This window comes from Oncorhynchus clarkii, chromosome 26 (genome assembly GCF_045791955.1).
Source record: "Oncorhynchus clarkii lewisi isolate Uvic-CL-2024 chromosome 26, UVic_Ocla_1.0, whole genome shotgun sequence".
Lineage (NCBI taxonomy): Eukaryota > Metazoa > Chordata > Actinopteri > Salmoniformes > Salmonidae > Oncorhynchus > Oncorhynchus clarkii.
Genome location: NC_092172.1, coordinates 20,264,221 through 20,379,220, shown reverse-complemented (window position 1 = coordinate 20,379,220; position 115,000 = coordinate 20,264,221). Strand labels below are relative to the sequence as shown.

The 115,000-nt window shown below is 42.9% G+C and overlaps 6 protein-coding genes and 1 pseudogene across 8 annotated transcripts; 4 read left to right on the top strand and 3 right to left on the bottom strand.

Annotated features, from left to right (window-relative positions):
• Positions 1 to 5,980: 5,980 nt before the first annotated feature.
• Positions 5,981 to 9,044, bottom strand: LOC139384978 (DNA replication complex GINS protein PSF2-like). Its single transcript, XM_071129936.1, has 5 exons — positions 8,728 to 9,044; positions 8,284 to 8,398; positions 8,024 to 8,123; positions 7,761 to 7,887; positions 5,981 to 7,463 (listed from the first exon to the last, which is right to left on the bottom strand). Exons 1-5 carry the CDS (start codon positions 8,815 to 8,817, stop codon positions 7,332 to 7,334), a joined length of 564 nt encoding a protein of 187 aa, XP_070986037.1. The 5' UTR covers positions 8,818 to 9,044; the 3' UTR covers positions 5,981 to 7,331.
• Positions 9,045 to 13,296: 4,252 nt separating this feature from the next.
• LOC139385120 (ER membrane protein complex subunit 8-like) lies at positions 13,297 to 16,201 on the bottom strand. Its single transcript, XM_071130190.1, has 5 exons — positions 15,649 to 16,201; positions 15,302 to 15,378; positions 15,136 to 15,205; positions 14,938 to 15,032; positions 13,297 to 14,248 (listed from the first exon to the last, which is right to left on the bottom strand). Exons 1-5 carry the CDS (start codon positions 15,859 to 15,861, stop codon positions 14,089 to 14,091), a joined length of 615 nt encoding a protein of 204 aa, XP_070986291.1. The 5' UTR covers positions 15,862 to 16,201; the 3' UTR covers positions 13,297 to 14,088.
• Positions 16,202 to 17,914: 1,713 nt separating this feature from the next.
• Positions 17,915 to 31,532, top strand: LOC139384679 (cytochrome c oxidase subunit 4 isoform 1, mitochondrial-like). The gene is made up of 5 exons (XM_071129501.1): positions 17,915 to 18,125; positions 23,485 to 23,561; positions 23,911 to 24,075; positions 29,898 to 30,029; positions 31,221 to 31,532. Exons 2-5 carry the CDS (start codon positions 23,486 to 23,488, stop codon positions 31,355 to 31,357), a joined length of 510 nt encoding a protein of 169 aa, XP_070985602.1. The 5' UTR covers positions 17,915 to 18,125; position 23,485; the 3' UTR covers positions 31,358 to 31,532.
• Positions 19,455 to 19,908, bottom strand: LOC139384834 (histone H3.3A-like; annotated as a pseudogene).
• Positions 31,533 to 31,994: 462 nt separating the features above from the next.
• LOC139384387 (interferon regulatory factor 8-like) lies at positions 31,995 to 88,815 on the top strand. 3 transcript variants are annotated; one of them, XR_011628852.1, is made up of 15 exons: positions 31,995 to 32,283; positions 37,102 to 37,135; positions 37,885 to 37,967; positions 38,671 to 38,720; positions 55,079 to 55,153; positions 55,249 to 55,420; positions 80,268 to 80,441; positions 82,300 to 82,483; positions 82,769 to 82,863; positions 83,275 to 83,383; positions 84,106 to 84,153; positions 84,266 to 84,670; positions 84,847 to 84,962; positions 85,533 to 87,624; positions 87,804 to 88,815. XR_011628852.1 is itself a non-coding variant. In XM_071129135.1 (14 exons), the coding sequence occupies exons 1-14, from the start codon at positions 32,263 to 32,265 to the stop codon at positions 85,728 to 85,730; spliced, it is 1,770 nt and encodes a 589-aa protein (XP_070985236.1). In that variant the 5' UTR covers positions 32,019 to 32,262; the 3' UTR covers positions 85,731 to 85,878. The 3 variants fall into 3 exon arrangements, 2 of the variants coding, with proteins under 2 accessions (XP_070985236.1, XP_070985235.1); XM_071129135.1 differs by lacking the exon at positions 87,804 to 88,815 and having other exon boundaries at positions 32,019 to 32,283; positions 82,772 to 82,872; positions 85,533 to 85,878; XM_071129134.1 differs by lacking the exon at positions 87,804 to 88,815 and having other exon boundaries at positions 32,019 to 32,283; positions 82,769 to 82,872; positions 85,533 to 85,878.
• On the top strand, positions 59,223 to 61,742 carry LOC139385262 (uncharacterized). The gene is made up of 2 exons (XM_071130428.1): positions 59,223 to 59,887; positions 61,633 to 61,742. Exons 1-2 carry the CDS (start codon positions 59,223 to 59,225, stop codon positions 61,703 to 61,705), a joined length of 738 nt encoding a protein of 245 aa, XP_070986529.1. The 3' UTR covers positions 61,706 to 61,742.
• A 16,693-nt stretch (positions 88,816 to 105,508) lies between the features above and the next one.
• Positions 105,509 to 106,437, top strand: LOC139384569 (uncharacterized). The gene is made up of 2 exons (XM_071129404.1): positions 105,509 to 106,159; positions 106,291 to 106,437. The coding sequence occupies exons 1-2, from the start codon at positions 105,509 to 105,511 to the stop codon at positions 106,435 to 106,437; spliced, it is 798 nt and encodes a 265-aa protein (XP_070985505.1).
• The last annotated feature ends 8,563 nt before the right edge of the window (positions 106,438 to 115,000 follow it).

The following is a 115,000-nucleotide window of genomic DNA, read 5'->3' as shown; positions in this document are numbered from 1 at the left end:
TCAGAGTTTCAGAACATTCAGGGCTCAGCCCTGAAAACCTGGGGCTGACTCGCCGCGAGGGGGAATGGTGAAATAATATGACCTATAATAATGCATTGCATGTACCACGCCACCTTTTTTATGCATGAGGGGAGGTTATCACATCTAGCCATAATGGTCCTGGAAGCGTAGCCATTGCTATGCTTCTGGGACCATTCTGGCCACGCACTTAAATATGAACCTCTACATAGGCTATAACGTGACAAGATATACATTCATTCATATTTAATATGATTAATTCAACCTGAACAACAGTAGTCATTGCGTGGGTTAACCAGAGATGGAAGAAGAAGGACTTCTCTGTGGGTGGATGACATTTCTCAAGTCGACTGATGTCTGATTCTCCACTCTATCGTGTCTTAGGAACTGTGCAACATGCGGCAGGGTTGACCACTCCTATAATCGTTTCTTAGGAACTGTGCAACATGCGGCAGGGTTGACCACTCCTATAATCGTTTCTTAGGAACTGTGCAACATGCGGCAGGGTTGACCACTCCTATAATCGTTTCTTAGGAACTGTGCAACATGCGGCAGGGTTGACCACTCCTATAATCGTTTCTTAGGAACTGTGCAACATGCGGCAGGGTTGACCACTCCTATAATCGTTTCTTAGGAACTGTGCAACATGCGGCAGGGTTGACCACTCCTATAATCGTTTCTTAGGAACTGTGCAACATGCGGCAGGGTTGACCACTCCCACATGGAAAACACTTCCTGAGGTGTAACATCTATTCTGTCAGTAAATAGAAAGGCTATACAACATTGTTACTAATAAAACCTGTATGATTCTATTCCATGGTCTTATCAGGGAGGAAGACTCATACTAGTTAGCTGTAGTTGGACAGGTGTGTTGTTCTTACTAGAGCTATCTAGGGCTGTAATTCTCCTGCAGCAAACCATATTCTTGTGAGGACATTATTACATGAAATCATGTCAGTTTACACTGACAACACTGCAACACTAGACATTTTATGAAGAATGCATACGCTGAGGCAAAGTTCTGTGCATAGTTATTTGGACATAGACTGAAGCTAAAACTTTTCATTTGGCTCTATACTCCAGCATTTTGGATTTGAGATCAAATGTTTTCTATGAGGTGACAGTACAGAATGTCACCTTTTATTTGAGGGTATTTTCATACATATCTGTTTTATCGTGTATAAATGAAAGCACTTTATGTATGTATCTAGTCCCTCCATTTGAATGCGTCATAAGTATTCTGAGAAATTCACTTATATTGTATTCAATTTAGTCAAGTTATGTATTTGGTCCTATATTCCTAGCACGCAATGACTATATCAAGCTTGTGACTCTACAAACTTGTTTCAGTTTTTCCCTGAAATTCAAAAGTACTCATTACATTTTGAACGGCTAGCATGACAGAAAAATGGTCCAGTTCACGCACTTATCAAGAGAGTATCTCTGGTCATCCCTATTGCCTCTGATCTGGCAGACTCACTAAACACAAATGCGTCGTTTGTAAATGATGTCTGTGTTGGAGTGTGCCCCTGGTTATCCATAAATAAATAAAAACAAATTGTGCCATCTAGTTTGTTTAATATAGGGAATTTTAAATGATTTATACTACTTTCAATACTTAAGTATATTTTAGCAAATACACTTACTTTTGATACTTAAGTATATTTAAAACCAAATACTTTTACTCAAGTAGCGTTTTATTGAGTGACTTTCACTTTTGAGTAATTTTCTATTAATTTTCTTTACTTTTACTTACTGACTGCGACATCATGGCAAAGGAGCGGTCCTTAGTCAAACATGTGCCCAGCTGGACTGCTTCATGGCACAGACATGGTAAAGGAGCGGTCCTTAGTCAAACATGTACCCAGCTGGACTGCTTCATGGCACAGACATGGTAAAGGAGCGGTCCTTAGTCAAACATGTGCCCAGCTGGACTGCTTCATGGCACAGACATGGTAAAGGAGTGGTCCTTAGTCAAACATGTACCCAGCTGGACTGCTTCATGGCACAGACATGGTAAAGGAGCGGTCCTTAGTCAAACATGTACCCAGCTGGACTGCTTCATGGCACAGACATGGTAAAGGAGCGGTCCTTAGTCAAACATCTGGACTGCTTCATGGCACAGACATGGTAAAGGAGTGGTCCTTAGTCAAACATGTACCCAGCTGGACTGCTTCATGGCACAGACATTAGCATTAGAAGCCTCCTCCCTAAGTTTGTTCTATTCACTGCTTTAGCACACTCTGCCAACCCGGATGTTCTAGCTGTGTCTGAATCCTGGCTTAGGAAGACCACCAAAAATTCAGACATTTTAATTCCAAACTACAACATTTTCAGACAAGATAGAAAGATAGCCTGCAGAGTTCTGTCCTACTATCCAGGTCTGTACCCAAACAATTTGAACTTCTACTTTTAAAAATCCACCTCTCTAAAAACAAGTCTCTCACCGTTGCCGCCTGCTATAGACCACCCTCTGCCCCCAGCTGTGCTCTGGACACCATATGTGAACTGATTGCCCCCCATCTATCTTCAGAGCTCGTGCTGCTAGGCGACCTAAACTGGAACATGCTTAACACCCCAGCCATCCTACAATCTAAACTTGATGCCCTCAATCTCACACAAATTATCAATGAACCTACCAGGTACCTCCCCAAAGCCTTAAACACGGGCACCCTAATAGATATCATCCTAACCAACTTCCCCTCTAAATACACCTCTGCTGTCTTCAACCAAGATCTCAGCAATCACTGCCTCATTGCCTGCATCCGTAATGGGTCAGCGGTCAAACGACCTCCTCTCATCACTGTAAAACGCTCCCTGAAACACTTCAGCGAGCAGACCTTTCTAATCGACCTGGCCGGGGTATCCTGGAAGGATATTGACCTCATCCCGTCAGTAGAGGATGCCTGGATATTTTTTTAAAATGCCTTCCTAACCATCTTAAATAAACATGCCCCATTCAAGAAATTTAGAACCAGGAACAGATATAGCCCTTGGTTCTCCCCAGACCTGACTGCCCTTAACCAACACAAAAACATCCTATGGCGTTCTGCATTAGCATCGAACAGCCCCCGTGATATGCAGCTGTTCAGGGAAGCTAGAAACCATTATACACAGGCAGTTAGAAAAGCCAAGGCTAGCTTTTTCAAGCAGAAATTTGCTTCTTGCAACACTAACTCAAAAAAGTTCTGGGACACTGTAAAGTCCATGGAGAATAAGAACACCTCCTCCCAGCTGCCCACTGCACTGAAGATAGGAAACACTGTCACCACTGATAAATCCACCATAATTGAGAATTTCAATAAGTATTTTTCTACGGCTGGCCATGCTTTCCACCTGGCTACTCCTACCTCTGTCAACAGCACTGCACCCCCAACAGCAACTCGCCCAAGCCTTCCCCATTTCTCCTTCTCCCAAATCCATTCAGCTGATGTTCTGAAAGAGCTGCAAAATCTGGACCCCTACAAATCAGCCGGGCTAGACAATCTGGACCCTTTCTTTCTAAAATTATCTGCCGAAATTGTTGCCACCCCTATTACTAGCCTGTTCAACCTCTCTTTCGTGTCGTCTGAGATTCCCAAAGATTGGAAAGCAGCTGCGGTCATCCCCCTCTTCAAAGGGGGGGACACTCTTGACCCAAACTGCTACAGACCTATATCTATCCTACCATGCCTTTCTAAGGTCTTCGAAAGCCAAGTCAACAAACAGATTACCGACCATTTCGAATCTCACCATGCCTTCTCTGCTATGCAATCTGGTTTCAGAGCTGGTCATGGGTGCACCTCAGCCACGCTCAAGGTCCTAAACGATATCTTAACCGCCATCGATAAGAAACATTACTGTGCAGCCGTATTCATTGATCTGGCCAAGGCTTTCGACTCTGTCAATCACCACATCCTCATCGGCAGACTCAACAGCCTTGGTTTCTCAAATGATTGCCTCGCCTGGTTCACCAACTACTTCTCTGATAGAGTTCAGTGTGTCAAATCGGAGGGTCTGTTGTCCGGACCTCTGGCAGTCTCTATGGGGGTGCCACAGGGTTCAATTCTTGGACCGACTCTCTTCTCTGTATACATCAATGAGGTCGCTCTTGCTGCTGGTGAGTCTCTGATCCACCTCTACGCAGACGACACCATTCTGTATACTTCCGGCCCTTCTTTGGACACTGTGTTAACAACCCTCCAGGCAAGCTTCAATGCCATACAACTCTCCTTCCGTGGCCTCCAATTGCTCTTAAATACAAGTAAAACTAAATGCATGCTCTTCAACCCATCGCTACCGGCACCTACCCGCCTGTCCAACATCACTACTCTGGACGGCTCTGACTTAGAATACGTGGACAACTACAAATACTTAGGTGTCTGGTTAGACTGTAAACTCTCCTTCCAGACCCATATCAAACATCTCCAATCCAAAGTTAAATCTAGAATTGGCTTCCTATTTCACAACAAAGCATCCTTCACTCATGCTGCCAAACATACCCTTGTAAAACTGACCATCCTACCAATCCTCGACTTTGGCGATGTCATTTACAAAATAGCCTCCAATACCCTACTCAACAAATTGGATGCAGTCTATCACAGTGCAATCCGTTTTGTCACCAAAGCCCCATATACTACCCACCATTGCGACCTGTACGCTCTCGTTGGCTGGCCCTCGCTTCATACTCGTCGCCAAACCCACTGGCTCCATGTCATCTACAAGACCCTGCTAGGTAAAGTCCCCCCTTATCTCAGCTCGCTGGTCACCATAGCATCTCCCACCTGTAGCACACGCTCCAGCAGGTATATCTCTCTAGTCACCCCCAAAACCAATTCTTTCTTTGGCCGCCTCTCTTTCCAGTTCTCTGCTGCCAATGACTGGAACGAACTACAAAAATCTCTGAAACTGGAAACACTTATCTCCCTCACTAGCTTTAAGCACCAACTGTCAGAGCAGCTCACAGATTACTGCACCTGTACATAGCCCACCTATAATTTAGCCCAAACAACTACCTCTTTCCCAACTGTATTTAATTTATTTATTTATTTTGCTCCTTTGCACCCCATTATTTTTATTTCTACTTTGCACATTCTTCCATTGCAAAACTACCACTCCAGTGTTTTACTTGCTATATTGTATTTACTTTGCCACCATGGCCTTTTTTGCCTTTACCTCCCTTCTCACCTCATTTGCTCACGTTGTATATAGACTTGTTTATACTGTATTATTGACTGTATGTTTGTTTTACTCCATGTGTAACTCTGTGTTGTTGTATGTGTCGAACTGCTTTGCTTTATCTTGGCCAGGTCGCAATTGTAAATGAGAACTTGTTCTCAACTTGCCTACCTGGTTAAATAAAGGTAAAATAAATAAATAAAAAGACATGGTAAAGGAGCGGTCCTTAGTCAAACATGTACCCAGCTGGACTGCTTCATGGCACAGACATGGTAAAGGAGCGGTCCTTAGTCAAACATCTGGACTGCTTCATGGCACAGACATGGTAAAGGAGTGGTCCTTAGTCAAACATGTACCCAGCTGGACTGCTTCATGGCACAGACATGGTAAAGGAGCGGTCCTTAGTCAAACATGTACCCAGCTGGACTGCTTCATGGCACAGACATGGTAAAGGAGCGGTCCTTAGTCAAACATGTACCCAGCTGGACTGCTTCATGGCAAAGCAATCACTGAATTTATCTCGAGTAGGCAGATATAAATATACTGAACAAAAATGTTACGCAACATGCAACAACTTCAAAGTTTTTACAGAGTTACAGTTCATATAAGGAGATAAGTCATATAAGTCATATTGAAACATATAAATTAGGCCCTAATCTATGGATTTCACATGATTGGGTAGGGGTGCAGCCATGGGTGGGCCTTGGAGGGCATAGGCCCACCCACTTGGCAGCCAGGCCCAGCCAACCAGAATTTTTTTCAGCACAAAGGGGCTTTATTACAGACAGAAATACTTAATTCCCCATTTTTATTTCTATCTGTTTTATTATACTGTAGATCTTATGGGTTGAAAAGTGTTTTTTTTCCCCTCAGACATAAACAATTCCAGGTGAAAGCCTAAGGTCATAGCTAGATGAATAACATTTTGCTAGATTCATGTCTACAGCCATAGCGAAACAGTGCAAATTGGCTGTCAGCTCAACTTTAATAAACTTAACTGTAAAAGCTGATATGCTTCAGTTTTCTGCCAGATGACTGGTTTCACATTTTGTTTCCAGCAATTATAAGGTCAAATAGATCTAAAACAATTGTAATTTCTAACTACAGTCCCATTATCCAAACGGCTTACTCATTTAGATCTTATCAATCTGTAAATTGCAGTGCATGGAGGATGGTATTATTTCTATTGGAAACCGACAGGTTGCTAGGTCTTGTTAGTTTTATCATGGTAGGATGGTATTAAGTTAAAAACAGTGTAGAATACAAAGTCTCTGTAGACACACCTCCATTTCTTTAATCGCCACCCCAAACCAATAGCGGTATGATTAGCATGCTATTCTCAAGCTTAAATTCAAGGTCAGAATACACATAAAGAGTGTGTACATGCCAACTGTCTTATGTATCCAGAGGGGCATACATGTAGAAATCAGGGTTATGAGGTGTCCCCTGGCCTAACATAAGGGGATGTACTTTATCACAACACACACTTAACAAAAATATATAGATATTTTAATTACACATACTGAAACATTACATGTTATAACATGCTGATTTCCCAATGTAGGCCTGCAGCCCTCCATCCATAACATCATGTAGTTCTTCTTCCTCAAACTAGACTTACCGGTCTATTCAGAATCATACAAGGCTAGAAACCTGTTACACAAGGTATCTATCGCTAAACCATCACTGCTACCTCTATTAAGCATGACATTTATAGTAATATACATTTGTTTTACTTTCTGCGTGAGTCAATTAGATTTTTTTCTAAATTTCCATTTTGTTTTCCAGGTTTTCACGCAAAAAAACAACACTTTTTTTAATAGAAAAGTCCACAAGAATGATTAAACCACATCAGAAATGTACTCTTCAGAAAGTAGCAGGAAATACAAATCACTGATGCATTCTGTTCATGCTTTATGATAAACTTGGGCTAATTAATGTTCAATAAGATTCCCTACTAAGTTCAATGCATTTTAGAATTTTGTTGAATTCTGATTTAATGTCTGGATTCCATGATTCCGTCCACGTTCTCCGTATTACAGGTTTGATTTTACTTTGCAGCTGGTGCAAATGCTTATTAAAGCTGGGCCTAAGTCTGCTCCATCTTGCTTAGGAGAAGGAGAGGCTGCGGCGCAGGTCTCGTCCGTAAATACAGATCATTGGTGGTCCTGGGCTTTGCCCCCACTGGAGCCAGGCTGCAAGTTGGAGCGCAGCTTATACATGCAGTTGAGAGTGTCCAGCAGGAACGACCGCGTCGTGTTAATCTCCATCAGAGTTAGGTTGTCCAGCTGGAGAGGGAAAGATGGAGAGGGAGATGAAAAGAGAGGAGAATGTAAATAAGGGAAGAAATAATGTTTCTACACAAAGTTCATAGACAGATGCATTCATCTAACTATACTTTACTTCTATCATCTTATTAATGCCACGTCTATCTTGTTGCCTTGTTGACAATATGACCCGGTGGCGCTGACTACTGTTCCATTTGAGCAGGGAGGTCTGCCCTTGTCGGTTTTTCCGGTCACATGACCGGCTATAACCCGGTGCCCCCCGGTTATAATCGAACTTCCTCAGTGATTGATTGATACCTTGGCGTGTGCTTCCTGCTGGCTGATGAAGCTGTCAGCAGAGAGGCGGAGCTTGGCGATACGCGTGTCCCAGATGTCCTTCACCAGTGTACGGATCTCATCCGCTTTGGGTATGTTATCAGATGCACTGCAGAGAAACGGGGATATATGATAACAGCTTGAAAACACCTTCCAATTCCAGTCAAATTATAAAATCAATAGCTATATCCAAACTAAGACAATGTATCCAAGCTTAAAGTTAGGAAGCGTAGGATGATACTAACTGGTTGAGTAGCAGCTTGGTCAGCTCCATGTAGTATGGACTGGGGACAGGGGTAAATGTGTCTTCCTTCCTCTCTAGCTCTCTTATCTCCTCCAGTTTCTCTGTACACAGATGAAAAAGGAAAGAAGTTCAGCTCTGACAATGGTTTACGTAGAGGCACCATCTTTGTAGAGAATATATTAACATACATCATTTATACATATTGATATTTAACCAGGACTATGATAAACCCTCTGAGAGACACCTGTCTCCTTAACTTACCTACATCCATCCACTCTGGTGGCACTATCCTGCATTTCTGCCTCTGTTTCAGATTGAGGGCCAGCCACACAGGCACGTCGACAGGTAGCCCTGGGTTAAAAGGACCAAGATCACCCTGGAGACAGAAATCCACTTCTGAGTCATACAGAATGTAAACAAACTTACAGTGTCAGTAACGCGTTAGCTAGTTAGCCATGTGCCATCCCCATGGATCTGGCATAAAAACATGGGAGTCTGGAGTCTAGTTAGTCTAGTTAGATGGAGTCTAGTTAGATGACTAGTAAATTACTGTGGGCTGTATTAATTTGGCTAGCTAGTAGTTACGAATTAGCTAGTTATTAAACAACATCCGTGATCAGGCCAGAAAAATAGCTAGCTAGGCTAACGTCGTAACTAAACAAGAAACTGGTTAGCTATGCTAAAGACGTTAATTAACCAACTCACCCCGATCAAGTAGATTTTGTCAAGACTGAAATTGGGGATTATCTTCACTACCTCCTTCTCGGCAAGGAATTCGACCTCAGAAGGGTCCATTATAACCGTACTTTTATCGTTTTACGTGTAACGTTATCTCCGCAGCAACAGTGCCTATCGACGCTTTCGCAAGTTCCCGCGAAATATTCAGAGTAGTGTCACAGCAAACACGGAAGTCCCGCCTCCTCTCCAAATCAGTCAATTGCATACAATCGTCACTGGGTGGCAGTATTTACCCACACTAGAGGCACAGACGCACAACATGGCCAGAGACCGTAGAGAAAGACCTGCAGAGAGAAACAACACTTCATGTAGCCACCTGAAATAATTAGATGGTTTAATATGGGGTCGATTCCGACCCGAGTTAAGCGTGCGTAAATGGAACGTAGGCTAATTCCCTTTTTATGCACTTTTCTATCTATGTGTATGCTGACCTTGATTCTATTCAACCCGCTATTCGTTCCGGCTGGAAAGCTAAGAAATTAAGGTGTGGCGGAGATATGTCGAAAAAGAAAAACGTACTGAACAGTGTTCAATAGGAATGGGGTAATTAACAATGGGATTTAAAGGTGTTTTCTAAAGTTGATTATTATAATTATATTATTATTCATATTAATATTACTAGTATTATTAATAGTACCATTAAAAATAATGTTTTGTTATTTATAACTGTTATTTCCATGATAACTATTTAGTCATCATTATTTTTAATGCTGTTAACAATAATGTCAATGTTATAATCAGGCTGACTAGCTCTCGTTCAGGCAAATGAGAAATAAGTCCACTCAGGCTATCCGGAAGGCCAAAGTTAGTTACTTTAAGGAGCAGTTCTCTCTCTGTGGGTCTAACCCCAAGAAGTTCTGGAAAATGGTTAAAGACCTTGATAATAAACCTTCCTCCTCACAGCTGCCCATGTCCCTTAATGTTGATGATGTGGTTGTTACTGACAAGAAGTACATGGCTGAGCTCTTTAATCAACACTTCATTAAGTCAGGATTCCTGTTTGACTCAGCCATGCCTCCTTGCCCATCCAACATTTCCTCATCTCCCACCCCTTCTAATACGACTATCCCCAATTCTTCTCCCTCTTTTTCCCCTGCTCGCCTCATAGTTTCTCCCTGCAGGCAGTCACTGAGTCCGAGGTGCTAAACGAGCTCCTGAAACTTGACCCCCAAAAAACACCTGGGTCAGATGGTTTAGACTCTTTCTTTTTTAAGGTTGCTGCCCCTATCATCTCCAAGCCTATCTCCAACCTTTTCAACCTGTCTCTCCTTTCTGGGGAGGTTCCCATTGCTTGGAATGCAGCCACAGTTCGTCCTTTATTTAAAGGGGGAGATCAAGCAGATCCTAATTGTTTAAGGCCTATTTCTATTTTGCCCTGTTTATCAAAAGTGTTGGAAAAACTTCTCAATAATCAAATGACTGGCTTTCTTGATGTTTATAGTATTCTCTATGGTATGCAAACTGGTTCCTGCTCAGGTTATGGATGTGTCACTGCAACCTTATAGGTCCTCAATGATGTCACCATTGCACTTGATTCTAAGCAATGTTGTGCTGCTATTTTTATTGACTTCGCCAAAGCTTTTGATATGGTAGACAATTCCATTTTTGCGTCCCGGCTAAGGAGTATTGATGTCTCTGAGGGGTCTTTGGCCTGGTTTGCTAATTACCTCATTCAAAGAGCGCAGTGTAAAAAGTCAGAAAATCTGCTGTCTCAGCCACTGCCTGTCACCAAGGGAGCTCCCCAAGGCTCGATCCTAGACCCCACACTCTTCTCAATTTACATCAACAACATAACTCAGACAGTAAGAAGCTCTCTCAACCATTTATATGCAGATAATACAGTCAGCTGGCCCCCTCGGATTGTGTGTTAAATGCTCTACAACAAATCTTTCTTACTGTCCAACAAGCTTTCTCTGCCCTTAATCTTGTTCTGAACACCTCCAAAACAAATGTAATGTGGTTTGGTAAGAAGAATGCCCCTCTTCCCACATGTGTTATTACTTCCTCTGAGGGTTTAGAGCTTGAAGTAGTCACCTCATACAAGTACTTGGGAGTATGGCTAGACAGTACACTGTCCTTCTCTCGGCACATATCAAAGCTGCAGGCTAAAGTTAAATCTAGACTTGGTTTCCTATATTGTAATAGCACCTCTTTCACTCCAGCTGCCAAACTAACCCTGATTCAGATGACCATCCTACCCATGCTAGATTACGGAGACAAAATGTATAGATCGGCAGGTAAGGGTGCTCTCGAGTGGCTAGATGTTCTTTACCATTCGGCCATCAGATTTTCCGCCAATGCTCCTTATAAGACACATCACTGCACTCTATACTCTTCTGTAAACTGGTCATCTCTGTATACCCGTCTCAAGACCCATTGGTTGATGCTTATTTATCAAACCCTCTTAGGTCTCACTCCCCCCTATCTGAGATTCCTAATACAGCCCTCATCCTCCACATACAGTACAACACCCGTTCTGCCAGTCACATTCTGTTGAAGGTCCCCAAAGCACACACATCCCTGCGTTGCACAATTTAAGTGGATGAAATGTGGAGACCCAAGCTACAGGCTTCTGTAGGGCTGAACCTGCCGAGTTGATGTATACGCTTTAGAATGTTTCAATTATATACCCAGAGTTTTCTCAATTTTATTTCACAATTTGTATCATGTTAAATATTAGCCACTATCAGGACCCACCATCAGTAATACCCAAATACATTTACAACTGTCACTTTAGTGTTCGTTTTCTTCCATTTAATGTTGTTATATTTTGCATCATTCCATTCACCTTTCTTTCCTGTCAAGCCTGTGTAGTTATTCCTGAGGGTCGCTAGCATAGTAACAGAAAGGTTGCAAGATCGAATCCCCGAGCTGACAAGGTACACATCTGTTGTTCTGCCCCTGAACAAGGCAGTTAACCCACTGTTCCTAGGCCGTCATTGAAAATACGAATTTGTTCTTAACTGACTTGCCTAGTTAAATAAAGGTCAAATAAATAAAAATGAGTGGATCATTTTAGGGTAACGTTGTGCAATAGTGTGGGACATGTAGCCTATTGGAATAATTATGGAACTCGGACCACACATACCCATTGTCATATAGTTCCATGATTAGTGAGGATTAGGGTAGATTAATAGGACTGTTGTTCAGCACTTACTGCCTGCTTTTTCCCACATTCCAATATTTAGTGGTTTAAACTCTATTTTGACAACTTTCAGGATGAAACAAAACCACTATTTTCAATTCATCAATATACATTGTGCATAAAGGCTCTCCAAACCTGTTTTATTAATGAGTCATACATACTTTCCTAACCCTAAAATCTACCAGTTGGTGCTGAAATGGAGACGAAAATATCCATATATTTACATCTTTCTTTCATTGATCCCTGCATTCTGAGCCCCTTCTCTCTATGTTTCCTAGTATGTCTACAACATTCTAAGTAAAGGTACACCATATTTAAAGGGATGGCTTAAGATAAATGTACTATAAATCCTATTGAATGAAAACTCCACAAGAATATCTGTTGGCCAAATGTATTCAGCACATGAAAGGGAATCCCCTCAAATGTTCTACTGCTTAATCTCCTGTTCCACTTATAGAATGTTAGTTCAAAAGTATTGTGGAGCTCCTGCACCTAAATATAAACAGTAATGGCACCCAAAACGAGTACGGACATCTATTTCAGTCCAAGCACTGGGTAAGTCTGATTACTAACTACTGAGAAGTGCTTAGGAAAGGCGTGTGTACATTTCCTGTCGGAATGGCGCCCTAGGGTAGTAGTTCCATCATGTTCTCAGGTTATGGAAAGTTCTTCGGGGTATGTGCTCTTTCAGGAATCAGTTTTTCACCATACCATTTGTCATGGCCCCTTACTTCAACCAGAGATCGTTTAGAATAAACTTTTCTATACCGTTTCAGCTTCTATATCTTATCTTGATGCACCCTCATAGATTGGAAAGTATTTCCTGAGTGGTGCAGCGGTCTAAGGCACTGCATTGTAGTGCTTGAGGCATCACAACAGACCCAGGTTTGATCTCGGGCTGTGTCACAACCGGCCGTGACCGGGAGTCCCATAGGGTGGCGCACAATTTGCCCAGCGTCGTCCGGGTTAGGGGAGGGTTTGGCTGGGGGAGGGGTTTTACTTGGCTCATTACGCTCTAGCAACTCCTTGTGGTGGGCCGGGCTCCTGCAGGCTGACTTCAGTCGTCAGTTGAACGGTGTTTCCTCCCACACATTGGTGCAGCTTGCTTCCAGGTTAAGCGGGCGGGTGTTAAGCGAGGTTTGGCGGGTCATGTTTCGGAAGACGCCTGACTTGACCGTTGCCTCTCCCGAGCCCTTTGGGAGTTGCAGCAGAGACAAGGTCTAAAACGGGAGGGGGGGGAATAAATGGAAAGTATTTTCCATTAATATCCACTGTATGCTGTCTCAACCCAAAGTGATGGAACACTGCATCCTAAATGTAACACTCAGCTCATTCAGCGCTGGAGTAAGGGAGTGATTTTAGAAAAAGGCATTAAAAACATGCACAATATCTGAAAAGTTACATTTTATTTGTACATTCTGTTGAAACAATTTTTTTTACAAAAAGGTTTAATATATCAAAACCTCAAATTATTTTATTTAGACTTAATCCAACCTGAAATATATAATTAATGAATCAATAATAATAACATGGATATGCTTTTATCCCGAGTGACTTACAGTTTATTACCTATCCAATAACATAATTTATTTCAGCAATTAAAGTAAAGAATCAGATCATCTTTTAACAAATAAATACTAAGCTATCTCTTATAAGAAAAACAGGAGGAAAACAGTTCTCTGAGAATATAAACATTAAGACTTAATAGGTAGTGAAATAAAACAACATATCTCGTTGATTACAATTCTGTAATATTTCAATAAGTCACATCTCAGAACAATAATTTATATCTATCATCTCTGTAACACTATTTCTGAAGAACCTAAAGTATTCAATAAGTCTAAATAAATTATATTCATGTTTCCCTACCATTCAGAATTACACATACATCTTCATTAATTATTAGCATACAAAAACCATGAGAAAGAAAATTAACACGTTGCATTGAATGACACCAAGGTCTTGATCCTCCCTACTACGGGATCAAAGATCCCAATGGTACCTGTGTCCTGCTTGCCCATGAAAATAGACTGGCCAGTGCTCCGAAAGCTCTCTTCCCTGTGAGAGCAATTCACTAGGAACAAAGACTTAGCATTCCTGCGCTACAGTAGTATTAGCACGTCCAACGCCGTTTTGGCCGCAATGCCTTTGTCTAGTGCAGTGCAGTCACTCGACTTGGAGGCTTAGCACAGGTGCAGCACAGACTTGTTGATCTCAGGGTTGGTCCAGTCATTCCTGAGGTCGTCTAGGTGATTGTCGAAGTCGATCAGGCTCTCGTAGGACCTGCCTTCCAGCAGAGCCGACGTGATCTTCTGAGCCTCACACCAGTCCTCAAAGCAGTCTCTGGAACACACACAAACCAACACTCCAGAACCTCAGCTCCACCTTCAAGAATCACAAATCAAATCGCATTTGTCACAAGTGCCCAATATAACTGGTGTAGACTTCACCGTGAAATGCTCGCTTACGAGCACTTCCCAACAATGCAAAGTTTAAAAATAAAATAGTAACACGAGGAATAATTAAAAATACACAAGAATGGAGCAATATACAGGGAGTACCAGTACCAGATCAATGTGCAGTGGTACGAGGTATTTGAGGTAGATATGTACATGAAGGCAGGGTAAAGTGACTAGGCATCAGGATAGATAATAATAGTAAAATAAATATCTACCACACTAGGTTCTATTTCACTAACAGATATTGACATAGTGTATACCATGTAGTTCCAAATCTTTATCTTTGGACAGGAATAAGACACCCATCAAGAAATGATGCTTCCACAAGTCTAAAACTGCTGTAGTGTTGCAATGCGGTATGCAAGGCTGACCATATAATTACATATTAGAACTCATTTTTGATCCAATCAGTAATTTTACAGAATCTCTGAGAGGTCGACAGCCTGTGTTTATGGTATAGCTGTTAAGACTGTCAAATGTCTGCATGTCCAAATCTTTTTGGATAAATGGCTGTTCAGTAGCTTTGATATATCTTGCCCACATTACATATTAGGAAAGCTCAGGAACACTTACGCATTACAGTCCCTGCATTTCCACTTGTTTTCATGGTGGTCATAGATGGCTAATATGGGCTCATAGCAGCCCATGGTGAATCTGGTGCTGTCCACCTGAGGAACACAACATTATTAGAGATACAGTGGTCAGTGTAGATCTTATGTGTGAATTCAGTAATGTGGCAGTTCTGATATTGGACAGCTAATAGAGGATTACCATAATCATTGCTGCTTCGCTGAAGTTCTCTGCAATCCTGGCCCCAACTTTTTCAGCAAACTGGTTAGGTCTGTGGGAGTCAAAAGAAGACAAGAGTACATTGTGTACCATATCAACACAACTCTCCACAGAGCACAAAAGGGATCCTGTATCAAAATCTTGTTACCTGAAGTCCTTTGTGCGCTCGTTGGCTTGGTAATACCCAGCTATGACATATTTATTCTCTTTACACCACGTGTCAATCTGGATGTGGGGAAAGAAAAAAATGTTTGACTAAACTCAACACCACTGTGAAGGAAGTTTCTGATAAACTCCACCAATGGACAAGTTCATCAGACACTTCCTTCACTATGATGTTGCGTTTAGCTTGACGTGTCAGCAGGATTGACAGCTGTTAAATGCACTTCTACTTCAACAGGCCCAGCAACTTGCTGTGGTGAACATGCAATGGAGTAACGTGAACATTTTTTAAACATGATGTGAATAGAAGATAAAGACGATCAATTCACTCACCAATGTAAGTGCCACTTCCAGCATAGGTGCCAATGCAAGTGTGCCGTGGAATAGTGGTATACAATCCACACAGAGGATTGGAGTGGAGTGGCTGTCTTTTTTCTTCTCCTTCTGTTTCTCAGCAACCAGTAATCCGTTCACGGCGCAATGAGGATATTTAGCAGCATGCAAAAGCATCTTGCAATAAGCCTGAGTTGTCAATTTAATACTCATTATTATTTCGAGATAAACACTAAACTAGCTAATTGTATAAGGATGGTCTGGAGACTGCTAGCTTGACAGCTAGCCAACGGATATCATACCCGATACAACAGAGAGACAGTGACAGCTCTGCCAGGTTGACTACGGTAATCGAGTCTCTTATAACTAGCTACCTACATAAAGGTCACTTTTCGTGAATGTTACAGTGCATTAATGTTGTATGTTGGTCACGACGGTAACGTTATATCCTACTACAAATGAACGCTGCTTGGCTTCTCTGGTGGTTTGCACCGGTACTATACTACACACACACACACACCGCTGTGAAACAGGCAAGAATAACTAAGTACTTCTGGGTCACGTATATTTGGAATCCTTCAGAATAAAAATCCAGCCCTGTATACTTTGTAAATTAATAACTAGGGCGAAAATTATGGAAAATGTGCACAATTATCGATATATTGTATACTACTTATCATACAAATAATAATTAAAAGTAATTATATAAGACATTGTCATTTATTTGTTGATATGTTTATTTTTTAAAGCCTAAATGGTCATCAATGTTTTTTGTGCGTGTACTCATTTATTGCACCTTACAAAAGTATTTGTACATTGTGTCACAGTAAAAGGGGGTTCCACTCTACTCAGGAGCACTTCTTGTTTCCAAATACACCGAGTTTACACCCAGAGGAGTGTTGCTGTTCCTTTTGGCGGCACTTAAAGAGTGGCCCGTCATCTTAAATCCAATCGTTTTTTCATATTGGACATACATATTGTACCTATCTGTACATTGTGTCACAGTAAAAGGGGGGTCATTCTACTCAGGAGCACATTTAGTTTCCAAATACACAGAGTTTACACCCAGAGGAGCATCACTGCTGATTTGGTGGCCTTTAAAGTGTGGCCCATCAACTTAAATCCAATGTCTAATATGAAAAAACTGTTTGATTTAAGTTGATGGGTCACCAAATGAGCAGCGACACTCCTCTGGGTGTAAACTCTGTGGATTTGGAAACTTTGAGTGCTCCTAAGTAGAATGGATTGTGTACTACTATGCAAAAAGAAAAACGTACTGAACAGGGTTCAATATGAATGGGTTAATTAAGAATGGTATTTACAAGTGTTTTCAAAAGTTGATTATTATAATTATTATAATATTATTAATATTGTTATTACTATTAGTATTAATAGTAGCATTATAAATAATGTTTTGTTATTTATTACTGTTCTTACCATAACTATTTAGTCATCATTAGTTTTATCTCAATCTCTTCATTCAAAGACTCAATTATGGACTCTTACTGACAGTTGTGGCTGCTTTAAGTGCTTCAACCTTCTTGCCCTTTGTGCTGTTGTCTGTGCCCAATAATGGTCATACCCTGTTTTGTGCTGCTACCATGTTGTGCTGCTGCCATGTTTTTGTTGTGTTGTGTTGCTACCATGCTGTGTTGTTATGTGTTGCTGCCATGCTATGTTGTTGTCTTAGGTCTTTCTTTATATAGTGTTGTGTTGTCTGTCTTCTCGTGATGTGTGTTTTTGTCCTATATTTTTTATTTAATTTATTTTTAATCCCAGCACACGTGACTGGCAGGAGGCCTTTTGGTAGGCCTTCATTGTAAATAATAATTTGTTCTAAACTGACTTGCCTACTTAAATGAAGGTTAAATAAAATTATTTGTAATGCTGTTAACAATAATGTCAATGCTATAATATTATTTGTGCTATAATGGCGATTAACTGTATTATTTTTTCACAAAATTATAAGTGTGCTAACATTTCCTCATAAAACGTTACGAATTTCAACCGTTTGTATTATTTTTCGCCATCTTCATTGAGAAACTTTTACTTTAAAGTAAAATCTCCGAGGTCAAGGCCTTATTCTTGCTAGGTCTTGCTTATTCTTGCTGGCGGAACGAAGGTAGCACACACCCGGGTTGAATCCCACACCATATGGCAGGCCACAAACACCATTTTGGTTCATCTCAGGGCACACCGCGTGACAGGAAGAATGCCAATGCTGCGCAACATGGTAGCAAATGAACACTAGTTTCGCTACATTGTCGTAAAAGTTCAAGTTCAAATTCAATTGCACAGCTAAATGAATCACCACGCACATGATTTTACAAACACATTTTAATATGTATATAATAGTGTGAGTACTTATGACCGATTGACCTTCCATAGTTTCCCATAATCCCGCGCTAGCTACGTATTTCCGGTTAATCACACTTTAAACCTTTATGGTTTTTGGAGCGTCGGCGAAACGAGAACAAGTAAGAGATGTCGGGTGAATTTTCTAAATTATTAGACGTCTGATATACAGCTATCATAGAACATATTATATCGTTTTTAATGAAGATAAACATGCTGTGTAATCAAAAATGGATTTGTCAATGTTTCCGAGAGCGGAGTGAAGAGATGTGACATTGAAGAGAGAGGCAAGACAAGACAAGACAAGGGGCAAATAGGCAATGGTTGGCTAGGCTAGCTAGCTTCCTAGCTAACGTTAGTTACGGTGTCATTTTCCTGTATGTAGTCTGTTTTGTGGGTATTCCTCCTCATAGTAATGTGTATTGTTACTGTGGATTTTAGACCGGAACAGGAATATTACACAATGTTGGATGTCTGCCATGTATTTGACCTTGTGCCAGTTAGCGATGATTAGCATTGTTAGCTTGAGTGTGAGCCTTCTAGCTAGCATCGTTTGAACCAATGATTTGTATAAACCCCTGATGCCTGAAGGGGCGCAGTATTGAGGTCACTGCGCAGTCATCATGGTACTCCTCAATTGTAAAACAGATTTTGGAAGCAATAGAAGTGCCAATGTGGCCGACCGGTGGCTTCAAAGCATCTCAATGACCATTACATAGGTTGCAGTCCAAAAACTAAAAAGACACACTATCCCCTCAGTACTCAAAGTAAGTGGACACTTCTGACATATCATGACGCCTGACAAGTACACTTTCAGGGCAAGGAAGGGGGACACTTTTTTTTGGGGGGGGGGGGGGGGGGGGGGGGGGGGGTAGAACATCAGTTTATCACCTTTGTTATAATTCTGGATATTACAAATGTTTACTTTAAAAAAAATGAACAGGAAATCAAAATCAGTAAGAAAAGGGTATCACAACCTGAGAAAGGAACTAAAATTGTACCTGGATAAAACATGAGAGAAATACACAAACATTACGCTATATATAGGTCTTTGCAATGTTTTGAATCAATGTCATTTATCAATTTCAGAACAGAATTAACTATTTGTAAATGCATCCTGTAAACAGTAGAAACACTAGTTGTAAAAAAAACTAATGAAAGGGTACATGTAAAAAAAAAAAATGCATGTCTATCAATTAGAAAAGCCTGTTATAATAATGTAATAGCATCGTCAATAGGAGAAAATGCTTGCCCAAGATGCTTCATGCATGCACCCTTTGCCGTGCCGATTTGCACACACATTAAAGGTGTGACTCCAATCAGCTTCAAAACAGATACATGATACAAAGTACCCTAAAAGTCTTCTGCTAAGAGAACTAAGGGGGACAAGACTGCACACTACTTTTAACACATCATTGCTCAAATCAAGCTACTTAAGAGGAAAAGTGGGAAGGGAGGGAAAGACAGCCTGAGGACACGTAAATTAGGGAGGCATCTAAGCACGCTCCCCACGGATATGATGGGCCAGCTGGATGTCTTTGGTCATGATGGTGACACGCTTGGCATGGATGGCACACAAGTTGGTGTCCTCAAACAAACCAACAAGGTATGCCTCGCTGGGCTCCTGCAGGGCTCCAATGGCTGCACTCTGGAAACGCAGGTCAGTCTTGAAGTCCTGAGCAATTTTTCTCACCAAGTGCTGGAAGGGCAGTTTGCGGATCAGCAGCTCAGTGGACTTCTGGTACCGATGGATCTCACGCAGGGCCACCGTACCAGGCCTGTAGCGATGGGGCTTCTTGACCCCACCAATAGAAGGGGCGCTCTTTGGGCAGCTTTGGTGGCCAGCTGCTTACGTGGGGCTTTGCCTCCAGTAGATTTATGGGCTGTCTGCTTGGTACGGGCCATGGCTCCTACAAATCACCTGGAATGGGCAATTAATTAGGGCCGATTTCAAGTTTTCATAGCAATCGGAAATCAGTATTTTTGGGCACCGATTTAATTATTTTTTACACCTTCATTAAATCTTTATTTAACTAGGTAAGTCAGTTAAGAACACATTCTTATTTTCAATGACGGCCTAGGAACGGCAGAACGAGAGATTTTCACCTTGTCAGCTCGGGGGATTCAATCTTGCAACCTTACAGTTAACTAGTCCAATGCTCTAACCACCTGCCTCTCATTGCACTCCACGAGGAGACTGCCTGTTACGCGAATGTAGTAAGCCAAGATAAGTTGCTAGCTAGGATTAAACTTATTTTATAAAACACAATCAATCAATCATAATCACTAGTTAACTACACATGGTTGATGATATTACTAGTTTATCCAGCGTGTCCTGCGTTGCATATAATCGATGCGGTGCGTATCGTTGCTCCAATGTGTACCTAAGCATGAACATCAATGCCTTTCTTAAAATCAATACACAGAAGTATATATTTTTAAACCTGAATATTTAGCTAAAAGAAATCCAGGTTAGCAGGCAATATTAAAACCAGGTGAAATTGTCACTTCTCTTGCGTTCATTGCACGCAGAGTCATCGTATATGCAACAGTTATAGTTTCCTAATTTGCCAGAATTTTATGTAATTCTGACATAACATTGAAGGTTGTGCAATGTAACAGGAATATTTAGACTAATGGATGCCACCCCTTAGATAAAATAAGGAACGGTTCCGTATTTCACTGAAAGAATAAACGTCTTGTTTTCGAGATGATAGTTTCCGGATTCTACCATATTAATGACCTAAGGCTCGTATTTCTGTGTGTTATTATGTTATAACTAAGTCTATGATTTGATAGAGCAGTCTGACTGAGCGGTGGTAGGAAGCAGCAGGCTCGTTAACATTCATTCAAACAGCACTTTTGTGTGTTTTGCCAGCAGCTCTTCGTTGTGCGTCAAGCATTGCACTGTTTATGACTTCAAGCCTATCAACTCCCGAGATTAGGCTGGTGTAACCGATGTGAAATGGCTAGCTAGTTAGCGGGGTGCGCTCTAATAGCGTTTCAAACGTCACTAGACGTCTGAGACTTGGAGTGGTTCCCCTTGCTCTGCATGGGTAACGCTGCTTCAAGGGTGGCTGTTTTCGTTGTGTTCCTGGTTCGAGCCCAGGGAGGAGCGAGGACAGGGACGGAAGCTATACTGTTACACTGGCAATACTAAAGTGCCTATAAGAACATCCAATAGTCAAAGGTTAATGAAATACAAATGGTATAGAGAGAAATAGTCCTATAATTCCTATAATAACTACAACCTAAAACTTCTTACCTGGGAATATTGAAGACTCATGTTAAAAGGAACCACCAGCTTTCATATGTTCTCATGTTCTGAGCAAGGAACTTAAACGTTAGCTTTCTTACATGGCGCATATGGCACTTTTACTTTATTCTCCAACACTTTGTTTTTGCATTATTTAAACCAAATTGAACATGTTTCATAATTTATTTGAGGATAAATTGATTTTATTAATGTATTATATTAAGTTAAAATAAGTGTTCATTCAGTATTGTTGTAATTGTCATTATTACAAATAAATAAAAATAATCGGCCGACTAATCGGTATGGGCTCTTTTTTTTGGTCCTCCAATAATCGGTATCGGCGTTGAAAAATCATAATCGGTCAACCTCTACAACAGACAATGTTAAAAATATGAAACTCGTCTTGTGTCCTTATTTATTGCGTTGTTCACACCTGGAAGGAACGATTTTTAAACGGACTGCCCTTGCCCGGAAATTCGTCACTTGTTCATCCTGCGATGATTGTTTTCAGCCACTGTAGCTTGTGGGTGCTTTATATGCGCTACAGTCAATTATGATTGCATGTCTACCTATATTAACTATATAATTATGAATTTACGCCTACTTTATGATGGCTATTAAATTAATTATCTAACTAACGTTAGCCTGCCTAGCTGGAACTTCTGAAGAAGGAACATGTTTTATTTCTACAATTTCCAAAAGCTAACCAAACAAAAACATAATTACTTTTATGAGACGTGTGTGTGTGCTGTTATGTGCATTAGTAGCACAATTTCTAACCTTTTTACATTAGTTTTTACTTATACTTGTATGTTGACTTCTCCATTGATGTTGTTTTTAAGTTTTGGCTGACTTAGCGAATGTACAATTGTCGCAAATTGAATTATGTGGAGTTTCAGGCCCAGAGTGAACATAATTGTGCACTCGTAAACTCGACTAAAAACGAGTGCTGAGGGGCTTATGTTGCAAACTTCCCTTGCTTGGCTAATCATTTGGAGCGCCCACCAAGATGGTGACGGGATTCCCCTAAAGGGCATAAGGCAAGGGTACGTGGACGAGGATGTCTTTTTATGAGTTTAAACCGCAACCACCATCTTGAAGGGCGGTCCAAATGATTAGCCAAGCAAGGGAAGTTTGCAACTTAAGCCCTGCAGCCCTCGTTTTTAGTAGAGTTTGTGAGTGTACAATTAGGTTCACACCGGGCCTGAAACTCCCCATATTTCAATTTGCGACGATTGGTTTGAACCAATACCTGGGCTTGAGGAGATGATGAATATGATGACATTTCCTCTGAAGTCCAGATCCTTCAATTCAAAGTCCCATTAACCAGTTCTGCAAATGTTATGTCAAAACATTCAGTACTCAACAATATATGGTGTTTCATAGAGCAACTATCATCATTACTGCTGTTACTCATGGTTTGTACTTCCAAAAAAGGTTAAAGTAAAAACACATTCTTGTTGACCCTTTTTGGAAGTGCATGCCATGAGTAACATCAGTAATAACGATAGTAGTTCTGCGAAACTCCATATTTTGATGAGTCCAGATCGCATTTTTACATAATTAAAGTTTGCAGAGCTGGCTAATGGGACTTTGAACTGAAGGATCCTGGGCGTCGGAGGAAATCTCATATTCATCCCCTCCACAAGTCCAGGTACTAGTTCAGCTAACGTTAGCCTAGGTTGAATATAACAACTCATTATTTTCAACATAGATGTTAGCTAGCTATCTATTAGCCTGTCTAATGTTACCATTGAAATTTTTGGTTAATGTAAGCTTGAAATGTCCAGTGCTGATGGATGGCTAGTTATGTTTAGTTTGCTAGGCAACTTCCTAGCATAGACATTTTAGCTGGGTAACTTCATCTAGGTTATCGTAGCTAGCTAGTTTTTCCTATTTTTTTTTGCCAGTTCTGTTTCTTAGATTTGTATTTGTTACAAAAACTGGTTGCTAGCTATGTGTGCTTGGGCAGTGACCATAACTAGTTGCTAAATGTCAGATTAGGGAGGCGTGCAGTTTCATAAATTATCTTGTTGCTATTTTTGACAAATTGATTAAGAATAAAACTATTTTACAAAGACCTGATGGCTAGCCGCTAGGCTATAGTTCCATGTCATCAGAATAACCTCTTTGAGATTCGTTGGTCAGTAATGTTTTGTTACATTAGTAGCTAGCGATATTCATTTTTCATCAAGGGTTTTCTCATACATGTTATTTTCTTTCAGAATGCTGGCCACCAGAGCCCTTAGCCTTGTTGGCAAACGTGCCATTTCCACATCAATCTGTGTACGTGGGGAACATGGTGAGTGACTGTTGGCAGCACACACCACAAACTTGACCTTCATGGTATGGACCTTTTTAAACCACCGTCTTGTAAATTGTACCTACCACTAAAAAGTTGGCACACAAACAAATGTTAACAATGGATAAAATATACCAGCATGGTTTGGAGATGTACAGTAATCAGACAATACCAGTTTATTGTAGAATTAGATTTTTTTTATTTTAGGTAAACTGAAAAAGAAGTTATACGGCTCCCAAAACCACACAGAATGTATTTGCATATACACATATTTGCTGTGCAGGTTTGAATACATGTATTTACTGGTTGTGTGTCAGTCCTATGTAGTAACATGGTGAGTTTCCTGCAGGTGTTGCCAAGGTAGACGACTACGCTCTCCCAGCCTACTTTGACAGGCGGGAGAACCCCCTCCCAGACGTCCAGTTTGTGACAGAGCTGAGTGCAGTGCAGAAGTCCTTAAAGGAGAAGGAGAAGGGCTCCTGGGCCACACTCTCCAATGAGGAGAAGATTGCATGTAAGTGGTTTTCACCTTGTTGTTGAATACTTGACATTTGTTTTTTTTAGTTTTTTGCTTATTCAAAACAAGAAAGAAGTATTGTTTTGCCTATCTGTTCTGTTAGTGGGGATATAATGATTCACCGATACGCGTCGGTCCCCGGTTCAAATGTTTAAGATGTGAGTGCATCTGTCCGTGGGAGCCCAAACCGATCCATATGTAGCATGAATATGAACCAATGAAAATGTTACAAATCGGTTCACTCATGTTTATTACGTCTTTTTTTTTGTTGCCTTATTCTGAAAATACATTATCTGTTTGAATTGATGTGTCCTCTCCTTCAGCCTATGACACTTTTATGCATGTAACTGCATGTGATATTGATCTACAAGTCCGATAACCGCGCCGTGCGGGAGACGCAGCTGCTCGCGCCAACGAGAGCTAGGGCAACCTACCCCATCCCTGTTCTAATATTCGTAGGCAACATCTGCACAGCACCTTCAGCATTTACATGTTTTTAAAATGGCTTTTGCAATATTAAATTGGTTTCCCTCAATTAATAAAATCTATGTAATTTGCTGGGTCATTTAGCTAGGCTTCCATCCAATTGGAATATTCTCAAATCTGCATAAAAACCATATGCAGATTTTCATCACACAATTTTCCATCAAGTTGACCTGTTGAGGATAAAAGGCTGGCGTTGTGCACATAAAAATTGCGTTTGCGGTTAAATTCCCATGTACTGAATAGAAAATACAAGATAAATGGGTTTCTACCGCATTTTCAACTCTACTGATGGTTTTCTCACAAACAATGTTGTTATATAGTGAGTGTACCCACTCTGGTATTGGCACGTGCGCTGTAGCCATCAGGTCGCAGACACAGTGTGGGTATAGCCTACATTAGATTATTATGGACAAAAGAGAGATTATTTTTGTCACGGCAGCCAAGCGTCAACGATCATGTCACCAGAATAAGACACTATTTATTGGGAGGAAGCATCAAGCTCATCACCTGCACTTTCACCACCCTGTGAAGTTCACTTATTTCATCTGTATCCTAATAAACTGCATGCTTTCCTGACAAGTCCTAATGTGGGAGGATCACACGTCATTGCGTGACTCCAGGTTTACTTCGATATACTGGTTATTATGTAGCAGTATTTATTAGAGAGGTAAATATAAAGATTATGTTCGGGCGCCAGGCAGGTATTAACCATGCCGAAAGGACAAGAGTAGAATAGAGAGAGTACCACTACCAGATCCACACACATCAGCAGAAGAGACTGCCTAGAGTGTAGCCTGTTTCCCAGATAGCCAGTGGAGAGAAGACACACCATATAAACCCACGTCACAGCACAGGGGTAACCCCACCAATAATACCTCATCAGCACAGGGGTAACCCCACCAATAATACCTCATCAGCACAGGGGTAACCCCACCAATAATACCTCATACAATAATAATAATGGCAGAACAATTGAACAGCAACTTCATAGAAACAATTTACAAGATAGAACCCAGTCATCAACAGAGGATTTGCAATAATCTGTATTACCTTCCAGTGGAGGAATACAGAGTGTATGAAGGTGGGGGGTGTTCATAGACAAAACAAAGGCCTTAAAAATGTCCACAATCTTCTCGGCCACATGTCATTAGTACACCCCGCCTCAATACAGTTCAAATAACAATCCTCAACTTACAAGCAACCTCCCTTTTAACTAAAATGTCCACCCAAATACTCCTGGCAGGGCAATAATAGTCCAGCTCTAATGAACATCAATGGGAAGTGCATTTGAAAAATAGAACGTCTGTTGCAGGGTAAAGCACTGGAACAAGAGAGGAGAGAAAGAGAACGAGAGAGATCTTGGCTGTGGTCTTCAGGCTTGCCGGTGTACTGTCTGACCGTCTGATTTGTTGGTTTGAATGTCAAAGCTTCGCAACAATGTTGCTACTAAACCATGCGATCCATAACCGGCGCGGTCCCAAACGATAACAACCACGACCTAGAGCTGTCACACCGACGATTGAGTTAAATACTTTATAAACTACACACTCTGCAAATAAACAAGGACGTCTGCAGCACAGCACACACAATCAAACTGTCGCGCCAACCAAGAGCTCCTTCCCAGAGTGCTGAAAGAGCTGTCTTTATTTCCTCCTTCCTTACTGCTGATGCGCTCTTAAAGTGTCAGCGCACGGTGAAGGCTCCGTACAGGATTTCGCCACAATTATATCAATATTTGCTCATTAAAGCGTTTCCACTGACTTTTCAAGCATAATTAATTTAAAGACACTAAAGCACATATGTCAGAGTCAAGGCCCGCGGGCCACATCCGGCCCGCAAGAAGGTTTTTTACGGCCCCTGGGATGATCTTGATTTATTATTAGAACCGGCCCGCAGCAAGCCGGCAGCCCGCAGATCTTTTACACGCACCAATACTACATTTCCCACAATGCAAAGGTGACGCACCGAGCAGTAGGCTGCTTCATTTCAATATTTATTGGCACAGCAGTCGTCAGCATCACAGTAAAATTAACTTTCAGATACCCATCAAAAATGGCAAAACGGAAGGTGGATACTGAGAACCGGGGGTTTCAAACAAGGTGGGAGTCGGAGTATATGTTCACGAAGGTAGCTGGAAAACCTGTGTGTCTTCTGTGTGGAGAAAGTGTGGCGGTACTGAAAGAGTATAATCTGAGACGACATTATGAAACGAAACACGCGGACACACACGCGGACGCAACTGTCAAGGCCAGTTTTATTTTGGCAGAAGAGATCGCTAAATCAGCCCGGCCATTTACGGAGGGGGATTTCATCAAAAACTGCATGATTAAAGTTTGTGACGAAGTTTGCCCAGAAAAAAGGCAACTCTTTTTAAATGTGAGTCTGAGCAGAAACACCATTGCCGAGAGAGTAGACCAGTTGTCCATCAATCTAAAAGAGCAGCTTGTGAAAAAGGGAAAATATTTTATTGCATATTCCTTGGCTGTGGATGAGAGCACCGACATTTCTGACATTGCCCAGTTGTCAATTTTCATCCGCGGAGTGGACTCCAACCTAAGCGTGACAGAGGAGTTTTTGGCTTTACGTCCTATGCATGGCACAACTACGGGGCATGATTTGTATGAAGAGGTGTCAAGATGTGTAAATGAGATGGAGCTGCCTTGGGAAAAACTCGTGGGTTTGACAACCGACGGAGCACCTGCGATGTGTGGACACAGGAGCGGACTGGTGGCGAAGATACGGGAAAAGATGCAAGAGGAAAACGCGACAGGTGAGCTGACAGCTTATCATTGTATCATACACCAGGAAGCGTTGTGCGGTAAAGCCTTGAAAATGGAGCATGTAATGAGCATCATCACGCGCACAGTTAACTTTATCAGAGCCAAAGGTTTGAATCACCGCCAGTTCAAGGCATTTCTGACGGAGTTAGAAACGGAGCATGGTGATTTGCCTTATCACACAGAGGTGCGATGGCTAAGCCAGGGAAAGGTGCTTCAAAGATGTTTCGAGCTTCGTGAGGAGATTTGTCTGTTCTTGGACAGCAAAGGGAAAGACACAACACAACTCCGAGACGAAATGTTTCTGTGTGAAATGGCTTTTCTGTGTGACATTACGAGTCATCTGAATGCAATAAACTTGCAGCTGCAGGGTCGGGATCGTGTCATCTCTGATATGTACAGTACAGTGAAGGCATTTAAAACCAAACTGACTCTGTGGGAGACGCAGATGCGGAAAGAAAATTTGAGCCACTTTCCCAGCTGCCAGACCATGAAAGAGAAGCTCTCTACCAGTGCGTTCCCGAGCACACAGTTGGCTGATAAAATAGGTATGCTTGCCGCTGACTTTCGACGCCGATTTGCTGACTTTGAAGCACAAAAAAGCAGGTTGGAACTGCTCGGTAACCCATTTGCTGTTGACGTGGAAAGCTCACCACCAAACCTCCAAATGGAGTTGATTGACCTCCAATGCAATGATGCACTGAGGGCAAAATATGCGGCAGTGGGTGCTGCGGAGTTCGCCCGTTTCCTCCCCGGCACAATGCCCCAGCTGCGCATCCAGGCTGCTCAAACGTTGTCTATGTTTGGCAGCACATACCTGTGTGAACAACTGTTTTCTTTGATGAACCTGAACAAAACATCACACAGAAGTCGACTTACTGCTGAACACCTCCACTCAATTCTGAGGATTTCTTCAGCTCAGAGCCTTACCCCGAACATTGATGAACTTGTGGAAAAGATGGGACACCACCAAGTATCACCCTCAACCTCAAACAAGTGAACATTACTGTGCAATCACATATTTAGAGTTTTTACTCAGTTCAAGTTTAAAAGTTAAAATTTAATATTTGTTTTCACTGCATGTTACTTCTCCTTAAACAAAGTGTTGTTTTTGATTAATAGATTTTTGCACTTTATTTTTTTGTATTTCAATCCAATTATATTTTAAAAATATTTCAGTTGAGTGGATGATAGAAAATTGCTATTATTGTTTTTTCTTTGAAGTAAATTTAGCCCACTTTTGCTAAAATAGAAAATATAGTCTACTGATGGTGCCTTGAATACCGGTTTCTTTCATTTAATGTTCATGTTATGGGGATATTTATATAAAGGAAATTTGTCTTTTGTGTCTGTTGAAAATTAAAGATTACTGACAGAGCCATAAGAAAATATTGCTTTATTTATCTGATCATATTGTAATATATTTGTTAGGTTTTCAGTAGGTTCAATTAGGTTCACTAGACTATATGCGTCATTTAAAAAATTTTCAATGAACATTCGAACAGTCCGGCCCTCGTCTTGTAGCTGATTTTTTTATTTGGCCCTCCGTCCATTTGACTTTGACACCCCTGCACTAAAGGATCACACCTTGTCTATTTTGTTTTGTCGACATTTGGAAAGTTTACTGACAAATTTTCCATCAGGCATGGCGTAACTTTTTTGGTGTCTAACATGTACTTTACTTGCATTAAAAGGTTGGATGGAAACCTGGTTTGTGTTACCAAATGCGCTGTTGGAAATAGTTTGACATGTGGACCTCTGTGGGCTACCGGAGTGGACATAACTCACATCTTGCTGATTGCACATCTAACTGCTGATTAGAGTTTTTCGATTGCCAAGTACCATACAAAATATTTTTGTTCTGCTTTAAACAGTTAATGGATTTGGTCATTTTTACATGAACATGGTAAAGGTGTATTTCATATCAAGGACGGCAATCATTTTCGCCAGCCGCACTGGTCAGAACGGGAGAAGAGAGCCGCTCTGGTTCCAAACTGTCAATAACATTCACTTTTGAGACAGGTGAAATCAAAAGCTGGGTTATATTAATTGGCCATGTATGTAAAAGCTAATTTCTTAAGATAAATATATACATTTTACTAGCTCAAAATGTATCTGGTATATGACAGGTTATAGCAGTGTGGGGACAAGACATAAATTGCCCCCCCTACTCTGATGCTCAGTCTGCCCTATGGATCAACTCACACATTACACACACGGCAGAAATACTTTTCTATCGTACAGCAACGACAAGCCATGGTTCATTCACTCAGCTCAGAGAAGTCAGCTCAGACAGATCCAACTCAGCTCCTGAGCTCCATCACTATCAGAAATTAATTTAGAATGGAAATGAATGTGTTCATGCCCTTGTTAATCGCATCGACTCATTCCACTAATTAAATCAAATCGTTTCAAACTACAAATATCGTTCCTGTATCGGAACCCATGTATCTAGATGCATATTGAATTGTGCTTGTAAGGAGAGATGCACATCCCTACCCGTTAGGCTGTGTTAAATGTTATCTAACAAGTCTTGCATTTTCTTTTTACCAACAGTGTACCGTATTAGCTTCAAGCAGAGCTTTGCAGAGATGAACGAGGGCACAAAGGAGTGGAAATCGGTTATCGCAGGAATGTTCTTCTTTATTGGCATGACAGGACTGGTTGTCCTATGGCAGAGGAAGTTTGGTATGTCTTCTAATAAGAAAATGAATGGGAACATTTATTGTGGATGGAGTCTGTGATAATTCAGTTGTAATATACTGAACAAAAAATATCAACGCAACAATTTCAAATTTTACTGAGTTACAGTTCAAATAAGGAAATAAATATATAAATTAGGTCCAAATCTATGGATTTCACATGACTGGGTAGGGGTGCAGCCATGGGTGGGCCTTGGGGGGCATAGGCCCACTCACTGGGGAGCCAGGCCCAGCCAATGAGGTTTTTCGACAGAAAGGGGCTTTATTCCAGACAGAAATACTCCTCAGCACACCCCCCACCCTCAGATGATCCTGCAGGTGAAGAAGCTGGATGTGGAGGTCCAGGGCTGCCGTGGTAACACATGCTCTGCGGTTGTGAGGCCGGTTGGGCGTACTGACAAATTCTCTAAAACAACATTGGAGGCAGCTTATGGTAGGGATGGTTATTCAATTCTCTAGCAACAGCTCTGGTGGACCTTCCTGCAGTCAGCATGCCAATTGCAGGCTCCCTCAACTTGAGACATCTGTTACATTATGTTGTGTGACAAAACTGCACATTTTAGAGTGGCCTTTTATTGTCCCCAGCACAAGGTGCACCTGTTTTAATGATCATGCTGTTTAATCAGCTTCTTGATATGCCACACCTGTCTGGTGGAGTATGATCCTAGCAAATGATAAATGCTCACTCACAGGGCTGTAAACAAATTTGTGCTAAAAATTTGAGCGAAATAAGCTTTTTGTGAGACATTTCTTGGCTATTTTATTTCAGCTCATAAAACATGGATCCAACACTTTACATGTTGCGTTTATATTTTTGTTCAGTGTGTGTTGATGTTCATCATTTTTCCACCCACCTGTTAAAAGCCACAAGTCAGCATTATTTTGCAATGAGATGGATATACAATATTATTTTTCAGACATATTATTTTACATAATTCAAATACTGTGTTTGGCCATCAGTGCCAATTCAAATAAATGGGTTGCCTGTCTTCTCTGCCATTGTATTGCCTCAACCATAATTGTTATAACTGACAAGCAACCAGGTTGGTATTGTGAAACAGAATGTTCTGAATGATGATTACCTTGGTAGATAAATGTTCAATACAGACTATTAAAGAATAAATGTTCATGGGTGAACTTTGAGGCAGAGCCTAACAAGCTGTCTGTCTCGCTGCAGTGTACGGACCTGTCCCCCCCACCTTTGAGTCAGAATGGAAGGAGAAGGAGGTGCAGAGGATGCTGGACATGAGGATCAACCCGGTGGAGGGCTTCTCAGCCAAATGGGACTATGACAACAAGGAATGGAAGAAGTAAACCAACCATCCAGAGGACCACATTACATACCATGACACCAACAAACATACAAACATACCAATTACCTGTCTGTATGTATCTATTGTCCACATTACCTCAGTACGTTTTGGAAGGTATCTTCCTCTTAAGGTCATCATGTATTATAGAGCAAAATAAAGTTCCTATGTTTATCCAATAGTGTGTCTCCACTTTGCTGTTATACTACCATGACACTGGAGGAGTAGGCCCTACATGTCAGGTATATTTTATATTTTACTAGTACATCAGGAACATCATAAACGGCATAGGTGTGATATTTCCACATCCATGGTTTTCCATATTTTAACTGGCAAGATTTGCCTCTTAATTGTGTGAAAATCGTACCGGGGTCAATAAGTGGTAAAGCACCATGTTTTTGGTTGCCATTTTTAAGGAATGCACACTAGTCCTGGATTAGGCTATGGCAAGCGTTTGTGGGTTTACAGGAAATAAAAAAACAGGCTATCAGATCATTCCAATAGTTAAAATGCATATATTTAGGGCGTAGTACTGAATTAATTGATAATCATTTCCAGCTCTGAGATCACGAAACCCGCGCGGACTGGGCTGCATTACGATCCCATGTACCAATGAAATCCTTTATCGGGGAAACCCGGAAGAGGATTATGGAGCGAAGGTTACACAGAGCAGCGTTATGGCGAGCGTCTTCTGAAGCAATGTAGACAAAGCGGTCAAAAGTACACCCATGTTGATCTACAGAGGCGCAAAGTGGTCTCACTCGTGACGGACCGACCATTTCGCACGCACCCCTTCATGTTAGTGAAAGTCCGTCCATGTTCTTTTCCAATATTTTGCGTTGTTGCATTGAGACGTAAATACTCAGCTGTATTTTAAATACTTCATAATCTTTATCGCCTGCGAGAGACATGGGGAATGGAATGAACAAGGTAAGGGGCCTTTGTGTTTTTGTTATTAATGTAGCTGTTCTGTTCAATGGCTTTTGATTGTAGCAAGGCACTTCCTCCGAGGAGCGTAAACGTTGAACATAGATATGCGCGGAATAGATTGTCATGTGATTTACATCATCCATCTACATGCAACGCTGAAGTCCCCTGAATAAAACTAAAGGGAAGGCTATTCATCACACACTGTCACTTGATGTAATAACGTGATACCCTAAATCAAAACCTGTATGAGTTATCAAATAGCCCGTCTATTTTGACTTTTAAAGCCCGTATTGTCATCTGTCAATCGTTGGGTGTTTAAATGTTTTGTATATACAGTACCAGTCAATGGTTTGGCCACACGTATTCATTCAAAGTTTTGTCTTTTTATTTTTTACTATTTTCTACATTGTAGAATAATAGCGAAGACATCATGCTTTGCTGCTTTGCATAACCAGCATGGCTATCCCAGTACTCTGCAGCGATATGCCATCCCATCTGGTTTGCGCTCAGTGGGACTATTTATTTGTTTTTCAACAGGACAATGACCCAACACACCTCCAGGCTGTGTAAGGGCTATTTGGCCAAGAAGGAGAGTGATGGAGTGCTGCATCGGATGACTGTTTCTGTATGATATGTTGGATAAAGGAATAAAGACAGACACCAATGTCAAGTTCAATAGCCTTGTTTGTGCATTGTACACGTGGTGTCCCGGGAACAGTCCAGCTAGTCAAATACCTATCAACTATACTCCGTTACATCATCCTTTTCAATAAAGTGCAAACATAAAGGCATAACATTTAAATTCTTAACAGTCAACTCATAACAATTGAAAAAGCATGACATTTTATTTTTACTTCAGTTGTCATCTTCCTTTTACATTTAAATGTATTTTTTTAATTAACGGAGGACAAGTTAAGTCTCTTGCTTACAGAGTAAGCTTGCACAGCCGACCCACCCGTGAGTAAGTCTGGGCTCTGACAGGGGTAAGATTAGGGCCACGAGCTGGAGAGCTTAGTGAGGTAGAAGCATCACCTTCAGTTGGCTCATGTGTCAATTCTGCACCCCTCACCCTTAGGCCTGGACTGTGATCCAGCTCATCTAGGTGAGTGTATGGCGTGTTCTGGTTTGTCTGCTCTGCTACGCGCAGATCCACCCGATTGCGACGATAGAGGGAGCCACCAACATCCACCAGGTAAGAACGTGGTGCAACTCTCTGCAGGCATGTGCCCAGCCTCCAAAGTCCTGTGTGGTCTCCCGGCAGTGGTTTCATCCTTATCGTTTCACCCACCTCCAGCTCTGGTAGGTCTCGAGCAGTCCGGTCATAGAAGCACTTGGCGAGCTGCTTTCTGTGACGCAGTTTGTCCGTGATGCCAACCATGACGCAGGGCTCAAGTAGCTTGTTAGCTACAGGGATGGTACACTTCAGACGTCTGGACAGAAGGCGTTGTGCTGGGCTGCTGTCCATGTTTTCGGTGGGTGTGTTCCTCCACTGTAAGATCGCTTTCCATGGGTCATTGCTGTCGAGCAAGGCCGTGCTTAACAGGTTTTTTTTCTCCAATCTTGACAGCTGACTCTGCCTTGCCATTTGCTTTTGGGTGTCTTGGAGAGGTGGTCACGTGGTCAAACTCCCATTCTGAAGCGAAATGCTTGAACTGTGCAGTGATTTGTGGGCCATTGTCTGTGATGACCTTGTCAGGCTGACCTTGCCTTGCAAACTGCACCTTGCAGCGCTTTATGACTGTCTCTGCAGACAAGTCAGGGAGCAGTTCAATTTCCCAAAAGTCAGAGTAGTGATCGACGATGAGAAGATAGTCCTTTTGTCTGTGGCTGAATAAGTCCATGCTGACGATTTGCAAGGCCCTTGTGGGCAGTTCGTGTGACATCATGGTTTCCTTTTGCTGTTCATGAGCGTACTCGTTGCATGTGGTACAGTTGCTGACAAAGTCTTTAATTTCTGCTTGCATGTTTGGCCAGTATAATGTAGCATGCATCACCTCCAACGTGACTGGAGTGTATGCGGGTAAGCATCTCTGGATGTAGTGATTTGGGAATAATGACCTTCTGACCTCTGAACAAGACACCATTTTGCACGCTGATCTCATCTCGAAATGTCCAGCATTCTCTCACTGTGAAAGGTGTCTCCTCTTTCAGGTATGGACAACCTGCGAGAGCCATGGACTTCAGTGACTGTAGGTGTTCGTCCTTGTCAGTGTGTTGCCTGATCTGAGCTAGGCGGTGATCTGTGACGTTTAAGTAGTCTGCCTGATTAATCTGTTGAACATCTTGTTGTTCCTGCTGTAGCGAACAGATGGCCTGCCGCTGATAGACAGTGCCCCTGCTAGTACATTGTGCTGTTGCCCTGCTCAGTGTGTCGCTGATGTACATCTCTGGTCCTGGCTTGTAAATGACCTTCAGGCTGTAGTTTTGCAGAGTCAGGAGCATGCTTTGAAGCCTCTTGGGCGCATTGAGGAGAGGTTTACTGAATATGGCAATGAGTGGTTTGTGGTCAGTTTCAGCGGTGACCAGCTCTCGACCATATAAGTAGTGATGGAATCGCTGGCAGGAAAGACAATGCTGAGGCACTCTTTCTCAATTTGTGCATAGTTTTGTTCGGTGGGGGTGAGTGCTCTTGAGGCAAACGCAATGGGCTGGCCTTCCTGCATAAGGCAACATCCAAGTCCCCTTTGGCTGGAGTCGCTCTAGATTGTGACAGGCTTCGTGACGTCCTAGTAGCGCAACACTGGCATGGATGAAGCCAGAGAAGCCACTGCCATGGTGTGTCTTTTTATCCAGCAACCTGCGCAGAGGCTCACAGACTGCTGATAGGTGTGGCATGAACTTTGCAAGATAGTTTGCAAAACCGATGAGACGCTGTACTCCTTTTGCATCAGACGGGTTTGGCATGTCGAGGATCACTAGGACCTTGTGTGGGTCCGGCGTCAGGCCTTTTGCCGAGAGAATGTGGCCATGGAAGTGGACGTCTTTCACCTTGAACTGCAGCTTCTTCAGGCCAAGGCGAAGCTTAACTGATCGGCAGCACTCCATCAGTGCCAGGAGCTTCACATCGTGGTGGTGTTCTGCTTCTTCGTCTGTGTCACCACAGCCTACGATCAGGACATCATTGGCGACGGGTTCAATGCCCTTGAGCCCAGCCAGTAACTCGTGCTGCTTGCGTTGGTATACCTCAGGCGCCACTGAGACACCAAACGGGAGTTTGAGCCAACGTTTCCGACCCCAGGGGGTCCAGAAGGTAGTCATGAAGCTGCTTTCTTCGTTCAGCTTGCATTGAAGGAATGTATCTCGGGCAACCTCCAAGGTGAAAATCCTGGCCTTGGGAAGCTTATAGAGGACATCTAGTGTCGGCATGATGTAGTGGGATCGTTTCAGTGCTTGTTTCAGATGCTTTGGGTCGATGCAGACCCTCAACTTCTCTGCTTTTTTCCCTATGACCATATTGCTGATCCAGTCAGTTGGTTTAGTCACAGATGTCATGTGGCCATCGGCCTCATACTTGTCCATCTGGGCCTTCACAGCCACTTTCATTGCGCAGGGCACATTGCGAGGAGCACACTGGACTGGAGTGATGCTCTCATCCACTTCAAAGTGTACCTCCCCAGGCACAGATTCAACGGGCATGTTGAATACATCGTCATATCTGCTGAGTAGTTGTTCTTTGGACAGGGGTCCATGCTGGACATGGTCCACAATGTGCAGGTCATTTGGTACAGAGAACTGCATCAGTCCCAGGCGTTCGCATGTAGAGCCTGAGAGGAGAGGATGTTGACTGGTTTTCACAATCTCAAACTCCAGCTTGTGTTTGCGTCCCTGTATAACACATTCGGTCTCAAAGGTGCCCATAGAGTACAGCTTTAGTCTAGTATCGCTGGGCAATAGATGTGTCAGGTGCCAGATTGATTTAGTCTTTGTAGCTCATTACGTTGCATGTAGCACCGGAATCCAGTTGACATTGTTGTTGTTTGTTGTGTAATCGTAGTGCCACAAACCATTTCTTCCCTCTTGAGTGTACAGCTCCAATGGATTCATGCATGTAACAATGACCTGGCCTCCACAATCACCCAACCTCAACCCAATTTAGATGGTTTGGGATGAGTTGGACCGCAGAGTGAAGGAAAAGCAGCCAACAAGTGCTTAGCATTGCTTGTTTTGTTTAACACTTTTTTGGGGGTTAATACATTATTCCATTTGTGTTATTACATAGTTTTTATGTCTTCACTATCATTCTACAATGTAGAAAATAGTAAAAAATAAAGAAAAACCCTGGAATGAGTGGGTGTGTCCACTTTGGACTGGTACTGTCTATATTACACATCTTAGTGTCCTGTTAACAGTGATGGGAGTGTCCAGAAGCACTTCTGGGCACCACTGTAATTCCACCCTGACTGAAGCTCTAGGCTTATCTGAATTTCAGAGGACACTAACATCATAGGCAGGCATATACTTTTTATTTTGACGTCTTAAATAATGCAGGAGTCTTGTAATGTCTAGATGAGATCATGATCGGATCGCTACAGCTTTATTGCACAGCTTTGCGTCAACATGGCCTTAACCATCAGAGTTGGTTCAGTGCTCCTCACTCCCAGTCATGCCAGGCAATACTATTTATTACATACCCTATAAGGCTTGATTTAGCCATGAGAATGGTTCCTGTTTGTTTTCTCAATTGGGAAAATACTGTTTGACCAAACTGGACACCTGAATACGTCCTACGACCATAGATAAGGAGCATCACTAAGGTTAAGGCCATGCTCATTGTGAATATCTAACTAGTGAAATATCTCTTTGTTTTCCGATTTGCAGGTTGTTGATGGGCTCTACCTGGGAAATATCAGAGGTGAGAACAAGATTCTGTTGAAATCCATTCAGTTGTTTTATATGTTGCACAGTCAGGCATCCCACCCAAGATGCAACACTCACTAATCCACTAGGTGTGGCAGCAGCAGCAGAATCCAGGGCAGCTTTCAAAGAGCATTTTCTTCTGTTATTGATGCACATGAGCTTTACGTTCTCTGTCCTTATGTTGTTGATACGTTACCTGTAAGGTACGGTCAAATCTTACAAGGGAAGAGATAACAAGAATATCTAGTGAGTGGACTATAGTTATGTACAGATCAAAATAGAGTAGCAGAAGGTTATACGTGTACTGTAGCTCAATGAACTAAGGCATGGCCTGAATTAAGGCTGCTGCATGCATCATACTGAATCCCACAGTAGAATATGGCACATTTACTCACTCTGGTAGTGTTGGTGATTTATCTGCTCCTCAGCCAAGGGGGTTTCTGCCCTACCAGCTTAATGTGACATCTACCCTGCCATAATTTTAGCCATACTAATGATGGCTTCACAAGATGGTCCAAGTAGCGCTCACACACTGAAAATAGCTTTAAGTGTCAAGGCCAAATGAATGCTACCCAAATTACAGTCACACAGTCACAGATGCTGCTTGTGGGCAGCCACTCCTGGGTCTTAAACACTTCAACAGATCTCTCCTTATGGCATTGCTTTGTCTACTGAGGGTCTCATAGAAATTCACTGAGAAGAATCACTGATCAACATTTTCTCCCTCCCTTCATCTTTTCCCAGACTCTGAGAACAGAGAAAGTTTGTCCCAGAACAACATCACCCACATCCTGTCTGTGTATAACAATGCTAAACCCGTGCTGGAGGTGAGTGGGGCAGGCAGCCATAGAGGACACAAGGCCAGTTTCACAGACGGACTGAATAAATTGTTGTCTTGAGTCAGGCTGGAGTAGGCTTCATTATGGTTTAGTTGGTCAAGAACTGAAATGGGATTTCATGACCATTGACCATAACCTTGAATAACATGTCTTACATGAGTCAAACCTAAATATTTAAATGATTTTTAACTTCCTCATACTCAGTCAGTGAATATGGGATTTTGTCTCAAATTCTAGAGAGACATCTAATAACGTTTTGGGTCAGTATTCAGTTCCTTGGATTTGATTCATGGGAATTGTGTAGTGTAGTGAAATCTGTACATTTTGTAAAAGTGGAAAACAGATTTTGTAGTACACATTTGAAGCCTGCTGGGGGTAGTGGTGTCTCACAGTTTAATACATACCAGTGACATTGGACTGTAGAACTTTAGACAAAGCATTAACTGTTCATTAAAGCACTTCACTCTACTTGAAGCATCAAATTGTTGTTTTATTTGACCTATGGGGTTAATTTATAATACTCAGTTGAGTATGTGTGTGCATTTACAACGTGCAGTTGACCACACACCTTACCGGCTAATTGGCGGAAAGTGAATGATAAACAGCTGATAAACTGTACTGTGAATCCATGTAGATGATATGTGTTGTGTGCAGAACAAAACTGACCCTTGTGTTTGTACTCCTCTCACAGGACATGACCTACCTGTGTATACACGCAGCTGACGCGTCTAGCCAGAACCTGTGAGTTACCACGCGCACACACACACACTATTCATTGTCAAACAAATCGACCAACACAAGCCACTCCACTGTGTGTCATCATCAGAGGTCCCTCTTTTCTTCCTGTGAACAAGACATGACTCGTGTCCACTTTTTCATATTGTTGAACGTAACTCTTCAGTTTGACTCCAGGGTGTCACGCAGGCAGGAAAAGTAGATTAGTCACTTTGTCGTTGAAACAACTGAAATAAGCCTGGAAGTCTTTTTAAAGGTTCATACAGTATGTATCAGGTAGAGTTAAACAAGGTACCTATAGTATCAAGTCAGGGACCAATAATAATAAGACTTGATAATCTAAAGGACTCTGAGACATCTCAGTTTGACTTGTCTGGCTTTGCTATCAGAGCAGGAAAGAGTGTGGAGATGGTGCAGTATTTTAAATGGCTGTAGTTGTATATAGACCCCATCACCACTGTGTGAAATGAGCTAGATGGACTGCTGCTGCTTCACGTGTGTTATCAAGTCACCCTCTGCCATTATAGAGGCAGACCAAACCATTTACTTCTCTGTCTCTAAGCTGCTCTCATGTTTGGTGGGTCGCCATTGGCATACTACCATTTATTAGAAATACTGAAAATGTTATAAAACAAGTTGCAGAAATGTAACAGTTGAAAATAAAAACTAATCGGGTTGGAACCGAAGAGAGAAAAAAATGCCTGGAACGTAAAATAACGTTATTAAAGGGTGTCCTTGCTTTTAAAATAACAGTTCTGTTCCAGAACAGTATGGATCACTTTCATTCCCGGTTCCATTTCTGTTCCTTGAAAAATGTCATTATTTTCTGTTTTTGAGTTCTGTTTGTTCCCTGAACCGGTTCCAACCCATGAAAATAGTAATACAAATGCTGTAACACACGATAATCATTTCAGTAGTAAGGGACTCCGACTCTAGTGTTGTGGTCATTGGAGGCAGGTCTTTCATGTCACTTGATTACACATTGTGGTTATTTGAAAAGAAAAGTAGGGTCAGAGTCCCCCTAGCATCACATGGTAACCCTGTGATGTCTCTCCAAGTGACTTGACAGCTGAGGGTAGAGTCCCTGTAGCACTGAGAGCGTTCTCCTCAGCTCTGCTCTGCTCTGTGTGGGTGTCCTTCCTTCCACCCATGCCATTATCACTTTCACATTCAGTCTTTAGTAGAGTTGAATATTTTCCTGGTATTTAAAACATGTTCCATCCCGAGAATAAATCACTTTTCTCTCGGGCACCCGATATTTCCCGCCAAATCCATAAGTGTCATTCCAAAGCATGTGAAACAGTGTACCAAACATTAGGAACACCTTCCTAATATTGAGTTGCTCCCCCTTTCCCTCAGAACAGCCTCGATTCATTGGAGCATGGACTCTACAAGGTGTCAAGCATTCCACAGGAATGCTGGCACATGTGGACTCCAATGCTTTCCATAGTTGACTGGATGTCCTTTGGGTAGTGGACCAATCTTGATACACACAGAGTATTGTTGAGCGTGTTGCAGTTCTTGACACACTCAAACTGGTGCACCTGACACCTACTACCATACCCCGTTCAAAGGCACTTAAATCTTTTGTCTTGCCCATTCACCCAATGAATGGCGCACATACACAATCCATGTCTCAATTGTCTCAAGGCTTAATGACCAAAGGCTCGTATTTTTGTGTTTTATTATATTAGAATTTAGTATTTGATTTGATAGAGCAGTGACTGAGCAGTGGTAGGCAGCAGCAGGCTCATAAGCATTCATTCAAACAGCAGCTCTTAGCAATGCTGGGATGCACAGCGCTGTTTATGAGTTCAAGCCTATCAACTCCTGAGATTAGGCTGGCAATCCAATAGTCAAAGGTATATGAAATACAAATGGAATAGAGAGAAATAACTTTAGTTGTGGTAGAAATGTTGGGTTATATGTTTAGATTTGTAATACATATAAAACATTCTAATGATGCTACTCTAATGATGATTTGAAGAAAGGCATGAGCTCTGCTTTGTTTTTTGCGCAGGTTTATTCACAATCCTCTGTCTGGCCTTAATGCCCCCAAAAGTTCCATGCCTTTTGTGGCCGTTGTGCCCTTGGGCTGAATATAATTATTATAATTCCCTTCTCCTTGCTGCTTGCCGAAGCACCTCTCACTCACATGGCTCTGTGACGGTCTTTCTCACAGGTCACAAGTGAAGATGGACACATCTGGGATGCATCTGCACACGTCCGTATCCAATTCCCAGGTGCATTTTGAAGATATTGGAATAACTGTCCACATTTGCTTTTCGTCAGCCAACAAGATGAGTAGGCCTAACGAACAGCAAAAGCACGAGCCTATGTCAATCTACTATCCCCCATAGTACAAAAGTTGACCTATTCTGTGTGAGAAAAATAAATATTCCAAACATAGTCTGGGACAGTTGTGGGATGTGATAGATCCCAAATGAATACAACCACTAGCACCAAAAAACCTGTTTTAAGCAATGTGCCTGACGCAACTGGTCAGAATTTTTTGCGTAAAATGTTGATAAACTATTAGCCAAGTTTTTCACATTACAAGCACAGCAATGTGCACATGGTAGTAGGCTATAAGCGTGAATGTTCCATTATCAAAAGTGACTGCAGATGCGATTGTGCAGTGGCGGATTTAGGTGTAGGCGACAGGCAACCGCCCAGGACAGCATCTTGCCGGGGGCGGCAAGGGGCGCCCGCACAAAAAAAAACGGAATGGTGACATTTGCGCGATCGGTTTTCTATCGCTCCTTTGCACGTCACGTCAATGATATCATGTCACCGTTTGGGACTGTGGGTCAATTAACCTTGTCGGACTGGGCACCCTGATTCTCGTTTGTGAGCTAGGCAGGCTACTGCCATGAAAGGTCTCCCACTCAGAAGTACGAGATGGGGAGGTTGTTGGGGGTAGGTTGTCCTCAGGTCTCCCCACTTGAAGCCCGAGATAGAGGTGCGCTATTTGATAGATCCCCCCCCTATCAAATAGCGCACCTCTAACTTTGTACAGTACAAATGCAATCAGTAAAGTCAATCACACTACGAAATGCTACCAAATAACCACAATTCCTTCATAATACTGTTGGACCGTCACAGAGCCATAGTTTCACAGACAATTTGTTGCATTTTTTTTCTTGTTTGTGGTGAAATAGTTAAGAATACTATAAAACCAGTTTGCACACCACCAAGGTGAATTGGTTTAGTCTTGACTCTTGGTTGACAGTGTTGGGGGATGGGTTATGTATTGATGCTCAAGTGCCAAATCAACACAATTCTAGTTTTAAATGTTTTAAATGTTATGATTATTTATTTAGCTCGCTGCTACCGAGTCGCTATAGTGGCTAACGCTATCCCCCGGCTAGCAAACATAATTACTCCAGCTACACTACCTCTTTTGCCAATTGGCCTGGACCCTTTGTCGACACGGAGCCCCGCCGATCCATCACGACTGGTCCACCGACGTAATTCCGTCCGATGTGCCCTCAACCCGGCCTTTGCCGAATGTCGGTGTAGACGCTTCTGCTAGCCCCGGCCTGCTAACTTTATGAACGCCGTGTCTCCCGCTTGCAGTAACGATTACCTAACGGCGTCCCTGTTTCATCTATTGCTGTTCACTGGACCCTGTGATCACTTGGCTACATAGCTGATGCCTGCTGGACTGTTCATTAATCACGGTACTCCATTTAGTTTATTTTGTTTGTTTGTCGGCCCCAGCCTCAAACTCAGGCTCTGTGTGTAGTTAACTGACACTCTCTGCCCATTCATCGCCTTTTACCTGTTGTGGTTGTCTTAGCTGATTAGCTGTTGTCTTATTGTCTTAGCTAGCTCTCCCAATCAACACCTGTGATTGCTTTATGCCTCACTTTATGTCTTTCTCTAATGTCCATATGTCTTGCAAACTGTTGTTTAGGGTAGTTATCATTGTTTTATTTGACTACGGAGCCCCTAGTCCCACTCAACATGCCTCAGATAGCTCTTTTGCCCCACCTCCCACACATGCAATGACCTCACCTAGCATAACTAGTGCCTCCAGAGATGCAACCTCTATCGTCACTCAATCCCTAGGTTTACCTCCACTGTACCCGCACCCTACCCCTGTCTGTACATTATGCCCTGAATCTATCCTGCCACGCCCAGGAATCTTCTCCTTTTATTCTCTGTCCCCAACGCACTAGACGACCAGTTTTGATAGCCTTCAGCCGTACCCTCATCCTATTCCTCCTCTGTTCCTCGGGTGATGTAGAGGTTAACGCAGGCCCTGTGTCCCCCCCAGGCGCTTTCATTTGTTGACTTCTGTAACCGTAAACGCCTTGGTTTCATGCATGTTAACATCCAGAAGCCTCCTTGTTTGTTTTTCTCACTGCTTTTGCACACTCCGCCAACCCTGATGTCCTTGCCATGTCTGAATCCTGGCTTAGGAAGGCCACCAAAAATTCTAAGATTTCCATCCCCAATTACAACATTTTCCGTCAAGATAGAACTGCCAAAGGGGGAGGAGTTGTAATCTACTGCAGAGATAGCCTGCAAAGTTCTGTCATACTTTCCAGGTCTATGCCCAAATAGTTTGAGCTTCTAATTTTAAAAATTAATCTCTCCAGAAATGTCTCTCACTGTTGCCACCTGTTATAGAACCCCCTCAGCTCCCAGCTGTGCCCTGGACACCATATGTGAATTGATCCCCCCCCCCATCCATCTTCAGAGTTCGTTCTGTTAGGTGACCTAAACTGGGATATGCTTATCACCCTGGCCTCCATACAATCTAAACTAGATGCCCTCAATCTCACATAAATTAGGAACCCACCAGGTACAACCCTAAATCCGTAAACATGGGCACCCTCATAGGTATTATCCTGACCAACTTGCCCTCCAAATACACCTCTGCTGTTTTCAATCAGGATCTTAGCGATCACAGCCTCATTGCCTGCATCCGTTATGGGTCTGCGGTCAAACGACCACCCTTCCTCACTGTCAATCGCTCCCTAAAACACTTCAGAGAGCAGGCCTTTCTAATTGACCTGGAAGGGTATCCTGGAAGGATATTGACCTCATCCCGCCAGTAGAGGATGCCTGGTTGTTCTTTTAAAATTAATTTCCTCACCATCTTCAATAAGCATGTCCCTTTCAAAATGTATAACTAAGAACAGATATAGCCCTTCCCTCAACCAGCACAAAAATATCCTGTGGTGTACTGCATTAGCATCGAATAGTCCCTGCGAAATGCAACTTTTCAGGGAAGTCAGGAACTGATACACACAGTCAGTTAGGAAAGCAAAGGCTAGCTTTTTCAAACAGAAATTTGCATCCTGTAGTTCTAACTTCAAAATGTTTTGGGACACTGTGAAGTCCATGGAGAATAAGAGCACCACCCCCAGCTGCCCACTGCACTGAGGCTAGGAAACACTGTCACCACCGACAAATCCACGATAATCGAGAATTTCAATAATCATTTCTCTACGGCTGGCCATGCTTTCCTCCTGGCTACCCCAACCCCGGCCAACAGCTACTTGCCCAAGTCTCCCCATTTCTCCTTCAACCAAATCCAGAGAGCAGATGTTCTGAAAGAGCTGCAAAAAAAAAAAAATCTGGACCCTCTCTTTCTAAATTTATCAGCCGCCATTGTTGCAACCCCTATTACTAGTCTGTTCAACCTCTCTTTTGTATCATCCTGAGATTCTTAAAGATTTGTAAAGCTGCCGTGGTCATCTCTTCAAAGGGGGTGACACTCTAGACCCAAACTGTTGCAGACCTATATCCATCCTGCCCTGCCTTTCTAAAGTCTTCAAAAGCCAAGTTAACAAACAGATCACTGACCATTTCGAATACCACCGTACCTTCTCTGCTGTGCAATCCGGTTTCCAAGCTGGTCACCGGAGCACCTCAGTCTCGCTCAAGGTACTAAACAATATCATAACCGCCATCGATAAAAGACAGTACTGTGCAGCCATCTTCATTGACCTGGCCAAGGCTTTCGACTCTGTCAATCACTGTATTCTTATCGGCAGACTCAACAGCCTTGGTTTCTCAAATGACTGCCTCGCCCCGGTTCACCAACTACTTCATTAGAGTTCAGTGTGTCAAATTGGAGGGCTTGTTGTACGGACGTCTGGCAGTCTCTATGGGGGTACCACAGGGTTCAATTCTCGGGCCGACTCTTTTCTCTGTATACATCAATGATGTCGCTCTTGCTGCGGATGATTCCTTGATTCACCTCTACACAGACGATACCATTCTGTATACATCTGGCCCTACTTTGGACACTGTGTTGACAAACCTCCAAACAAGCTTCAATGCCATGCAACACTCCTTCCGTGGCCTCCAACTGCTCTTAAATGCTAGTAAAACTAAATGCATGCTCTTCAACCGATCGCTGCCCACCCGACTAGCATCACTACTCTGGACAGTTCTGACTTAGAATATGTGGACAACTACAAATACCTAGGTGTCTGGTTAGACTGTAAACTCTCCCTCCAGACTCATATTAAGCATCTCCAATCCAAAATTACATCTAGAATCGGCTTCCTATTTCGCAACAAAGCCTCCTCCACTCACGCTGCCAAACATACCCTCCTAAAACTGACTATCCTACCGATCTTCGACTTCAGCGATGTAATTTACAAAATAGACTCCAACACACTACTCAGCAAATTGGAAGCAGTCTATCACAGTGCCATCCCTTTTGTCACCAAAGCCTCATATACCACCCACCACTGTGACCTGAATGCTCTCGTCGGCTGGCCATTGCTACATATTCATCGCCAGACCCACTGGCTCCAAATCATCTATAAGTCTTTGCTAGGTAAAGCTCTGCCTTATCTCAGCTCACTGGTCACCTTAACAACACCCACGCGCTCCAGCAGGTATATCTCACTGGTCCTCCCCAAAGCCAACACCTTCTTTGGCTGCCTTTCCTTACAGTTCTCTGCTGCCAATGACGAATGAATCGCAAACATTTCTGAAGTTGGAGAATTATATCTCCCTCACAAACTTTAAGCATCAGCTATTTGAGCAGCTTACCGATCGCTGTACACAGCCTATCTGTAAATAGCCCATCCAACTACCTACCTCATCCCCATATTGTTTTTTTTTTATTTTGCTCTTTTGCACAAGTATTTCTACTTGCACATCATCATCTGCACATCTATCACTCCAGTGTTTAATTTGCTAAATTGTAATTACTTCGCTACTATGGCCTATTTATTGCCTTACCACCTTACTTGCACACACTGTATATATATATATCTCTATTGTGTTATTGACTGTACATTTGTTTATCCCATGTGTAACTCTGTGTTGTTTTTGTCACACTTCTTTGCTTTATCTTGGCCAGGTCGCAGTTGTAATTGAGAACTTGTTTTCAACTGGCCATACAAGCTAGAACCGCCACTGCAATTATGCATGTAATGCTTTTATTATTAAGGTGCATTTCTATGGTGAAAGTTGTCTTCCCCAGTCTTGAAACTCACACGCTTCGTATGTATGCCAGTTAGACTCTACACCCTTTGTAAAGCGGATTAATGTGCTTAATTTTAAGACGTTATTTGGCCACAAACCTTATCAAAACATATAGGCCAATGGGCTAGGCTACATGAGGTGTGCGACTCCAATTTGTGTTAATTGCTATATTGTAATTACATCGCCACCATGGCCTATTTTTATTTCCTTAACTTACCTCATTTGCACTCACTGTATATAGACTTTTTGTTTTCTTTTGTTCTACTGTATTATTGACTATGTTTTGTTTATTCCATGTGTAACTGTGTTGTTGAATTGCTAAGCTTTCTTGGCCAGGTCGCAGTTGCAAATGAGAACTTGTTCTCAACTAGCCTACTTGGTTAAATAATAATAATAAAAATGTTGATAAAGTCACAAAAAAAGGCATGCGCTGCTTCTTGACTTAAGCTGGGCTTCAAGTGATAATATATTCACAAGTGTCACCTATCAGATTATTCTTGATTTAATTTTGTCTTTTCAAATACTAAATAATATATGTGACATTTAATTTAGAATAGACCATTATTGAAAAAATACATCAATGCACTTAAATAGTGAAGGTAGGACGCTTTTCCTGTGGTTCATTTTCATGCCAGCTTTGTAGGCTATACTCATGTTGTAAAGAGAAGCAATGTGCTTAATATTAGGAAAGTTGAGAAATAAATATAGTAGGCTAGCCTATAGAAAGCTGATGGTATCCTCCTATTTTTAATAGAGGCCATCACTCTGTTTTCTCACGCAATTGCATAGCCTAGAGAACATGAGCTCATGGGCTCTCATGAAGTGTTTGATTAGATGTTCAAATACATTTGCATTTGCATTGATGTCAGAGTGATTAGAGGGACAATAGAGTGCTGAGTACCAGGCAGTTAGCACGTCTGGTAGGCTACTAATGACCACCAGCAGCATCAGAGCTTGGAGAAGCCTAATTACCGTGACTAAACGGTCACCTGTAATTTGACTGCCGTCATGACTCGTGACCACCGGTGTGGCGGTAATACGGTCACCATAACAGCCCTAAAATACATTTATTTAATTAGTAGGCTGAAGCATATATACCTTTAATAATATTTCCCCTAATGTTGTGTGATGTGCATTTTAGCCTCCTTTTTCTCCCTCTGTTGTTGCTTCATTCCTTTTTTCAAGAGGTAAATTAAATACGTTTCATTGTTTTTATCTTCATCATTGTAATGACATGCTTGAATAATGTAGGGCTAGAATAAGATCCAGATGGCTTTCACTTTTCTTCACTAAGACTGAATGGTTATGGGTCTGAACAAATAACTGCTTTAGCCTACCGCCATCGCCCGCTCTCTCTTCTTTTAGTTCTATTGGCTGCTGTATTTAACGTTCAGCAAACAAGAGCTTGCATCCCTCTTCGAATATAAGAAATGCAACAGCAACGAACATGTCTGGCAAGCTTTTTCTGGGACTACAAGAGCTAAGGAGCGTTTTTTATTAAGGAGAGGGGTCAGCGGAGCGCAGGTACATATTGCGCAAAAGACAGAGGCTATAAGTTAGAAGCTTATGCATAACCCATCATTCATTAGCTACATATAAAGCTAGTACTGCATCGGATTTATTTCCTGAAAGTCAAAAGTTTGGACACCTACTCATTCAAGGGTTTTTCTTTATTTTTACTATTTTCTACATTGTAGAATAATAGTGAAGACATCAAAACTATGAAATAACACAGATGGAATTATGTAGTAACCAAAAAAGTGTTTTAAAAAAAGGTATATTTTAGATTCATCAAAGTAGCCACCCTTTGCCTTGATTTTGGCAGTCTCGCAACCGGCTTCACCTGGAATGCTTTTCCACAAGCCTTGAAGGAGTTCCCACATATGCTGAGCACTTGTTGCCTACTTTTCCTTCACTCTGCTGTCCAACTCATCCCAAACCATCTCAATTGGGTTGAGGTCGGGTGATTGTGGAGGCCAGGTCATCTGATGCAGAACTCCCTCACTCTCCTTGGTCAAATAGCCCTTACACAGCCTGGAGGTGTGTTGGGTCATTGTCCTGTTAAAAAACAAATGATAGTCCCACTAAGCACAAACCAGATGGCATGGCATATCGCTGCAGAATGCTGTGGTAGCCATGCTGGTTAAGTATGCCTTGAATTCTAAATAAATTACAGACAGTGTTACCATCAAAGCACCATCACACATGTCGAGATCATCCGTTTACCTATTCTGCATCTCGCAAAGACATGGCGGTTGGAACCAAAAATCTCAATCTGACAAAAGGACAGATTTCCACCGGTCTAATGTCCATTGCTCGTATTTTTTTCTCTCTTCTTATTATTGTTGTCCTTTTTAGTAGGGGTTTCTTTGCAGCAATTTGACCATGAAGGCCTGATTCACACCGTCTCCTCTGAACAGTTGATGTTGAGATGTCTCTGTTGCTTGAACTCTTGTGAAGCATTTATTTGGGCTTCAATCTGAGGTTCAGTTAACTCTAATGAACTTATCCTCTGCAGCAGAGGTAACTCTGGGTCTTCCTTTCCTGTGGTGGTCCTCATTAGAGCCAGTTTCATCATAGCGCTTGATGGTTTTTGCGACTGCACTTGAAGAAACTGTCAAAGTTCTTGAAATGTTCCGTATTGACTGATCTTCATGTCTTAAAGTAATGGACTGTCAAGTCTCTCTGCTTATTTGATCTGTTCTTACCATAATATGGGCTTGGTCTTTTACCAAATAGGGCTAACTTCTGTATACCACCACTACCTTGTCACAACACAACTGATATTGCCTCAAACGCATTAAGAAGGATAAAAATTCCACAAATGTACTTTGGCACACCTGTTAATTGAAATGCATTCCAGGTGACTACCTCATGAAGCCTGGTGAGTCAATGCCAAAAGTGTGCAAAGCTGTCATCAAGGCAAAGGGTGACTATTTTGAAGAATCTCATATAAAATATATTTTGATTTATTTAACTTTTTTTGGTTTCTACATGATTCCGTGTGTTATTTCATAGTTTTGATGTCTTCACTATTATTTTACAATGTAGAAAATAGTAAAAAATAAAGAAAAAACATGGAATGAATGTGTATGTATGTGTATTTAAAAAATATACATTGTCTATCTATTTTAAATGCAATTTGAATGTAATTGATGGAGAGAGAGAGAGAGAGACTGTGAGAGCAACAATATTCAAGTGATAGGCTGTTTTAAAACCCTGCAGCTGAAATAAATAAAATAATCATTACATAAATTTGGTCACCCCTGAAAGCCAGATGGAGATGTATAAATTAGATGCGTATTCAGTCCTTATATTAGTCTACCATAGGAAATACAGCACATGCAGGGCCTACCTGTCACGAGAAACAGTTACCATGACGAGATGATTGGTCGTGCAGATGTATAAATCTGGCTTCTCTACGGCCTTCTATTTGACATCACTTATAATGTAACAGTTCCATTTCACTGCATGCTGTTCATATAAATCATTTATTATAATTTACCGGTTTCTCACCGTTATTTACTCCAGGAAAAGGGAGTTGGTTTGGGCGGTAAATCTCAGTAACCCAATACCCGCTATTCAACCCTAGTCTTTAGTCATACTCATAACCTTTGTGCCATGCACCACTATTAGAGCTCCTATAAATGAGAGCTAGCTACTTCCCTGGCACCTATGACCTGCACCATCTGTTGAGTTTGTTCTGTGTCCACTGTCCACATGAATTACTGCTCATTACATTAGTATTGTAGCACGCTGTGTAGCGCAGTAAGGATAACTACCAGGGTGGAATGTCCTACCCTGCTTTTCATACCTGGACAGAAACACCCTGTCTGCCAGTCAGTCAGAGACAGACACTAGTGTTAAAGACATGCTTCGTAACTTTGGCGACTAACAAGTATTTTTTTAAACCTCCGCAAGCAGAGCATAACTCAGTCAGTCTGTCAGTCACTTGTCTTCTCAGAGGAAAAGGAGGAGAGAGATGATGATGATGATGATGATGATAATGAGGAGGGTAGTTGGAGGTTGAGGATGAGGTGAGGAGGGGATGTTGTTGTTGGGTTGGGGGGCCTCTGACCCCCCCCCCCCCCCCTGTCGCAACCAACTGGTCTGCAGGCAGCAGGAAGGAAGCCTTGCTGTGACATCCTGCTGTGCCTCGGTCACCAGGTCTATTATAGTCCCTCTCTGTCACAATCCCTAGGCTGGGAAAACAGGGCTAACGGTCGTCCTGCTGGTTTCATCACGTTCCCCGCTTTTAGAGACCAGGCCAGGGACTGACATGGCTAGGGGCCCTAGGGGCTAGGACTTTGTGTAACTCTGTTTTTGTCACACTGCTTTGCTTTATCTTGGCCAGGTCGTAGTTGTAAATGAGAACTTGTTTTCAACTGGCCTACCTGGTTAACTAAAGGTGAAATAAATAAATGTCTGTGAGCTCCTGATGAGTCCGAGTGTGTCAAATGATTGTGGTAGGATGCGGACCTGACCCTCACTTCGTGATGTTTTATTAAACACTCAAGAACCAAGAATTATAATTAGAATCAGGTGCTTTATATTCAGTTACCAGATATCACAAAACTAAAGCACCACAGAGTCTTTGTTTGGATACAACCATACAGTTTGCCACTGTCCTTCATTTGTGATTTTAATATGGGTGGTTCGAGCCCTGAATGCTGATTTGGCTGACAGCTGTGGTATATCAGACCGTATACCACGTGTATGACAAAACATGTATTTGTACTGTTCTAATTACATTGGTAACCAGTTTATAATAGCATTAAGGCACCTTGGGGGTTGTGATATATGGCCAATATACCACGACTAAGGGCTGTGTCCAGGCACTCTGCGATGTGTTATGCCTAAGAACAGACGTTAGCCGTGGTATATTGGCCATATATCACACCTCCTCGGTTAAATATACACTGAGTATACCAACCCCCCCCCCCCCCCCCCCCCCATTGCAGTTTTTGACACTGGTACAGTTCTTGATACAGGTGGACTTGGCACCTACTACCATACCCCTTTCGAAGGCACTATTTGTTTCTTTCCCATTCACCCTCTGAATGGCACACATACACAATCCGTGTCTCAAGGCGTAATAATTTTTCTTTAGCCTGTCTCCGCCCCTTCATTTACACTGATTGAATTGGATTCAATCAAGTGACATCAATAAGTGATCATAGCTTTCACCTGAATTCACCTGGTCAGTCTGTCATGGAAAGAGCAGGTGTTCTTAATGTTTTGTATACTCAGTGTAAGATCCTAATTATTTTTGTTTTGATTTGGAGTTCAGCCTGTCAAAACACAAAATACTCGGAACCTAATACATTTCTGCACATTTAACAAGATAGCCGGAAACTGCTGGACCAGAAATAATTAGAAAAGTGCTGAGGAGACATCTTTCAGCAAGAGTTTGGCTCCAAGTGAGGAGGGAACGTGCAATCCATCTATTTTAGCCCCTGGCTGTTGAGTTGGTTGGGTAACCAAGCAGCCTTTGCTGTTATAGGACAATACTCCCCACCATATGACTCTCCTATTGCGCAATGCTTCACTACTATTTCCCAATAGTGTTTGAAGTGGTAGTCATCCACCAACACCAAAAAACAGTTTAGGGTAGACAGAAAGGAGAATGTTAATTGGGGTATATGCTGTATTGATCTACATTACAGTTTAGGGTAGACAGGAAGGAGAATGTTAGTTGGGGTATATGCTGTATTGATCTACATTACAGTTTAGGGTAGACAGAAAGGAGAATGTTAATTGGGGTATATGCTGTATTAATCTACATTACAGTTTAGGGTAGACAGAAAGGAGAATGTTAGTTGGGGTATATGCTGTATTGATCTACATTACAGTTTAGGGTAGACAGAAAGGAGAATGTTAATTGGGGTATATGCTGTATTAATCTACATTACAGTTTAGGGTAGACAGAAAGGAGAATGTTAGTTGGGGTATATGCTGTATTGATCTACATTACAGTTTAGGGTAGACAGGAAGGAGAATGTTAGTTGGGGTATATGCTGTATTGATCTACATTAGTTTAGGGTAGACAGGAAGGAGAATGTTAGTTGGGGTATATGCTGTATTGATCTACATTACAGTTTAGGGTAGACAGGAAGGAGAATGTTAATTGGGGTATATGCTGTATTGATCTACATGAAAAGATGATCTCTAAAGATTGAATGATAGTGGTTGTAAAGTCTTGGAGGGGACGCAGTATAGGAGTCCCCTATACTCTCATTACCTCAGTCCTACAAAGGTGCTTGAATTGACAAACCAATGGGTTGTATGAGAGAGATTATGACTTTCTTGGATGACAGTGGAAGTTGAATAGAAAATACTTCTAGGTTCTCCTAGTAGTGTCCAGTGGAGAGTGCTACTAAACAAGACAACTGTATAGGAGAGATCACTTCCACCACCATCTCGAGAGTAAGCTACCCATCCCTTCCCCCTCCATAACATCGTTATGTGTCTTTTCCTACTAGCACTGACTTTGTTGATCAATACTTTGAGGGAAAATGTACTTGATACAATTGTTATGATGTTGTCTCACCAACAGTAGCTATCTCAAGATGAATGCACGAATGTAAGTCGTTCTAGAATAGAGCATCTGCTAAATTACTAAACTATAAAATATGCCCTGGGACTTCCCAGTGATGTGATGATTGGACACAGATACATGGTTACTTGGGTATAGGACAGGTACAGTGGGGCAAAAAAGAATTTAGTCAGCCACCAATACTTATTTTCCACCATAATTTGCAAATACATTCATTAAAAATCCTACAATGTGATTTTCTGGATTTTTTTTCTCATTTTGTCTGTCATAGTTGATGTGTACCTATGATGAAAATTACAGGTCTCTCTCATCTTAAGTGTGAGAACTTGCACAATTGGTGGCTGACTAAATACTTTTTTGCCCCACTTTATCTATCTGGACATCATGACTAAGATGAAACAGGTTGAAGGAACTTGTGCTGTGCAGAGATGGGGTCCAGATGACTTTTACACCTTAGTTTCACTTCTTCCTGTTCTTTCTCATATCCCATAAAATGTGACCTGAAATCTATTTATATAGTTATAGATCTGGTCTCACCTAGGGCTGTGACGGTCGTGACATTTTGTCAGCCGGTGATTGTCAAGTAACCGTTAATTAACTGACCGTCTGTGGGCTACACTAGATTATTTAGCAGACAAGATTTGCTTAGAATTCTGTGGCATTGTTTTACATTATTGTATAGTATTTACCTTTTATTTAACTAGGCAAGTCAGTTAAGAACAAATTCTTATTTTCAATGACGGCCTAGGAACAGTGGATTAACTGTTTAGTATGAAGAATACAATTCAACATAGCTGAATAAAATAGAAAGGATATTTTCTCCAAACATTTTAAAGGAGTGTGCATAAGAAAGAAACAGGTACTCCTAAATACTTAACTTCGAGTTATTTATGTAACTTTGGTTATGATACAAACATTGGGTTATCTATTCTGATGTTTAGTACATTCTAAGGCTGCATGATGCAACTCTAATGATGATTTGAAGAAAGTTGCATGAAAGGCATAACTTCTGCTTTGTTTTTTTGCACAAGCTGTACACTTCACCAGTCTCTCATTCACAATTTGACAAGCACTTGATAATGCATAGAATTTTCCGGTGGCATCCCCTTTGTGTGGCTGTAATGCCAAAAATCTATGTGTTTTGCGGTAAGTGACCATTGTGCCCTTGGGCTGAATGTAATAATTATAATTCACTTCTCCCGAAAATTTTGCTTAAAATGTTTATTAACTATAAGGATATTTCTTCACATTATAAGCGCAGCAATGTGCACACCGGAGTAGGCTAAAAACGCAAATCTTCCATTAGCAGGAAAACACCATTCTCAAAAGTGACCGCAAATGCGATTATGAATGTAATGCTTTTATTATAGAAGTGAATTTTTATGGTGAAAAATGATTTTCCCCAAACTTGAAACTCACGCGCTTCCAGTTAGGTTCTACACCCCTTGTAAAACGGATTCATGTGCTTAATTTTACGAAGTTATTTGGCCACTTCAGTTGTGATACAAACCTTATCAAAACATATAGGCCTATGGGCTAGGCTACATGAGGTGTGCAACTATGATTTGGAAAAAGTCCCCCAAAAAAGGCATGCGCTGTAACCTTGCCTTAATCTGGGCATCATTCACAAGTAATAAGCTAATATTGTCACCCATCAGACTATTCTTGATTTAATCTTGTCTTTACATATACTAAATAATATATGTGGGAAATTTTTATTTATCATACCCCTGTCTCGAAACAGGGACCGGGGGAAAAAATACATGTCATCTATGCACTTAAATAGTGAATGGAGGATGCTTTTACCCGTTGTTTATTTCCATGCCAGCCAGGTAGGCTATACTCCTGTTGTAAATATAATACATTTGCTTAGTATTAGGAAAGTTGAGAAATAAAGATAGTTAGCCTAGCCTATAGAAAGCTGATGTGATCCTCCTCTTTCTAATAGAGGCCATCACTGTTTTCTCATGCAATTGCATAGCCTATAGAAATGTTGCACAACATGAGCTCATGGGCTCTCATTAAGTGTTTGATTTAGATGTTTTACATATGCATTGATGTCAGAGTGATTAGAGGGACAATAGTGTGCTGAGTTCCAGGCAGTTCGCAAGTTAGGTAGGCTACTAATGACCATTGGCAGCATCAGAGCTTGGAGAAGCCTAATTACTGTGACTAAATGGTCATGACTCATGACCACCAGTGTGGTGGTAATATGGTCATCTTAACAGCCCTAGTCTCACCTATGACAAGACAATCCACATCCTGATATGATCAGTGATACACTTTTTAGACTACACTGTTTATTCTGTACTTGTACCTATAAGGCCATGTGGTTTTGTCTTTGCAGGTCACAGCATTTCAAAGAGAGCATCAGGTTCATCCACGAATGTCGTCTAAATGGAGGGGCCTGTCTGGTGCACTGGTACGTACACCACCTAACCATAAACCACCAACTTTCTGTTGACCGTACCTGACCCCTCATGACTATGCTCTCCATGTCCCTGTCCCATAATGCAGTCTGGCCGGTGTGTCCCGTAGTACTACCATGGTGGTGGCCTACCTGATGACCGTCACCACCTACAGCTGGGAGGAGTGTCTGTCGGCTGTCAAGGCCGTGCGTTCCTTCGTAGGCCCGAACTATGGCTTCCAACAGCAACTACAGGAGTACCAGATGAACCAAGTCACAGAGGTAGGTACACACACATTGAAACTAGAGGTCGACCAATTAATCGGAATGGCCGATTTAATTAGGGCCGATTTCAAGTTTTCATAACAATCGGAAATCTGTATTTTTGGGCGTCGATTTGCCAATTTTTCTTTTTTGTTATATTTTTTCTACCTTTTATTTTACTAGGCAAGTCAGTTAAGAACACATTCTTATTTTCAATGACGGCCTAGGAACGGTGGGTTAACTGCCTTGTTCAGGGGCAGAACGACAGATTTTCACCTTGTCAGCTCGGGGGATCCAATCTTGCAACCTTACAGTTAACTAGTCCAACGCAATAACGACCTGCCTCTCTCTCGTTGCACTCCACAAGGAGACTGCCTGTTACACGAATGCAGTAAGCCAAGGTAAGTTGCTAGCTAGCATTAAACTTATCTTATAAAAAACAATCAATCAATCAATCATAATCACTAGTTAACTACACATGGTTGATGATATTACTAGATATTATCTAGTGTGTTCTGCGTTGCATATAATCTGACTGAGCATACAAGTATACAAGTATCTGACTGAGCGGTGGTAGGCAGAAGCAGGCGCGTAAACATTCTTTCAAACAGCACTTTAGTGTGTTTTGCCAGCAGCTCTTCATTGTGCGTCAAGCATTGCGCTGTTTATGACTTCAAGCCTATCAACTCCCGAGATGAGGCTGGTGTAACCGAAGTGAAATGGCTAGCTAGTTAGCAGAACGGTTCCGTATTTCACTGAAAGAATAAATGTTTTGTTTTCGAAATGGTAGTTTCCGGATTTGACCATATTAATGACCAAAGGCTTGTATTTTTGTGTTTATTATATTATAATTAAGTATATTATTTGATAGAGCAGTGACTGAGCAGTGGTAGGCAGCACTAGGCTCATAAGCATTCATTCAAACAGCAGCTCTTAGCAATGCTGGGATGCATAGTGCTGTTTATGACTTCAAGCCTATCAACTCCTGAGATTAGGCTGGCAATACTAAAGTACCTATTAGAACATCCAATAGTCAAAGGTATATGAAATACAAATGGAATAGAGAGAAATAGTCCTATAATTCCTATAATAACTATAACTAAAAACTTCTTACCTGGGAATATTGAAGACTCATGTTAAATGGAACCACCATATGTTCTCATGTTCTGAGCAAGGAACTGAAACGTTAGCTTTCTTACATAGCACATATTGCACTTTTACTTTCTTCTCCAACACTTTGTTTTTGCATTATTTAAACCAAATTGAACATGTTTCATTATTTACTTGAGGCTAAATTGATTTTATTGATGTATTATATTAAGTTAAAATAAGTGTTAATTCAGTATTGTTGTAATTGTCATTATTACAAATAAATAAAAAAAAATGTCAGATTAATTGGTATTTTTGGTCCTCCAATAATCGATATCGGTATCGGCGTTGAAAAATCGTAATCGGTCGACCTCTAATTGAAACACAATATACATACACACACCCTGTATAGATAAAATAATGATGTCCCCTAACAACAAAAATATACTCGCTGTGCCCTTGAGCAAGGCCCTTAATGCTCCAGTGGTGCTGTACAATGGTGACCCTGGATGTGACCCCACTCCCTGCGGGTGTCTCAGGGGGAGTTGGGATATGCAACAAGTAACAGGACAAACATAAGCAAGCCCAAATTATTATTATTATTCTACAGCTTCCCACAATTCAATGTGGGCAGAAAAACAGCCTGTAACACAGCTCAGGTGTAATATTTAGACTTGCATAGTTCAGGCCTATCAACGGTAAACAATTTCAGTGAGTAAGAAGAATGCCGGTTAAGGCCCACCTTTTCTCTAACACCCACTCGGAAGCCAAACTGTTAGCTTACTCCCACTCATAGTACAGAGTCACAGGAATGTGTCATCATTCAGCTGCTATCAGTTAATGTGGCAGCTGTTTTTGACAAGGCCTATCCTGCACTGTCAGGTTCATTCTTTTGGTTTACTTTCACTTCTGTAGATGGAGGTGGGTCTCTGACAGTAAACCTGGAGCCCATCCTTCCTGGTTGCCTGTCTCAACTTTATATGACCTACCAGGGATCTTCCTAAACTCATCATACTGGGAGATGATCTCTGTGATGACTGATGGCTTGTCTGGACTTGCTGTTATGCCTGAGGTGGGTTATGAACCCTTGATGTATCTAGGCAAACAGAAGACAACTAACCTCGATGTATTGAGGCCAACGGAAGACTATTAGATGCTGTGTAAACTACTACTATGTGATTTTTGTCTGGTCCACCAGAAATACATAAGTTATTTAATTAGAAGTACCACCATTGTGTATATTAACCGTGACTTCAACCTCCTTCACTCTCATGTCACTAGACCTACACTAAAGTGTTTGCTGGTTTCAAAGTGAGTATCTGTGTTGTCAGTCAGACCCATCTGCATATTATTCACACAAGATGTAGTGGGGTGAGAAAATGACTTTCCTGTTGTGGGACAGCTATTTCCACACACATCAGACTTCAAACCTGTGAAATGATGTGTGACATGTACATGCACAGACACACACACACGTTTTATAGAACATGCTGCAAAGAGAGCTGTGTATGGAGGTTGCTGAGAAGGGCTTTGTCTCTCTAGCTGATGACATGCACCCAGCCAGTGGTACTCAGTACGTGTGTGTTGTATACAGAAGGGGAACTGGAGGGGCTTGCTGAAATTGCATTAGCCTGGTACTAACCATCACGTGACTGTAATTACTGTCAGAGGCTTGCAAAATGTCTTCACAGAAGAAAAAAATGGTTGTTTTCTTATTGTTTGGTTGAGTTGACAGTGATTTTGAGGATCAAAGGGGAAATGGGATTCCTTTCTTCATGCTTTTCCCATGACTGTGTCTTAGAGAATTTGCTCTTGTCATACCAATAGTTTTATCTAGTGTTGTATTGTGTATATAGGGTTGATCGATTTGATATTTTTTTCATTTCACAACACTTTGCCAAAAACACTGATACAACTACGGCATGTCTGTTGTTAAAAATGATAATAAATGCATGATCACGTGGGTGTTTTGTTGAGTGTAAGGTTCAGTAAGTGTGATAGTGTCTTAAGGGATGTGTCCAGGTCATTGTTTCTCAGTTTTGACTTTGACTTTGACTTTGAATGGATTCAAAGCTGAGAGACATTTTCAAGCAAACAAAAATGAAATTGACATTTGTTCCAATTTTGAGTAATCCCTTTCTCATGAATTGATGATCCGGAAGTGAAAACTGGTAAAGGAATGGTGGAGAGTCTGACTCAAAGCTGGGTTTGGGACTCAAGTCTCCCGTCTGTCCTTATCGTGTGTAGTCTAACTGTTCATTGTACCTTCCTTGGTGTGCATTTTTGTAACACAGTGCATGTTCTTTTAGAGAGGTATGAGTATATTGTATGGCTGGTTATGGATGGAGGTAATGTGTGGGAGTCGGTTGTGTGGGAGGAAACATACTTCACAGTGACACACCTGAAAACAACTCTTCTCCTTTACCAGACATGGGAACTGTCTTGGTTCATCTGGAACTCCTGCATTTATTACAGGAGTTAACACTATTTTGATATAACATTAAAATTATACTGTATATCATGATTACCCATCTAACGTAAATAATGTACCACTAGTTTGTTTACCTATAATTTATTACAGTAGTGTATAGGTTATTTATAAGAAAATCACTAATCACAATAAATACGCATTACAATCTTTTGTTGAACTATCACATTGGTGGCTATGCATTGATACTAGTAGCCACCCACCACTCCATCCAACACCTGTCTACCAGAAGCCCATGATATGATGTTCAACACCTGTCTACCAGAAGCCCACGATGAGCTGTTCAACACCTGTCTACCAGAAGCCCACGATGAGCTGTTCAACACCTGTCTACCAGAAGCCCACGATGAGCTGTTCAACACCTGTCTACCAGAAGCCCATGATATGATGTTCAACACCTGTCTACCAGAAGCCCACGATGAGCTGTTCAACACCTGTCTACCAGAAGCCCATGATATGATGTTCAACACCTGTCTACCAGAAGCCCACGATGAGCTGTTCAACACCTGTCTACCAGAAGCCCATGATGAGCTGTTCAACACCTGTCAACCAGAAGCCCATGATGAGCTGTTCAACACCTGTCTACCAGAAGCCCACGATGAGCTGTTCAACACCTGTCTACCAGAAGCCCACGATGAGCTGTTCAACACCTGTCTTCCAGAAGCCCATGATGAGCTGTTCAACACCTGTCTACCAGAAGCCCATGATGAGCTGTTCAACACCTGTCAACCAGAAGCCCATGATGAGCTGTTCAACACCTGTCTACCAGAAGCCCACGATGAGCTGTTCAACACCTGTCTACCAGAAGCCCACGATGAGCTGTTCAACACCTGTCTACCAGAAGCCCAGCGGTGTGGAACACACCTAAGCTGCATAACCTTGATTAGTGAACACACAGGTGCCAAAAGGTATGTGACAACTGCAGCAAAAAGAAACTGAATGTTTAGGTTCATTAGGCTCACACTAGTGTGAACATTTTATTTGTCTCCTTATAATCTACAGTTCCCTCTTTGTATTCATATTGCGTTACTGAAATGGAACATAATTCCATATATTTGTTTCAGACACATTCAGTTCATCCTATTTCGCAATATATATGGTGTTACACAACACATTATTAGATGGATATTTCCTGGATTCCCTCCAGAAACCACAAATCTAGATGATCTGTTGGACTTGTTGACCTAAATGGTTAGAGCTTTACTGTAAGGGCAAGATGGAGCATGTCCCACAGGCTGTGGTTCCTCTCTGGCAAGAGGAGGGCTGGGTAGTGTTCAATTAACGTATGGTGTGTCACACTTACAGAATCACCAGGACTGATATAGAAATAGAAGAAATAAAAACCAATATCGGTCTAATACAATTTCTGGTGAATTTGGATTTATTATGGATCCCCATTAGCTGCTGCCTTGGCAGCAACTACTCTTCCTGGGGTCCAGCAAAATTAAGGCAGTTTATACAATTATAAAAACATTACAATACATTCACAGACTGTGTGCCATCAGGCCCCTACTCCACCACTACCACGTATATACAGTACAAAATCCGTGTGTGTGTGTATATAGTGCATATGCTATTGTGTGTATGCATGTGTCTGTGCCTATGTTTGTGTTCCTTCACAGTCCCCGCTGTTCCATAAGTTGTGTTTTGACATGCATATTATTAATATTAGTTCTCTGTGTACATCCAAGGGCCAGCTGTGCTGCCCTGTTCTGAACCAATTGCAATTTTCCTAAGTCCTTTTTTGTAAAGTGTACTTGTCTCCCAATTCTATTGAAGCTTGTAGAAATCACTTGCACAGTCACTACAATCTAAGCTGGTCCTAGATCTGTTTTAGCTTGAGAGCCCTGTAGCTACTGTGTAAGCAGAAATGTCAGAGGAGAAGTGACAGAAGTGGAGGCAGGTTCCTGGTAAAGCTCTGATTCAGAGCTAGCTTTCCCCACCCCTTCCTCAGCTCTCACTGGTCCCTATGTGGGCCCACTGACCGCTGGGCTAAAGACCTGGGACTTCTGCCAGGGGTTTCCCACCCAACCCATGCTGCCTCCTTTGAGGCCCTCTCACCAGGACTAATCCCTGTGTACCGTTAAACCCAGAAAACACAGACACTGGGCCATTTTAGAGGACGTTGTCTATGTAAGGATATGATACTTACACTCCTCATAGAAGGTCACATCTCATCTTGAGATCAGCATGTGTAACTTGAATTTTCACAAGTTACACATGCAATGGCATCAATGCATGATTTCCGTGCACAGAACTCAAGTTGGGATCAAGCCCAGAAGCAATGTTGTTAAAGCCAGAGTGAGTGTGTTGGGGTCATAGCTGTTGGACCTCTTATCGCTCTCTGAGCTGCCGAGGAAAGTCCCTCATTTTCAGGAATGTCTGCCGTTTTTTTGCCAACCACACACAGAGATTGATCTAGAGATAGATTGCTTAGATTGTAGCTTCCACTATGTAGCTTCCACTATCTACATCTATCACCATCTACTAGGAAGGAAAAGAAACCAAGAGAAAGTGTGGTAAACTACACCACAATAGAAAATCTCCTCTGATACCAGAACACTCTGCTCTGACATCCCACCCTTGGAGGACCATAGAACACTAATTGAGCTGAACCATCAAACATGGTCTTTTCTGTCTGTCTTCTCTCCAGTACCGGGTGTGGCTGCGGGCCAGTTTCCGCCCCAGTCCCTTTAAGGACCAGGAGCAGGTGGGAGCGCTGCTGAACCAGTACATAGAGCAGCAGCAGCAGGAGAACCAGAGGAGAGGAGGGGACCAGGGCTGGATGAACCAGGCCTCCAGTGTCTACCCTCTACCCTACAATGCCTACAACGGCTCTGGGGGCAACAGATGAGCCAAGGGGCCTCGAGTCTCCCTGGTCCCACCAACCTCCAGCTCAGGCCTGCCTGGAGAGTGACACAATGGCCCAGTCCCAAAATCACCCCTAGGCACTTAGATCTGAAAGGATCGGATGGGTGTAAGTAGGGCCAGGGGTTTCTCTTGACCAAGACATTCTCCAGACCCTAGTCCTAAAGCAATATGGGAATAGCTCCACCCTGCCCTCTAATAGACTAGGTGGAATTGTCACCCTATTGCCTGTAACTATTTACTACTTACAGGTCCCAAGTGCATAGGGGTATTTTGGGGGCATTGGCTAACTGACTCTCTCACCACTGCACTACCTCCCATGTCCCTCGTCACCTTCACCACTGAACTGACCTTAGTGCAGCCTGATCAGGAGCTCTGATGCTCACTGAAGCCTTAGTCCAAACACCTCCACACCTCAACACCTTGACCTTACAGCCACATACTACCATGAGGCTTCACCTGTCCTATAACCACTCCTCAACTCCTCTCTAAACCCAACGGATCAACTTTTAAGGCCAAACAGATAAAGAATTGTAGGACTAGCAGTTTTTTTTTTGTAATCATCTGCCTAAGACCTATAACTAGGACCTGGTTAGGTCACATGATCAGGAAAAAGTCCTTCACCTAACATTACATTATAATAAATTATTATTAATATGTTTATCAATATGTTATTACATGGTACCATGATTAGCTGGTTAGATGGAAGATCTGATTGGTGTTGAGGGTTGAATGGACATATGAATGAACATAAGATGATCCAGCTACTGTATAGCTGCATGTGATAAAGCTTTAAATAACAGCAGCTTTACCATAGAAAATGAATGCCTCGTTCCAGCTAGTAAAATGAAGGATCATTACAGCCCAAAGTCATAATATGGGGTCTTCCTAAAATCTACCGTAAATCTTCTTTGGAAATGTGCTTATCAATTTATCATAAGTTATAAATATCATTTTAGTTTTAGGGAATTTTTAAGATCTTTGTTAAATGTTTAGTGGTACAAATTATGTTGTATCTGCTTTATTAATATTCAAATGTACACTTTCATTGTTTGCCCAAAAATATATGCTAATAAATACTATTATGAAGCCAAAGCAGCATATTGAGACTGAAACAACCTTACAGCAATTTTATAAGGCTGGCTACAAACCAAAGTAGTTATGATTTGATAATAAACTAATGTGTGTGTGTGTGTGTGTGTGTGTGTGTGTGTGTGTGTGTGTGTGTGTCGACACGTACATGTGTGTGTGCGAGAGATAGAGAGAGCTTGTGCTTGAAAGTGTATGGTACTGGAGCATCAGCTCTTGGACCAAGAGGCTCTGCAACAGCTTCTATCCCCATGCCATAATACTGCTAAATAGCCACAAGACTACTTCATAATCCAGGTAACCACTAATTAACTATGCACACTGACCCTGACTCTATGCACACTCACAAGACTATATATATACACACACACACACACACACACACACACACACACACTACACTGTCACTCTCACACACAACCCTCTCACACACACACACACTACACTGTCACTCTCACACACAACCCTCACACGCGCGCACACACACACACACACGCATACACTTCTACACATCATATGCTGCTGCTACTATGTTGTTTATGTTCTTATTATCTATGATGATGTCTAGTCACTTTACCCTGCCTTCATGTACAGTGCATATTGAAAGTCTACACCCCCTTGAACTTTTTTCACACTTGGTTGTGTCAGTGCTTTAGAGCTGTTTGGGAAACGCTGATTTTTAATCACTTTGGTACTAGTTTCGCAAGTATGTGATAAAATTTCACAACCCTTAGTACAAAACTCAAAACATATCCTCAAAAAGGCTGTTTTTTAAAACATTAAGTGGTCAAAGACCTGGGCATGGGCCCCATCAGGGAACTGTTGTCTAATGAAGCCCGGGCCATCGTCATTGACCATGTGGCAAACAGAGGCCTTACCATGGCAGAGGCTGCAAAATTAGTTCACCCCAATCTGAAAAGATCAACTGTCAATTTGATAATGAGAACATTTCGCCAAGAAAACCGGTAAGTCTGCAGGATATGCACAATGCTTTGTCATTACATTTACAGTAAATGACATTGTAATGCATGTAAATTCACATAAAATGTTACAGTATTCTTACAGTATGATCTATTGACAGTATACTCTGTTCTACAGTCAGACTTGACAGAAGACCCCATGGTGGTGGCAGTGTGCTGACCGACCAGCAGGAGTGGGCAGTGGTGGAAATGGTGAGGGCCAGGAATGACATACGACTGTCTGAAATAAAGCAGGCCATTGAGGAAAACGATGACATCATGTCACGAGAATTTTCAATCCCGATGATGATAACAATCACTATAGCTTTGACCAATTTCCCCTAAGTTGTAAAGCTAGGATTAATAAGAATTAGGCATTCTGCAAAAGGTTCGTTGTAGTTTATTCATGAGAGCTCTAAAGTCAATCAGAATTTGAACAGTCTTTATAACCCCCTCTACGCACACACACACACACAGGTTTATCACTTTTCTACCAGCCTTGGCAGTTTCTCTCCGTTCTCTCCTCCCTAGATTAGAGACGCCTTGGAAGTGATAAACAACAGGCCCTCCTGTTGTCAGCTTTTTCAGAGTTATCATGTGTATTCTACCAGCCTCTGTTTTCTCCCTCTTACACATACACACATACATTATTAGAATTATAGTATTATATGTTTCAAGATGGAATTCTTTAGTCATTACTTTAAACATATAAATTCCTTTATCACATCCCCATGAGCGTGACACCCTCCTGGCCATGGATGAGGCATGTTACGACATCAATGCAGACCAAATGTCAAGCTTGGATTCGCCATGCGAAAAGATTTTTCCCGTGGTGCATGAACAATGAGGACATTCACTGTGATGTGGATGGGAATTTATGGCCAAACACTCAAGACTGGCTTGACGCAAATTAATGCGTGCTAAACGTCATGTTATATTAGCATTGATTTCATTTGTTTCATTTAATTTATTACATTTTATTAGACAGTACACCTATATTGTAATTATATTTTTTGTTGTAGAGAATGGTTGTAGAGGATGGTTGTAGAGGATGGTTGTATTGGATGTCTTCATTGATCACACCTTTTCTGTACATTGCTCTGTTAATTTGACCTTCTATCCTGATCAGTCCCTGACGATAAACATCCCGATAACATGATGCTGCCACCACCATGCTTCACATTAGAGATAGTGTACTTTGGCTGATGTGTTGGGTTTGCGCCAAACGTAACGCTTTACATTTAGGCCAAATAGTTTCATTTTAGTTTTCAGACCACAAACATTTTGGCCACACGGTTACAGAATCTCCCAAGTGTTTTTTTTATATACTTCAAATGGGATTCAAGGTGAGCTTTCTTGAGTAATGGCTTCCTTCTTGCCACCCTACCACACATGCCAGATTTGTGGAGTGCTTGGGATATTGTTGTCACATGCACACTCATGACCAGTCTTGGCTATCAAATCTCTGAAACTGGAAACACATATCCCCCTCACTAGCTTTTATGCACCTGCTGTCAGAGCAGCTCACAGATTACTGCACCTGTACATAGCCCATCTATAATTTAGCCCAAACAACTACCTCTCCCCCTACTGTATTTATTTATTTATTTTGTTCCTTTGCACCCCCATTATTTCTATCTCTACTTTGCACATTCTTCCACTGCAAATCTACCATTCCAGTGTTTATTTTTTAATTTGTAATTTTACTTGCTATATTGTATTTACTTCGCCACCATGGCCTATACCTCCCTTATCCCACCTCACATTGTATATAGACTTATTTCTCTACTGTATTATTGACTGTATGTTTGTTTTACTCCATGTGTAACTCTGTGTTGTTGTACCTGTCGAACTGCTTTGCTTTATCTTGGCCAGGTCACAATTGTAAATGAGAACTTGTTCTCAACTTACCTAACTTGCCTACCTGGTTAAATAAAGGTGAAATAAAAATCAAAAGCCTGTAGCTCTTTCAAAGTTGCCATTGGACTGTTGGTATCCTCTCTGATTAGTCTCCTACTTGCTCAGTCATCAAGTTTGTAGGGACAGCCTGATCCAGGAACTGTCATGATGGTGCCATACACCTTCCACTTCTTAATAATCGTCTTGTCTATGCTTCAAGGGATATTTACGGCATTTTATTTACAGTGCCTTGCGAAAGTATTCGGCCCCCTTGAACTTTGCGACCTTTTGCCACATTTCAGGCTTCAAACATAAAGATATAAAACTGTATTTTTTTGTGAAGAATCAACAAGTGGGACACAATCATGAAGTGGAACGACATTTATTGGATATTTCAAACTTTTTTAACAAATCAAAAACTGAAAAATTGGGTGTGCAAAATTATTCAGCCCCTTTACTTTCAGTGCAGCAAACTCTCTCCAGAAGTTCAGTGAGGATCTCTGAATTATCTAATGTTGACCTAAATGACTAATGATGATAAATACAATCCACCTGTGTGTAATCAAGTCTCCGTATAAATGCACCTGCACTGTGATAGTCTCAGAGGTCCGTTAAAAGCGCAGAGAGCATCATGAAGAACAAGGAACACACCAGTCAGGTCCGAGATACTGTTGTGAAGAAGTTTAAAGCCGGATTTGGATACAAAAAGATTTCCCAAGCTTTAAACATCCCAAGGAGCACTGTGCAAGCGATAATATTGAAATGGAAGGAGTATCAGACCACTGCAAATCTACCAAGACCTGGCCGTCCCTCTAAACTTTCAGCTCATACAAGGAGAAGACTGATCAAAGATGCAGCCAAGAGGCCCATGATCACTCTGGATGAACTGCAGAGATCTACAGCTGAGGTGGGAGACTCTGTCCATAGGACAACAATCAGTCGTATATTGCACAAATCTGGCCTTTATGGAAGAGTGGCAAGAAGAAAGCCATTTCTTAAAGATATCCATAAAAAGTGTCGTTTAAAGTTTGCCACAAGCCACCTGGGAGACACACCAAACATGTGGAAGAAGGTGCTCTGGTCAGATGAAACCAAAATTGAACTTTTTGGAAACAATGCAAAATGTTATGTTTGGCATAAAAGCAACACAGCTGAACACACCATCCCCACTGTCAAACATGGTGGTGGCAGCATCATGGTTTGGGCCTGCTTTTCTTCAGCAGGGACAGGGAAGATGGTTAAAATTGATGGGAAGATGGATGGAGCCAAATACAGGACCATTCTGGAAGAAAACCTGATGGAGTCTGCAAAAGACCTGAGACTGGGACGGAGATTTGTCTTCCAACAAGACAATGATCCAAAACATAAAGCAAAATCTACAATGGAATGGTTCAAAAATAAACATATCCAGGTGTTAGAATGGCCAAGTCAAAGTCCAGACCTGAATCCAATCGAGAATCTGTGGAAAGAACTGAAAACTGCTGTTCACAAATGCTCTCCATCCAACCTCACTGAGCTCGAGCTGTTTTGCAAGGAGGAATGGGAAAAAATGTCAGTCTCTCGATGTGCAAAACTGATAGAGACATACCCCAAGCGACTTACAGCTGTAATCGCAGCAAAAGGTGGTGCTACAAAGTATTAACTTAAGGAGGCTGAATAATTTTGCACGGCCAATTTTTCAGTTTTTGATTTGTTAAAAAAGTTTGAAATATCCAATAAATGTCGTTCCACTTCATGATTGTGTCCCACTTGTTGTTGATTCTTCACAAAAAAATACAGTTTTATATCTTTGTTTGAAGCCTGAAATGTGTCAAAATGTCGCAAAGTTCAAGGGGGCCGAATACTTTCGCAAGGCACTGTATTTTTATACCCATCCCCTGATCTGTGCCTTTCCACAACTTTGTCCCAGAGTTCTTTTGAAAGTGCCCTGGGGCTCATGGTTGAGTGTTTGCTTTGCAATTCACTACCCAACAGACAAGAGGGAACCTACAACCTCTCCCTCAATGTGACCAGGACAAAGGAGATGATTGTAGACTGAAGGAGGACTGAGCAAATAAAATAAAATGTTATTGGTCACAAACACATGGTTAGCAGATGTTAATGTGAGTGTTGTGAAATGCTTGTGCTTCTAGCTCCGACCATGCAGTAATATCTAACAAGTAATCTAACAATTTCACAACAACAAGGAATGAATAAGAATATGTACATATAAATATATGGATGAGCGATGGCTGAACGGCATAGGCAAGATGCAGTAGATGGTATAGAGTACAGTATATACATACAGTGGGGAGAACAAGTATTTGATACACTGCTGATTTAGCAGGTTTTCCTCTGTACATTTTTATCATAGGTACACTTCAACTGTGAGAGACGGAATCTATGTAATTTGCATTTTATTGCATGACATAAGTATTTGATCACCTACCAACCAGTAAGAATTCCAGCTCTCACAGACCTGTTAGTTTTCCTTTAAGGGATTTGAGTCCGTATGTTGGCAGCAGCCACTCAATGTTAGTGATGGCTGTTTAACAGTCTGATGGCCTTGAAATAGAAGCTGTTTTTCAGTCTCTCGGTCCCAGCTTTGATGCACCTGTACTGACCTCGCCTTCTGGATGATAGCGGGGTGAACAGGCAGTGGCTCGGGTGGTTGTTGTCCTTCTTGATCTTTTTGGCCTTCCTGTGACATCGGGTGGTTTAGGTGTCCTGGAGGGCAGGTAGTTTGCCCCCATTCTCATCGACGGGCTGTAGTGGAGCAGGTTGAGAGCGTCAAGTTCGTTGGTGTCCATATCACCAACAAACTAACATGGTCCAAGCACAAGACAATCGTGAAGAGGGCACGACAAAACCTATTCCTCCTCAGGAGACTGAAAAGATTTGGCATGGGTCCTCAGATCCTCAAAAGGATCTACAGCTTCACCATCGAGAGCATCGTGATGGGTTGCATCACAGCTTGGTATGGTAACTGCTCGGCCTCCGACCGCAAGGCACTACAGAGGGTAGTGTGTACCGCCCAGTACATCACTGGGGCCAAACTTTCTGCCACCCAGGACCTCTATACTAGGTGTGTCAGAGGAAGGCCCTAAAAATTGTCAAAGAATCCAGCCAACCTAGTCATAGACTGTTCTCTCTGCTACCACACAGCAAGGGGTACGGGAGCGCCAAGTCTTGGTCCAAGAGGATTCTAAACAGCTTCTACCCCCAAGCCATAAGACTCCTGAACATCTAATCAAATGGCTACCCAGACTATTTGCATTGCCATTCTCCTTTTACGCTACTGCTGCTCTCTGTTATTATCTTTGCATAGTCACTTTAATAACTCTAACTACATGTACATATTACCTCAATTATCTCAAGTAACTCAGCGGTACCCCCTGTATATAGCCTCGCTATTGTTATTTTACTGTTGCTCTTTAATTATTTGTTACTTTTATTTTTACTTGTTGGTTAAGGGCTTGTAAGTAAGCCTTTCACTGTTGTGTTCTGCGCATGTGACAAATACAATTTGATTTGAACTGCTGAATATATCCTGAAATCATGTGAATCACTACAATTTAACACAGATGGAGGCCAATAAACTTAGTGTGTGATTTTGAATTTGATTGGTTACACCTGAGGTAATTCAAGATTCCTATCCTATTAACCAACCAAGCTTTTCAATTACATTTTTTAAATAGATTTAAATTTAAAAATCCAGAATATTTTTTTCACTTCATAGTTGTGGGTTAGGATGTGTAAATCAATACCATTTTAATTCCAGGCTATGAGGTGAAAATGTTGAATGGGAGTGTAGACTTTCTATATCTACCTCAAATACCTCATACCCTTTGATCTGATACTGGTACTTCCTGTATATATTTTTACATTTGAGGTTTTAGTCATTTAGCAGACACTCTTGTCCATTTTTTTCCTACTGGTCCCTCGTGGGAATCGAACCCCAATCCTGGCGTTGCAAGCGACCTGTTCTACCAACTGAGCCACATGGAACCTATATAAAAGTATGTGAACGCCCCTTCAAATGAGTGGATTCGGCTATTTCAGCCACATCTGTTGCTGGCAGGTGTATACAATCGAGCACACAGCCATGAAATCTCTATAGACAAACATTGGCAGTAGAATGGTCTTACTGAAGAGCTCAGTGACTTTCAATGTGGCACTGTCATAGGATGTCATAGGATTCCAACAAGTCAGTTTGTCAAATTTTTGCCCTGCTAGAGCTGCCCCGGTCAACTGTAAGAGCTGTTATTGTGATGTGGAAATGTCTAGGAACAGCAAAGGCTCAGCCATGAAGTGGTAGGCCACACAAGCTCACAGAACAGGACCACCGAGTGCTGAAGCGCATAGCGTATAAAAATTGTCTGTCCTCTGTTGTAACACTCACTACTGAGTTCCAAACTGCCTCTGGAAGCAACATCAGCACAATAACTGTTTGTCTGGAGCTTCATGAAATAGGTTTCCATGGCCGAGCAGCAGCACACAAGCCTAAGATCACCATACGCAATGCCAAGCGTCGGCTGGAGTGATGTAAAGCTTGCTGCAGTGGAAACGCATTCTTTGGAGTGATGAATCACGCTTCACCATCTGGCAGTCCAACAGAAGAATCTGGGTTTGGCGGATGCCAGGAGATCACTACCTGCCCCAATGCTTAGTGCTAACTGTAAAGTTTGGTGGAGCAGGAATAATGGTCTGGGGCTGTTACTATGGCTCTGACTAGGCACATTAGTTCCAGTGAAGAAAAAACTTAACATTACAGCAGGTATTTCCAAACTGGGGTACGCAGTCCACTCAATGCCGTCGGGGGTACGCCAAATAAAAATGTGATTCACGTTTTTTTTAAATTATACAAATAAAAAAAAATATTTTAAAAATAATAATAATTCTTCACATTTTCAAACAGTCCATTTCTATTTTCCAATGGGGCTATACAGTTGGGTGAGGTTTTTTTCTCGCCTGTGTAGCCTCATTTCACTGCCAAAAATTAAATTAAACCATCTGGTGTTCAGCAAAATAACAACACAATGTCAATTACAGGTAGCCTAGTGAAATAATTAACATCCAATCACAATAACTGTTACTCTCTCGCGGGAATTTCACTAATGGTCCGTATGTAGCCAAACGTAGCTGTTGCTCATTCCGTTTGCTCGAAAATTGATAAATGGTTAAAAAAAGTAAGGCCCGCGTCCATAGACCCATACCAGCTTTACTGGTAGTACTGCTACTACTAGGAGTACTACACCTGCACCTGTCGATGACACAAGTTGTTCTGCTTCTACGAGCACATCCAATGCTGGCATCAGTAAATCTACATTTGTTGTTAGCCCAGCTAGCATGGACACTGACTGTTGTGAATCTGATGTAGCTGAAGAGATACAGTACCCGGGAAAGCACCGAACAACAGACAGGGACGTTGGACCATCGAAGAGGTGCAAATATGATGAGAACTACATTGATTTGGGGTTCACTTATATTGGGAGTAGTGCCTTTCCTCAGCCACAGTGTATTACATGTGCAAAAGTACTATCTCACAACTCAATGAAACCTTCAGACTTTTAGAAACAACACATGCCAATTTGGAAAAAAAGCCACAGGATTAAGACGACTTTCGAGTAGTAAGGCATGTACACTGCTCAAAAAAATAAAGGGAACACTTAAACAACACAGTGTAACTCCAAGTCAATCACACTTCTGTGAAATAAAACTGTCCACTTAGTAAGCAACACTGATTGACAATACATTTCACATGCTGTTGTGCAAATGGAATAGACAACAGGTGGAAATTATAGGCAATTAGCAAGACACCCCCAATAAAGGAGTGGTTCTGCAGGTGGTGACCACAGACCACTTCTCAGTTCCTATGCTTCCTGGCTGATGTTTTGGTCACTTTTGAATGCTGGCGGTGCTTTCACTCTAGTGGTAGCATGAGACGGAGTCTACAACCCACACAAGTGGCTCAGGTAGTGCAGCTCAACCAGGATGGCATATCAATGCGAGCTGTGGCAAGAAGGTTTGCTGTGTCTGTCAGCGTAGTGTCCAGAGCATGGAGGCGCTACCAGGAGACAGGCCAGTACATCAGGAGACGTGGAGGAGGCCGTAGGAGGGCAACAACCCAGCAGCAGGACCGCTACCTCCGCCTTTGTGCAAGGAGGAGCAGGAGGAGCACTGCCAGAGCCCTGCAAAATGACCTCCAGCAGGCCACAAATGTGCATGTGTCTGCTCAAACGGTCAGAAACAGACTCCATGAGGGTGGTATGAGGGCCCGACGTCCACAGGTGGGGGTTGTGCTTACAGCCCAACACCGTGCAGGACGTTTGGCATTTGTCAGAGAACACCAAGATTGGCAAATTTGCCACTGGCGCCCTGTGCACTTCACATATGAAAGCAGGTTCACACTGAGCACATGTGACAGACGTGACAGAGTCTGGAGACGCCGTGGAGAACGTTCTGCTGCCTGCAACATCCTCCAGCATGACCGGTTTGGCGGTGGGTCAGTCATGGTGTGGGGTGGGGTGGCATTTCTTTCCATGTGCTCGCCAGAGGTAGCCTGACTGCCATTAGGTACCGAGATGAGATCCTCAGACCCCTTGTGAGACCATATGCTGGTGCGGTTGGCCCTGGGTTCCTCCTAATGCAAGACAATGCTAGACCTCATGTGGCTGGAGTGTGTCAGCAGTTCCTGCAAGAGGAAGGCATTGATGCTATGGACTGGCCTGCCCGTTCCCCAGACCTGAATCCAATTGAGCACATCTGGGACATCATGCCTCGCTCCATACACCAACGCCACGTTGCACCACAGACTGTCCAGGAGTTGGCGGATGCTTTAGTCCAGGTCTGGGAGGAGATCCCTCAGGATACCATCCGCCACCTCATCAGGAGCATGCCCAGGCGTTGTAGGGAGGTCATACAGGCACGTGGAGGCCACACACACTACTGAGCCTCATTTTGACTCGTTTTAAGTACATTACATCAAAGTTGGATCAGCCTGTAGTGTGGTTTTCCAATTTAATTTTGAGTGTGACTCAAAATCCAGACCTCCATGGGTTGATACATTTGATTTCCATTGATAATTTGTGTGTGATTTTGTTGTCAGCATATTCAGCTATGTAAAGAAAAAAGTATTTAATAAGAATATTTTATTCAATCAGATCTAGGATGTGTTATTTTAGTGTTCCCTTTATTTTTTTGAGCAGTGTATAAAAGCAACAGATACCATTAATAAGAAGTGGCAAGAAGAGTCTTATGTGGTGAGCTACTGAGTGGCTATTACAGGCAAGCCCCATACTATCGTGGAGGACTTTATTCTCCCTGCTGCCGCAGATATGGCTGGGACAATGCTGGGGAAAAGGCCAACAAAACTATAGAGACAATGCCTTCATCAAACAACATTGTTTCACGACGCATCATTAACATGGCAGGAGATGTTTTGAAACAATTACTGCTTCGCATACAAGCAAGTGAATTATATGCATTACAGCTGGATGAGTCAACAGACGTGGCGGGCCTGGCACAGCTCCTGGTATATGTTCATTACGTTTATGGGGGGGTCAATTAATGAAGACATCCTCTTCTGGAAACTAGGACAACAGGAGAGGATATTTTTTAAGTACTGGACAGCTTTGTGACATCAAATGGACTTTGGTGGTCAAGATGTGTTGGTATCTGTACCGATGGCGTAAAGCCATGACAGGGAGACATAATGGAGTGGTAACGCGCATGCAAACAATTGCTCCCAACGCCACTTGGTTACACTGCAGCATACACCGAGAGGCTCTTGCTGCCAAGGGAATGCCTGACAGCTTGAAATATATTTTGGACACTACAGTGAAAATGGTTAACTTGGTTAAAGCAAGGCCCCTGAACTCTTGTGTATTTTCTGGACTATGCAATGATATGGGTAGCGACCATGTAACGATTTTACAACATACAGAAGTGCGCTGGTTATCAAGGGGAAAAGTATTGACACTTTTTTTAAATTGAGAGACGAGCTTAACGTTTTCTTTACTGACCATCATTTTCACTTGTCTGATCGCTTGCATGATGATGAGTTTCTCACACGACTGGCCTTTCTGGGTGATGTTTTTTCTCGCCTGAATGATCTGAATCTAGGATTACAGAGACTCTCCTCAACTATATTCAAGGTGCAGGACAAAATTGAGTCTATAATTGAGAAATTGGAGCTCTTCTAATCTACATTAACAAAGACAACACACAGGTCTTTCCATCATTGTATAAAATGTTGTGTGCAAATGAACTCAAGCTTACGGACAATGTCAAATGTGATATAGCGAAACACCTGAGTGAGTTGGGTGTGTAATTACGCAGCTACTTTCCTGAAACGGATGACACAAACAACTGGATTCGTTATCCCTTTCATGCCCTGCCTCCAGTCCACTTACCGATGTCTGAACAAGAGAGACTCATCGAAATTGCAACAAGCGGTTCTGTGAAAATTTAATTTCATCAGAAGCCACTGCCAGATTTCTGAATTGGGCGCTCAGAGTATCCTGCCTTGGCAAATCGCGCTGTTAAGACACTGATGCCCTTTGCAACCATGTACCTACAGTGGGGCAAAAAAGTATTTAGTCAGCCACCAATTGTGCAAGTTCTCCCACTTAAAAATATGAGAGTGGTCTGTAATTGTCATCATAGGTACACTTCAACTATGACAGACAAAATGAGAAAAAAAAATCCAGAAAATCACATTGTAGGATTTGTAATGAATTTATTTGCAAATTATGGTGGAAAATAAGTATTTGGTCACCTACAAACAAGCAAGATTTCTGGCTCTCACAGACCTGTAACTTCTTCTTTAAGAGGCTCCTCTGTCCTCCACTCGTTACCTGTATTAATGGCACCTGTTTGAACTTGTTATCAGTATAAAAGACACCTGTCCACAACCTCAAACAGACACACTCCAAACTCCACTATGGCCAAGACCAAAGAGCTGTCAAAGGACACCAGAAACAAAATTGTAGACCTGCACCAGGCTGGGAAGACTGAATCTGCAATAGGTAAGCAGCTTGGTTTGAAAAAAATATTATTTGTGTATGTGTTAGGGAAAGACCCAGAGATGGAGGGTTGGTCAGAGACAGGGTGCCTTCGCTGTGCCACCCCAGGCTGGCATGGACACAGTAGTAACAATTAGTGTTCTGTTCCCCTCAGTGAGAAGTCCTTCTCTTACCCAGAGACCATGCCACCCCCAGCTTCCCCCCGTACAGACTCCACCCTTTTCCGTACAGGTGAGGCCAGACCACAACATGGTTCAAATCCTCATAACGCACCCTGGACATGTGACCTTACCTCCACCACAACTGCTTTTCTTAGTTTCGAAATGATACATACTAAGGCTGTGTGATCACAATACTGAGGATTGGGCACAACAAGTTAACTCTCTCCTCCAGTATTCAGCCCTACAGTACCTGTTGAAACCACTGAACCATTCCTGTGTAGAATAACGTTTTAATATTATTCAGATGAAATCAGCTATCTGCTGTAGGGCAGGCTATTTTTAGCATATAAACTGAGTGTACAAAACATTAGGAACGCCTTCCTATTATTGACTTGCATCCCCTTTTGCCCTCAGCCTTAATTCGTCGGGGCATGGACTATAAGGTTTCGATAGCGTTCTTCATGGGATGCTGGCCCATGTTGACTCCAATGCTTCCCACAGTTGGTTGGATGTCCTCTGGGTGGTAAACCATTCTTTTTTTGTAAGATTTTATAAACAATACAAAACATAACACATAAATGACAACATCATACAAACATGAACTACATCCCACCTGGCCAGACCCACTAGCACACACCCCCATCTCCAGTGCCCGAATCACTTTCAACATGGCCTGAAACTGCACCATTTCCCCCCCTCCGTAGCCCACACACTTTCAATATTTAAATATTATATCATTACATTTTCCCATTGTGTTAATGATGGCGGATTGATTGATTTCCAAGTTTTCTGTATCCGTTTTTTCAAGATGAGTGATGAGAAAATAATTGTCCCACCCATCGGGTATCTCACTATGCCATGTCTTGAAATATACAGACAGACAGATAAAAATTGTTTACATTGTAACAGCCAACTTTCTAGCTCCGTCCACAAAGCATGGATTATTGAGTCATTATTCGTTTTACACTGAAGACATGATTCTGCCATTGTAATGTAGAATTTGTGAATTTTGTCTCTTGTATAATAAATTCTATACATCATCTTAAACTGGATTAAGCATTCATTTTTGTTAGCTGTAATTTCATGAGTTATGCTTCCATTTTATGCCAACATCAGTTTTTTAAAGTCTTGGTTTCAATAGTTTATATTTTTTTCTAAGAGATTTCCAGTTGGATTTGCTCTCTAGGTTTTGTATATCTTCCCGATCATATGAACATCCTTTATCTGACTCAAAGATTCCCTCAAGGTTGCTCTGATGCCCAAAAGTTTTCAAATATACATTTTGTGATATCTCACTTTTAAGTTGCATGGATTTTTTATTCTGTCATGGAAATAAATGTATTTCCTGTTACCAAGTCAATTCCGGTTTCAATGCCTTTAGTTTTCCATGTTGACCAATTTATCTGTGAATTCTGAAAAGGATTGTTCCATAAGGTTGTGTTTTTAAGAAGTGATATTGGTACTTCAAGAATGCGTTTAATTTTCTTCCATGTTGTGATAGTATTCATAGCTTTATCCTTTGAAAATAGACATGTGAAAAGATTCTGGGGATGAGCATGCGCATCTTCAGTATGTACCCATTTTTCCTCATTACCGAGTCTGGAAGATTAAACCCAACTTCAGATTTAGGAAGATGTAAAACTTTCCTTTTTATTCTATGCATTTTATTTTCTCCAAAAAAGTCTTATGACTGAGTACACTTTTTTTAAGACTGTCTTCGGTTAAATAAATACAAAAACTTTGTCAGCCACGACATTCTAAAGTGGTTTATTCTACCTGCAAGATTTATGGAAAGACAATTGAATTTAATTAGATCTGCTTTCATATTGTTGAGTAATGGAATAAATGTATCTGTATATATTTGTAGTTTGTTGTCACTTAAGTATCCTAAGTATTTTATATTTTTTGTGGTCCACTTAAAGTATTGCTGTATATCGTGAGTATTTAAAAAAAAATCCTATTTCCATTATTTTGTTTTTTTCCGTGTTAAAATTATATCCTGAGATTTTCAAATATTCTGTAAATATTTTTTAGCAAAGGGGGCATTGAGTTTTCAATATTGGTCAGGTACAGTTGAAGTCGGAAGTTTACATACACCTTAGCCAAATGCATTTAAACTCAGTTTTTCACAATTCCTGACATTTAATCCAAGTAAAAATTCCCTGTCTTAGGTCAGTTAGGATCACCACTTTATTTTAAGAATGTGAAATGTCAGAATAATAGTAGAGAGAGTGATTTATTTCAGCTTTTATTTATTTCATCACATTCCCATTGGCTCAGAAGTTTACATACACTCAATTAGTATTTGGTAGCATTGCCTTTAAATTATTTAATAACTTGGGTCAAACATTTCGGGTAGCCTTCCACAAGCTTCCCACAATAAGTTGGGTGAATTTTGGCCCATTCCTCCTGACAGAGCTGGTGTAACTGAGTCAGGTTTGTAGGCTTCCTTGCTCGCACACTCTTTTTCAGTTGTGCCAACACATTTTCTATAGGATTGAGGTCAGGGCTTTGTGATGGCCACCCCAATACCTTGACTTTGTTGTCCTTAAGCCATTTGCCACAACTTTGGAAGTATGCATGGGGTCATTGTCCATTTGGAAGACCCATTTGCGACCAAGCTTTAACTTCCTGACTGATGTCTTGAGATGTTGCTTCAATAAATCCACATAATTTTCCTGCCTCATGATGCCATTTAGTTTGTGAAGTGCACCAGTCCCTCCTACAGCAAAGCACCCCCACAACATGATGCTGCCATTCCTGTGCTTCACGGTTGGGATGGTGTTCTTCGGCTTGCAAGCCTCCCCTTTTCCCCCCAAACATAACGATGGTCATTATGGCCAAGCAGTTCTATTTTTGATTCACCAGACCAGAGGACATTTCTCCAAAAAGTATGATTTTTGTCCCCATATGCAGTTGTATACCGTAGTCTGGCTTTCTTATGCCGGTTTTGGAGCAGTGGCTTCTTCCTTGCTGAGCGGCCTTTCAGGTTATGTTGATATAGGACTCGTTTTACTGTGGATATAGATACTTTTCTACCTGTTTCCTCCAGTATCTGCTGTTGTTCTGGGATTGATTTGCACTTTTCACACCAAAGCAAGTTTATCTCTAGGAGACAGAACGCGTCTCCTTCCTGAGCAGTATGACAGCTGCGTGGTCCTATGGTGTTTATACATGCATAATATTGTTTGTACAGATGAACGTGGTACCTTCAGGCGTTTGGAATTGCTCCCAAAGATGAACCAGACTTGTGGAGGTCTACAATTTTTTTTCTGAGGTCTTGGCTGATTTATTTTAATTGTCCCATGATGTCAAGCAAAGAGGCACTGAGTTTTTATTTATTTTACCTTTATTTAACTAGGCAAGTCAGTTAAGAACAAATTCTTATTTTCAATGACGGCCTAGGAACAGTGGGTTAACTGCCTGTTCAGGGGCAGAACGACAGATTTGTACCTTGTCAGCTCGGGGGTTCCGGTCCAACGCTCTAACCACTAGGCTACCCTGCCGCCCGAGTTTGAAGGTAGGCCATGAAAAACATCCACAGGTACACCTTCAATTGACTCAAACGATGTCAATTAGCCTATCAGAAAAATTACTTGTGTCATGCACAAAGTAGATGTTCTAACCGACTGGCCAAAACTATAGTTTGTTAACAAGAAATTTGTTGAAAAACTAGTTGTAATGACTCCAGCCTAAGTGTATGTAAACTTCCGACTGCAACTGTATATCAAGAGATCATCTGCCAATAAGATTAGTTTATATTCATGTTTACCAATGTTACCATGTTACGTTGAATAGAATTCTATGGGAAAGCCATCCATTCCTGGTGTTTTTCTCCATGTGAATGTTTTAACCGTATCTAATATTTCTTCTTGGGTGACTCTGTTTTTAGTGATTCTTTTTTGTCTTGCTTCAGAGTTGTTGAGTCTAAGAAGGCTATAGTATCAGTCCAACTGTTGTTTAATTCTGATTTATATACATTTTCGTATAGAAGCTTTTAAAATTGAAATGAATCGTGGTGGACCATTTTTGATACACACAGGAAACTGTTGAGTGTGAAAAACCCATCAGCGTTGCAGTTCTTGACACACTCAAACCAGTGTAACTGGCAGCTACTACCATACCCCATTCAAAGGCACTTAAATATTTTGTCTTGCCCATTCACCCTCTGAATGGCACACATACACAATCATGTCTCAAGGCTTAAAAATCTTCTTCAACCTGTCTTCTCCCCTTCATCTATACTGATTGAAGTGGATTTAACAGGTGACATCATTAATAGGTCATAGCTTTCACTTAGATTCACCTGGTCAGTAAATGTCATGGAAAGAGCAGGTGTTCTAAATGTTTTGTACAATCAGTGTATAGTCCTTTCAGTATGAGGCCTATGAATAAGCATGTTGGCATTAGAAACGTTGTATTTTTTTTGGACACTCTTATTCTCACGAAATAAAAACTAACATGGTAACATGATAAACACTTTATAATTGCATCTATTTCAGCATAGATATCAGTCAACCATAGCCGACCTGAAAGTTACCCTGCCGACACCTACATTATGTTTGAATGTAGCCTAAACTGTTGTAGAACCTGCACAAGTGGGGGTTTTAGTAACGAAGGAACAATACCTGTTGGGTCAACCTTTACAGTAAAATGTATTTTATGACGCTGTGAAATCCCCTTTGTCCTTTACTAATTATTATCCAGGATTGTTCAATACCCCGCCGTCTGTAGCCAACTGTGGCATAGACCCTACGATATCTCCTGTCAGATGATTTCTTGTAAATGACACTGCGTCGAAGAACAAGACTTCCGGATTGGGTTGTCTATAAGTATTTCCCAAACCTTATTGGATACAAATGAAAGGCATCCGTCCAATCAGCTTGCAGTCAATGCTTCATTCACCTGAAAGAAGATATTAAACTGTTATACGAGTAAAGACTTATTCTATTGACGCTGAGACATCGACTTGGTATTAAGGTTTAACAATAGTCTTCAATAAGCTATTTGAAGGATATCTAAAATACTTATCAATACCAAAATAAAAGGTAAGATTTAGTTGTCTTTGTTTAAACTCTTCAAGCGTGTTCCCTTTTCTACCTATATAAAACGTAGGCTATTATAAAATGATAGTTGTTTTGAAATAATAAACCATTACTATCTTGTTTTACTTTGTGCTCTCTCTCCCCTCCCTCTATATCTGCCTCGCTCTCTCTTGAAATAAGTTCCTAATTATCACAAACAAGCATCAAATTAAAACAAACGTTCAGCCCATACAGTGACATGTCTTGTGAATGTTTATGACAGATGTCAGTAAACCCGGGCGGTCGGAGGCTGAAACAGTGGCTAGTTGAGCAGATCCAGAGCGGCCAGTACCCGGGGCTGGTCTGGGAGGACGACAGCCGCATTATGTTCCGTATCCCCTGGAAACATGCTGGGAAGCAGGATTACAACCAGGAGGTAGACGCTTCTATCTTCAAGGTAGGTTCATTGACACACATTTCAAACGAGGAATGTGTTGATTTGAGAGCATATTTAGATCACCGATATGTGTAGCCTTTCGCACGACTTTTGGAGAGGCACATAATAACACACTTTTTTTTCCGCGCCTACAAATAGAGCAGGTGTGAATTACGTTTTGTTGGTTTATGGGGCTCTATATTGAGTCATGGGGCTCTATTTTAACAAACCTAACACAATGCTAAATCTAAGTGCTGGCAGTATCTCTTGTTCTGGGGGTGTGTCAGAAATATTTTTGCTGTTCTCACAGCCAGAATTATAAGCACAATAGCTGGCAGGGGCACGAAAGGGCTGGATTTTGATGAATTAACAAGTTCTGGTGTGACAAGGGCTTGTAGGTGTGACAAGGGCTCAACACATTCCATGGCTTAATGCATGCATTTGTCTCAAGTTTTGTAGGTTGTTGATGATCTTTGCATTGCCATCTACTCCAATTCCTGCTGGTCCATTGTGGATTGATACTACAGCTTATTAAATAGCATAGGCTACAGTAATGAGTAATAGCAAACAGTAAAAAAAAGAGTTAGCTCAATAGCCTATGTTTGCAATGTTGTCAGTCAACAGTGTTGTAATTGGCTTCATTGAGCCTAGCCTATAGCCTACATGTCTTTATGCATCGCACTTCTTCTAAAATAAAAAATACTAGGTTCTCGCAAATCACATTGTATGTGTGAGGCACGTTATCAATACGCAAAATATAGCATAGGCCTACCATGATAAAGCGTTATAGGACTGAATAATTTAAATACATTTGGAGGAGCGTGTCTTTGGTAACCAGATTAAATGCACTCTGTGGAGATGAGGATGGATACTTGAACAAGCGAAATGAACTACACAGGTATGTCAATTGTGAAAAATTAAAAAGCATGAGGGCGAAAACCTCCAAAATATTTCTAAGCACTCTCAGCAGACCTTTTAAAACCCCTTTATCCATAGGCTACTTGGCTAATGGTCAGGATAAAATGATTTATCTGTGCAATGCTGATAAATCGGCATTGAATAAGGGGAGGTTAGGCTATGCTCATGAAAAATTATATATAATTAAACTAAATGAAACCAATCGTTTTTTTATGTTTCTAAATAAGAATTTCACTGGCATAAAAAGCACATCTCTCTTCCATGGGCACTGTGCATCATGCCTGGATAGGCTACCTCTCAAAATCCATGCCATTATCAGCTGTGTTACCATTAAAACCTGCTTTTTGTGAGTCTTAAAACTTCCCATTTGGCTCCATGAAATTGTCACTTTTGTGCTTGTTTTTAAGGACACACCTCAAATATTGCCACCCTTCCCCCCTCAGTGCAAGCGAGCTGATTTTAGACAGGTAAATTGCTGAACCTGGCGTTATGGCTGGAAAATGTGTGTACCAGTTTTGACATGATGAAATTGCAAACTAATCTGCATTTGACACTTGCGCCTCCTTGGAGCCAGCTAAAATAGAGCCCATGGTCATAAGACAAGCAGAGAAAAATTACATTGAAAATCTAATATCTGTGTGTAATTATATGTAATTCTAATTTAACAGTTAACAAATAATTTAAACCAGAACCTGTCCAGTATCATGTCATTACAATTCAATCTTTTGTTTCATGTATCCTACCTGTATTTATCATGTGATTAATTGTATTCTGCCTATCAAAGTAGTTGAGTTCTAATTACTTCTATGCATGGCTTCATCGTGGACTTTTCTCATCTCTATCATTCAGTTCCAGACCTTTTTCAATATAACAAGTTGTTGACAGCACCAGCAGGTATGTGTTAGGTTTTGATGTGTGTTAATTTGACTGTTGTTCTAATGTACCTGCTCCCTCCCTGCAGGCCTGGGCGGTGTTTAAGGGGAAGTTTAAGGAGGGGGAGAAGGCTGAGCCTGCTACATGGAAGACCAGGCTGCGGTGTGCCCTCAATAAGAGCCCCGACTTCGAGGAGGTGGGAGACAGGTCCCAGCTGGACATCTCTGAGCCCTACAAGGTGTACCGCATTGTCCCCGAGGAGGAGCAGAAGAGTGAGTTCATATTTCACTATGGAGACATTAGAATAATGAACATTATAAACACCTGCATTGAATGGATGTAGAGTCAAATTGCACCAATGCAAATTATTTATTAAAAGTCAATAATGTTTCAGCAGCAGGACGTTGCCTTGAACAGAGTTGAAAACATAGACACCTGGACAAAGACAGCTTGCTGCTGAGACTTGATTTACATTTGACCATCAGCCTTTTCCGTAGTAAATATAAAGAATAGCTGTGATAATAAGACTAACAACCATGCTGTCCCCTCTGCTCCAGCAGGTAAAAGTGCAGCAGCAGCTTTGACATCTAGCCCTGGTGACAGTACTGACATGGAGTGCAGCTCTGCACACCTGGAGGAGCTCATCAAAGAGGTGAAGCAGGTATGCTTTTCTTCTTTCCATCCATTTCTTCCCTTCCTCTCTCTGTCTATATTTTTCACTGACTTCACTCTCTCTGTCTATATTTCTCACTGACTTCACTCTCTCTGTCTATATTTCTCACTGACTTCACTCTCTCTGTCTATATTTCTCACTGACTTCACTCTCTCTGTCTATATTTCTCACTGACTTCACTCTCTCTGTCTATATTTCTCACTGACTTCACTCACTCTGTTTTTCTGTTTTCTTGTTTTAATGTCTGTCAAGTGTTCCCTCCTTTTCTGTCTCTCTATCTTCCACTACCAACTATATTACCTCTTCTGTTTCTAAAGCAGCTTTTATATGTATGGTTGTTGATGTATGGTTATTAGAGACTAATTGCATGGTGTGTCATTCCATTAACAGTCTTCTAGTGATGAGTACCTTGGCATCATCAAGAGGAGCCACTCTCCCCAGGAGGATGGCTGTAGGATGCAGCCCAGTCCAGAGTACTGGTCCCAGGGCAGTGTCAGTGGTAAGGGTCCTTCTCCACTCAGTCAATGGTTCTTTTCTTTAGCAGTGTCATCCAATCTAGTGGAGTATCGCCAACATGCAGTGGTGTCATGTCCATTTTAAACACTTTCATACAGTGAAGACTGGAACAAATGTCAATTATCGGATCTATTTAATTAGAGTTAGCAAATGCCTTTACATCATATTGTCCTTGTTAAAATTATCTGTCTAGCTGTTTTCCATGAGGACATTTTGTAGAGAAACTTGCATGTTTATGTCTCCTGTATCAAAGTGGGCATTATTGTGGTATGTTCTATGAGGCTACAGCATGAGGCTACAGTTCCTCCTTTGTGAGAGTTGAGATTTATTCGTTTAAAAATAACTGCGTATCTATAGCGATGCAAAACTGCGACTTTACCTTGCAGTTATGGCTTCTAACACAAGCTTGTTTACATGATTCTAGAGGGGGAAGGATTTGCTAATTTCCTTTAGCACTTTGCTTACTAAGGCGTTTTTTTCTTGGTCACGCCGCCTGTGAGTCTGTTGTGCTTGACGGGCTGTATTTTTTGATGAAATGACAAATCATGACATGATAGAGGGGTCAGAAGTTTTTCACGGTCACTCAAGATCATTGCATCTTAACGAGCATGCTGCATATGTAAGGGGAAGGCAATATTTGAATTTCATAATAGAAAAAATCTAAACCACAAAGTCAGTTATCTTTTTCTTTTTATTTCCCTGCAGTCTTCCCGGGGCATCAAGATCCCTCGCCGATGGGTTCTTTCAATGCCGGTATGTTTCCTCAGTATTTCTAAATACAGATGTATTTATTTGCATTCCTCTGCGAGACTTAATAGAAGACAATGCGGTGGCTTACTCAACACTTTCCTCCCTCTGTTTCCAGCCTTCTCCCAGATGATCATTAACTTCTTCTATGGTGGGAAGCTGATGGACAGCGTGGTAACATCTCATGCTGATGGCTGTCGTATCTCTCCGGGTCAGCCTCCCTTGGTCCAGCACAGGTCCCCCTACGGTCTCCCAGACAGCCTGCAGAACGTATGTTTCCCTCCCGCTGAACTCATCGAGGTTGAGCGCCAACGCCATGTCACCCGCAAGCTCCTGGGCCACCTGGAGAGGGGTGTGCTGGTCCGTGCCAACCGCGAGGGCATCTTCATCAAGAGGCTGTGCCAGAGCCGTGTGTTCTGGAGCGGGCTGGGGGGATTGGGCCCCCACTACAGCCCTGGGGGGCCCTGCAAACTGGAGAGAGATGATGTGGTCAAGATTTTTGACACCGGAAGGTTCTTCCAAGGTGAGGAGAAAGGAACTCATGTTGTTTTTGTTGTTGATTTAGGATGTTGTGCTCTGAAGAGGACAGGAATACATATACTCTTTGGAGTACATACCTTCACTCATCAGTGTGCAGTTATGATGAAGCATTCTCTGTCTGTGTAATAAGTTCTTTTCTGTCTGCTTTGTTTGTCCCAGCTCTCCAGCTGTACCAGGAGGGCCAGATTCCCGCCCCTGACCCCATGGTGACCCTGTGTTTCGGGGAGGAGCTTCATGACCTCAGCACAGCCAAGACCAAACTTATCATTGTCCAGGTAACAGAGGTTATATCCCCTGGATCACTGAAACATGTGGTATCCCCCCAGCACAGTCCCAGAATGTGTTTGAGTAAATAGAGGTAACTTTAGTCTTCAAGGTGATTTGGTCAAAAGGGCACCACTACACTCTTAGAAAAAAAAGGTTCCAAAGGGGTTCTTCGGGCTGTCCCCAAGCCTTTTTGCTTCCAGGTAGAACCCTTTTGGACTCCATGTAGAATCCTCTAGAAAAAGGTTCTACATGGAACCTAAAAGGGTTCTGCCTGGAACCAAAAGTGTTCTACCTGGAACCAAAAGTGTTCTACCTGCAACTAAAAAGGGTTATTCAAAGGGTTCTCCTATGGGGACAGTCGAAGAACCCTTTAAGGTTCTAGATAGCACCTTTTTTTCTAAGAGTGTACCTTAAAAATACAAGCTGAGCTAACAGTTACCTCTCTTCTTCTCTCCCTGTCTGGTTGTGTTCAGATCACTCCAGTCTACTGTCAGAAGCTGGCAGACTGAGCTTACAGTTGCCCCTCTCCTTCTCTTCCTCTCCCCTCTTCTTCTTTCTCTGTCTGTGTTCGGCTACAGGTCACTCCAGTGAACTGCCAGCAGCTGTTGGATGCAGTGAGCATGCGTCGTTCCCAGTACAGCAGTCCTAACCTGGAGATCCAGTCAGACGAGCTGCATGCCGGGGAGCAGATGGCCCGGATCTACCAGGACCTGTGTAGCTACACCGCCCCCCAGAGGGCAGCCTGCTACAGGGACAACATGCCCATCACCGCCTGAACAGAGCACCTTCCTTCACTCCCCCTCATTGATATAACAAGAAAGGACTGACATGACATATGGTGAAATGTGTCACTAACATACACTTCAGCCTCTCACACCTTTTAGCCCTCGCTTACAGCAATGCTTTTCAATTCTTCAGAGCCAATGAGCGAGGGCATACTTTGATGATTGGAGAAGGAGATGGGATGGGGGACAAAGCCAATACTTGCAAGGTGTGAACTGATAGGACCCAAAGCTATGCAGCTTGGGTGTTACAGAGACACTGTGTGTCAAGAAAGGGAAGTACTATGCAACGTATTACAAATGGTGCTGTAAATGTATTAAAGGGTTTACTCATCAAATATACCACCCCAGGAAGTATACCACATATACCACCCCAGGAAGTATACCACATATACCACCCCAGGAAGTATACCACATATACCACCCCAGGAAGTATACCACATATACCACCCCAGGAAGTATACCACATATACCACCCCAGGAAGTATACCACATATACCACCCCAGGAAGTATACCACATATACCACCCCAGGAAGTATACCACATATACCACCCCAGGAAGTATACCACATATACCACCCCAGGAAGTATACCACATATACCACCCCAGGAAGTATACCACATATACCACCCCAGGAAGTATACCACATATACCACCCCAGGAAGTATACCACATATACCACCCCAGGAAGTATACCACATATACCACCCCAGGAAGTATACCACATATACCACCCCAGGAAGTATACCACATATACCACCCCAGGAAGTATACCACATATACCACCCCAGGAAGTATACCACATATACCACCCCAGGAAGTATACCACATATACCACCCCAGGAAGTATACCACATATACCACCCCAGGAAGTATACCACATGTACCACCCCAGGAAGTATACCACATATACCACCCCAGGAAGTATACCACATATACCACCCCAGGAAGTATACCACATGTACCACCCCAGGAAGTATACCACATATACCACCCCAGGAAGTATACCACATGTACCACCCCAGGAAGTATACCACATGTACCACCCCAGGAAGTATACCACATATACCACCCCAGGAAGTATACCACATATACCACCCCAGGAAGTATACCACATATACCACCCCAGGAAGTATACCACATATACCACCCCAGGAAGTATACCACATATACCACCCCAGGAAGTATACCACATATACCACCCCAGGAAGTATACCACATATACCACCCCAGGAAGTATACCACATATACCACCCCAGGAAGTATACCACATATACCACCCCAGGAAGTATACCACATGTACCACCCCAGGAAGTATACCACATGTACCACCCCAGGAAGTATACCACATGTACCACCCCAGGAAGTATACCACATATACCACCCCAGGAAGTATACCACATATACCACCCCAGGAAGTATACCACATATACCACCCCAGGAAGTATACCACATATACCACCCCAGGAAGTATACCACATATACCACCCCAGGAAGTATACCACATATACCACCCCAGGAAGTATACCACATATACCACCCCAGGAAGTATACCACATATACCACCCCAGGAAGTATACCACATATACCACCCCAGGAAGTATACCACATATACCACCCCAGGAAGTATACCACATATACCACCCCAGGAAGTATACCACATATACCACCCCAGGAAGTATACCACATATACCACCCCAGGAAGTATACCACATATACCACCCCAGGAAGTATACCACATATACCACCCCAGGAAGTATACCACATATACCACCCCAGGAAGTATACCACATATACCACCCCAGGAAGTATACCACATATACCACCCCAGGAAGTATACCACATATACCACCCCAGGAAGTATACCACATATACCACCCCAGGAAGTATACCACATATACCACCCCAGGAAGTATACCACATATACCACCCCAGGAAGTATACCACATATACCACCCCAGGAAGTATACCACATATACCACCCCAGGAAGTATACCACATATACCACCCCAGGAAGTATACCACATATACCACCCCAGGAAGTATACCACATATACCACCCCAGGAAGTATACCACATGTACCACCCCAGGAAGTATACCACATATACCACCCCAGGAAGTATACCACATATACCACCCCAGGAAGTATACCACATATACCACCCCAGGAAGTATACCACATATACCACCCCAGGAAGTATACCACATATACCACCCCAGGAAGTATACCACATATACCACCCCAGGAAGTATACCACATATACCACCCCAGGAAGTATACCACATATACCACCCCAGGAAGTATACCACATATACCACCCCAGGAAGTATACCACATATACCACCCCAGGAAGTATACCACATATACCACCCCAGGAAGTATACCACATATACCACCCCAGGAAGTATACCACATATACCACCCCAGGAAGTATACCACATATACCACCCCAGGAAGTATACCACATGTTTCCCCCAATCCAGAATAAAAATAGTTTAAATGTAATACAATTCAAAATATAGTAGTTGGAACTATTCTGTCTAGTAAACCTACGATCATCAAGCTTATCACTATTCATTTTTAAACAGCATGTGGTTAATTTACTACAGCAGTAAAGTTGATTGAATAAACCCTGAAGTGTCGAATGTTATATTAGAATTTGTGTGTCTATCGATTGACTAGCTTTTGTGTGATTTCTTTGTCAGATTTCTCACTTGCTTTTAATGTATTTTTATTATGGAAAATGTGATTGATATTCAATCCAGTACGCCATACAAGTCATCATATCAGAGTACATTTAAACATGGACAATAAAGGGACAGCATAACTAAAAGGAAGGCAGGACATTTAGGTACCAGTACACCAGATTACCTATTTCTTTATGTGTAGAACGTCCTTATCCTTTAAATTTGTTCTATTTGTACTGTAGAAACATCTTTTTCTTATACCGTATGAGAGATTTTAACAGCAACATGATTGCTTGGATTGTATTTGATATAGATAGGTTTTACTATCCTATTCTGTCTACTGTTTTACTCTCTTTGAATTCATTTTTCAAATAAATAAAAAATTATCAAACTTTTCAGTGAATCTCTTCATTTGGCTAGCATTTTATTTATGAGCTGTTATACTGCAATATCTATGAAGTCACTTACTGAACATATCTTTGATTGATACTTTGATGATGGCTTGAAAACCACAGCTAAAACTATTCAGCACACCATAGGCCAGAATAAATTGTAAAATTACATGTGTTTTCTGTGTGTGTGTATTTCATTGAATACTTTCAAAGCTGCAGCCAGCCTAAAAAGCATCTTCCAGAGAAGTGTACCCATACTAGCCACCACCGACTGTTACATGGCAGTAGCGCTGCTTGTCACAACAGTATATAAGGAACTCCTTCACATGCATCCCACAAGTGAACTTACATCCCACAAGTGAAATCACGGGTGTCTGAGTGAGTGAATGAGTATATTAGTGATGGAACAACAGCCAACATTTTCTGTTGTTGGACAGAAACCATAGAGAGGACGGACCTTAGAGGTTACTGTAGAGGAGGGAAACTAGTGTCTAGGACATCCCCAGTGAGTAAGACATGGCTGATGGAGAGAAAGGAGGATGAGAGCAGAAGAAGAGAGACAAAGGTCATTGTGATCTCTCCACTCCCTCTGTGGGGGATTCCTTATTTGTTCTTATTTCTAACTTCTAGAGAATGGGCTACTCTCCCATCTCCATTCATGAGAAACTACTCAAGTACAAAAGAACAACCTACACAAACATGCCCCCCCCCCCCCCCCCCCCCCCCCTCAGGTCTTTCAGCACTTAATTATTTGGAATTCAGCAACAAAACATTGCTAACATGCCACACACATACTCGCACACTCTCATCACAAACAGTCTAGGTAATCTATGTCACTTGACTTGTGCCTGATTCACACTACAGGGATGACCAGAACCGTATTCGCTCGGATACATTTGTGTGTGCGCGTGCGCGTGTGGTCCACAGACATGTAGAGGTGTTACATGTCTGTCAGAACCCCTCCACAGGGTTTCAACGAGCAGGAACTGACTGCAAGCCATCAGAAACTGTCAACGGAAACCAAGTCTACCCCCCAAATAAGATCTCTGAGACTAGGCTAATTTAACCCCCTGTGTCTCTAATATTCAGAAGAATAGAATGGGCCTATTGACTCTACTTATGTGATCTGACCAGGACAATAATAACTAGAGCCTAGACTTCCTGGTCAGATCAAGCGGTCAGGAAAAACTGCTGTCCCTAGTTATAATGAGAAAAGTTGGTTATGGGGGGATAGAGTGCGGTTATGCACAAAGCACGAGCCTATGTTTTCTGTCCACAGTTGCAATATCTGCAGTGTGATGTCTCCTGTGTTGCAACGCTGCCTTGTGGCGTCTGAGGCTTCCCACAATAAATGATCATAAAGAAGCAAGTCTTCCATTTAACATCAGCAGCTGTGGTGGTAGCATACAGACACTACAGAAGTAATGGAATGGAATGTTCTCTACACATGTAAACTCAGCAAAAAAAGAAACATCCTCTCATTGTCAACTGCGTTTGTTTTCAGAAAACGTAACGTGTAAATATTTGTATGAACATAACAAGATTCAACAACTGAGACATAAACTGAACAAGTTCCACAGACATGTGACTAACATAAATGGAATAATGTGTCCCTGAACAAAGGGGGGGGGGGGGGGGGGGTCAAAATCAAAAGTAACAGTCAGGATGAGCCTGCAGGAAGGGTACCACATGAGGGAGGAGGATGTCTTCCTTGTAACGCACAACATTGAGATTGCCTGCAACCTGCCTTACAACGGGCCTGGGAAACATGGGAAACAGCATGAGAAACAGTGTTTAAACCCTTTACAATGAAGATCTGTAAAGTTATTGGATTTTTACAAATTATCTTTGGAAAACAGGGTCCTGAAAAAGGGACCTTTCTTTTTTTGCTGAGTTTATTATGCCAGATCTAGAGACACTAACATACACTTCAGCCTCTCACGAACTATCTAGAATCATCAAAGAAATGAAAGATTAAATAAAGAGGAATTACTATTCTCCAAAGTATTTCCTTGAAAATCTGCTTTTTCTCTTTTTGGTTTTGTGGCCAGATTTGTTGCTTACTTCTCTGAAAATGTCAAGATGTCTCTGAAATGGACTGTAGAGTCAGCAATGACCCCCCCCCCCCCCACCCTCTTCCCTCACAATGTTTTGGTCTGTGAATCCCCTCATCCTGTTTCATCATATTCATCATTGACACACAAACACACAGGAAACAAAAATATGTCATTTTTCCTATGTGAGCCAGTCGTATGTAAAAGCAGAACACAAATGTAGCATTTACTGTACTGCTATGTTTTCCATTTATTTAATTTTGATGTGAAACAAGAATTGCGTTCATTCAGTTAACGTAACATCTAGGCTACATATGAGATCGTTTGCCTTTTTTTAAAAAGAAAGACAACATTTACAAGAAACAATGCATGTGAAGCTGTGGGTAGAGTCATGTCTAGTGGCAAACACGGTTTTCTTCTCCCACTTGTGTTCAATATTATACATGTTTGTATAGTCTTACTATCTGTATATGTATTTCACTTTCTAAACGGTATTGAGATGTATTTTGAATACTGTATTGTGACTACTGTTATTAAGTTACTGTATCAGTGCTGATGATTGGATGATACTATATCATGTGAATCCTGGTCTCACGAACCGCAGGGACAAGGTGGAGAAGCAGGTAACAGAAATCCGGGACAGAAGGATGTGGAGAAAGACTGTGTGAATTGCCATAAATAAGGGACATACAGTAAATACAAACCAGATGAAAGATTGACAGTTGTTGTTGATGATGCTTTAGCTGCCCCACCCAAATAGATGTTTTATTTTATTTCTGTATTTAATCTTTATTTAACCAGGTAGGCTAGTTGAGAACAAGTTCTCATTTGCAACTGCGACCTGGCCAAGATAAAGCATAGCAGTGTGAACAGACAACAACACAGAGTTACACATGGAGTAAACAATAAACAATAAACAAGTCAATAACATAGTAGAAAAAGAGTCGGCCCGAGAATTTAACCCTGTGGTACCCCCATAGAGACTGCCAGAGGACCGGACAACATGCCCTCCGATTTGACACACTGACCTCTGTCTGCAAAGTATTTGGTGAACCAGGCAAGGCAGTCATTAGAAAAACCGAGGCTAATGAGTCTGCCGATAAGAATATGGTGATTGACAGAGTCGAAAGTATTGGCCAGATCGATGAAGATGGCTGCACAGTACTGTCTTTTATCGATGGCGGTTATGATATCATTTAGTACCTTGAGCATGGCTGAGGTGCACCCGTGACCGGCTCAGAAACCGGATTGCACAGCGGAGAAGGTACGGTGGGATTCGAGATGGTCAGTGATCTGTTTGTTGACTTGGCTTTCGAAGACCTTAGATAGGCAGGGCAGGATGGATATAGGTCTGTAACAGTTTGGGTCCAGGGTGTCTCCCTCTTTGAAGAGGGGGATGACCGCGGCAGCTTTCCAATCCATGGGGATCTCCGATGATACGAAGGAGAGGTTGAACAGGCTGGTAATAGGGGTTGCGACAATGGCGGTGGACAGTTTCAGAAATAGAGGGTCCAGATTGTCAATCCCAGCTGATTTGGATGGGTCCAGGTTTCGCAGCTCTTTCAGAACATCTGCTATCTGGATTTGGGTAAAGGAGAAGCTGGGGAGGCGCGGGCGAGTAGCTGCGGGGGGGCGGAGCTGTTGGTTGAGGTTGGAGTAGCCAGGAGGAAGGCATGGCCAGCCGTTGAGAAATGCTTGTTGAAGTTTTCGATTATCACGGATTTATCGGTGGTGACCATGTAACCTAGCCTCAGTGCAGTGGGCAGCTGGGAGGAGGTGCTCTTGTTCTCCATGGACTTTACAGTGTCCCAGAACTTTTTGGAGTTAGAGCTACAGGATGCAAATTTCTGCTTGAAAAAGCTGGCCTTTGCTTTCCTGACTGACTGTGTGTGTATTGGTTCCTGACTTCCCTGAACAGTTGCATATCGCGGGGACTATTCAATGCTATTGCAGTCCACCATAGGATGTTTTTGTGCTGGTCGAGGGCAGTCAGGTCTGGAGTGAACCAAGGGCTATATCTGTTCTTAGTTCTGCATTTTTTGAACGGAGCATGCTTGTCTAAGATGGTGAGGAAGTTACTTTTAAAGAATGACCAGGCATCCTCAACTGACGGGATGAGGTCAATATCCTTCCAGGATACCCGGGCCAGGTCGATTAGAAAGGCCTGCTTGCAGAAGTGTTTTAGGGAGCGTTTGACAGTGATGAGGGGTAGTCGTTTGACCGCGGACCCGTAGCGGATACAGGCAATGAGGCAGTGATCGCTGAGATCCTGATTGAAGACAGCCGAGGTGTATTTGGAGGGCAAGTTGGTCAGGATAATGTCAATTAGGGTGCCCATGTTTACGGATTTAGGGTTGTACCTGGTGGGTTCCTTGATGATTTGTGTGAGATTGAGGGCATCTAGATTAGATTGTAGGACTGCCGGGGTGTTAAGCATATCCCAGTTTAGGTCACCTAACAGAACAAACTCTGAAGCTAGATGGGGGGCGATCAATTCACAGATGGTGTCCAGTGCACAGCTGGGAGCTGAGGGGGGTTGGTAGCAGGCAACAACAGTGAGAGACTTATTTCTGGAGAGATTCATTTTAAAATTAGAAGTTTGAACTGTTTGGGCATAGACCTGGAAAGTATGACAGAACTTTGCAGGCTATCTCTGCAGTAGATTGCAACTCCTCCCCCTTTGGCAGTTCTATCTTGACGGAAAGTGGGTATGGAAATCTCCAAATTTTTGGTGGCCTTCCTAAGCCAGGATTCAGACACGGCAAGGACATCAGGGTTGGCAGAGTGTGCTTAAGCAGTGAGTAAAACAAACTTAGGGAGGAGGTTTCTGATGTTGACATGCATGAAACCAAGGCTTTTTCGATCACAGAAGTCAACAAATGAGGGTGCCTGGGGACATGCAGGGCCTGGGTTTACCTCCACATCACCCGAGGAACAGAGGAGGAGTAGGATGAGGGTGCGGCTAAAGGCTATCAAAACTGGTCGCCTAGAGCGTTGGGGACAAGGAATAAAAGGAGCAGATTTATGGGCGTGGTAGAATATATTCAGGGCATAATGTGCAGACAGGGGTATGCTGGGGTGTGGGTACAGCGGAGGTAAGCCCAGGCACTGGCTGATGGTAAGAGAGGTTGTATCTCTGGACATGCTGGTTATAATGGGTGAGGTCACCGCTTGTGTGGGAGGTGGGACAAAGGAGGTATCAGAGGTGTGAGGAGTGGAACTAGGGGCTCCATTGTAAACTAAAACAATGATAACTAACCTGAACAACAGTATACAAGGCATATTGATATTTGAGAGAGACATACAGCAAGGCATAAAGTAATCGCAGGTCTTGATTGGGAGAGCTTGCTAAAACAACAGGTGAGACACCAACAGCTAGTCAGCTAACACAACAACAGCAGGTGAAATGGCGATGACTAGGCAGAGAGGGTTGGATTAACTACACACAGAGCCTGAGTTTGCGGCTGGGGCCGACAGATAAAAAATAAATAAACAGAATGGAGTGCCATGATCAATGGACAGTCCAGCAGGCATCAGCTATGTAGTCCAGTGATCATAGATGATGACTTAAAGTTCAAAGGTCTTGGTGAGATCTACAGGTGCATTCCCACACAATCTTTTTGCTAAATGGTATTTTCTACTGCTTGTTTCAATGATATCATTGAATGATATCATTTATTCATTTGTTAAGGGATTTTTTGTTTATAAAGCACTGTTTTTGTTTATAAAGCCCTCCTTTATAAACCTTCTCCTACCTCACTTCATTTTTTAACTTACAGAGACGTACAAGATACCAGACCCAGTCTCAGGGAAGGCTAAATCTGGAGATCACCTCCATCTCCACTGATTTAGGTAAATCTGAGTTTTAGTTTTTTTTGCACATTACTTGTGGAATGATCTCCAAGGCTCTCTGAAGGAGGATGAATTGGTTCCTCTAGGGCATTTTTAGAGAAGAATGATTCTATGATGGTGTTTTGCTTTTGCTTTTTAAAATGTATTTAACCTTTATTTAACTAGGCAAGTCAGTTAAGAACAAATTCTTATTTACAATGACGGCCTAACCCGGCAAAACCCTAACAAAGCTGGGCAAATTGTGCACCGCCCTATGGGACTCCGAATCATGGCCGGTTGTGATACAGCCTGGAATCAAACCAAGGTCTGTAGTGACGCCTCTAGCACTGAGATGCAGTGCCTTAGACGGCTGTGCCACTCGGGAGTATAGTGATGTGTATTGATTTGTATACAAGGCTCATCTGTGAAAGAGAGGTTTGTCTCATCATCACTTCCTGTTACAATAAAGGTTTGAAAAAACATTTGACAAAGTAAATACCAAGTGAGAAGCAGAAGCATAACCAAGACATACACAAAACAACAGAATTCAATATTATGCTAGAACCTGTGATTTCCTAAGAAAAGGATCTTTATTATGCAATCAGAGTGAGTTGGGAGTTTGACTTGTGTCTCTGGGGAGGAGTGGGGTTAGAGACAAGCATGTGTGACACGAGAATAGTCATCAAGAGAGGAACTGGGAGAACAGCGAGAAAACTGAGGTGTGGAGAGACAGGTGGAAAGGGAACCCACATCCTGGAACCTGGAGGATAGACACAAACACACACACACCCACATGCATGCACACAAACCACAAACACACACACACACACATTGGCCAGCAGTCCAGGGTTGTTTCCTCTAATCAGTATCGGTTCACTTATGTCCCTCTGACCCCAAACCCACCACCAAGCCCCTCTGGGAGGGGTCCCTGCAAGGCGGGGGAGCCACGAGCGCTGAGGGTCTATGCGCCTTTTATCTCACACCTATCTCTATATTTTATGAATTTTTTAAGTAACACTCCTTTTTCATGTCCACATGTAGCAAGCAATCTACATGGACTAGTAGGTGAGACAGACAGGCAATATAGTTGTCATGCATCTACACTGAACAAAAATAGAAATACAAAATGCAACAATTATGAAATCAGTCAGTGGAAATAAAATCATTAGGTCCTAATCTATGGATTTCAAATGACTAGGAATAAAGATATGCATCTGTTGGTCATTGATACCCTTAAAAAAAGGTAGGGGCGTGGATCAGAAAACCAGTCAGTATCTGGTGTGACCACCATTTGTCTCATGCAGCGCAACATCTCCTTCACATAGAGATGATCAGGCTGTTGATTGTGGCCTGTGGAATGTTGTCCCACTCCTCTTCAATGGCTGTGCAAAGTTGCTTGATATTGGCAGAAACTGGAACATGTACAATACCTGTCAAAAGTTTGGACACACCTACTCTTTCAAGAGTTTTTCTCTATTTTTGCTATTTTCTCCATTGTAGAGTAATAGTGAAGTCAAAACTATGAAATAACACATATGGAATCATGTAGTAACCCAAAAAGTGTTATACAGATTCAAATATATTTTAAATATTTTTGACAGCATTGCACACTCTTGGCATTCTCTCAACCACCTTCACCTGGAATGCTTTTCCAACAGTCTTGAAGTAGTTCCCACATGTGCTGAGCACTTGCTGGCTGCTTTTCCTTCACTCTGCTGTCCAACTCATCCCAAACCATCTCAATTCGGTTGAGGTCGGGTGATTGTGGAGGCCAGGTCAACTTATGCAGCACTCCATTAGTCTCTTTCTTGGTCAAATAGCCCTTACACAGCCTGGAGGTGTGTTGGGTCATTGTCCGGTTTTCAAAAACAAATGATAGTCCCATTAAGTCCCACATGCAAGTACAGATCCCAGATGCAATGGCATATCGCTGCAGAATTCTGTGGTAGCCATGCTGGTTAAGTGTGCCTTGAATTCAAAATAAATCACAGACAGTGTCACCATCAAAGCACCCCCACACCATCACACCTCCTCCTCCATGCTTCATGGAGAACCACACATGTGGAGATCACCCATTCACCTACTCTGCGTCTCACAAAGACATGGCAGTTGGAGCCAAAAATCAGCATTTGCGAGGTCGGGCACTGACGTTGGGCAATTAGGCCTGCCTCGCAGTTGGCATTCCAGTTCATCCTAAAAGTGTTCGATGGGGTTGAGGTCTGGGCTCTGTGCAGGCCAGTTAAGTTCTTCCATACCGATCTCGACAAAGCATTTCTGTATGGACCTCCCTTTGTGCACAGGGGCATTGTCATGCTGAAACAGGAAAGGGCCTTCCACAAACTGTTGCCACAAAGTTGGAAGCACAGAATGGTTTAGAATTTCATTGTATGCTGTAGCGTTAAGATTTCCCTTCACTGGAACTAAGGGGCCTAGGCCGAACCATGAAAAACAGCCCCAGACCATTATTCCTCCTCCACCAAACTGTATAGTTGGCACTATGCATTGGGGCTAGTAGCGTGTGATTCTTCACTCCAGATAACGTGTTTCCACTGCTCCAGTGGCGGCGAGTTTACACCACTCCAGCCAACGGTTGGCATTGCGCATGGTGATCTGCTATAAGCCAGTGGGTCTGGGCCCGTGAGTAACCAGCCTCTACAGGGGGCTGTACTCATAGGAAGCTTATTAGCAAGATTTTGTGTCAGAAATAATGAGTTAGATAAGACCAGCTGAAGACACATACTGTACATGTGTTGAACATCCTTCAATATGAGTGAGAAATGCATACAGTAGGCTGTCTAAAGGTGTGAATGTTTTTATTTTTTTATTTAACCTTTTTTTAACTGAAGAGCCCTAAAGGTATACAGTACATATAACACACTGTATCCATCTCCTACTAGCTAACATGCACGTACAGATCCCAGTTTAAAGTCCATAGAACATAAAATACATAGAGCTCTCACTGTGTAAAGTCAGTTGAGAGTTGCAGCAGTGTGAGGGCATCTGGTGTTCCTGTCCAGAGGAGTGATCTGTGACCTCCTCATCTGGCCTGGCCTGGACAGGAAGAGCATGTGGACCGGAGAGGATCTGACTGAGCAGCATGCAACTTCCCTATAGAAAAGAGGAAGAAGACACAGAGCATTGGAGCCAGAGACAGACAGTGGTCAGGGAGTCAAAGACCCTGGCTGGAGCACATAGATTATACTCATATAGAAAATACTACATATAGAAGTGAAAGGGGAAATTGTGTGTCGGGGAGGTGTCCGTACACATCAAGAGGACATTGCTGAACAGGAATAGTTTGCCATTGAAATATAGACAACTGTTAAATAGTTTTTTTTTTTACTTGGTGAGTCCTAGGTTGACCCTTTGCTCTTCTGTTTTGTATTCGGGTGGAACAAAACTTACAGTGTCAGCAGGGTAATAGGGGGTGGGTGGCGGTTGTGTAGAGTGGGGTGGGGTGTCAGTCCCAAGGGAGAGTATGGGGGCTGCCACAGTGATCTCAGGGTCACAGTACAGGGGATTTCTGCTCCAACCTGCCGCTCTGACCCAGGCCATCTCAAACGGCTCAGTGCTCACTGGATTGTGTGTGTGTGTGTCAGGGGACAGGATGTGGTTGGCCAGCTCAAAGACAGGTGACAGTCATAGGGTTCTGATAGGTGAGAGACACAGAAAAGCACCTGAGATGAGAATAGCTGTGTACAGTACCAGTCAAAAGTTTGGGCACACCCACTCATTCAAGGGTTTTTCTTTATTTTTACTATTTTTTACACTGTAGAATAACAGTGAAGACATAAAAACTATGAAATAACATACAAGTATATGGAATCATGTAATAATCAAAATGGTGTTAAACAAATCAAAATATATTTAATATTTGAGATTCTTCAAAGTAGCCGCCCTTTGCCTTGATGACAGCTTTACACACTCTTGGCATTCTCTCAACCAGCTTCATGAGGTAGTCACCTGGAATGCATTTCAGTTAACAGGTTCATTTGTGGAATTGATTTCCTTCTTAATGTGTTTCAGATAATCAGTTGTGTTCTGAGAAGGTAGGGGTGGTATACAGAAGATAGTCCATATTATGGCAAGAACAGCTCAAATAAGCAAAGAGAAATGACAGTCCATCGTTACTTTCAGACATGAGGGTCAGTTAATCAAATCAAATCAAATGTATTTATTTGCCCTTCGTACATCAGCTGATATCTCAAAGTGTTGTACAGAAACCCAGCCTAAAACCCCAAACAGCAAGCAATGCAGGTGTAGAAGCAAGATGGCTAGGAAAAACTCCCTAGAAAGGCCAAAACCTAGGAAGAAACCTAGAGAGGAACCAGGCTATAAGGGGTGGCCAGTCCTCTTCTGGCTGTGCCGGGTGGAGATTATAACAGAACATGGCCAAGATGTTCAAATGTTCATAAATGACCAGCATGGTCAAATAATGGGTCTGGGACAGGTAGCACGTCCGGTGAACAGGTCAGGATTCCATAGCCGCAGGCAGAACAGTTGAAACTGGAGCAGCAGCACGGCCAGGTGGACTGGGGACAGCAAGGAGTCATCATGCCAGGTAGTCCTGAGGCATGGTCCTACGGCTCAGGTCCTCCAAGAGAGAGAAAGAAAGAGAGAAAGAGAGAATTAGAGAGAGCATACCTAAATTCACACAGGACACCGGATAAGACAGGAGTACTCCAGATATAACAAACTAACCCTAGCCCCCCTACACATAAACTACTGCAGCATAAATACTGGAGGCTGAGACAGGAGGGGTCAGGAGACACTGCGGCCCCATCCGATGATACCCCCGGACAGGGCCAAACAGGAAGGATATAACCCCACCCACTTTGCCAAAGCACAGCCCCCACACCACTAGAGGGATATCTTCAACCACCAACTTACCATCCTGAGACAAGGCTGAGTATAGCCCACAAAGATCTCCGCCACGGCACAACCCAAGGGGGGGCGCCAACACAGACAGGAAGATCACATCAGTGACTCAACCCACTCAAGTGACGCACCCCTCCTAGGGACGGCATAAAAGAGCACCAGTAAGCCAGTAACTCAGGCCCTGTAATAGGGTTACAGGCAGAGACAGCAAGGGCGGTTCGTTGCTCCAGAGCCTTTCCGTTCACCTTCCCACTCCTGGGCCAGACTACACTCAATCATATGACCCACTGAAGAGATGAGTCTTCAGTAAAGACTTAAAGGTTGAGACCGAGTCTGCGTCTTTCACATGGGTAGGCAGACCATTCCATAAAAATGTAGCTCTACAGGAAAAAGCCCTGCCTCTAGCTGTTTGCTTAGAACAGTGTGACCGTAGCGTACGTGTAGGTATGAACGGCAGGACTAAATCAGAGAGATAGGTAGGAGCAAGCCCATATAATGCTTTGTAAGTTAGTCAGTTGCAAAAACCATCAAGCGCTATGATGAAACTGGCTCTCATGAGGGCCGCCACAGGAAAGGAAGACTCAGAGTTTCCTCTGCTGTAGAGGATAAGGTCATTAGAGTTACTAGCCTCAGAAATTGCAGCCCAAATAAATGCATCACAGAGTTCAAGAAACAGACACATCTCAACATCAACTGTTCAGCGACTGCGTGAATCAGGCCTTCATGATCGAATTGCTGAAAAGAAACCACTACTAATGGACACCAATAACAAGAAGAGACTTGCTTGGGCCACAAAACATGAGCAATGGACATTAGACCAGTGCAAATCTGTCCTTTGGTCTGATGAGTCCAAATCTGAGATTTTTGGTTCTAACCGCCAATTTTTTGTAGCTTTATTTAACTTGGCAAGTCAGTTAAGAATGAATTATTACTTTCAATGACGGGCTGGGTTAAAACTGCCGTGGTCAGGGGTAGAATGACAGATTTTTACCTTGTCAGCTCAGGGATTTAATTAGGTGAACAGATGATCTCTGCATGTGTGGTTCCCACCGTGAAGCATGGAGGAGGAGGTGTGATGGTGTGGGGGTCTTTTGCTGGTGACACTGTCTGTGATTTATTTAGAATTCAAGGCACACTTAACCAGCATGGCAACCACAGAATTCTGCAGTGATACGCCATCCCATCTGGTTTGTGCTTAGTGGGACATTCTGTTCTATGACATAATATCAGTCAGTTAACAAGACTAGGAATTATGAAGCACTTATGTGTTTTTTTATTACATACAGTAAATGCTTCAAAATTCACAAAATGAAAATGATCTCATAGAACAAAATGTATAATATCTCTTAAGCCTGTGTTAACCACAGACCTTATTTTCGGCGTTTATCAAAAACCCTTACAAAAACGCCATTAATTTTCCCATAGGTTTTGTCCAACGAACCAGGGCGGAGTTAGTGCCTACATAAAGAGGCCATTCATATTTCTCTCTATAGAGTAGGTTGTAAATAAACAGTATTAAGATGTGTGAATCACAAGTGTCTTGGTGACTGAGGTCACAGCTTTGTGAAGGAATTAAAACCTAGTTGGTAACAAGGAGGTGGAAATAACTTCCTGCAGACCTGCACTAAAAGACTTTAGCACATTTAGCACAATTTGAAGAAATCTAAAACATAAAGCAAACATTTATAAGCATAAGTTATGCACATTATACCCACTAAAACTAATGTTGATATAGATTTTTTCTTCAAAATGGAATGATCCAACCCTGTCATGTATGATAGAGGAACAACATTTTGGAGGTGAAACCACCACGTCAGACCCCAAATATGTTACCGTGATTACACAACCTCTTACTGAGGAAAAACCGCCTGCCCAGGCCACAGGTGCTGCTGGGATGGATATTAATAAAATTCGGTCTATAACGGTTGGAGTGCAGCTGGAGGAGCATGTGGTCCAACCTCAGCTACAGGGCTACAGGGTTGTCTGTTGACTGGAGTATGCCTGTGTGTAGCCATTTGATTCCCTCTCTGATGTCAACCAGGAACCTAAACATGAGCCACCTATTATGTAAACACATTTGAACAAAGGTTGTACATTTTTCACTGTGTAATAAATATCCTGATGTATTATGAATAAAATGTAAGAATTGGTTGGAAAATTTGATGTGAACATATCACTTATTAATGGTTGCAAAACATTCTGTTGTAGATGTAAATAAAGGTTGGTTTACACAACATGCCTACCACTTTTATTGTGAAACAAACAAGAAATAAGCACGTAAAACTTGAGCGTGCATAACTATTCATCCCCACAAAGTCAATACTTTGTAGAGCCACCATTTGTAACAATTACAGCTGCAAGTCTCTTGGGGTATGTCTCTATAAGTTTGGCACATCTAGCCACTGGGATTTTTGCCCATTCTTCAAGACAAAACTGCTCCAGCTCCTTCAAGTTGGATGGGTTCCGCTGGTGTACAGCAATCTTTAAGTCATACCACAGATTCTCAATTGGATTGAAGTCTGGGCTTTGACTAGGCCATTCCAATACATTTAAATATTTCCCCTTAAACCACTCGAGTGTTGCTTTAGCAGTATGCTTAGGGTCATTGTCCTGCTGGAAGGTGAACCTCCGTCCCAGTCTCAAATCTCTGGAAGACTGAAACAGGTTTCCCTCAAGAATTACCCTGTATTTAGAGCCATCCATCAATCCTTCATTTCTGACCAGTTTCCCAGTCCCTGCCAATGAAAAACATCCCCACAGCATGATGCTGCCACCACCATGCTTCACTGTGGGGATGGTGTTCTCTGGGTGATGAGGTTTGCGCCAGACATAGTGTTTTCCTTGACGCCAAAAAGCTACATTTTTATCTCATCTGACCTGAGTGCCTTCTCCAATATGTTTGAGGAGTCTCCCACATGCCTTTTGGCGAACACCAAACATGTTCGCTTATTTTTCCTTTAAGAAATTGCTTTTTTCTGGCCACTCCTCCGTAAAGCCCAGCTCTGTGGAGTGTACGGCTTAAAGTGGTCCTATGGACAGATACTCCAATCTCCACTGTGGATCTTTGCAGCTCCTTCAGGATTATCTTTGGTCTCTTTGTTGCCTTTCTGATTAATGCCCTCCTTGCCTGGTCCATGAGTTTTGGTGGGCGGCCCTCTCTTGGCAGGTTTGTTGTGGTGCCATATTCTTTCCATTTTTTAATAATGGATTTAATGGTGCTCCGTGGGATGTTCAAAGTTTCTGATATTTTTTTATAACCTAACCCTGATATGTACTTCTCTACAACTTTGTCTCTGACCTGTTTGGAGAGCTCCTTGGTCTTCAAGGTGCCGCTTGCTTGGTGGTGCCCCTTGCTTAGTGGTGTTGCAGACTCTGGGGCCTTTCAGAAAAGGCATATATATACTGAGATCATGTGACAGATCATGTGTCATTGCACACAGGTGGATGTTATTTAACTAATTATGTGGCTTCTGAAGGTAATTGGTTGCACCAGATCTTATTTAGGGGCTTCATAGCGAAGGGGGTGAATACCTATGCACCTATGCACACACCACTTTTCTGTTTTTAAGTTTTTTAATTTTTTTTTTCATTTCACTTCACCAATTTGGACTATTATGTGTATGTTCATTACATGAAATCCAAATAAAAATCCATTTAAATTACAGGTTGTAATGTAACAAAACAGGAAAAACGCCAATGGAGGTGAATACTTTTGCAAGGCACTGTATTTAGTATGAAGGACAATTTTCTGTAATCAACGATCAATATGAGAAAACAAAAAAGGGACCTGGGAACTTTTATGATAAGAATGACAGAAGAACCACACATGATAACAATCTGGAAGGTTTTCATGATAACAAAATCTTGACAGCCACCATTCAGCCCGCCACCCATGAAGAATATCAACGTCATGGTTCACAAACATAACAAACACTGAGCTAAAATAATCTCCCAGTAAACAGATTCTCATCGACAGCCTGGCAGGGTAACATGCAGTCATTTGCATGGTTATAAACAGCAGCCAGGTGAGGGATGGAAAGTGTATTTCTGTCTTGTCATTTGCATGTAAGTCTAACATGCACCACACTGGGGCTTGAGGGGAAGGTAACGCAGAGCTCACTGAAGCACATCCCCTATGGCTGGCTAACCATGCTAGTGAAGGCTACACTAGCTGTAGAGGATAGACCTTGTTATGTAACCAAGAAGAACCAAGTTGAACTATGGGTAATGCTATGCAGAATCTTTCAAAGATATGAAACAAGCTAAGGATAGCTTGTGAAAGAGGAAAATGGGGTACAAATGCTATTTCCATACACCTTGGTAAAGCCTAAGTGACCTTGATAATTCTCTGCCCTAATAAACCGCGAGCCAGTTCAGTGAGTCCACCATAAGAGTTTGTTACCACATCACCCTCTTGTGGTGCTACTCAGGACTACTCCTTATTGAGTCCAACATGAAACACAAAGGGCCAGTTTCCCAGACACATATTAAGATTAGTCTTTGACTAAAAATAAAATTCAGTGGAAAATCTGCACTGGATTAGGCTTAATCTGTGTGCAGGAAATGTACACTGGTTCTCGGTAATGTACTTTGTTGCAATGACAAATTACATATTGTGTGAGACAAATCATGTGACTAAAATGAAAATAAAGATTGCACAGCATTAGCCATGGTTATTTACCTATGATGAAATACGGAGGGATTTTCTGCATTCACTTCTGCTTTTTACTTCCATGTTTTCAAGTTGCATATTTACAGAGTAAATGTATTTTCATTTTAATATCAGGAATTTATTTTTATTTCATTACCTACAAAATGTATGAATACTGGAACAAGTATGGAAACAGTGGATGTCTATTATTTGTCATTTATCGTTTACATTTATAATTTACTGAATTAAATAATACTATTACTGAGTTAATGAAAATCCAATTCAGAATATGACATAAGTTATTTAATAATAACAGTATTTGAGAGAGAAAATCTTCCTATTGCTAGTTGGAATTCAGACCTGGATGCAACTACAACTATGCTAAGTTAATAATTAAACAGTTTACCCAATAGCATTATTTATATCCTAAAAACATACAGGATTAGTGGCATAGGGTCAAACTAAAATTTGAATTAAATGTGTTATTTTTCAAAACGCTATACATCCATTTTATCCTGTAAATTTGATGCTGGTATGTGCTTGTCTCGTGTACTGTAGCTATCTTAAGAGGAATTCATTAACTGTAAGTTGCTATGGATAAGAGCATCTGCTAAATTACTAAAATGACAAATGTAAATGTTTTACATAGAGATCTCATATTACTTTATCAAATATATATTTATAACATTTTTATTAATATTGATGTCACAAATGTATCATTTGTACAGTTCTTTATAAAAAAAAGTACTTATTTCTTACATTTGACTGTGTAAAACCTAGCAATACTTGTCACGATCGTCGTAAGAACATTCGGACCAAAGCGCAGCGTGATATGGGTTCCACATATTTATTGACATGAAACGCACAAATAATAAAAAGCAAACGATACGTGAAGCTATGGAGTGCTCATAGGCAACTACACATAAACAAGATCCCACAAAAAAAACTGTGGGGAAATGGCTGCCTAAATATGATCCCAAATCAGAGACAACGCTAAACAGCTGCCTCTGATTGGGAACCATACCAGGCCAACATAGAAATAAAACAACCTAGATTACCCACCCTAGTCACACCCCAACCTAACCAAAATAGAGAATAAAAAGGCTCTCTATGGTCAGGGCGTGATATGGAGCAGGACTGGACACCGTGCCTGGACTGGACATCGGCGCAGAGGAAGGCTCCTGCCATGGAGCGGGACTGGACTCCGTGCCTGGACTGGGCACCGGTGCAGAGGAAGGCTCCTGCCATGGAGTGGGACTGGACTCCGTGCCTGGAATGGGCACCAGTGCAAAAGGAGGCTCCGGCCTTGGAGCGGGACTGGACATCGTGCCTGGACTGGGCCCTGGCGCAGAAGAAGGCTCCGGCCATGGAGCAGGACTGGACGCCGTGCCTGGACTGGACATCGGCGCAGAGGAAGGCTCCTGCCATGGAGCGGGACTGGACTCCGTGCCTGGACTGGGCACCGGTGCAGAGGAAGGCTCCTGCCATGGAGTGGGACTGGACTCCGTGCCTGGAATGGGCACCAGTGCAAAAGGAGGCTCCGGCCTTGGAGCGGGACTGGACATCGTGCCTGGACTGGGCCCTGGCGCAGAAGAAGGCTCCGGCCATGGAGCAGGACTGGACGCCGTGCCTGGACTAGACATCGGCGCAGAGGAAGGCTCCGGCCTTGGAGCGGGACTGGACACTGTGCCTGGACTGGGCATTGGCGCAGAGGAAGGCTCTGGCCTTGTAGCTGGACTAGACGCCGTGCCTGGACTGGGCACCGGCGCAGAGGAAGGCTCCGGCCATGGAGCTGGACTGGACACCGTACCCGGACTGGGCACCGGTGCTGAGGGAGGCTCCTGCCATGGAGCAGGACTGAGCGCCATGCCTGGACTGGGCACCGGCGCAGAGGAAGGCTCTGGCCTTGGAGCTGGACTGGACGCCGTGTCTGGACTGGGCACCGGCGCATAGGGAGGCTCCTGCCCTGGAGCGGGACTGGACACAGTGCCTGGACTGGACACCGGCGCAGAGGAAGGCTCCTTCCCTGGAGCTGGACTGAATGCCTTGCCTGGAAGCTCTGGACCATTGACCCTCGCTGGAGGTTCCAGAACGTTGACCGTCGCAGGGAGTTCCGGACCGTGGACCCTCACAGGAGGTCCGGACTGTCGACCGTCACAGGAGGTTCTGGACTGTGGACCGTCGCAGGAGATTCCGGACTGTAGACCGTCGCAGGAGGTTCCGGACTGTGGACCGTCGCCGGAGGATCCGGACTGTGGACCATCGCAGGAGGTTCCGGGCTGGGAACCGTCTTCAGAAGCTATGGACTGGGGACCGTCGCCGGAATCTCTGGACTGGGGACCGTCGCCGGACGCTCTGGACTGGGGACCGTCGCCGGACGCTCTGGACTGCGGACAGTCGCCTGAAGCTCTGGACTGCGGACAGTCGCCTGAAGCTCTGGACTGCGGACAGTCGCCTGAAGCTCTGGACTGCGGACAGTCGCCTGAAGCTCTGGACTGCGGACAGTCGCCTGAAGCTCTGGACTGCGGACAGTCGCCTGAAGCTCTGGACTGCGGACAGTCGCCTGAAGCTCTGGACTACGGACAGTCGCCTGAAGCTCTGGACTGGGGACCGTCGCCGGAAGCTCTGGACTGGGAACCGTCGCCGGAAGCTCTGGACTGGGAACCGTCGCCGGAAGCTCTGGACTGGGAACCATCACCGGACGCTCTGGACTGGGGACCGTCGCCGGAAGCTCTGGACTGGGGACCGTCACCTGAAGCTCTGGACTGCGGACAGTCGCCTGAAGCTCTGGACTGCGGACAGTCGCCTGAAGCTCTGGACTGGGGACCGTCGCCGGAAGCCTGGTGCATGGAGCCGGCACAGTTGGCACCGGACTGGTGACACACACTTCAGGGCGAGTGCGAGGAGCAGGCACAGGACGTACCGGACTGTGGAGGTGCACTGGAGGCCTAGTGCGTGGAGCCGGCACAGGTGGTACCGTACTGGTGACACACACTTCAGGGCGAGTGCGAGGAGCAGGCACAGGACGTACCGGACTGGGAAGGCACACTGGACGCCTGATGCGTGGATCCGGCACAGGTGGCACCGGACTGGTGAGACGCATTTAAGGGCGAGTGCGAGGAGCAGGCACAGGACGTACCGGACTGGGGAGGCGCACTGGAGGCCGAGTGTGTGGAGCTGGCACAGGACGTATTGAGCTGTGGAGGGGTACTGGAGGTCTGGTGCGTAGAGCCGGCACACATGGTACCGGTCAGATGACACGCTCCTCAAGGCGAGTGCGGAGAACTGGCAGAGGACGTACTGGGCTGTGGAGGCGTACTGGAGACCTGGTGCGTGGAGCCGGCACAGTTTTTAAACAGACTGCTAGCACGTTCCTCAGGACGAGTACGGAGAGCTGACTCAGGTGGAATCAAACTGATGACACGCTCCTTAGGGCGAATGTCGTGCATCATACTGTCCCCAGTCCACTTGGCCGTGCTGCTGCTCCAGTTTCAACTGTTCTGCCTGTGAATATTATTATTTGACCATGCTGGTCATTTATGAACATTTGAACATCTTGGCCATGTTCTGTTATAATCTCCACCCGGCACAGCCAGAAGAAGACTGGCCACCCCTCATAGCCTGGTTCCTCTCTAGGTTTCTTCCTAGGTTTTGGCCTTTCTAGGGAGTTTTTCCTAGCCACCGTGCTTCTACACCTGCATTGCTTGCTGTTTGGGGTTTTAGGCAGGGTTTCTGCACAGCACTTTGAGACATCAGTTGATGTACGAAGGGCAAATAAATACATTTGATTTGATTTTTGATTCATACACCAACACAACAACTCTCTCAATTCTCTCTCCTCCAATTTCTCAAACAACTCACTGACGGTCTCTGACTCTCTCCGTTCACTCTCCTCCAATTTCTCCCTCTTCTCCCAGATTGGCCCTGGTTCACTCCTCGGCTCCGCCGACCACCCCGTGTACCACCCCGTGTGCCTCCCCCCATTTTTTTGTTTGGGGGAGGGGGGGGGGGGGGGGCTGTTCTTTGGGCTTTCGTTGTGGCCGCGAACCCAGGCGTCGTCGCTGTCTTCCCTTCTCTCCTTGCGTCTCAGGCTTTCGTGTCCTCCCATTATTTCCTCCCAAGCCCAGGATACCTTCTCCTCCTGGGCACGCTGCTTGGTCCTGGTGTGGTGGGACCATCTGTCACGATCACCGTAAGAACATTCGGACCAAAGAGCAGCGTGATATGGGTCCCACATATTTATTCACATTGACGTGTCTTTACTATCATTAAATTGAAGACATAGTTTTATCAAAGATTCCCTGTAATTAGGCATTCCATACTGTACAGTCCCTTGTCTGCCAGTCTCTCTCTCTCTGTTATTCCAACAACTACCGTAATCACACAGGAAAAACAAACAGGAAAAATGTGTCTGATAAGGTTGGAGTGCGTGGGGGTAAAAGGGGGTGTATGGGGTGTAGCAGAAGCAAGCGGGTCAGCTCTCTGACATCTTCCATTATCTTTGGTTCCATTAAAGCACCATGCAACCAGAGGGGATGAAAACCCAGGGAGGTCCGGTCCAGGCAGACATATACTGTACAGGCTAGGTGGGCTGGTTGCATGCCTCTTCAGGGTGTGTTTACAATGGCATGTGTTTAGAAACTCTCTCTCAGACTGTCACCCTGGACACGACAGGGGAAACACAACAGGGCTTTCCCATGCAGAGACTTTCCACATCCAGCCTAAAGACTGATTCTCGCTTACTCATCAACAACACACAATTACTGACTGGGCCACCTAATTGAAGACTGGGCAGAGTGAGGGAGGAGGAAGTAGAGTAAGAGAATGTGCACGTGTGTGTGTGTGTGTGTGTGTCCCATCCGAAAGATGGCACCCTACACAAGGCAATGTCCCCAATCACTGCCCTGGGGCATTGGGATATTGTTTTTAGACCAGAGGAAAGAGTGCCTCCTACTGGCCCTCCAACAGCACTTCCAGCAGCATCTGGACTGGCACAGGACGTACCGGACTGTGGAGGTGCACTGGAGGCCTAGTGCGTGGAGCCGGCACAGGTGGTACCGTACTGGTGACACACACTTCAGGGCGAGTGCGAGGAGCAGGCACAGGACGTACCGGACTGGGAAGGCACACTGGACGCCTGATGCGTGGATCCGGCACAGGTGGCACCGGACTGGTGAGACGCATTTAAGGGCGAGTGCGAGGAGCAGGCACAGGACGTACCGGACTGGGGAGGCGCACTGGAGGCCGAGTGTGTGGAGCTGGCACAGGACGTATTGAGCTGTGGAGGGGTACTGGAGGTCTGGTGCGTAGAGCCGGCACACATGGTACCGGTCAGATGACACGCTCCTCAAGGCGAGTGCGGAGAACTGGCAGAGGACGTACTGGGCTGTGGAGGCGTACTGGAGACCTGGTGCGTGGAGCCGGCACAGTTTTTACCAGACTGCTAGCACGCTCCTCAGGACGAGTACGGAGAGCTGACTCAGGTGGAATCAAACTGATGACACGCTCCTTAGGGCGAATGTCGTGCATCATACTGTCCCCAGTCCACTTGGCCGTGCTGCTGCTCCAGTTTCAACTGTTCTGTCTGTGAATATTATTATTTGACCATGCTGGTCATTTATGAACATTTGAACATCTTGGCCATGTTCTGTTATAATCTCCACCCGGCACAGCCAGAAGAAGACTGGCCACCCCTCATAGCCTGGTTCCTCTCTAGGTTTCTTCCTAGGTTTTGGCCTTTCTAGGGAGTTTTTCCTAGCCACCGTGCTTCTACACCTGCATTGCTTGCTGTTTGGGGTTTTAGGCAGGGTTTCTGCACAGCACTTTGAGACATCAGTTGATGTACGAAGGGCAAATAAATACATTTGATTTGATTTTTGATTCATACACCAACACAACAACTCTCTCAATTCTCTCTCCTCCAATTTCTCAATCAACTCACTGACGGTCTCTGACTCTCTCCGTTCACTCTCCTCCAATTTCTCCCTCTTCTCCCAGATTGGCCCTGGTTCACTCCTCGGCTCCGCCGACCACCCCGTGTACCACCCCGTGTGCCTCCCCCCATTTTTGGGGGGGGGGGGGGGCTGTTCTTTGGGCTTTCGTTGTGGCCGCGAACCCAGGCGTCGTCGCTGTCTTCCCTTCTCTCCTTGCGTCTCAGGCTTTCGTGTCCTCCCATTATTTCCTCCCAAGCCCAGGATACCTTCTCCTCCTGGGCACGCTGCTTGGTCCTGGTGTGGTGGGACCATCTGTCACGATCACCGTAAGAACATTCGGACCAAAGAGCAGCGTGATATGGGTCCCACATATTTATTCACATTGACGTGTCTTTACTATCATTAAATTGAAGACATAGTTTTATCAAAGATTCCCTGTAATTAGGCATTCCATACTGTACAGTCCCTTGTCTGCCAGTCTCTCTCTCTCTGTTATTCCAACAACTACCGTAATCACACAGGAAAAACAAACAGGAAAAATGTGCCTGATAAGGTTGGAGTGCGTGGGGGTAAAAGGGGGTGTATGGGGTGTAGCAGAAGCAAGCGGGTCAGCTCTCTGACATCTTCCATTATCTTTGGTTCCATTAAAGCACCATGCAACCAGAGGGGATGAAAACCCAGGGAGGTCCGGTCCAGGCAGACATATACTGTACAGGCTAGGTGGGCTAATTGCATGCCTCTTCAGGGTGTGTTTACAATGGCATGTGTTTAGAAACTCTCTCTCAGACTGTCACCCTGGACACGACAGGGGAAACACAACAGGGCTTTCCCATGCAGAGACTTTCCACATCCAGCCTAAAGACTGATTCTCGCTTACTCATCAACAACACACAATTACTGACTGGGCCACCTAATTGAAGACTGGGCAGAGTGAGGGAGGAGGAAGTAGAGTAAGAGAATGTGCACGTGTGTGTGTGTGTGTGTGTCCCATCCGAAAGATGGCACCCTACACAAGGCAATGTCCCCAATCACTGCCCTGGGGCATTGGGATATTGTTTTTAGACCAGAGGAAAGAGTGCCTCCTACTGGCCCTCCAACAGCACTTCCAGCAGCATCTGGACTCCCGTCCAGGGACTGACCAGCACCAGGCTTCTCTTTGCTCAACATCATGGGAAAATCCCATAAAATCAGCCAAGACCTCAGAAAAAAATGGAGACTTCCACAAGTCTGGTTCATCCTTGAGAGCAATTTCCAAATGCCTGAAGGCACCACGTTCATAGTAGTATGCAAGTATAAACACCATGCAACCACGCAGCTGTCATACCGCTCAGGTGTTCTGTCTCCTAGAGATGAACGTACTTTGGTGCGAAAAGTGAAAATCAATCCCAGAACAACAGCAAAGGACCTTGTGATGATGCTAGAGGAAACAGGTACAAAAGTATCTATATCCACAGTAAAACGAGTCCTATATCAACATAACCTGAAAGGCCGCTCAGCAAGGAAGAAGCCACTGCTCCAAAACCGCAAAAAAAAAAGCCAAACTACAGTTTGCAACTCCACATGGGGACAAAGATTGTACTTTTTGGAGAAATGTCCTCTGGTCTGATGAAACAAAACTTTAACTGTTTGGCCATAATGACCATTGTTATGTTTGGAGGAAAAAGGGGAAGGCTTGCAAGCCGAAGAACACCATCCCGAACATCCCGGCCGGGTGGCAGCATCATGTTGTGGGGGTGCTTTGCTGCAGGAGGGACTGGTGCACTTCACAAAGTAGATGGCATCATGAGGCAGGAAAATTATGTGGATATATTGAAGCAACATCTCAAGACATCAGTCAGGAAGTTAAAGCTTGGTCGCAAATGGGTCTTCCAAATGGACAATGACCCCAAGCATACTTCCATTGGAGTGGACATCACAAAGCCCTGACCTCAATCAGCCCTGACCTCAATTGTGGATGTACAGTTGAATCTGACTTCAACTGTACATCCACAATACTTAAAACAATAATTAAAACCTATTGCTGTTACATTTTGTGTCAAATATGGGCATTGCTGCCCACAGAGATAATATTGTTTGGAAAATAGTAAAATCCTGTCGACTTCTCTTTAATATCTCAACTGTAGTATGAGTCTCAGCCATGAGAGGGAGCTAGATGGGCACTCGGATGAAAGCTAATACCTTGACACCAGGACACATTGACTGTATCCCAACATTGCTTGCGAAGCAGGCAGAAAGATGAATCCTAAACATAACATTTAGAAATAACATAATATCATTAAGGAAAAACAAATGTTTAGTGCTTTGTGGTCCTATTCCTCTTTTTGTGAAATAGAGCGAAATAGTGAAAGTTATTTTCTAGTTTTATTTGAGGTTTGGAGTGTGAGAGTTCCCTCAGCTTTTGGGGCTGTGAGACTGTGATATTCGCATTTTGTGGTTTTGGTCAAACCAAACCAGATGATCAAATCAGATCAGATACATTTTATTAGTCACATGCGCCGAATACAACAGGTATTCACTTTACAGTGAAATGCTTACTTAAGAGCCCCTAACCAACAATGCAGTTTTAAAAAATACAGATATGAATAAAATATAAAAGTAACAAGTAATTAAAGAGCAGCAGTAAATAACAACAGTGAGACTATATACAGGGGGGTACCGGTACAGAGTCAATGTGCGGGGGCACAGGTTAGTTGAGGTAATATGTACATGTAGGTAGAGTTATTAAAGTGACTATGCATAGATAATAACAACAGAGAGTAGCAGCGTAAGAAGATGGGGGGGGGGCAATGCAAATAGTCTGGGTAGCCATTTGATTAGATGTTCAGGCTTGGGGGTAGAAGCTGTTTAGAAGCTTCTTGGACCTAGACTTGGCGCTCCGGTACCGCTTGCCGTGCGGTTGCAGAGAGAACAGTCTATGACTAGGGTGGCTGGAGTCTGACAATTTTTGGGCCTTCCTCTGACACCACCTGGTATAGAGGTCCTGGATGGCAGGAAGCTTGGCCCCAGTGATGTACTGGGCTGGTTGCACTACCCTCTGTAGTGCCTTGTGGTCTGAGGCTGAGCAGTTGCCTTACCAGGCAGTGATGCATCCCGTCAGGATGCTCTCGATGGTGCAGCTGTAGAACCTGTTGAGAATCTGAGGACCCATGCCAAATCTTTTCAGTCACCTGAGGGGAAAAGGTTTTTTTGTGCCCTCTTCACGACAGTGCTTGGACCATATTATTTTGTTGGTGATGTGGAAACCAAGGAACTTGAAGCTCTCGACCTGCTCCACTGCAGCCCGGTCGATGAGAATGGGGGCATGCTCAGTCCTCTTATTCCTGTAGTCCACGATCAGCTCCTTAGTCTTCCTCACATTGAGGGAGAGGTTGTTGTCCTGGCACCACACTGCCTGTTCTCTGACCCTATAGTCTTTCTCATCGTTATTGGTGATCAGGCCTACCACTCTTGTGTCATCAGCAAACTTAATGATGGTGTTGGAGACGTGTTTGGCCATGCAATCGTGGGGGAACAGGGAGTACAGGAGGGGACTAAGTACACACCCTTGAAGGACCCCAGTGTTAAGGATCAGCGTGGCAGACATGTTGTTGCCTACTCTTACCACCTGGTGGGCGGCCCGTCAGGATGTCCAGGATCCAGTTGCAGAGGGAGGTATTTAGTCCCAGAGTCCTTCATGGGCACTGTGGTGTTGAGCTGTAGTCATTGAACAGCATTCTCACATAGGTGTTCCTTTTGTCCAGGTGAGAAAGGGCAGTGTGGAGTGCGATTGAGATTGCGTCATCTGTGGATCTGTTGGGGCGGTATGCGAATTGCAGAGGTTCTAGGGTGTTCGGGAGGATTCTGTTGATGTGAGCCATGACCAGCCTTTCAAAGCACTTCATGGCTACCGACGTGAGTGCCACGGGGCGGTAATAATCTAGGCAGGTTACCTTCGATTCCTTGGGCACTGGGACTATGGTGGTCTGATTGAAACATGTAGGTATTACAGGCTCGGTCAGGGAGAGGTTGAAAATGTCAGTGAAGACACAGTTGGTCAACGTATGCTTTGAGTACAGCGGCTTTGTGAATGTTGACCTGTTTAAAGGTTTTGTTCACATCGGCTACCGATAGCGTTATCACACAGTGATCCAGAAAGGCTGGTAATCTCGTGCGTGCTTCAGTGTTGCTTGCCTCGAAGCGAGCATAAAAGGCATTTTGCTCGTCTGGTAGGCTTGCATCACTGGGCAGCTCGCGTCTGGGTTTCCCTTTGTAGTCCGTAGTAGTTTTCAATCCCTGCCACATCCGACAAGCGTCAGAGCCAGTGTAGTAGGATTCAATCTTAATCCTGTATTGATGCTTTGCTTGTTTGATGGTTCGTCTGAGGGCATAGCAGGATTTCTTGTAAGCTTCCAGATTAGTCTCCTGCTCACTGAAAGTGGCAGCTCTAGCTTTTTGCTTGATGCGCATGTTGCCTGTAATCCATGGCTTATGTACGTACAGTCACTGTGGGGACAACGTCGTAGATTCATTTATTGATGAAGCCGATGACTGAGGTTGTGTACTCCTCAATGCCATTGGATGAATCCTAGATCATATTCCAGTCTGTGCTATCAAAACAGTCCTGTAGTGTAGCATCCACGTCATCTGACCACTTCTGTATTGAGCAAGTCACTGCTTTAGTTTTTGCTTGTCAGCAGGAATCAGGAGGATAGAATTATGGTCAGATTTGCCAAATGGAGGGTGGGGGAGAGCTTTGTATGCATCTCTGTTTGTGGAGTAAATGTGGTCTAGAAATTTTTTTCTCCTCTGGTTGCACATGTGACATGCTGGTAAAAATTTGGTAAAACTGGTTTAA

What these genes read in the sequence shown, in the direction of transcription:
- LOC139384978 (XM_071129936.1), bottom strand. Translation starts at nt 8,817, where the DNA reads ATGGACCCTTCTGAGGTCGAATTCCTTGCCGAGAAGGAGGTAGTGAAG. An exon ending in ACAAAATCTACTTGATCGGG is followed by an intron (nt 8,399 to 8,727) that starts GTGAGTTGGTTA and finishes TTCTGTCTCCAG; the next exon opens with GGTGATCTTGGTCCTTTTAA. An exon ending in ACCAAGCTGCTACTCAACCA is followed by an intron (nt 7,888 to 8,023) that starts GTTAGTATCATC and finishes GTTTCTCTGCAG; the next exon opens with TGCATCTGATAACATACCCA.
- LOC139385120 (XM_071130190.1), bottom strand. Translation starts at nt 15,861, where the DNA reads ATGAGTATTAAATTGACAACTCAGGCTTATTGCAAGATGCTTTTGCAT. An exon ending in GAGCGCACAAAGGACTTCAG is followed by an intron (nt 15,206 to 15,301) that starts GTAACAAGATTT and finishes TGACTCCCACAG; the next exon opens with ACCTAACCAGTTTGCTGAAA. An exon ending in GCGAAGCAGCAATGATTATG is followed by an intron (nt 15,033 to 15,135) that starts GTAATCCTCTAT and finishes TGTGTTCCTCAG; the next exon opens with GTGGACAGCACCAGATTCAC.
- LOC139384679 (XM_071129501.1), top strand. Translation starts at nt 23,486, where the DNA reads ATGCTGGCCACCAGAGCCCTTAGCCTTGTTGGCAAACGTGCCATTTCC. An exon ending in CAATGAGGAGAAGATTGCAT is followed by an intron (nt 24,076 to 29,897) that starts GTAAGTGGTTTT and finishes TTTTACCAACAG; the next exon opens with TGTACCGTATTAGCTTCAAG. An exon ending in CCTATGGCAGAGGAAGTTTG is followed by an intron (nt 30,030 to 31,220) that starts GTATGTCTTCTA and finishes GTCTCGCTGCAG; the next exon opens with TGTACGGACCTGTCCCCCCC.
- LOC139384387 (XM_071129134.1), top strand. Translation starts at nt 32,263, where the DNA reads ATGGGGAATGGAATGAACAAG. An exon ending in TAGACGCTTCTATCTTCAAG is followed by an intron (nt 80,442 to 82,299) that starts GTAGGTTCATTG and finishes CCCTCCCTGCAG; the next exon opens with GCCTGGGCGGTGTTTAAGGG. An exon ending in CCAAACTTATCATTGTCCAG is followed by an intron (nt 84,963 to 85,532) that starts GTAACAGAGGTT and finishes GTTCGGCTACAG; the next exon opens with GTCACTCCAGTGAACTGCCA.
- LOC139385262 (XM_071130428.1), top strand. Translation starts at nt 59,223, where the DNA reads ATGTTCAACACCTGTCTACCAGAAGCCCACGATGAGCTGTTCAACACC. An exon ending in GAACACACAGGTGCCAAAAG is followed by an intron (nt 59,888 to 61,632) that starts GTATGTGACAAC and finishes TCTTCTCTCCAG; the next exon opens with TACCGGGTGTGGCTGCGGGC.
- LOC139384569 (XM_071129404.1), top strand. Translation starts at nt 105,509, where the DNA reads ATGGGCACCAGTGCAAAAGGAGGCTCCGGCCTTGGAGCGGGACTGGAC. An exon ending in TTGGAGCTGGACTGGACGCC is followed by an intron (nt 106,160 to 106,290) that starts GTGTCTGGACTG and finishes CTTGCCTGGAAG; the next exon opens with CTCTGGACCATTGACCCTCG.